The sequence below is a fragment of the Ammospiza nelsoni genome, chromosome 1 (genome assembly GCF_027579445.1).
Source record: "Ammospiza nelsoni isolate bAmmNel1 chromosome 1, bAmmNel1.pri, whole genome shotgun sequence".
Taxonomy (NCBI): domain Eukaryota; kingdom Metazoa; phylum Chordata; class Aves; order Passeriformes; family Passerellidae; genus Ammospiza; species Ammospiza nelsoni.
The window spans coordinates 44,661,555-44,763,183 of record NC_080633.1 but is presented as its reverse complement, the minus strand read 5'-3'; the positions used below and the strand labels follow the sequence as shown (position 1 = coordinate 44,763,183).

General features: G+C 41.7%; 5 protein-coding genes across 12 annotated transcripts; 4 read left to right on the top strand and 1 right to left on the bottom strand.

Annotated features, from left to right (window-relative positions):
• The first annotated feature begins 7,351 nt into the window (after positions 1-7,351).
• On the top strand, positions 7,352-23,668 carry LOC132080554 (C-C chemokine receptor type 8-like). Its single transcript, XM_059483778.1, is given in 3 exon segments — positions 7,352-7,456; positions 22,611-23,610; positions 23,613-23,668. Coding segments are annotated over 2 exon segments (1,047 nt in total). The 5' UTR covers positions 7,352-7,456; positions 22,611-22,619.
• An 11,624-nt stretch (positions 23,669-35,292) lies between these two features.
• On the top strand, positions 35,293-44,496 carry LOC132076837 (C-C chemokine receptor type 5-like). Its single transcript, XM_059478208.1, has 3 exons — positions 35,293-35,363; positions 40,795-40,947; positions 41,581-44,496. Exon 3 carries the CDS (start codon positions 41,592-41,594, stop codon positions 42,660-42,662), a length of 1,071 nt encoding a protein of 356 aa, XP_059334191.1. The 5' UTR covers positions 35,293-35,363; positions 40,795-40,947; positions 41,581-41,591; the 3' UTR covers positions 42,663-44,496.
• LOC132076822 (C-C chemokine receptor type 5-like) lies at positions 35,324-57,526 on the top strand. 3 transcript variants are annotated; one of them, XM_059478177.1, is made up of 4 exons: positions 49,947-50,074; positions 50,461-50,560; positions 51,129-51,188; positions 54,179-57,526. In XM_059478177.1, the coding sequence occupies exons 3-4, from the start codon at positions 51,152-51,154 to the stop codon at positions 55,258-55,260; spliced, it is 1,119 nt and encodes a 372-aa protein (XP_059334160.1). In that variant the 5' UTR covers positions 49,947-50,074; positions 50,461-50,560; positions 51,129-51,151; the 3' UTR covers positions 55,261-57,526. The 3 variants fall into 3 exon arrangements, with proteins under 3 accessions (XP_059334169.1, XP_059334160.1, XP_059334179.1); XM_059478186.1 differs by lacking the exons at positions 49,947-50,074; positions 50,461-50,560; positions 51,129-51,188 and adding exons at positions 35,324-35,363; positions 40,795-40,947; XM_059478196.1 differs by lacking the exons at positions 49,947-50,074; positions 51,129-51,188 and having other exon boundaries at positions 50,394-50,560.
• A 1,960-nt stretch (positions 57,527-59,486) lies between these two features.
• TOPBP1 (DNA topoisomerase II binding protein 1) lies at positions 59,487-82,488 on the top strand. 2 transcript variants are annotated; one of them, XM_059474636.1, is made up of 28 exons: positions 59,487-59,559; positions 59,749-59,836; positions 60,428-60,562; positions 61,106-61,249; positions 61,743-61,924; positions 62,045-62,238; positions 63,043-63,222; positions 64,082-64,251; positions 64,800-64,963; positions 65,874-66,121; positions 66,411-66,730; positions 67,521-67,693; positions 68,706-68,917; positions 69,484-69,773; positions 70,515-70,688; positions 71,612-71,721; positions 72,763-72,886; positions 73,267-73,413; positions 73,906-74,002; positions 74,606-74,798; positions 75,606-75,832; positions 76,929-77,092; positions 78,027-78,141; positions 78,654-78,817; positions 79,823-79,963; positions 80,850-80,939; positions 81,388-81,549; positions 81,893-82,488. In XM_059474636.1, exons 2-28 carry the CDS (start codon positions 59,756-59,758, stop codon positions 82,034-82,036), a joined length of 4,545 nt encoding a protein of 1,514 aa, XP_059330619.1. In that variant the 5' UTR covers positions 59,487-59,559; positions 59,749-59,755; the 3' UTR covers positions 82,037-82,488. The 2 variants fall into 2 exon arrangements, with proteins under 2 accessions (XP_059330619.1, XP_059330625.1); XM_059474642.1 differs by having other exon boundaries at positions 78,654-78,821; positions 79,827-79,963.
• Positions 82,489-84,140: 1,652 nt separating this feature from the next.
• CDV3 (CDV3 homolog) lies at positions 84,141-101,161 on the bottom strand. Of its 5 annotated transcripts, XM_059493918.1 has the most exons (6): positions 100,752-101,161; positions 98,253-98,332; positions 95,917-96,059; positions 94,706-94,868; positions 93,557-93,606; positions 87,970-93,425 (listed from the first exon to the last, which is right to left on the bottom strand). In XM_059493918.1, the coding sequence occupies exons 1-6, from the start codon at positions 100,986-100,988 to the stop codon at positions 93,418-93,420; spliced, it is 681 nt and encodes a 226-aa protein (XP_059349901.1). In that variant the 5' UTR covers positions 100,989-101,161; the 3' UTR covers positions 87,970-93,417. The 5 variants fall into 5 exon arrangements, with proteins under 5 accessions (XP_059349907.1, XP_059349901.1, XP_059349892.1 ...); XM_059493924.1 differs by lacking the exons at positions 87,970-93,425; positions 93,557-93,606 and adding an exon at positions 84,141-86,845 and having other exon boundaries at positions 100,752-101,160; XM_059493909.1 differs by having other exon boundaries at positions 87,970-93,606.
• Between the last annotated feature and the right edge of the window lie 468 nt (positions 101,162-101,629).

Genomic DNA, 101,629 nt, shown 5'->3' with positions numbered 1-101,629 from the left:
TCTTTAATCCACCTGGCAGAGGCACGTTCTTTGTCTTTAGTGATATTATGCTCAACCATTGCTGTGTCTTTCAAAGAAAATCAAGTTTGTGAGCTGAGAATTGTGAGCAGCTCCTTCACACAAATTAAAGGGGAAAACCAAAAGGCAAGAAGCTGAAGGCAGTAATGTAATTGGGAACTGTTAGCAAGAGTCTCCAGGCCTGCATAAAGGTGAAATAATCTAGAAAAATTGTCTCCTTGGACATTTTCCCTTTTCAAATTATTCCTTACTTAAAACAGACTTTAAATATATTTGTGGATGATAAGGAAATTCAGGCTAGTTAATCATGGATGACATGATGAATCCACACAGGACACAGAATTAACAAACATATTTCCTTCTTCAAAACTGGGATGTGATCCCACTTATCCCCTCCCGATCCAAAGAAGCAGCCCCATGGTGTCTCAGCATGAGGGAGCACGAGGCTTTCAAGTTCCCCTGCAAAGGCTTTAAGACTCAGAGACAAAACTCTTGAATTTTGCTACATATTTTAGCCACCACCCCAAGTGACCAAAGCTACTTCTGTACATGTCAGTACCTCTTCTTCAGCAGCTGAGCTGACTGAGGTGCAAAGAGCAAACCTTCAGCCCTGATCTTCCAGCAGGCACTTGCAGGGCTGTGCAGTGCAGTGGAACCAAGCATGCATTTGTGAAACCACCTGCTGTGGCTGCTGAGGCTGCTTCTTCACTGGGGAAGAGGCAGCCAAGCACAAAGGATGTGGGTAATGCAAAGCACTTGGTCCTGGGGGTCTGCAGCAGCCTGTCTGTCTTGGAAGGTGTAGCCAAAACACTGTGTAGTCATGGCTGTGTGAAATGCAGCAAGCAGACTTTGTGAGCTGCTCCTGAGCTCTGTGTCAGTTCTTGTGTAACCCTGCCCTAACCATGGCCAGGACCTGGCTGGGACTAACTCCCTGTTCAGCTCTGAATGCCACAGATCACTGGAAGTGTAAAGCCCAGCTCTAAATGTGCATTCCCATCTCAACCAAAATTGAAACCTGCATTATTTCAGAGTAATGCCTGGTTTTTGTTCCTTTTTGTCACAAACTACCTCTTCTTTTCTTGAAACAAAATGCAATTCTCCCTTACTTTGGAATTTCCCACAGCACCAAAAAGGCCAACTTCCGCTGAGCCATCAGTGGTGTATAAAATTTGCAGTAGCACTCTGCGGTTGAGGTGAGTAAAGTGAGGTTTGCAGAAGGAGGTTTTTAATGAACAGAAATGACACAGAAAGAAAAACCAGGATGCTTGGAGAGCTTGTCTGCTGGAAGAGGAGCCTCAGCGAGTCCTATGATTGAGATATCAAATATCTCAGCTTCATGCACCCATTGTTGCTTTTCCCACCAATATCTCTTGTTCCGAGCAAAAGATGCAACCTGTTGCTGCAGGTGAAGTCTGTCTGACTCGGCTATTAGGAAGAAATTCTTCATTATGTGGGTGTTGAGGCACTGAAACAGGTTGTCCAGAGAAGCTGTAGATGCCCCATCCCTGGCAGTGTTCAAGGCCAGGCTGGATGAGGCTGCGAACAGCTGGGTCTAGTGGGAGGTGTCCCTGTCCATGGCAGGGAGGTTGGAACTAGACAGTCTTTTCACTTCAAACCATTCTATGATTCTATGACTCCAGGTGTAACACAGCTCCCTAGAGCACATGCACGTTGTGGGAGGCACCCTAAGATCCAGAATGATTATTGGGATCTTAACTTCGGTAGCCATCCTGCTTGGCAGGAGCCCACCCCGCTCATGCCCTTCAGCAGCAGCAGTGTGCTGTGCTTCTCTATCCAGGTTAAGGGTGTGTGTCTGTGTAAGTTCGAATGCATTTTTATAGATATTATTATCGGGTTTTTAGATCTGTAAATGAAGCTGTAGAGATCTGTCTGGTTTTTGCATGAGGACCGGTGGATTTGGCTCGAGCTCCAGGCGCACTGTTCCTGCAGTGCCTGCAGAGGGAAGCAGGCTGCAGGAACAATGCATTGGCCATGGTTGGCTATAGGTGGCACGCTTGAACAGGGTAACCCTGCCTTCCCTCGGCAGCCTGAGATCCCTGGTGAGGGACCCGACAGTCATAGCTCTCCTCCAGAGGATGGATTAGATGAACATCTGCTCTTCAGCAGGCAGATACAGCCACACCTACATCAGCTGCTGATAAGCAGAGCTGCTGGGAACACAGATTCGATGAGGTCTTGCATGTGGTTGCAGGTGACCCCAGGTCCCCTGTGCTATTTGCAGGACACTGGAGTGCTGGTGGTGTGCTGTCCATCAATGCTGTTATGACAAGATATTTTGTCTTCTTCTCCACTCCCCTACTCCCCTCAGTCACTCTCAGTGAGCCTCTGCAGGGCTTCATCTCCCATCCAGCCTGGAACTCCATCACAGCAGCCTGGAAGCTGGCTGCCTTACTGCTGCCTCACCTTCTCCCTCCCTGCTGCCTTCAAACCACCTGGCTGGGATACTTCTGCGACCTGTGGTTTTCCCCAGATGACCAAGTCTCTTCTGGAAAGACCATGAGTGACTCTAAGTACTGCATGCATATGCATGGATAATTTATAGTTCAGTTTATGAAGCCAGACTAAAGCCTCGGCAGCAATAGTGTATTTTCAGATATACTGGGAATGAAAATATTTGAGGTTTGTTCTTAGTGAAAAAGTAAGAAAAACACCCACATGTTTGGGACCAAATAGTTCATGAGGGGCAGCAGAAGGGCATTCTAATTACCCAGAGGTTTTAGAAACAAGAAAAGTGCAAGCAACATTTTCAAGAAAAACCACAAGAGCAGAACATGAAGAAGGGCAAGCCTTGCATTTAGAAGATGAAGTCTTGGATGTCAACCTTTCAGAACATTTTTTTTTTCTTGCTGAAGCTGTTCACTAAATGCTCCCCACTTCCCAAAGCTGCTGGAAATGAGTCAGGCGTGCACAGGGCTGGCAGGGCACAGCTGTGGCTGGGCAGAGACAGATGCTGCTGACTCAGGCTGGGCCCTGCCCCATCTTCTCTGCCTGCCCAGGCTGGACTGGCACCTCTCCAGGGCAGGGACCCCTTCTTAGAGCAGGTGAAGACCCCTCTGTCTCCATGGGAGGTGCAAGGTGCCCTTGCTCCAGCACCCAGGCCATGCATCCTTGAGCCTCACTGGTCCCCAGCTGGCCCTGGGCAAGAAGAATGACAAATTGTTTCTAGAAGCTTCACAGTGTTTCCAAAGAGGAGTCTCAAACGAGAGGCACCATATACCCAAGTGTGATGGGCAAAAATACTGTGGTTTTGCTTGAATTTTAAATAAGAATATGGAATTTTTCATCACAGCTCCTCCACCAACAGCCACTTTCACATTTCATCTGATAAAAATCCCACAATTTGATAACATGGTAAATAGGTTTCAATGTTCCCTTTCTCAAAGATACCCTCATACTTTGTCCTATCTTGGCTTCAACCTGGGTGTATCCATGCTGCTGATTAACCCTAAAGTTCTTAAAATACTCTTAAATTTTTCTTATATTAAAAAACTAAATTATTCTTAAGACATTATTTAAAATTATTGAAGATATTCTTAAATGATTCTTTAAAATGGCCTTAAACAGCTCCAGAAGGCAGGTGATAGATGCATGCAGAAAAGAGCAGAAAGAGACAAAAGGATTTTATCAAAACTGCAGTCATTAAGGCTTTTTCTACCATGTAAGGACAGTCCCTTGTCTTCAGTGGTACTTCCAAGATAACAAGTAAATGACAGTGCTACAGTCAAATGGAGCTCAACAGGAGGAGAGTTTAAACAAATTGATGAAATACTTGATGTGAACTTCTAGTTACCTCTAGTGGCAGGTCTGAATTTCTAATGCAGACAAACCACGATTTGAAATTAAGGTATTTTTGTTTCAAACCTTCACCTAGGATTTTATAAGCCTGTCCCTGGAGGTGTCAGAGCAACAGGGTATAACTGTGTTCTTTTATGCTGAAAGAGCAATGTCTAGCCTTTTCTTAATGATGGAAAAGTGACAAAATTTGCACCCTGGCTTGTATATCCTTATAAGATGTAAAGGAAATTCAGAAATTTAAATATGGGCAAAAAAGATGAGGAAAGACTGCTTGTGTCGTGGCAAATGACAGATTTGACTGTTCTGGTTTTCCTGAAGTGCTCTACAGCTTAGTGTGGAGATCTTCTGATACCTGGAAAAGGAAATATGACTAATTGTGGAAGTGGTTTACCTGAGTGTAGATTTAATATCTCTCTACCTCAAATGGCAAAGGAACACTTTGAAGAAAACATGTTTGTTAAACTTCTGAGTTTTATTTCCACTTCAGAGCTGAGGAAAGCATTGACCCCAGGGAGTCAGGGACTTCACCTACTAAAACCAGAATTCTCAATCACAGTAGAGCTGAGGCAGAGAGTGAGCAAGCTTGAAAAACTCCTTAAAATGGCAGCAGGTTTACATCTCCTGCTACAAGGAGCCAGCCAAAAATAAAGCCAAAACCAAAGTTTCCTGAAGAAAACATCACCAAAACAGCTTCTGCAACACTCCAAACACCGGTCTTGGCCAACCCTAGGGCAGGGTTTGCATCCCCATGTGAGATGAAATATATGCTCACACCTCTGATGCAGCTGTGCAAAAGTCAGGTGGCACAGCTTTAACAGGTTTAAAGGAAAGTGAGTTCAAAACCTTTGTCAGCAATGACTGAGCACCCCATTTTGTTGCTTTAGCACAGTGAGGGAGGCATTTGAGATGCTGGGAAAAGAAGTTAGGAAGCTTTGTTTGATCATGCACAAAATTGATGTTCATAAGCTGATCTAGCTAAAGCACTGCAAAACCATGCAAATAAAATCTCAGTTTAAGTCCAGTTCTGTCTATTTACGTATTTCTGCAGCAGCTTTGTGCCTTTCTAGCATCAAAGCAAGTGAAATTAACATAAGCCACATTTACGTCAGCTTGAATAGAACCTTTTGTATGCAGGTTTCTCTAAAATTTGCTTTTAAACTGCCTTGAAGACAAACCACCATACTCATCTTTCCTAGACACTTAGGCAAAGCACCACCACATGTTCCTGGAGCAGGGACTGGTACCTTTCTGTTTACTTCCTGCACTTTTACAGAAGTCAGTATGAAACACCTCTGGAGCACCTCAGCCAGCGCTTTGTGCAGTAGCCCTGCTGTGGTCAGTGGAATTGCACTTGTGGGACTAAATTTGGCCCTGTGGGTCACTGTCCTGCTGAGCTGCATTGGGAAAAATGAAAAATGAAAAGGGAGGAGAAATATGCAAGGGTGAACTGGCATTCTGCTGTGGAATTGGAGCCATCATAATGATTAAAAATATTTATTCTTAATTTTACTCTTAAAAAAATTAAAATCAGGCAGGGAAAAATCTAGGCAGGGACAATCTGGACCTTCATGAATCTTCCTCTTCCCAGTGCTCCTCTTGCAATTTTAGCTCTGGCCCTCTTTTCCCACAAGTTGTTTTGCAACCTCTGCTCCTTGTTGCACTGTGTGCCACAACACAAACAGCCCCATGATGACAATCAGGGTCTAATGCATGATGGTGAACAGCCAGGGTATTTAAATAGGGTGGGTTTTGGAGTCAAGACCTCAGTCCAGTAGCTGGTTCCCAATCCAGCTGCATTACCTCAGAAAACTAGTTTTGTTAGCTCTCTGGAAAACTCTCCAAAACAAGAGTAATGCTAGAGCACAAGCTTTGCTGTAGCTGACCCAGGTTGTCCCATCTTTTTCTTCTTTAGTCAATTTGGACCACCAGGACCAGTGTTAGAGCCCCCATATCCTGTTCCTGTTGTTTTTTGGGGCTGTGAGCTGAAACTGTCCCCAGATGGCAAAACTCCTGTAAAGATTTCCCTATTCCTCTCTTCCTGAGACACCTCAGCTTTTTTTTTTTTTTTAGAAAATGGCATGTCTTAAGGGTGTCAAAAATAACCCTGCAGACTGAGCAGTTGAGAGTGAGGTACAAGGGAGGAAGACAAAGAACTTGGGCCAAGGTGGATGGGGGAGTTTGGCTGCTTACAGGATTGTCTGCACCCTTGGTTACCATGACCTGGCTCAGGTTCCCTGTCCTCTGATGAGCAGGTCTGATCCTCACAGTACTTTGCCCACACAGATTTGGAGAGCTACAGGGCAGTGGGAGAAATTATGTGTGTCTTGGTGGTTTTGTCCTGTTTTCTGGAGGCCATGTGAGGAGGAACTGACAAGAGCTGGCAGCAGAGCAGAAGGCTGGTCTGCAGAGGCAGACAGCTGCGCAGCTGCTTGTGCACATGCCAAAAGTGGCAGACGTGGACTTGCCAAAACTGGCAGCTGTGCCACGCAGCCAAACTGGCTTTGCACAAAGGGGAACTAGCCACAGGCTGGGGGCCCAGATCCTGCTCTCTGCTTACAACAGGTAAAGTTAAGGGTTAGCTAGCTCCACACCCAGCTGGCGATGGAGTTAGCAGAGCTTGATTCCTTGGGTCAGTGTGGTGCAGCAGAAGAGGAAGAGACACTGGAGCATCTGAGAGCACAAAAAAAGAAGTTTGGCAAGATGTTCATCCTCATTGCCTACATTCCATTTCCTTCTCAGTGCTGCACCAACCATTCTGCCCTGTCCCTGGCTGCCTGTGGCCTCGGGCTTGTGCTCCATTGCTGAACCCGTGCTACCAAGGGCAGGCAAGCAGCTGCATGCAGGAGTGAGGAGCTGGCACAGGAATGGCTGCACTCAATGGACTGTCACCCTGTGTTGTGGAGATGTCCCTCGCTGGAGGGCTGTGGGCAGCAGAGGCAGCACCAGGCCACATTTTGCCATGGGCTGGTGAGCCCCAGAACAGGTGCCATACAGCTGTCTGTATTCCTCCTTTGGCTCTTCCCTGAGTGCCTTTATAGCCCTTGCCACCCTGTGCTGGAGGCTGCCCCTGATGTCCTGTGGTGGGGTCCAGCAGACATGAAAGGACTGGTCAGTGTAGATGTGACACAGGGAAAGAGGCTGTGCAAGTGTAAAACCCCCTAACAAGTAGCTGTCTGAACTGAGGAACTCACACCGTGCTTCCTACTCTGGCATTGCTCCAACATGGAGCATTTTGCCTGTTTTAATCATGTACCATGAAATCTGTAGGCACTCTAGGACCACATTCACAATTAGAGACAGAGAAGCTGGGTAACAGCTGCAGCAGCCAGGGAGACAACAGCTCACATATATTGGAACATACAGAAACACTCTTTCCAGAAAACTGGACTATGTCTGACTGTTTGCTTAGGGGGGGAACCTCAATGCCCAAAGGCAGCCAGTGCTGTCTCCATGCCAGCTTCCAGCTCCATCTGGGCATCCCTACAGCCTCAGGAGCCAGCAACTGCTGAGCACACCACAGCACTGAGAGCTGCTCCCGCACGGGCTCCTGCACAGGTCCTGCTACAGCCACACTGTCAGCCGAGGAGGAGGAGGAAGGCACTGAACAAAGCCAAGCTGAGAGGTAGGTAATGATCAAAGGCATGGCAATTTGCTTTACCTACCAAGCACTGAGGAAAACTTTCCCAAACCCTGGCACTTTGCTACAAGGGGGCTGACCAGTGGTAGTATTTGATCTTCAGGACAGCCTGTTGTTTTCTTTCTGACCCTCCTCTGTTGTTTCTTTGGACTCTGGAAAGACTAATTGCTGCTCCTGCAGCTGTCTTTGTACTGTCTTGGAAGAGGCTATGTTGAAAGTTTGTCACTTCTTTCCTGGCTGATCCCTGTATTTTTGCACCCATGGCTCTGGATAGGCTGGTGCATCTGTCAGCTCTGCAGCACCTTCTCACCTTTGGTAATCCAGTCCCTATTGTGCCAGGATGTGAAACACAAGCATGCTGGGGATGCTTTCAGCTCAGGTTTTCAGCTGTGTGCTCTTTGGTAATGGCCAAAGGGCTGATCTTTTCTCTCCTGCGTAGATCTCTGAAAACACTTCAAGTGAAGTGTAAGACCTGTGTATCCCTCACTGCCAGCAGCGTTGGCTGCTTTTTATGGCAGGCAGGATTTTCTCTCTGCATGCAGCAATTCCCTGCCCTCTGTTGTCACACCACAGGTAAGCCTCCTCCTTGCAGTGCAATGTGCACTCAGTGGCCACGAAGGAGCCACAGTGGGATGTCAGGGCAGCATCAGGAAGCAGCTGCCTGCCCAGCTGCTTCAGCCCCAGAGCCTGTGGCTCAGCCCTGCACCGCACAGTGAGTCAGTCACTTTGCTGATGCTGCTGAAAACTTTTTGTTTCCTGGAAGATTGGATACTCTTGCTTTTTGAATAAGATTGATTTTCAGCCAGAGCAGGCAGAGCTCCCTGCTGTGCCCCTTGGAATGCTCCAGGAGAGTACAGCCATGCTGGAGCTGGAGCTGTGCTAACAGGAGCTATGGCTGTTTTGCTACACCAACCTCTCTGAATCCCAAATCCCTTCAAAGTTCCTCCATTATTTTTGTATTGGCTGTGTGATTTTTTTTCCCAAAGAGTTTCTTTGAGGATCATCAGGATGGAGGGTGCTAAATGTTAATTCCGATAGGGTTGTGTAATACCTGAAGGCCATTTGTGTGATCTTGTTAGCCACCAGCACCTTAACACAGACCACAGCTTAGGATTCTAGACATAAGTTTAACCAAAAACCAATTTTGCATTAAAAGCAATACTGGATGTCAGACTTGCAGATATTCCCAGGGCTGAGTTTATAACAATCCCAGTTATTTAATGATGCTATTTTGTCACAGGTTTCTAGAGAGTCTGGAGACCAGTTAATGATGCTATTTTGTCACAGGTTTCTATAGAGTGTGAGCAGTCACTTCCTTCTTTTGTGCAAAGAGGTGTATTTTATACCTACCTAAATGGCAAGAGCATAAATGAAATCATGATGGGAGCACACTCATATTCTTGAATAGTATGTCTTACCAGGATGTACATTAAGAGTTAACCTCCCTTGGTTTATGTGATCAGTTGCTGTTTGATGTCTTATCACAACACCAATTCACATTTCAAAGAGCAAAGAAAACCCTAAAATGTTGTGCTTTTTTTTTTTTTTTAATAATGTGATCTCACTTTGTTGCCTTGGACTGAGGATGTATTTTATTATGTTACAGAGAAGAACTTCTGTTTTAAATTTGCTTTAAATTTTCCAAGCTGAAATGAGCCACAGCGGGAACAAACAAGAGTTGGTTTGCTACACTTTCAGACCCATTTTGCTGATAAAAGTCCATAGTTAAAAAGACAAGCTTACTTTATCCAGCTTATGGCAACTCTCACTGACAAAGTGAGGTACAAAGGTTTCCCAATGCTGACTACCCCCACCTACATGTTGGGCTTTTCTTTAAAGAAAGCTGAAGAGTTTTCTTTAAAGAGTTTTCCAAGTTTGGAATCACTCACTTTGCACATATTTGATAGAAAAAAGGTAAAGAAAGCAGACAGCATTTTGGATTAAGGAAACTTAAACATCCAAACCACTAATTTTTTGTTGTTGTTGTTGTTTTGACCATCATTTGAGATTAAATCAAGAGCCTTCTTTTTCTTCTAACAGTGCCCAGTACTGTTACTCAACTCTTGACTTTGGGATTTCTCAGATGTCCTTTGCTCTGTCCAAGAAATATGGATACATTACCATTTTTCTTGTCTATGAATTGGGTCTGGTCTTGAGTTAGGTCCTGCTCAGAAAGACCCTCAAAAGGTTAATGAAACTTTTGACCTTTTACTCTCCCGCCCACCAACTTACAACATAGGACATCTTGAATTATTGGTCCTTGGAATTATTTGAGCTTATCAGAAGAGTCAGCAAAAAAAAAAAAAAAAAAACAAGCTGTGTTTTGTGAAAGGAAAAATGAGATTTTAACTATGCAGTGGAAAAGTTCTTCTGCTTTATCCCACTCATTTGAAACCCACACCAGAAAAAAATAAAGCTACAGTTTGATATCAAAAAGGAAACCTTACCCACACATCTGAATACCAGAAAGTGACTCGTCCTTCTCTCATTTAACCCAGCTTCTTGCTGGATTTGTTATTTTTTTGAACATTTTTAGGCTGTATCTCTTATCTTCATTGGGCTGTGCATGACCATCCCCAGCCCACGGGAGAGGAGGATGGTGTAGGTGGTGAGAATCTGTTTTACCCTGTCTAGATTTAGGGATCTTCCTCACTGCTGTGGTGAGCAGCAGGTAAGAAGGTGACTGCAAAAAGCAAACTCCTTTCTGTCAGTGCATGGTCAGCCAAGTCACATTTGCAGCCCCAGGCTGCTGCTGGCAAGCCTTGACATGGCTCAAGGCTTGTCAAGGGCTCAGTGTGGGGCTTCATTATTTGCTTGTTCTCTCGTGCAGGATCAGGAGAGAGTTTAAACATGGTGAGCACTGATCCCTACAGGTTTTGTACCTGCACTTCTGCCTTCAGCTTAAGACAAGACAGGGGTATCTGGTGCACAGTAGAACAGTCTGCCCTGCTTGCTCGTGGTGTGTCCGGACACTCAGAGCAAGGGCCTGCCCTCTCCCCACCAACTCTGGCTCATGAATCCAGCACAGCAGGATTTGTGCTTGCTTTGCTTGCAGTGGTGTGGATGATGGGCGTGCCTGGTGTGGACAGCAGGGTGGGTCTTTGGTGTGGAAAGGAGTTCCCAAGAGCCTGGTGCCACACCTCACTAGAGACCTTTGCCCCTGGATGTCTTGGCCAGAAAGGTTTTAGATTCTCTCCCTGATTTGGTGAAAAGCCCCCACAGGTTGAACACAGCACAAAAGTGAGTAAGTGTCTGCATTCTGCATTGTCAAACTCTTTTAGCCTTATGTTTATCATTGTGAGCTGGACCCTTACACTTCCAGCTTTTGCCAAAGACATTCTGATGTTGCCAGGCCCTTTGACTCATCACCTCTTGTAGAGAGGGCTGAGTGAACCTTGAGGTTTTCAGCACTTGGTATCTTGCACATTTCCTGTGAGAGTTGGCAGAAAAAATGTGTTTCCTGAGATGAAGTAAGCGAAGAAGAATAGCTATGAAAATCAGACCAAAAGAACCTAAGAAAGTAAGAAAAATAGTAAAGCTCTTCATCAGCTTCCTGTTTACCAGCAACTCAAATAAAGCTTTATCAGTGGTGTTGCCAAGCTCTCCTCACACCTCTGCTCATACAGCTGCAGCTTAGGTGTGTGCTACCCCAGAAAGCCTCTTTTTGTGCCCCTGGCCAGGGCAGAAGCCTGACAATGCCACACAGATTTGAGATTGTAGCCACCGTGGTCAAGATGGGAAATGCCAGATGACCACATTTCAGTGCATGATGCTTTTGGGCTGAGAGAAGCCTGCCAGTGGCAGGGGGCAGGTTTGAATCCAGGGCTCCTGAGTTATCAACCCAGTTTTAAACTACACTGACTTCTCCATTTTAGGAGCATGATTTCATGTATTTTACCTTTTTCCTTTAAAAATCTGATAATCATCAGGAGTTTCTCCCAGAGGAGGTTCCTGCAGCATAAATGGAGACAGACACGGGCCCTGGTACCCAACGGGGAGTTTCCCACCCTGAAGCCTCCTGGCCCCTCACAGCCACTGGGCTGGCATGGTCTGAGGCCACTTGAGAGGCAGAAGTGGCACAGCCACTTGGGCTTTTCAGTGGTCTCTGACAGGCACTGCCTGCCTCAGTGCTGGGACCAGAGCTGTGCCCTGGCTGGGCTGGGCAGGGTGGGGCAGCTGCAACTGGGTGCTACTGGTGCAGGGCCACCCAGCCGTGGTGCTGGTGCCTGGTGGCCACCTTTGCTCCGAGCCAGTGCTGTCACCGTCATATTTTCTGAAAAATCTCCTTGCCCAGGGTTTTGCTCTGGGAAGCCAAGAAGCCTTGGAGAAAAAGGAAAACAATATTATCTCATCTGCTTCTCCTGTGTTTTGATGCTTCAGGATGTGGTTGGAGATTGTTTATCTAACATGTGAATTGTTTTTACTTATTGGCCAATGACGGCCAAGTTGTGTCAGACTGGAGGAGAGAGTCACAAGTTTTTCAGTTTTATTTTCTAGCCTTCTGTAATTATCCTTTCTGTATCCTTTAGTATAGTTTAGTATTCTTTTATATAACATAGTATCATAAAATAATACATTCCCCTTCTAAGAACATGGAATCAGATTCATTCCTTCCTTCATGGAATCAGATTCATTCCTTCCTTCCAACAATGGGGGTCTCGGAAAATACGAGACAGTGCTGCCAGTGGCAAGGTGTGGTGGTGAGCTCTGGGCAGCCAGTCAGCACAGGGACCCTTGATAATCCATCAGTTTATGCCAGAGAAGGAATTATGTGCCAGTCAGTGCAATTACACTTGCTGGGAAGCTCTAGAAGGAATAAGCAGACTGCAGGAAAATAAAAAGAGTAGGGGCTGATATAGATTTGCCAAGAGGCAGCTATGTCAAATCAGCCTCAGTTACAGGCTCATGCCACCTGGCAAAGCAGTGGTATCCCATGTCTCAGAGCTAGCAAGCTTTCTGAGCACCTCAAACAGCCTTTGTGTGGGTGCACAAGTGCTCAGACAAACTCCTGAGTGCTTGCCACTGGATGGGAGAGCTGCCCAGAAGGATCCTGCATCCAGGACTGCACCCTGCCCTTGCACAAACCAGCATTTCCTGCACTTTGCTGCTCTGGATGAAGCTCTGGTGCACGATTTTGCTACTTTCACACATGCCATCATATTGGGAAGGGGTACAAATATACTGGGGGACAGGATGACTGCTTAAATTGCCCTTGATAGATGGAAAGCCTGGCAGCAATGGGCTGCAGTGCATTAAAGACAAGGGACCACTTCTCCCCATGGGAGGGTCAGCTGAGGCCACAGACACAGCATGGGGAAGGCAGCACTTCTGGGGAAGGCAGAACTTCTGAGGAGAGCAGCACTTCTGGGGAAAGCATCTGGGTGCTGAGATCCAGCACAAAAGAACTGTGAATCATCATTGCTACCTGACTGCAGAAGAAAACAGCTGACAGACGACTCTTCCAGTCTGCTTTGGCAGTTTGGGGCACTGCAATGCAAAAAAAGACTAAGAAAAATTGGACAGTCACTAAAGAAGAACAGAAACTACAATTAGCAGTTTAGAAAGCATGACTTCAGAGGAAAAAAACATTAAGTGTGAGCTGTTAAGACTGAAGGAAAATGTTGTCTTGTAATATTTTATAATAGCTAGAAGTAATTGTTCCTCCATGGCTAAGGTAAATAACTGGCTCAAATTATACCAGAACTGTTCTGGATGAAGACAAATTTACCAGGAGAGAATCTGGAAAAGCACTAGGATGGTTCATCAGGAGAGGCTGGGGGAAAGTAGGAGCAGGTGGAACAAGAGCATAACAAGAGTAACAGTGGGACAGTGGGACACTGCCCCTGCCTTCAAGACAGGGGACAGACTCCATGATCATCCAGTGTCCCATGCAGTCCTGTCTTCTGTGCTTTCTCTGTTCTAATTGATTCTTGCTTGCAGCCTTCTCTGCTCTCCACGCTCAGCCAAAGCACTGTCAGATGCAAATCCAGGAAGTGCCTGTGCTCTGGTGAACCAAAGATTTGGGACAGCAAAGGTTTAAAAACCTAAGTGCTCCATGGTGAGAAAAAAACTATCAAGTAAAGGAGAGATGGAGAAAATTTTTGTTCTCAAAGACTCCATATGCAAGAGATGTATTTGTTTACTCCTTTGTGTCCCACAATTACCCTGTCGTAACGCTTGGGTGAGAAAATTCCCCTCGCTGCTGACACTGCTGTGAATGAGTTACTGTGCTGGGAGTTTTGCAATGCACTGATTTCTGTGAGGGTGAAACCAAACAATTGTGCAAGGCTGCAGCTGTCACAGCCATAATCCTTGTGGCTGTGGTGCTGGCAGCCAAAAGCAGAGCGTGGAGCAGAGTGGGCTAGTCCAGACCTCACCAAGCACCTCCAGCTGCTTCTCCTACACAAACTCTGCCACAGTTTTTGGAGGATTCTCTGGCTCACAGCCTTTTTTATTGCACTGAGCATCTGCTGCAGGGGGGAGAGCCAGAACAATGCCCAGTAGGTTCTTCTGGTGCACATTTGTACAAGTCTGCATACACAAGCACTTTGTTACGGTAATACAAATCCACATTTTAGTGGAGGGTGTCAATATTTTTTGCTGATCAAGCTGAGAAGAAAAATAAAAATTTCTGCCTGCTCTCAGCAGAACAGAATCATCCTAGTTCAACTGGAAAGTTTTTGAAGCTTTGAAGTTTTTGAGAAAAATGGGTTAGAAGAAGAGGTTATTTATAAAACAAAATGCTGTATTTGAAAATGACACTTTTGAAAATGAAAAATGGTAATGTTCTGTCTGGGTCTTCTCATAATAAAGTATTGCAATTGTTCTTCCTTTTTCTTTTGATTTGGAGGGGGAAAATCGTTCCCCCAAAGTTGGCACTTTCAGAGATATTTTAGTCAACAAAAATATACTTTTTTATGTCAAAAAAAACATCACCCAGATTCTTACCTGGTCACAAAGTCTCACCCCCCACACCCCCCTCTTTGTGCATGGGCATGCAAATATGTTATTCTCCTCAAGAAAAGGAAGTGAACCATTCTGCCATATGGCAGATTTTTACCTCTACACTGGCAGTGATCTGATGAAATGAATTTTCATTAAGATAATGCAGTCATGCTAAGATGGTGTGTTGATAGCTGATGCTGATAGACCCAAACATTGTGAAAATAACTAAAGCAGGCAAGGATTCCTCAAAACATAACTCCTGTGTGGCATTTCTTCTTCTGCCTCACAGGTGAGTGCCAGCCCTGGACACCCAGGGCTCAGTGTGCCCCTTGCCCACCCCTGCTGCCCTATGGAAGTGTGAAAGGGATTCACTGAGGGTGCTGCAATTGGGGAAGGGCAGTTGCTGGTCCATACATGGAGCAGAGACACTTAGGAGAGGTTTATTGGGACAGAAAGGTGGCCAGGAAGAGGAACCTGGGGTGGGACAGTCATCAAAATGCTACTTGCCAAGCTGCTCCCATGCTGCAGAGAGCACGCTCAGCCTGACTCCCCACTGCTGCCTTCTCCTGCAAAACTGAGCTGTCCTCATCGTTTTTCTCACTAACCGTGATAACTGCTGGTATTTTGCAAGACATTTCAGCTGAACAACCCAGCATCTCTGAACATCCCATAAACCCCTGTTGCAGTTAATCCTGTTTGTTTTCCTCCTCTGAACGAAATCATCTCTTCCCTCTTCCAATATGAGACAGCAAGACTTCTGAGAAGTAAGATGAGAGCAGATCTGAAAGAGAAAGGCCTCCTTTTGACTAAGAAACTTATTTTATTTTGCTGTTGAGCAAAGGCAGAGGAAAGTTATCTTCTTGGATAACAGCACCTGACTTGGCTGCTTACCACAGCTCTGAGACAGGTGGAAGCTGAGCATCACATTGAGGTGAACATGTCCTTCACTTGGTACATTGGTGCTGTGACAGCAAGCAGATCCAGGAAATATTTAGCCTTTTCTTGGGAAATACCCTACCAGGCAGGCTCTCCCACTCTGCTTTCTTTGCCATATTTTCCCTAATGGCTGCTACCAGAAAGGTGTCTCCCATCCACCTTGGCGAACAACAAGAGCGATACCAGGGCTTGCAGCCCGCACTCCCGAAGCCAAAGCAAGCTCTTGCTGGTGGTGTCTTCTGTGGCAACTACAGTTTCTTTTCTGTGTTCAAACTCCATTCATCTAGCCCATCTGCAGGAAGAAGGAGAAGTTCCTACAAGAGCAGGCATAGGGGTTTTGCAGCAGCTCAGCTGACCATCATCCCCAGGCTGAGGATCTGCAGGGATGGCAGGATAAGGAAACCCTCTGGGACTGATGAGCTGGTGTGCATGGGATGTCTCCACTGCAGTGAACATTTCTGGCTGTAGGAGCTGGAGATGTGGCCATGCTGTTTGTCTCACAGCAAGATTCCTTTTGGTTGCAGCATTTGCCACAGTCTTTCCATGTAACACAGGGCTGCAGCGAAGTGTCGCTTCCCTGACCCTGGGGCTCCGAGCAGTTTGGAGGAGTGGAAGTCTGCATTACTCCAATGTGCTGATCACTTTTGGGCTGACAGTGTCTTCAGTTGTATGAAGGACTGCATGGGAGTTTTTCCCACACTGAAGCAGCTCTTCTGACAGAAGATAAACCAGCAGAGACTGCAGCTTCCAGTGCAAATAAAGGAATGGCTGTGGTGGCAGCTGGAAGAAAAGTGTGAGCAGTGTGGTGCACAGACTCTGGAGACTCCCCAGCCCTGCCATCTGTCTGGGGCTGTGGTGGCTGCTGCAGGCTGACCCTGTCAACCACTGCCAAAACACGAGCAGACAAAACAGAAAGCTCCTCACACAGCAGTATTGTTGCTATGTTTTTAAATTTAAATGGGGACTGCCTGCACTTTCACAAAGTGGTGATGCCATTTAGCTCCTCCTTCTGGTACCCTCAGTACTGAGGGGTGCATGGACCCAAAATGGCCCTAGGCTGGAGCACCAGAGATACCCACAGCCAGTTGTCTCTGTTTTGCTGTGAGGCATTTCTTTCCCACAGGAAATCCCACGGGAGTATAGAGAGTATCACAAGCTCTGGTATTAGGGGCCAGCTAAAATTGAGCTGGAGGGACACCTCAGGGCTGCAGTCAGGGCTCCTGGAGAGGGAAGCTCTGGGGTGGATTTTGGCTAGGTTCTTAACAAACAGATTTGAGAACTTGCTCCTAAGCTCCCATCCAGCACCTTGGGAACATCCTGAGGCCCTGGGGGGGATTGCCTGGTGCCTGCTGTCCTATCCCTGGCTATGAGACTCCTGGGTCATGCATCCCCTTCAGACATTTAACCAAGGACCATTTTACACCAGCTGACTGTTTCTCCTCCCACAGCAAGCCTGTTCCACAGCCCCAGTGCCCCAGCAGCAAACTCACTTGAGCTCAAGGGGATAAATATTGCTATCATATGGCTGTAGTCTTTTATGGTGAGAAAATCCTCTTTTCCCTTGGCCATGTCTTCACTAGGTTGTCTGTATGAAACAAACATATCCCTTCCATGATCTTGCTTTACCACACTGAGCCCTCGCACTGCCTGTCCTGCCACCTTGCAGCCTCTCTGCACCTTTCTGCCAGGGTTTAGCACTTTTGAGTGCAGATGACCTTTATCTTCTCTGTTCCTAGCCTACCACTCTTGCTGGTTTACCACATTTTCTTTGTTATCCTCCTCACGTGAACTACAAGGGGCTGTGTGTTGGCTTGGCAGAAAATTCAGGTCTGACTGTGTAGCCCCTGTGTAGCTCAGGGCTTGGTGTTTGCTGCTCACAGACTCAAAAAGTGTTGGGAAGGATACAAGTCACTGCAGCCTGGCTCACAGCTGATGTGAAGGAAATTGGAAATGTGTACCTCTCCTCCTCCCTCCACCAGCTATCTCCCTCTGAGCTGTCAAGGGAAGTTCAGCACACCTGCATCTTGCAGCACCCCACGGCTGTGAACACACTGGTGGTTCAGCAGGGCTCTGTCTGCCCATGTCCCTCTTGGATTGCCTGTAGGAGAGCCAGTAGGGCTCAGCATGGAAAGAAGAATAAAATCTCTTTGTGGGGGTTTTTCCTGTCCCCCAGCATAGGCACCTCCTATTAGTTTTCATCATTGTAATTCTCTCAATTTCAGCCAACATCATAATTATAGTCTCTTCAGTTCTCAAGCCCACCCTGTGGGTTTTACCTCCCATCCACCCTTGCACCTGCCAGTCAGAACCAGCACCTTTCCTAAACTCATCTCTACTCCACTCCTTTCACTGCTTTTGACTAGTGACATCCTCTTCCTCCTTTCATGACTTCCCTTTCTCTGCTGAGAAAACCTCAGGTTCTGGCTGCGTGTTAGGAACACCAACCACCAACAACTGGTGGTTTTGTCAGGAACAGAAGCAGTTGCAGGAACATAAACCTTCCTGAAAGCCAGGTAGGGCCAGGGTCTCACAGTTGTATATTGTGGAGAAATGGCTACATGACAGAGGTCGCATAGACCTTTGCTTGTTAGCCGACCAGGAGCTGGGAAAGTACCAAACACAGCTAGTTTGAGTCTTTGCACCTGCAAGATAACGTGTCCTTGGGCCTAGCTGGGTATGATAACAAGTGGACAGAGAGACGTGAGAAGTAGAGAACCTAGGCCCAAAGGAATGAGGAAGAATCAATGGTATAGTTTAACCAATAGATCGCTTGGCTTACAGAATATTCATAAGCTTATTATTTGCTGTATAAGGGTCTGATGCTCTCTTCAATAAATGGAACTTGCTTATGACTCATATTGAGTGTCCGAGTCTCCCCTCACCGACAAATGGCTCATCCCCAACAAAGGCCTCATTCTGCAACAGTATATCACTGCCCAAAAGATAGCAGAGCTACTCTTGGAAATGTTGCATCAGACTCCAAAATTCTACTGTTTTCTCCAAAACACCGGCACTACCACAATTTTCCCCTCACTCTTCTTATCAATCCCCAAGTTGTTATCCATGTGCCTTGGTGTGCCCAAAGTGCAGCAGCCAGCCCAGCCATCCTCCAGCCATATCAGTCACCAGGCCTGCTTTAGCTTTTGTTCTCTTGAGTTCAAACTCTTTTCCTCAAGATTCCTTTTAGGTAATCTTCATCTTCTTGCTTGCTCCAATTTTCTTCAACTTACGGAACATTCCCCTACTGCCTCTCCCAGCTTCATGCCTCTCTTTGCTGGCTGTGCAGAATTGTAGCTGGTTAAAGTACACAGCCGGGAGATTTCCCAATTAAAATGTGCATTTTGAATGAACTGAAATATTTTTGCAAGATCATAATTTGTGCAGCAGAAAATAACTCAAGAAAAAATACAAGATTTTTTCAATTTTAGAATGTGTACTAACGTTCAAAAATGAAGAAATGTTTTATTCCTTTATTGGTTTCATGTCAAACTATTGGTTTATTTTTTATATGTATTAATAATTTGTCAACCAAACTATTGCAAAAAAGCATATGAAGTAAGAGGAGGCATCCTTAATTTAATAATGTTTTGTTCCTAAGAAATAATGAAAGCTGACTTTATTGATTTCTAAACAAATATAAATAAACCTAAATTGAATAAAGCTACATTATGTCATACTGTGTGTCTATAGCACCAGGACATACTATGGACATATTATTAATAATATAACTAATATCTATACAATACAATAAAATAAATCTCGGTTGCAACAATTTTCAAAAATTAGTTCTGAAAAAAATATAAACAGAATAATTGGAGCTGGTCTCTCTTGTGTAATAAGACCAGCTGGGTACTTGGAGGCAGGATGGTGCCCTGGTCACTGTTTATATGTTGAATACTTCATGGGACAGGTGTTTTCTGACTGTGCTACCAACTAGTGCCAGGTCCTTCATTAAGTTACTCTTTTTATCCTCCAAACTGTTTTTATTCCTTTTAATCCTCCAGCCTGTTTTCTCACTTTTCTTTTTCTTTCTGCCTGCAGTATTTACTTTTTTTCTCTTTGAGATTCTTTCACTACTCACCTGTGCAACAACAATCAGTGACCTGTAAAGGTACTTAGGGCTGGGACTGCAACCAAAGAACATGCAAATAACTTCAGTAAAAATCGTGTTTTGGATCTGCCACATACTTGTTTGGGACCTCTTGAGTGAACCTCTGGTATTCCTTGTCCTCTTAAAATCAGGAAAATTGTGCCTGTTGAGATAAATGGATTAAAAGTGCATAATCCGTCTGACTTATAAAGCACCACTATGTACAATTTTAGTGTTCCACTAACCATAAGTAATTCAAAGCAATTGAATAAAATACAAAATATCAAGCCTGTCTTTGTTTCAATATTTTGTCCTTTTCCATCCTCAAGTAACTAAGATAAACTTGAAAAAAACCCAAGCAAAGAAACAGAAATACCTCCACTAAATAAGAACTGATTAGAAAACTATGGCTAAGAGGTATCTGTAGCTTTGAGTTCTTGTTTTGCTTAAAATACTGATGAGGTTTTAATGGGGAGGGATTTAAACAGACTGCAGGATACAAGTTGTTACTAGCTGAAGAAAATGAAAAACTAAAACAATGCTAATTAAAACTATTATAATTATATATCAGCTTCTGTAAAAAGCTGCAAATTTATTAGGGTGTTTCCTGTGATGGAGACATGTGAACTTTTAAATTTTTCACTTAACTGTAGGTGAGGCTGTGAAGAAGTGGGGTTTAGCAAACGCGTTCAAAGGAGTGCTACCCATTACCGTGTTAAAGAAGAGAGGTATTTGATCTTTTTTTCTTGCAGAAGGTGCCTGATACCCCCCTCACTCTTTTCCTGTTTACCTAAGATACAAAATCTTCTATTTGCCTCCAAGCCTATCCTGTGTCTGGCAGCTGCCCATTCGACAGCAACATATCACAGAATCTCAGCTCTCTGCACAAGCAAAGTGAAAGCCAAGTAAACCAAGTAAACCTCCTGGAAAACCCTGAGCCCAGGCAGCAGGGCACAAGGAGAAGGGGGCCAGGGCCATCTGAGAGAGGAGAGTCCTCCTGCTGTCAGAGGTAAAGTCCATCCATATTCATAGTGCTGTTCCTGGGCTGTCTGTGGCAAGCAGGGGACCTGCAGCAGCCGCCTCTCCCTTGGTACCTCCCATGAAGTTGTTTTTTCACTTGGACTGTTCTGCTGAGTGATGTGGAGAGGGGTGGAAATGGAAAATGCTGTGGCCTGGTTGGGAGCAGTTGAAGGCATTAATGGTATAAGGGTGGTCTGAAGTAGAGCATCTCCGGAAAAACAGGAAAAACACTTGAATTTTGCTGGAGTAGATGCTTTTTAACTACAAATCTTGATATACGTATCTCTACATATCCATCTACATGTTTACAGATCTATTATCTATAACAGTATTCATGAATTTTTTTACTATTTTTTAGTTTTGGTAGTTGGATCTATGCACTGCTTTTAAGAGGTCCTTGGCAGACAATTAAGAAGCGGGAGCCAGCGCTGCATCGCTCAGTCACGGTGTATCAGTTTCACACATCAAAGCTTTAGCAGGAAACATTTTCTACCTTTATCTGTTGCAGCAAGAAGAGTCACATTATCTAGTCACTCACCAGCTAAATATTTGAAGATTTACTTTATGCAAAGTTAAAATTAATAATGCAGATGTCTTAGCTATAGCTAAGAGTTCAATATGGTAGAGAATTACACTGTCAATATGTAATTGCAGATGCAGCATGGCTTTTCTCTCATTATTTGTTATTTCTGAACAAGGAATTCTGTGGGGTTGAATGCTGTACTTGTAACAGTTTTCCCTTCATTGTGCTTAACAATTGAAACAGTTCTGGTGCCCCAAGGACAGCTGAGGCAGGTCAGTGAGGCATGAGCAGCATCCATACCTGGAGCAGAGGATGGACACTGGCACTCCTCTGGGCTGTACATACAGATTGCTCTGTTCCCTCCACAGGTGGCACAGCCAGGCAAGAAGGGGTGAATTGTGATTTCTTCCTGTCAGTACAAAAAGTTTTCACTGTTCTCTCTTTTTTGTATCTCCAGGCAGCAATCTTTAATTCAGGAGAGCACATAATCTACTTCTATAGAATTAATCACCTCCATTTATGTTATTGCTTCATCTTAACAGCAATGATTATTACAAATTATTCTTCCTTCTGAGAAATTCTGGGTCTTTGAAGCTCTTTCAAGATGTGGTCTGCCCGTAAGCGGGTGCAACAGAGGTGCAGCACAGCCTAAGCTTTCAAATGTCTTAGCAGTGAAAAACCAAACTCTTTTGAAATAACCATCACTTCTTAAAATGTGAACACTCAAGTCTGGAAACTCAATCTGCTTTTATAAGGGTCATGAACTGACATCTGAAACAATTAAAAGGTTGGCTGAAGCACTGACTCACTCTTGGAGAGCACGTCAGATTATTTTACTATTTTGAGGCTGCCTTCATTATAATTCTTCAGAAATGAAAGAGAGGAGCCACTCCTGCTAATGTTTTGGTTTTCTCTATGCTAGAAAACTGAAGTTGGACAGAACAGGCAGGAGCACTAAGCTGCTGTGTTGTGGCAAAAGGCACAGCCAAGGTGCTCACCAGCTGCCCTGGAGGTTGGTGGCACCTCACAGCTTGGCACTGCAAGTGTTGCTGTGCAGTCTTGTCAGCTCCTTGTTGCTGCAGAGCTTTTTGCATGCAATCCTGGACCCACCCATGGAAAAGTAGCTTGCATGTCTCTGCACTCTGTGCCAGTACCTAGCCCTGATAAGCTCTGCTAAAAAAAGGTTATGATGCTTGGTGACAGCTTCATCAGGCAAAACACTTTTATCCAGGGTCTTTATGCTGCAGGCAAAAAGCTTCCCCACCACAGGGAGCACGAGAAAATTGAGATCCTTAGGTCAGATGCAGGATTTGTATTTTTTTTATCACTAGGACTATTCAGAGACCTGAATTTTCCCCTGTCATTGTAATGGTGAGGGGCTGGTCCGCTGGCACTAAAACAGTTTCAGGAAAAACAGAGAGCATCCCAGAGCTCACACTTAGCAGCCCTCTGGGTGGCACAGCTGTTCTCATCCAGCCAGTGAGACCAAAACCGCATTTTGTAGTCCCCCTCTGCCTGGAGGCTGACCCACGGGCTCAACACAGCCCACACAGAGACAGAAGGCACAGTGAGAGTGCTGTGCCAGGACAGCCAGACATTTCTAATCCTTTCTCTTTCCTGCACAGGCATCTGAGATGAATCCCACCAGCCAATTCACTGGCACAACAGAATATGACTACGGATACGATGAAAACACTGCTCCGTGTAATGAAGGAAACAACTTTCGCAGGTTTAATTCGCTCTTTCTGCCAATTCTTTACTGCCTTGTGTTTGTCTTCTGCCTCCTGGGAAACTCCTTGGTCCTCTGGGTTCTCCTGACCAGGAAAAGGCTGACAACAATGACTGACATCTGCCTGCTGAACCTTGCAGCCTCTGATCTCCTCTTCGTTTTGCCCCTCCCTTTCCAAGCCTACTACGCTTCAGACCAGTGGGTTTTTGGCAATGTCATGTGTAAGATAATGGCTGGCATTTACTACACAGGTTTTTATAGCAGTATTTTCTTTATAACCCTCATGAGTGTAGACAGGTATATAGCAGTTGTCCATGCTCTCCATGCCACGAGGATAAGGACAGCCACTTGTGGCATAGTTATCAGCTTGATCCTGTGGCTGGTGGCTGGCTTGGCTTCTGTACCCAACATCGTATTCAGCCAGGAGCTGGAGGTCGAGCAGGCGTTGCAGTGTGTCCCCACGTACCCCCCAGGTGACAATACCTGGAAGGTTGCTTCTCAGTTTGCAGTCAATATCCTGGGCCTCTTGATTCCCTTCAGCATCCTTGTTTGCTGCTACACTAAGATACTAAGACACCTGCAAAAGCGCAAAAATCGCGACAAGGTCAAGGCGATCAAGATGATCTTCATCATCGTCATCGTCTTCTTCCTTTTCTGGACTCCTTTCAACATCGCGCTCTTCCTGGACTCTCTGCAGAGCCTGCACGTCATCAATGACTGCAAGGCGAGCTCCCAGATAGCGCTGGCCCTGCAGCTGACAGAAACCATCTCCTTCATCCACTGCTGCCTGAACCCCATCATCTACGCCTTCGCCGGCGTCACCCTCAAGGGCCATCTCAAAGCATTCCTTCAGTCCTGTGGCCGCGTCCTCTCCAGCCCTGCCGGAGGTGCTGGGGCTGCGCACTCGTTCTCAGCACCCACCCAGGTCTCCCTGACAGTGCAGGGGTTCTGTGAGCACACCTGAGCCACCTTCTGCTGGGGCGAGGGGCTGGCCAAAGGTCTGCTGTGGTCCTGGGGGTTGTGCCACGTGTGCAGCATCCCCTGGGAGGTGCAGTATGCTGTGCCTCCTGTTGGGATACGCTGTGACCTGCCACACAAAAACTTGTGACATGGATTTTCCAAGAGAACCAGTGTGTTTGTGAAATGGTGACCATACATTGCCACAGAACAAATTTTAATTAAGTTTTAGAGCTCCTTTAATACACTTCAGCAAGTAGGCTGCTTCCTCTAGTATCTACTTTCTCCTGTGACAAAAGCATCGCTTCTGCCTCACCCCCAAGTATGCTGTGCCTTGTGGACACTGAATCCCTACATCCCTGGGACAAGTGTGTGACAGCCCTCTGGAAAGTGGGAAGTGGACAGGCATAGGATTGCCTCATATGGCAAAGAGGGAATCACCTCAGACACCGTCACAGTTTCCCCTTTCCTTCAGATCCCAGAGGAAAAACCCCCTCAGCTCAGAGCCCTGCTCGTGGTGGGATGGGCCCAGGGGCAGAGCCCTGGAATCCTCGGAACTGTTGTCACCCAGAGCAGCCTTTGGTAGTGATGTCTCCAAAACTAACAAGCAATGGCTCCAGGTGTCCCCTATGCTGGTCACTCGTGGAGGCTCCTACTTGACAATATTGTCCTCAGAGCAGGGGGGGGCTCTGCCTCACCTCTGGAGCTGTGGGAGCTCCAACTCTGTGCCTTCCATGCTCGCTGCTAAATGTAACCATCATAAAATGACCTGTAGCAAAGCAGGCTCCTTCTCTTTTCCCAAATGTCTTCATTTTCTGCCATTTGAAAAATGCTTTCTTCAAATAAACATTAGCTACACCTTTTTTGTGTTGGTTCTTGATAGTCTGCCTGATGACTCACAAGCCTTGATTGGGATAAGAAAACTTTGAGTTTGCATATTTTTGAGTGGGTATCACAAAACAACTCTTATCTCCACTTTTTTGCTAAGGAAGCTTTGTTCTCCAAATCCCAGTAAAAATTCACAGGGAAAAAAATATAATTTATATTGAGGTAGTATTACTGCAAACACATTTTTAAAAGCTAATCAAGAGAACACTAGAAATCAGGGAAAACCCAGCCTGGATATTGTAAAATATTTTCTTTTTTAAGGTAATAAAAATTTTAAATATTTTCCTAATTTTCCCTTTCCTTATGAAAATATAATTTCATATTTTTATCCTTCCTAAAAATTAAAAAAAGGAAAAACCCTTGGTGCCAAAATATTCTTGCTATTAACTATATAGTATAGAAAATACTTCTCTATTTTATTATAGATAGCATGAGTAATGTTTCTAGGCTTTATTCCCCAATGAACAAGAAATGCCCTGCAACTCAATTATTACATTCTTTTACTTCTCAGAAAACTGCTGTTTAGAAATAACACTTTCTGTGCATTTCTGTGGGGCTCTTTGGACTGCATAGGGTCTTTAATGATTGAAAAGAAACGTGGATCAGTATCTCAGGTCAGGTTATCTTCTCTCTGTGGCCAGATTTTGGAGTTTGGATGAAAGTATTTCTGTATAAAATATTCAGTGACACTTACCATCATTTTTCCTGTAGGAAGGGACAGGCAACAGAGCTTATATTGCTTTAACTGATATTTAGAGAGGAAGGGGTAATGGAAATGTTGTCTGACCAGCCCTCACCCACTGGCACTTTCCCAATGAGCAGTGAGAGTCTCTCTGGGTTACTAGACAAGGGCCAGACTCTGGTTTCTTTCTTTTTGTTGTTTTGTTTTTTTGGGTTTTTTTTTGGTGCAACTTCTACTAAAATAATGCCCTGTGTGTGTAAGTGCAGTAGCAGAATTTAGCCCAAATTATATGTGAAGCCTTAACCAAAGGGTAAAAAATGTGCTTTGCTGGGCTCACTGAAGAGTTCTCCCCACCCCCCCTGCTCCCCATCTTCCACTGCTGTTTTTAAAATACTGGTGTTTAAGAATTCAGGAGTGTAGATCCAAGCCTCACATCCTCTGCCCAAGCACAGCCAATCTCCCACAGAACCAGACTGCAGATTCTGAGGACACTTTTCCCTTCAGCAGGCTCCTCCTCTGTATTATGTGGCTGTGAAAAGGAATAATACATGTGGGTATTTTGCCCCTTTTGTTGTAAAAAACAGAGACACAAACACACCCAGCATCACCCCAAAGCACCTGTACACAGCAGAGCATCCAGAAGCATTGTGCCTCTTCTCTAAACATGAAATTTTATTTACAATGATTTTGACCACAAGACTTTGTGCTACTCTTCTTATATGTGATGGAAAGAATCTATGGAGACACTCAACAATGTTCAAAAATTTTTGCACTTGTATGCACTAAAAGAGTTCTGGAAAAGAGCACTACATTCTCAGGATAATAATAATAATGAGCTGGTAGTGCTATTTCTCCAATTATACATATTTTAAGGCAGAAACTTGTCAACAACAATCTACTTTTTTCCGCAGGTGCAATAATCTTGAAATAAAGCAGGTAGCAGTTTCACTTTTCCTCAGTTTCAAGGTTCTGACACACAGCAAAATTGGTAAAAGAAATTTTGCAATCAACTCATAACCAGATCAGTTACTTTTCATGTGCTCAGTTGTCAGCTGCAAATAGCACTGCAAAAGCACCAAGTAACAGTCGGGTTTATTGTCACCTGGATTTCCTGGGGCTTGGTGTGATACTGTGAAAATATGTGCCAAAATATATAGCTCAGTCTTGTTCCACTAAATTAGTGGAAATGTGATCACTGTTCAGAAGAGGATGGAAAAAGGAAATTATTGCCATTTGTAGAACAGATCTTCTAATGAGATGTTGCACATCCAAAGCAATTATTGTTCCTCCAGAGACCAAGCTCTATTGAAACTGTTGATACCAGCTTGCCAGTTAAACTACTGAATATCACTTTTCACATTTAGTAACACTTCCCCACCTGGTTCTGAACTGTGTTCTCTGTGTGTTCTGAAGGGCTTGAATTTTCATCTGTTGATTTTCAGCTATTGATTTTCATCTAACATGTTTCACTGACTTTTCTGTCTCATGTTTCTCTCCGTCCTTTTGTAGCCTGATGCCTGTGGCACTGTAACCTTACCCAAGTCTGACCTTACTCTACTCTTGTCCAAATGTGCACATCCTCAAAAACACCTCCCAGACCATTACAGTAAGGGAAGCATACTAATACTGTGCAAAGCACTGCAAAGGAGCACTGACAGTTAGAAAAGCAAAATAATAATGCGTATTGTGGTGCTATTTGTGACTCCTTCTGGCTTTTCTCCAGCCTATGATTGCCAAGTTCAGAGCTTTCACAGTGTCCCTCAGTTCTCTTCACTTACCATGGGATAGCCCAAACTTAAGAAGGTGTGAGACTGAATTTCAGATGTCTTCCATTTTGCCCACCCCCCATATTAGGGTTATGAGAAATCTGCCACATGTTTGAGAGCCACCATTGAATTCAGTGTGTCAGGATACAGCACTCATTAGGAAATTCCATAATATTTCTGGGGCTTGACATCAGAGTTAAAAAGATCCAGGTAAGAAGTATGTATTACCTCTTTCTCTTATTTAGTTTCCAGTTATAAAGGATAATTGGAATAGCTGAAATCAATGACATTGCTCATTCGTAGCCACACACTGTAATTATTTGTAGTCCTTACAGTAGAACCTTGGCTACAGAAACACACCTCACACCGCCTTCTGCCTCATACCTTGTGTGGATTTTGTTCTTCTTAATTAGAAATATGTTATAACCAAAATGCATTCTCCAGTGCAAACCCCAAATGCATTATTAAATTAACCCAGAAGCGAGATACAAAACTTTCTGTGGTTTGCAATTTCTGCTGAAATGACCTCATAATGCCACTGAGTTCTGAAGCGTGCCTAACTATAACTTTCTTTAAGAACCCCAAAATCTCAGAGGTCTGCTCACCACTCTGTTTGCCCTTAGATGACTCCTGTGCCCAGCTGCTTGCTCTCTCTCTTTCTCTGTCAGCAGTTCCTTTCCTTCTCTTGGCCTGAGGAGGAGAATCAGGTGTCCTCCCTCATCCATCCCAGTGCACTGCAGTGTCAGCTGGCCAGTCCAGTCTCTCCCCCTAGTGACTCAACCCATTCTCTTCCCTCACACTGATTCTCAAGGTAGCTGACAAACTGTTTTCACTTGTCACAGTGTTCTGACACAGATTCTCCAGGCTGTGTTTCATGTCCAGAACCTTTGGCACTGATTTTTTTAAGCTTCTATCTCAGGCAGAGAAAATGTTAGGTTATACCTCAGGAGAGACTCCCTGATTTCAGATTAAAACCACAAAGGCTGGGGTGGCTTAGACTTCTCTGAAAGTCTTTTCAGTGAAATGTGTGGAGGGAGAGAAGTTGGAAGTGCCAGTGGTGAGCACTTGAAAGCATTTAATGTTTAATGCATTTTAACATATGAACAACTAGGAGATAAGAAATGGTCCCTGGACAGTGTGAAAAACAGTAATAGACAGTGAACCTCTCCAGTATCCAAAAGTATTGAAAATAGTGTCACTTGATGAAGTCTTGTAAAATGGAGCACCAGTGTACAAGGTTAACTCCCCAAACAAACAAGCCAGTGATAGGTTTTGAGATTTCAGGTGAAACCAAGTACACTTTAGGCAATGAAAATACTCTTTTTTTCCCCTAGGATTCATGTAGGTGTTTATGTAGGTGTTTATCTCAGCATACTTCAGTACAACTGAGGCAGAAGTATCAGTTTTCCTTTAAATTATCTTACATAGGTTTTTGTTGAAGTTATTTTCGTCACTTACTTGTGGTTTGCCTTCATCTTAAAGCTTACACAATCTTTCCAAGAAGAATGACAAAATAGTTTGCACATGCTAAATGTAAAGCAACTCCTGCAATGTGATCTGAGAGCTTTACAAATACAGATGGACTTGGCTTCCTATCACTCTTGCTGGGACTGTTTTGCACAGTGGCACAAACAGCCTATCTAGAAGCAGTCAACTGACTGCAGGTGTGAAATATCTCCCTTGTGTCAAAGCTGTAAGCTAGCTCTTCCATTCCCATGATGAGACAGCAATTAGTACTGCCTTGAAATTAAAAAAATATATAAAGAGGATGCAATCTACCGCAGTACAGGAAATATCACAGTCATCCTCTTTTGGATGGAGGATGGAGAAGAATTTGAAATCTGTAGTACCACAGACTCTATGTATGGTTAGTTTGCTGTGAAAAAAGGTTTGATGGCTTATCTGAAGCCCTGTGTATTCTTCTGTTTTCTCTATAGAAGTTACAAAGGAAGTGATGTCTCCACTCATAAATAAAATATGCCAGAAGATGACTGACATCAGATTCATTAAGTGTGTAAGTTGGTGTAGTGTGGCTACCAGTGTAGCTGCTGGACTATCCATGGGAACTTTTCCCAGGAACACAGCAGGATCTCCCAGGTAGGTGCACAGGAGTGTGAGGCCAGTCTCTGAGAAGACTGCAGGCTATTTGGAGCCATTTGTGTCTTTCAGGTTCCATTTCACTGATCAGTCCTGCAGATACCTGAGAAGCAAAATCAGGGAAAGCTTGCATTTCAGAGATACCAGGTCCTGTGCCACAAATAATACTGGAATCTGCAGCCTTATCACAGGACTGGCACAAATTTCATCAAGCGAGTGAGACACTTAGAGCTGATTTTATCCTACTCACCCCAGAGTGACTAATTCTAGCACACAAATTAAGCACCTTCCCTTTCCACTCACACTAAGATCTTCATAGATAGCCTCTGCTGTTGTGATCCTCATGTTCCAAGAATCAATGTGAACATCAAGAACCAGCAGCTACAACAGATGAGAACCCTGCTCCAGCACAGTACTTCACTTTGGAGAAAAGCAGTTTACAAACCAGGTTCCACAAATTAGTGGGTGCAGGCAAAATGGACATAATTGTACTGCTTCATCTCATAAATGTGCTAGGAAGGCAAATACAGTAATACCTGTGAAGGACTCAGAGGTTAGCCTGATAGAACCAGAGACATGATCATGAGAGAAAAGCAAAGTTCTGCAGTCCAAGAAAGGCTGGTGTGCATTAAATAGGGCCTGCTCCTGGACTGTGGTGAAGAGCAGTAAAGATAACCCCAAATAACCAGTTCCTCAGCTGGGAGGGTGCATTCTGCAAACTGAGCCAAGCATTGTGGCGGGGGACTGAGCACCTCAGCATTTGTGAGGAGAGGTTCATGTGAAGGGCAGATCGCATTGATACGTCCTTGTGTCATTCTTCTGTGAGTAATGCAGAATATCTTAAGAATATATAGGACTCCAAGTTTACTTACATCTCTGTTGCCAGGTCTTACTCTCCAAGCCTCCGTGAAGTGCCCCAAAGCTGTAAGGAAGTATTGTGACACCTGAGCAGCTAATGGCAACTTGCATAAGCCACCAATAGAAACTGTTTTCCTTTCATGTTTATACCCCCCCCCCCCTTCCCCAAAACCACAGTTTTAGAACACCTGCATGGGTATGAAGATGTAGGGAAAGAGGAGGACAGGCTTTGTCACAGACATATTTTATGAAAAATTCTTCTGCTAGGATCTTTTCTCCTGAGAAGCTGAGAGGCCTCAGAAACGAAATGTAAACAATAATTATCTGCTGCTGTGGAATGCAACAGGTGCATCTTTGATTGTTTTTAATTAGTGGCTAATCACATGGCTAATCTTGTGGTTGTTTTTAATTAATGACTAATCACAGTCCAGCTGTCTCAGACTCTCTGGTCAGTCACAAAATTTTATTATCATTCCATTCCTTTCTATTCTTTTCAAGCCTTCTGATGAAATCCTTTCTTCTGTTCTTTTAGTATAGTTTTAATGTATAATTTTCTTTTAATATAATATATATAATAAAATAAGAAATCAGCCCTCTGAAACATGGAGTCAAGATTCTCATCTCTTCCCTTGTCCTGGGACCCCTGCAAACACCACCACAAGGCTTTGCAGCTTTACTTCTGTGCCATGATAGGCAGCACATGCAGTTTTCATGGGCATGAACAGAGTACAGTGCTCATAGTGCCATAACAAATGTGTTCCGGCCTCTGGGTGCATCACCACCTGGGCTGGTCTTTAGATCTACCACTGATCTATTCCTCTTCAGCAATGGGAGTAGACAGCATTATCAGGCTTAGCTGCTAAAACATCACCTTGGCCCTAAGGAACAGCAAAACAAAAATGTTTGACTCGATGGTTTCTCATCACCAAAAGCCCTGAAGTATTCATTCAAGTTACCTGAAAGTTTTGTCAGTGCACAGGCTGACTGTCTGCCCTGAACTTGCTGCCTAAGGCTGTTTATATCATTAAAGAGAGCTCCCCACATTAGGCGATTCATTCCAGCCTAAGGTGGAGTAGCTTAAAACAGTTTGCCACCCTCTGCAAATACCCACCTCTGTCCCTTGACTAGAGAAGGAGCCCTTGGATTAGCTAGCCAACTACCAACTAAGGGTGGGAGAGAGATGATTCCTGCAGCCTACACCTTCCAGTTTGGAGAAATTGGGAAAGAATTCCCTACTAACAGACCTTGCAAAGGCCTGCTCTGTGCTCCTCCTTGTGCTCAACCAAAGTTGCCACATGCCCATCCCTGTAAACATGAAGCCAGTCAGCAAAATGTCTGATGCGAGCTGCTGTGGGTGAGGGTGCTCAAGAAGAATCTGCAGCACAGGTCTCATCAAGATATTTATTGGATTCCTCCTTTAGCACAAAAGATCTGCTTCATTCAATTTAATCATAAAAAATGGCTGAAGCACATTGGAAAATAACTCCCTCAGTTATTTCAGTGCACCTTCAGGCTTTGACACAAGGACTGAAGTCAGCATTTCTCCTTCCATGGAAAGCCTAGAAAATGAGATGAACTGCAAGGCCATCTCTTGTCTTTTCTACAGTCTAACTGGAATATAGTTGAAGACCAGTCATTTCTATATAGATAATCTGGTTGGTAAAATTACCAATATTTTCGCCATTAGTGACCTGTCTCCAGCATCCCTTTCCCTCCACAGGAAAAGATACTTGTTCAAGAAAAAAGGAAAATTATTTCAGTGCCTTTAAGTGTATCCCCACAGCCTGACTTCATTATGCACAAAACATTGTATTATTGTCACAAAAAGCTAGTCTTCTCTTACATTCAGTAACTGATGGAGTAATAGAAGTACATGTGATTCCCTTGCTTTAGATCTCTCAGTGGTACTGTTGTGACAGCTTGTAGAAAGCTCCAGATGAAGTAAGACAGTTTTGTTGCAGATGTTCTTCATTCTTTTTTGATTCTTCCCTTTGGTCGAGCAGTACTTCCCTATTTCTAGAATTTAAATGGATTAGCTTGCTGAAGTTTCTGTACTGTTTTCTTACTGTTCATTCTAATTTTTAATGAAGATGGAGAACCTAATTTTAAATGGAAATCTTCTCCTGGCAATGTTGCTGATTTTGGGAGACTTTGTCCCACTGCTTCCTCTGCTTCTGTCTCTTAGGAAGTTATATGAATTTGTTAATGTTTATAAAGCCCATTAAACCCATACAGGAAACATACTAAGAGTAAATTCATAGAAATTAAGTCTGAGAAATCCTCTAGTCCTTTTGCAATCACTTCTCACAGGCCATGCTTTCTAGACCAATAAACACAATTTCCTTCCTCTGGATTTCTTCAGAGTCTCAATACGGCTGAAAAAGACATTTTCAGGGGGGGTCTGTCTTTTGTAACAGGCTCTATCCTCTATATGATGATAGTAATTTGGCTACAGGTCAATGTGTAGTCACAGATGCTTAAAATCAAGTGCCTGATATGAAATGTTGCCTTTCCTTTGAATATGTCTTCTTTTTTTCTCCTGTATTTTAATCTTGCTCAAACTTTTTGAAGCTTCAGATTATTTGCATTACCATTTTGGAAAGAGACCATTCCTGATTTTCAAAGGTTGGAGCAACAGGGGCTCAGGCAGCCTGAAAACACTTGTCCACTTGTCTTCAGTCTAAGCACCTAGATTGGGAGCACAAAGAATTAAAATTCTTTCCAAACAATATGTGCAAAACCATGCTTTTGTCTTCAAGTTAAAATACACTGGTCGGTCAAGAGTGATTCATTCACCACCACAAGCATCCACCAAACCCATTATGCAAAACTCAAAACTGCTGTTTACCCCCCAGGTTATGAAAATAGAACAGAGGTCTTCCAAGGAAGACTTCTCCTGTGATCTTTCCTAAAACTGATTGGAGTTTGGTGACTCCAGAGAGACTCTGAGCAAGGCAGAAGGAAGCCTCAGTTTCACAAGACAGGGAGAGAAGAAATCAAGGACTAGTCAAGAACCTCTGCTATTCCCAGGAGATTACACCCACGTGAAGATCCTGGACAGTGGATTCCAAAGGACTTTCTCCCTTAAAAGCCAAGCCCCTTCTCCAGGTGACACCCTTCCTTTTCACCAGGCAGTGAAAATGAAGTTCTTTAGGCAGGATTTTGGATCCTGAAAGCCAATTCATTTCTTTACCAGGCATAGCCGTTCATAAAAGATGAAACATGCAAACAAGACTTCTGAGCTAGCAGCCTGTACATTGAGTACCAACACATGTCCCGAGCTGTAAAAAAGAATTTCAAATTCAGACAGCGACACAGAGGGAGATGGTATAGAATGGAAATATGTCTTGGGTCTCCCTGTTATCCACTGTGTCACTGTAGGAAAGACACTTTCTGCTCAGGCTTGAAAGTTTTCAATGGTTTTCTGTCTGCACTTACAGCAAAATCTACACAGTCCCTTCCCTTATGTGATTCCAGCCATCACATCCCTCTTCCTGAGTGTTTAGGCACTCTTTCTGAAACAGCTTTATGAGTCTCTTTTATACTCCCTGTAACACATGTGATCAGGTTATATATCGCTGGGTTTATTGAAATAAATTTTTTAGGAAATGAAAAAATCCAGCTATAACTGTAGCACAAGCCAGTCTTACTGATTTTCAGGAATACTGTAGGTAAACACTCTGTAGTCTTAGAGAGAATGGTCAAGAGCTGCTGCCAAAAGAGTGCAATTTGAAATAAGTAGCCTTGCTATAAAATTGAAAAAGACTCCATAAGGAGTAGAGAAGCGGTCATATTATTCATAAATCCTGTTTTATAATGATCTATGGGACCCAGTAAGATGCATCCCAGAGTCCTGAGGGAATTGGTTGATAGTAGTTGCCAAGGCCCTCTCCATGATACTTGAAAAGTCATGGCAGTCAGGTGGAGTCCCAGGTGAAAAAGGGAGTTTTCACCTTTTTTTTCCAGTCTCCTGGAAAAAGGGAGACATTGCACCTCTCATAAAAAAGAGTAGGAAGGATGGCCCTGGGAACTACTGACCTGTCAGCCTCACCTCTGTGCCTGGGAAGAACATGGAACAGATGCTCCTGGGAGCTGTGCTAGGGCACGTGGAGGGCAGAGAGCTGATTCAGGACAGCCAGCACTGCTTCACAGGGACAAGTCCTGCCTGACCCACCCAGTGGCCTCCTGTGATGGAGTGACTGCAAGAGTGGGCAAGGGAAGAGCTATGGATGTTGTTTATCTGGTCTTCTGAACAGCCCCCACAACATCCTTCTCTCTAAGTTGGAGAGAGGTGGAGTCAATGGGTGAATTGTTAGACAGATTAGCAAGTGGTTGGACTGTCCTATCTGGAGGGAAGCTGTCAATGGCTCAGAGTCCCAATGGACATCAGTGACAAGTGGTGTCCCCCTGAGGTCTGTACTGGGACCAAGTGCTGTTTAATATCTTTATTATCAAAGAGATTGAGTGGACCCTCAGCAAATTTGACACCAAGCTAAGTGGGGCTGCTAACACACCTGATAGATGGTATGCCATCTGGGGGGGCTGGACAAGTTTGATGTGAGGTTTAACAAGTCCAAGTGCAAGGTCCTGCACCAGGGTTAGGGCAATCCCCAGTATCAGCACAGGCTTGGGGTTGAACTAATAGGGAACAGCCCTGGGGAGAATCCCTGGGGAGCTCATGGATAAGAAGCTGGACATGACCCAGCCCAACTGCCCAGAAAGCCAAATGCATCCTGGGCTGCATCCAGAGCAGCGTGGCCAGCAGGGCAAGGGAAGGGATTCTGTCCCTCTGCTCTGCTCTGCTGAGACCCCACCTGGAGTGCTATGTCCCGGTCTGGGGTCCCCAGCATGGGAAGGGTATCAAACTGTTGGAGCAAGTCCAGAGGAGACCACCAAGACAACTAGAAGTATGGAGGACTTTTCCTGTGAGAAAAGTCTGAGGAAATTTGGTTTGTTCAGCCTGAAAAAGAGAAGACTTCAGGGTGATTTAATTGTGGACTTCCAGTGTCTGAAGGGAGCCTCCAAGAAAGGAGAAGAACCTTTTACAAGGGCATGGGGTGACAGCATGAAGTGCAATGGATTCAACCTGGAAGAGAGTAAATTGAGATTAGAAGTTTCCAGAGCAGGTAGAAATACTTATTGACCTGAGAATGGGATTTTATTGAACCAGCCAGTCTTAACCCTGTAGAGATGGAGTAGTTCCAGCCGGAGCAGAATAAGCTGGCACCCATAAAGTCTTCATCCACCAGTTTTGACCTCATCCTGGAAACCAAGCTTTTTCAGGGGAGAAGAAACTTGCCCCCCTTTTGCAATATGTCACAGGAAGTGCTATTTCCTATTTTCAGATAAATGTTCGTTCACAAAGAAGAAGCACCCACAGTTAGACCAGCTTGATGGAACAGTGAGTAGATGATTTTTTTCCCTTATCTTTCCATCTAAATGTATGTATGTTTAAGATTAATTCTCTGGGTGGGGAGTCACTGTGCCTAATGACAGTGGCAGTAGAGCTGACATTGAAGCAGAGATAATATATTTGGGAAAAATTGGGTCTTGTAACTAGCTTAGAGCTTGGGATAAAGCTAAATGTGAAAGCAGAGAATTCAACTGGACAATTGATGTAGAAAATGATAATCTGTTTTTGTACCAGAAACGTATTGGATCTTGGTTTTGAAGCAGTTCCAGGAGACTGATAGCTTGAAGTTGCATTCTGCTAAGGATAAAAATTGGTCAGAGATTAAATCCTTCATATTTAACTGAAATGCTCCATATCTAAATCACATCTTGCTCTGTCAGATGCAGTTGGCAGGTGTTCTCCATCCCTATCCCATCCTATCACATGGTTTCTCTGTATTATTCAAATATTTAATCTGTTAAAAGTGTTATTTCATTATAATTTTTTTAATGGGATATTATGACTGGGTCCTCTTTTTAATGTGATGTCTCTGAGTCACCACAGTAGAAAGTTTTTACTCCATACCTCAGCTACATCTCAACAAGGTATCAGTTTTATACCCAGATGGCAATTTTTGTTAATGAGGTTTTACATTAATAAAAATCGTCAGTACTACCCTGGAATTTTTCTACTCACACACAAGAAAAGGTGAGCTCCTCTGCTTGTATATGAGCAAAAAAAAAACTACAACAGCTTACAAATTCTTTTTCTTTTTTTTTTAAATTCTTGGAAGAATTGCACTGTCATTTGCCTGGAACAGCTGGCAGCAACAGAGCAGGGGGCTTGAATCTTTCAGTGTAGAGACCCTTGGAGCAATAACAGGACATCACATGATCCTATGGCATATGCTGGCAACCTCCACTCCAAGCTATTAGCTTTCCATTTTGTACTTGAGTTCATCCTCAGAATGGTTGTGACTACAACTGCTGCCTGAACTACTCCAAATTCAATGTTTTATCAGATACTGAAAAACCCCCAAACCACATCAGAGCAAAAAAAACCCTAACAGACATACTAGCACAGAAGTTAGCTTACCCAAGAGAAGAGCTTATATACTCATTTACTCATGATTTGGAGGAAGATATTTAATCTATGTCTCAAATTTCTCTTTCTCAGAATGCTAATTTTCAGTGCTTATGATATTCTTTTACTGCACATTTGTTTAGGTAAGAACACATCCTCCTTCTTTTGTCTTGAGGCCTGAGACTGACTATTTAACTGCAGAAAAGCTCAGAATTTTTGCCAGACTGTCTTTCTGTTTTTGTTGGAGAATGTAAACAATCAGATCCTGAGGGCTCACAGAGAATTAAGCCTGCTCTTTTCAGCCCAGAATATATTTTACTTTCAAAGTTTTGCAGGGTAGAAAAAACCCATCAATTAGGAGGCAAGTAATTCTGAATGCTTCTAATGCTCAGCTGTTAGAAAAGAGGAAGAGGTTTCCCAGGCAAAGTTTAATTTTGGAAGGGGCTCTTTACCCAGTCAAATCCTAGAAAGAAATCCTGTGGTCACTACCACATGAAAAGTTGTTTTTGAGGGAAACTATCAGTTTAGAGTCTTACACAGAATATTTAGTTTACATTTCCATCTTTTCATTCATCTTTCCTGGTAACTCAGGAAAAGTTCTTACTTTTATGCTTGCTCTCCAAGCAAGTGCAGGTGTTTGTGCATAGATTTCTCTGCACTTTTGCTCCTCCTAGAAAGTCAAAGGCAAAGTTAAAGAGGTAGGGCAGGAAACACTGGGTACCCTCTTGCAGAGCCTGCTACCAGAATATGTGGTATTATTTTTTGTTATTTAAGTTTCAGTATTACTCAGTGTTATGTTGCACTTCTCTCTCTTCAAAAATGCCCTAGATGCTGCTGACACATACTTTTAAGCTGACTACAAGTCATTAAGCAATTTCTTTTTCTGTGTGCCAAATGCTGGCATTTGTGAAAGAGGGAGAGTGAGGGTGAGGGCAGTAGCACTGTGTTACCTGCTCATACATTTCTAAAGAGAAATCTTTTCTTAAATTGAAAAAAGGTGAAGGGAATTTTGGGAAGGTCATTCGGTTTTGAGACAAGGAGCTCCATTCATGCACAGATGCTCTTGTAACTTGTAGTTACTACGAGTTCTGGTTTCTGAGGGGAAGCTTTGTCCAAATCCCCTCTAGACCACAGCAGACTCACTGGGCTGTGACAAATGTCATCCCTGAATAAGTCACTGCAGCAACTCAGGAGCTGCTTTGCTTGAATGACATGACAACATCATGTCTGATAGTCCTGCCAGCACCTAGACATCTTCTAGCTAAAGTGACACTGTAGATAGCAGCTAATGCTCAAGAGCTAATGAGGCTCCTCCCAAAGCAGCCAAAATACAGAAATCTGGAAAGACTTCAGGGCTGCACCTTCATTACAAGAATCTCTGATGTTGCCATAAGTGCAGCTTTGTTAAAACTTAGAGAAATGAAATTACATTTATTTGGGCTCACAAATTTACAAGTATTCAGCGAACCAAATTTTATCCCATCTAAGATGTAACTCAATGTTCTTTGCATGAATTTTTTTTACAGGGTCCTGGTATTTGGCCCAATGCTTGGCTAAACCTCTCTGTATCCAGATTCTTTGGCAACTCAGAACACAACCAGTCCTCCAAGGGGAAACAGCTGTAGCCTCTTATGGGACTGTTCATGTGTTTAGATACTCTTACATGGTTAAACACATGATAAATTAGTAAGTTCTCCTCTTATATGTCTACCTTAACCTTGGCATGTTGCCTACTTTTGCAAAAATCATTCAGAATTTCTGTTAGCAAACAAAATTACTCTCTTCATGCAGAAACAGTGGGGTTGTGGTCAGAACAGGGGGCACTGATGGGCACATGCAGTACAGAAAATTCAAATAATTAGGACTTTCTGAATATTCATGTGTAGTTTTGGACAGAAAAAAAAAGGAGATAAAATAAGTAAATACAAGTTCTCAAATCAGAATTGCTCCAATTATGTTTGAACAGCAGAAGAGCAGAGATAAACCTGGAGATCTCTTTGCTGTAACACACTTATTTCTGAAGACATCTAGATAATCTAGGAGCCAAAACCAGACATCATGTCAAGGGCTACAACTTCTGCAGAAGATGCTTCTCTCTGCACAAAAATGAAAATGGGAAATATGGTTAGAGATAAATGAAAAAATTAAAATCAAGTGCAACCAGTAATAGAGTTTTTATCCAAGTCAGTTTTCTAGAGTTCTTTGTGATTAACACTGCTTGTGTGCAAAAGAGAAGCATTTTTTAAAAAGCATCTCAGAAAATATTTGTAATAGCTTTTACTTGTTTTGAAAAGGAGGACCATACAAATACGGTGAGATTTCCTACCAGGTCAGATCCAGTGAATAAAACAACCTCAGCACAGTCTGTCTTTCTAGCCAGGGTCAGTGTCAATTGTACAGGGCAAGAAGCTGAAATGTGATGATGGGAAGGTGAGCTTGGTCTGACTGGGATGGACTTACTTTTCTTCCCAGCAGCCCTTATGGTGATGTCTTTTAGGTTTGTGAGCACAGTTGAGACAGGTGACCCAAAGTGACCAAAAGGATATTCTGTGCCATACAACATCACACTCAGAAATAAAACTAGGAGCAGAGGGAAGTTTTTTCCATTGCTCAAGGACTGCATCTGCCTGCTTGTTGAACATGGCAAGCACTCCTCTTTGTATTTATTACCTATTGCAAACGACTGAGGGAGCTGGGGTTGTTCAGCCTGGAGAAAAGGAGACTCAGGGGTGACCTCATCACTCTCTTCAACTTCCTGAAGGGTGGCTGTGGTGAGCTGGGGGTCGGTCTCTTTCTCCGGGCAACAACAGATAGAACAAGAGGACACAGTCTCAAGCTGCGCCAAGGGAGATACAGGCTAGAATTAAGGAGGAAGTATTTTACAGAAAGAGTGGTCAAATACTGGAATCATCTACCCAGGGAGGTGGTAGAGTCACCATCCCTTGAAGAGTTTAAAAAAAGACTGGATGTGGCACTTGGTGCCATGATCTAGTTGAGGTGTTAGAATATGAGTTGGACTCGATGATCTTAAAGGTCTCTTCCAACCTAGAATTTCTGTGATTCTGTGATTCTGTGAATTCTATATTCAGCTTTTTCTCAACCTGCAAGTTTCTTTTCTTCAGCACTTCTGATCCTGCTGTGTGGAAGTGAGTGGGTTGACCAGATGGGGCCTTAGTTGCTGGCTGGGCTCAACCCTTCACAGGACACAAGGCTTGGATAGCAAAGAAGACAAATCTGTAGGGAGTCAAACTTCAGTTTTGTTGCTCCCACAATTATTTCCTGCTGGTGTTACTACTCAAAATAAATTCCAAACTTTGAAGAAAATAAAAGTTACTTTCTTTTTATACAGATACAAAGATTCTACAAGGCTAAGTGCACCAAGGCAGGTTTAGATCAAATATTAGGAAAAAATTCTTCACTGAAAGGGATATCAAGCTCTGGAACAGGTTGCCTGGAGAAGTGGTTGAGTCACCATCCTTGGAGATATTTAAAAGCTGTGTAGATGTGACACTTAGGGACATGATTCACTGGTGGACTTAACAGTGTTAAGTTAATGGCTGGACTCAATGATCTTAGAGGTACCTGTCTGTCATGAAGTGTCTGATAAAAGCAGTCATGATGCACAGGAAGACAGAGCAGCCCTTTAAAAAGACAGCAAGTAGCTCTCTCTGAGTGGCTACCAAAGGCATTGGTTGCATTTCCTAACTAAGTGAGCAGAGAGCAGTTTTCGTCCCTCTGACACTTCACAAAATCCTCTCTCATGGGACACACAGGAATTCTTCTGTGTTCTCTGGGGTCTGTGAGAAAACAGTAGTCTTGAGCTTTTCAGAGATCAAGTTAAACAAATCTATGCTTCTGCATCTGGCTCACAGTCCTACCAGAGTCTTGGGAAAAGGGGAGGCTTTGGCAGCTGTAGGGGCTGACACCCAGATCTGTTCTTATAGGGGAAGTCCAGTCCCTCCAACCATCCCAAAATCAAAACAGAAGGGACAGAGGGTTTGCACAACCCTTACACTTCCTCATTGTTGTCTTACTGGAAACACTGACTGACAAAGGGTGAAGAACAACATCACATGAACAAGAACAACTGTAGTGCACACTCTTAGCCACAGCCATATCGCTGCCTTTTGCCTTTGTGCCCCCTCCAAGACACTCTACCAATCTGAACTTTGCAGCTCCTGAATAAGGCTGTAAACAACTACTGAAACAAGGAATCAAAACTCCTTACATCCCCAAACAGCAGTGGAGAGGCCTTTCAGCAAAAGGAAGATGCCACACCAGAAACAGGTATTAGAGGCCATTCCAATGGAAACTCTTTTGCGTTGTTTGCTAAGGTCTTTGTCTGTTCTCTCCACAGGACCATGAACCAATTTCATTCCAGAGGTACCTGAAACCAGCACACTTCCACTGCCTACACCTGCCCTAGGCTCTGTAAAAGACCCAGTGTTTGTCATTTTAACCCAGATCAACCCTGCCAACTTTCCACTCTTCAACACCCACAATAGCTCAGGTAGGTATGTTTAATACTGTCCTACTTCCCACAGGCATTAAGGCTCCCAAAATGTCACTTGAAGCAACCTGAGGAAGTGCTTGAAGTCAGCTGTTTTTCACCCATTTCACAGTGCCTTTGCAGGCACCATTTACACCTGAGCAATGCCTGGTCCTCCATGGGTAAGGGCTACAGGATGGACCAGCATGATGAGCAGGTAGCCAGATCCCAATGAGAAACAGGACGATGCTCTGCAGGCCAGGCACAGTGCTCTCCTTGCCTTCCTGGCTTTCTACACTCCTCTGGAAAGCCGCTGATGAGCACAAGAGCCCCAAACTACCCACAACTCATAAATTCATCCATCCTCTCCCTCTGGGTCAGGCAACTGACAGGCTTTACTGAGGAGGAAAAATGCACATGACAGTGTACACATGGGAAATGACACACTTCCAACATGCAACAGTGTGATTCCCCAGATGTATAGATGGGTTTCCTGGGAGCTCTGCAATTTCATTCTCTTTCACACCTTGACATCATAATGCTTGTGCACTCATCAGCAGAAATCATTTCAAATGAGAAGATCACCATGTTTCATTCTCTTCACTGCTAAACTTGGAGATTCTTCTAGTTTAATGGTCTTTTATTCCTTTCCAGACCAATACGCCATGGGAAATGAAACCACAGACTACACCGACTGGTCAGTGACAACAGAAATAGACTATGGCGATTCAGCACCATGCATGGGAACTGAGGAAAAGCACTTTGCAGCAAAATTTTTGCCACCTCTTTATTCTTTAGTGGTGATATTTGGCCTGACAGGCAACCTGCTTGTTGTCCTTATCCTGGTCAAATACAAGAGGCTGAAGAGTATGACTGACATCTACCTGCTCAACTTGGCAATTTCTGATCTGCTGTTTGTGTTTTCTCTCCCCTTTTGGGCTTATTACGCAGTTCACGACTGGATTTTTGGGGAGGCGCTCTGTCGAATTCTGTCAGGTGTCTACCTCCTTGGCTTCTACAGTGGCATCTTCTTCATAATCCTGCTGACCCTGGACAGGTACCTGGCCATAGTGCACGCGGTGTTTGCTTTGAAGGCCAGGACAGTTACCTACGGCATCCTCACCAGTGTTGTCACCTGGGCTGTTGCTGTTTTGGCTTCTGTCCCTGGGGTACTATTTCAGAAAACTCAAAAGGAAAGTATAGGCTATACATGCAGTGCTCATTATCCAAGTGATTCCATAATAAATTGGAAGTACTCTTTTATTCTAAAGATGAACATCCTGGGACTTATTGTTCCAATGCTCATTATGATTTTCAGTTACTCACAAATTCTAAAAACATTGTTGAGATCCAAGAATGAGAAAAAACAGAAGGCAGTCAGACTTATTTTTGTAATCATGGTTTTTTACTTCATCTTCTGGACACCATTCCATATTTCTTCTTTTTTGCATGCATTTCAAAATCCACTTTTCATCCCAACTTGTGAACTTCAAAGTCAGCTGGAGAAAGCAATTCAAGTTACAGAAACAATCTCAATGATCCACTGTTGCATTAATCCTGTGATCTATGTATTTGTTGGAGAAAAATTTAGGGCATATCTTTATATCTTTTTCCGAAAGCAAGTTGCACCTCACCTCTGCAAAAAATGTCCAAGTCTGTATCGTGAAAAGTTGGAAAGAGCCAGTTCCACATTCACACAATCCACTGCGGAGCACGACATCTCTACTGGACTGTAAAAATACATCAGGACATTAGTTAATAAATTTTGCATCACTTGCTTTGCCTTAAGGAGTGGCACATCCTTAAGGCATCCTGGGTCACATCAAGATTTAAATAGGGCCCAGACAAATATGATGGTGCTTTTTTACAAAAATCTATCCACTGAGGTTTATTGAGAGGGGACTACAATATTGACAAGTCTAAGGGGTAATAAGATCACAAGATCCTACTGGGACCATTTAACTCAAGAATTTTTTTGTTCTGCCAATAGTGCGGTCATTTTTAAACATAATCCTTTAAGAGCTATTACTAAGTTATAGCATTTTGGTTTTTGCTTTTTAATTTTATGTCTGCCATATAATCATTCAGTTGCTTTTTTCCAAAGAGTGGTTTTAATCAGCAACATTGTGATTTTTGTGGGTGCAATTCTTCAAGTAACTGCACACATCAAGTTTACTGACTATACAACAAGACAATCATGCACTCCTAAAAAGTGTGAGCTTGCTTCTGACAAGTCATATCCCTCCAAGAAAAAAATAAAACAAAACTAAACTAAACCAATAAGGCCCCTTCAGCAAAGATCTGCAAGACCTGAATGAAAATTACCTTGGTATGTGAAATGCAAGTTTCTGTATGAGCAAAATATCAGGACCGTCTGAAGGATGTGAGCACAGTACTGAGAGCAGGCCTCCCTAGTTCTGGACAGGTAAATCATGTGCAGAAGAAGAGTTGACACAGCAACACGTGACACTGGTGCTCAGGTTAGGCTCCTGCATGGGAAAAACATGCTCTTCACATGCACAGCAACTTTGACTTTTGGGATACACTTCTAGGAAGACAGTGGCCTTGGAACTGCAAAATCAGCCACTTCCAGACAAGGCATATCTTCCTGCCTTCCCAGGAGAAGAGTGCCTCTTGCCAACTGGTGCCTCAATGAGACCTGCATGCTGATTGAACACTCCAGACCCTTGGCCTTCTGGTGTACAATGGCCATATATTTATTCCACCATTGAGAGTTTCCCTGTAAAAGAAAGGAATTCTATGGACATGGAGTTAGCAAAGAAGAGGAAGAAGGAGCATAGTACACAATTTCCTACTTCAAACTGTAAAGAAGTGCAGGTGAGCACTCCTTACGCAAGTGAGCTGGCCTTCTGGTTTTTTTCCCTTTTCTTTGGAAGGGCACAGCTCAGGCGTGCAAGGACTTCCTCATGGAATTCTGGAGGGGCAGGTTCAACTAACCTCCAGCAAGGACACCAGAGGGAATTCCATGCTACTTAAGGTCAGGCATGTGATGTAGATGCCTGAATCAACAGCAAATCTCTTCAAGGTCCCTCAGTGGTCAGTAGAGAATAGGAAGTCCCTGAGCCAGAAGCAGTCATGGGATTTAGTCTCAGGGGAAGATTAACTGTCCAACTGTGGAAGGAACCTGAAAATGTCAGCCTCTTAATTTGGCTATCACATGCCTTTATCTAGGTGGTGCAAATACTCTTCTTGCTATTGCCTTAAAATGCCTGGGCACTGCTTCTATTTGTTAGCTTTTATCCCATCAGCTATTGTATGCTTGTGGGGTTAATAGCCACAGATAGACTACACAAAGACCAAACTATCCTCACAGTAAACTTTCTGGTGTAAAAATAGTAATTTTTCTTTCTTTCCTGCTTTCTTTACTGAAACAATGTGAAAGCACCTTTTTCATTTTAAAGCATAAATTAGTTCAGTGCAATACAAATCCGACTGTAACAGTGATATTTCTACTGCTGTGTTTAACTGTAAATCCTTCTCTTGTTGGAATTAAATTTCTTCCTGTTTTCATGTTAATGCAGTGTAATTAATAAAATCAGTGTCTGGAAATCTGTGTATACTTGTTCTCTTCTGTAAGCAAAAGGACGTTGGCTCTGATCTCAGAGTGGAGATGAGAAAAAGACAAATGGGCACTTGCAATACCACACTGCAAACCAAGGAAACACAGAAGTCGAGAAGATTTTGCAGCTGGCCCGGCTTTTATCCATCATCAAACTTCAGAAGAGGAACATACAATAGCTTTGGAAAAAGTCTGGGGCCACAGATTTTAAATTAGTGAGATTTGGAGAAAGAGGTTTGTGTGTGTTATAAACAGAGAAAGAGTGGCAATAAAAGATGTCACTAAATTAACATTGGGATAAAACCAGAATTCTCCATAGATTCTCTGCATCAAATTATAGATCTCCTTGCACCATATAGACTGATCCCAGATAAGCAGTGTGCCTCTTGTCCCAAGTTTTATGTGTAAGGAAATTAAGCCCTCAAAGTTCAGTATCGAAATGTGCTTCTGCTTCACCCTGCCATTCTCCCTGCTTCATTGTGCCCATTCCTTTCGTTTAGCCTATGATCCACATCTCCTTCTCTCCCCTGCACACTGTTCTTATCTATCCACCACAGGATAAGCAAAATTCTATAACCACTCCCCACTCCTTCTTTTTTTTAATCTGATTTCAATCTTCTATTTTGTGCTGTAGGAGCACAAATAAACTAAAACATTATCCTGTTGTTATGTGCCCAAGCAAGATAATCCTTGATTCTTCATTGCAGCTTTGCAACTTACAGTTATGAAGCTCCAAAATAAACATCTGTCCTTCCACTGAAAATTACAGGAGGGATAAATAAATAAAAGAATATAAGAACAAATTTACATGGTATCTTGTTGCAGTTAATTAGAAACAAGGAAAGTGCCAGGAGAATAACATGACACTGACCAGGTTAAACAGCACAGCAGTCAGATACTGCTCATTTTGAAATTTAATTTTGCTGCTGTTTTCAACTGCTGATGCCTACTGCCCTTCACTAGGAAGTGTTTAGTGTGGTCACTGGGGCCTCAGAAGCAACACTCCTTAATAAAGTAATAAAAAAAATTAAGATAACAGAGGGAAAATTCTGGTGTATTTAGAATATCTATAGCAACCAGGCCAGAACAAAAGGGTGCAATATGCTTTGTACCCATATTTTGGTGACGCTTCCCTACTAGGAGCTGTACTTTATTGAAAAAATTGAATAGAAGGATTTTTAAAAAGGATGTTGTAGTATGTGTCACTGCCAAGATGTTTTGTACGTCTGGTGACAGCAAGAGCAATGTTGGTTTGAATGTTTGAAGTCTGGAATGACTGATGCTGGGAAGGTGGGACCCCAGCACTCAGAGAGGAGGGCAGCATTTTTAGAAACACAGTTTTGCCAATATGCAAAACTGCACAAACCTCCAAGTGATGCTCAGCTCTCCAGAACTGTCTACAGGATTGTGCCAGTAGGATGCTACCCATACAACACAACCTATCCTGATACCAGACTTTTTGAATGGAATGCAAACCAAATAGATGGAAGCAAAAGAGCCATCTGGACATAGCTTGCAGGGACACTAACATAAGGTATGGACAATTACGGACTATATCTAACCTTTGATTCTTGAAAGTACTTTCTGGTTTCTAGGGGCTGGCATTGTCCTGAGCATGGATTCTTTCACCTGATATGCAAGAAGCCGATTCACACATGCAGTTGAGATATTTTTTTTCTTTTATATCTGGGCAGAGATGGGTGCTAGGTCACAAATCTGCAAAGCTAGCACACCTCCAAAATGCCAGGTGATCATTTTTATACACTTTGAACAATAAAAGATTGACATTTCCCACATATGTACCAACCTAAAGCTGAAGTCCTTGGCTTTGCATTCTCTGATCTCCATTTAAGGGAGTGCACACTTCCTTCACCCTGCATGCCCTTTGAAGAAGCGGGTTTTGTGAGTAAGAGGCAATCATAGTCATAGGCAGGTATTTAACTCTGTTAATGACTAAGCAAACTTCTTTGGCTTTATCAAAAGTTTCATTTTATTTGTAGCTTAACTTATAGTGTTCTCCTGTTCTTACTTCTCAGGTTTTAGATTTTGGTTCCTGCATGTTTGGTTTCTCCTTCACTTTTCCTAAGTTCTTTAATTTATTCTGCACTACAGTGAATTTTTAACTCTCTCAAGCTACTTTATTGCCTTACTGGCACATACTTTCTCATCAAACAGACTCTGTTCACCCTTTGTGTGACCTAGTTTTCACTGGAAAGAAATTTGGTGTGTGATTTTCCCAGCCTCCTTGATAAAAGGTCCAGGATTTACAAGTACACAGGAGGAGCATACCCCATGCAGGGACAAGATAGCCCCAAAACACCAAACTCTAGACCTAGAATTTATGTACTATTAATGTACCTGAAAAAAACCCCAAAGTGTGTGAATTGAAGGCCTGTGTAAAAATTAGATTCTGGGAGATTAAATTTTGTGAAATGCATAATTTTGGCCCAAAAGTAAAATCTAATGTATAATGACAACCCTTTGCCTACAAATTGGTAGAGCATGCACCACAAACATGGATAAAAATAGTAGAAGGAAGCAACGTTCTCTTCCTTGCTGCATAAGGAAACATTGTTCAGTAAGAGCAGCTTGGAGAAAGCCAAAACAAAAATCATATAATGACAATAAGAGATAGGATGTGCTGCAATAAGAGATAGGATGTATAATGACATATGTGACAGATTTACAATGAAGAAAGAAAGAGCATAAAAATAATAGGTGAAAGAGCCCCCAGCCTTTGATGTTATTGACAATAAAGAGCAATGTGTAGAAATGTTCATCAGCTTTAGAAATGCTCGTGTCTTCCAGAGTTTGGTTTTGTTACTTATCTTCTTTTACACCTATTTGTGAAGTGTTTTGTGTTTTTTTCACTAGTCTCTACGATAGAAATCTTAGGGTGTGGTACATCGTGCTTTCCCCCTGTTCTCCTCAAATGAATACATTTCACAGATGTTAAGATTGGGTGTGACTGTGATGGTGGCTCAAATGATGAGTCACCAGAACTTGAAAGCCTGAAAGAGAAGGCTGATAAGAAAAAAAATAGCCTAAGCAATAAAGTAGTTTGAACTGGATGTTTTTATTTAGCCTCTTCAAGACAAAGACATTTGCCACTGATGAAAGAAAATACATGCCAATACTAACTTAGTTTGGACACAGATGTTGTAAATAGAACAAGTAACAAGATTCATCTAGTTCATGTTCTGTTGTCTTCATTTGACCTCTTCTCCAGATGAAAAGGATTAATCTTTGCTGTAGCAATAGACTTTTAATAAGACTGCTGTGCTCTATCACACTGTGTATACCTAAGAAAGGCATTTGTCATTCTGCCCCAGGATTCCTTCTTCCCCCCAGCCTTTCTTCTTCAGGTGCTGCAAGTTTGCAATAACTTGAATGGAAACTGTAAGTTGAATTTTCAAGTCTCTGTACCCATCATTATACTCGATGACACTTGTGTATCACAGTGGTATGTGAGGTTTTGGCAGCCCTAGTAGCCAGCCTGGTACCAGTGTAAGTCTCACATGAACTACAGCATCTCCTCTGGGAGTGCCATATCACTCACATACTGACGCTTCAGTGTGGTGGGCTGAGTGCTGTAAAAATGAATCATACAATCAAACATTGGATAGGAGAGACTGACAGATGCAGAGAAGAGAAAGTGAGAGAGCATTAAGATGATCAGTCCCAGATTAGTGCGTTGAAGTTTCAGACTGGGTGGGAGACCAATTCCTGCAGGAAAGATCTTGTCCTAACAGCACTGATGAACAGCACATCACCCAATGCCCCACAAACTGCACAAGGGGATTGGGCTTGCCCACAGCCTCGACCAAATCTGGCCTCCCAGCAGCTCTGCTTATCTGCAGCTGGGGTAGAGCTAATTGTAGATATCCTGCAGGTGCTGGCAGTAAAGCCACACAACCCAGGACTAGGGCAGCCAAGTGCCACAGCAGTTCACACTCTGGAGATTTTCTCATCCAGCTGTAAGAGGCAGCTGGTGAGCAGACCAAGTGCATTCCCCTTATTCAGCTGTTAACAACCGTGAGTGGCAGAGGCCCCCTGTTGGTGTGCAATACTCTTCATCAGTAAATAACGTGCCACACTGTGCTTGCTGACCAGACTGAGCTATGCGAGCTGAAACCAATAATCAACAAAATCAAACACATTAATAAAGCCAATGAATCCATGGGAACAAGGGACTTTTTTCTGAAGACCAGCCTACCACAGGTCTTATTTTAAAGCAGTAGTGGTAGTTGATCTTGTTATTGTTAGTCAAAATGCTGTAGACAAGTTTTGCAGGAGCATATTTTAGAATTAAAAAGCTTGATAAAAAACAGGCAAGTCCAGCAACAAGTTTAAGACTGTTTCCTCTGCTCCTGTGATGTGAAATTATGAAAGGGTTTAGAGTCTCCAGTAGTTAAGTAACATACAGGAATCAATGCAATCTTCATGAAGAGATACTTAAAATATGTATTAATTTTAGTATGTAGATTGTTTAGAAATTATATATTGAAAAAGTAATTTGACACAATACCTTGTTTCAGAATTATAAGCATTCAGTATGAAAGCAGAATTTTTTATCCAGGAAAGTTAGGCAGTAATTGGAACTTTATTTAGGTGTAGTGGAAACAGTATTAGAAGCAGCTATTTCCACTGACTGTGTAGGCGGTCTAATATAGTCAGTCCATCAACCATGGTGGGGTGAACATACCCTTAGAATACCCTTCAGGGGGCTTTAATTTTTATCCTGAGACTCCAGCCTTTAAAGAGCTCATTGGAACAGCTGATTAGGAAAGGAAGAGAAAAATTGATTTGTACTATGGAATAAAGATTAGTCCTCATGCAAAGAAGGGTTGACAAGGGAAAAGAGAGTGAGCTTTTCACTCTTTACTGTCTCCCCACAGATCTGAGGGGTAACTCAGAAGTTGTGATTCCCTTGGCTTCCATTAAGGAATGGCAGCATCCAAATAAAGATACCATTGTGCTTTTGTTTTAAAATCTTTTAAGGATACCAAGAGTCAATGCAGAAAAGGCATCCCTCTATAGCCTTCACTGATGGGATGAGATCCTCCAGAACCCTACCAAGAGATGTCAATGTGAGGCAGGGAGTGGTACTTCACCAGGTATCTTCTCAGGGGTTCTCTCTAAAGGGTTCTCTGACATTTGGTCAGGCACCATTCCCTTTCTTGCTTTCTGTATTTTTCCTACATCCTTTGTAATTTCTTTGATGTCCAGGAAGGATCTAGAAATCTGCTCACAGTGCAGTTTCAGTTTAAAAGTCAGAGGACTCAGCTTCGAGGAAGGAAATTGATAAGAGATCAGATTTTATCAGGCTTTTCTAAAGTTTAATTCCAAAACATAAGTAACAGTGATGATTTAAAAGATCAGACTTTAGTTCTTAGTTCTTAGATCAGACTTTAGCTTTTAGTTCACTACACAGACTAAGTTATAGGCTTATGAGAGGGATTAAAATAAAAAACATAGTCCAGAAGACAAGGTGAAAGAAAAATAGGATTGATCAACTATTCTGAAATATAAGGACTGCAACTCAGAGCAAGACAACAGAAAGTGCAGGTAATTCTGAATAGACGCATAAACTTTATTCAAAGGTTTCACATTTTCTTAAAGGACAGAAAAAACATAAAAGAAACGTAACGACTTAAAAATGTAAAGGGCTGAACCGCATGTAAATTGTTCTTGATTCAAACAGGTTAGCTAAAAGATAAAATAATACTATAAACCCTTTTTCTAAAACTATAGTGCTGGGTTGTGAAACTTCAACTCCTAGGAGGATCCTCTAGAATTTCAACATATCTGCACGCCTCAAGAGTTAGACAAGTAACATCTGATGACCCATTTTTAGAAAAAAGAGAACCAGAGAACTGCTCCTTCATTTTTTTTACATGAGAATAGATATTTTTGCTTGAAGTTTTCAAACTGATACATCCTTCTTCACACAGGAAGACGTGTTTTTGACCTTCTTTTTTGTGACGGACAAGTAATTTTAGCATTACTCATGTTGTAATAATACAAGACATCACCTGCACCACAAGATACATGGTAAGTCATCTTTGCCTCTTTTATCTTTTTTTTTACATTTAGTAGCTACATAGGTAGTATGATGTCTGAAGTGAAACATACTAGTGGAATCCTGCCAGTGTACTCATCTTTAAAAAGCACGCTGGCAAAATGCATAATATATGTTAAATTGAATACACTATTTTTAAAGGACAAAATCACTAGAAGACTTGAGCAGAGCATCCAGGTAGGGAAAGAAATAAATCTCTAGCGATTGATCTGAGTAAGAAACATAATGGAGTATGCCTCCCTGATTTTGTCTCTGAAAATTATGTGCAATGATAGAAATATTGATTTTAAAACTGTTACTTCAAAACAAAACAGTTTGAATGTTGAGTTATTTAAGAGTACTTATGCTTCTCATAGGATAACTACAGAAAAACTAGTGTTGTGTTTTAGACACTGATTCATTGGATCCTGTTTACATGCAGGACTTTACACTTAGCACTTTACCTCCATTTGCCACAGCTTTAAAATTATTACCATTTTATGGGACTATGCAAATGAACTGAAAGTCACTTTAATAAAATCTTTGCCTTTTAAAACACAGAAAGCTGTGACCTGAAACTCAGCATGAAACAGGGACACGAGTTTACTCATCTTTTCTATGGTAAGCCTTTCTTTTAAAATATGCACGACTGCTACTCTTCTCAAGCAGAGAAACAGAATTTGTATAGCAGATTGCAGGTTTCTGGAAATATTGCATTTATCTAAACTGTACTCAAAATTATATTGAAGGTTTTTTTTTTTTTTAATATCTTTTCTTCAGAGATCTTTGTTGACTACCTTTCAGGGTTTTTTTAATGATCAGGAAACATAAGCCCAGATCCCACCAGTTAGGTGAACAACCTACTCTAGTTAGTACACTGATTAACCCAATGAAATGTTCCAACCAGTAGCCAACAGTGTCTCCTAAAACATCAAGATTATAGGCTAAAGCACAAACCTGCTTATAGTTATTTTTTCTGGATTCCAAATTAGTATTTTTAGTCTCCATTGTCACCATGTGCTTGATACTATACTCAATTCAGAGTAGTAAATTTTTGCAGAGAGACTTGTGAAGCAAAGGGCTGAAGGAATGGGGCTTTGTTATCAGAAGCAACTGCTCAAAGGGGAAGCCATAGCTTAAGCATGCAAAAAGGGTTGTAAGGAAGGAGACAAGATGCAGGGAAGATGTGGTAGTCATTCCAGGAAGGCAGAGGGAAAAGAGAGAAGGCATTGAGATAGCAGTTAATGGGAAGAAAGGTCTGTCACAAAAAGAATTATCACAGTAATATCAAGGCAGCATTTTGCTATGAATCCTATCAATCACCTACTCATAAAATCCCACTCTGGGTTTATGACTTAGTTGTTTTTCATACTCATATTTATGCATGACCATCCCACAGGTGCAAAATGAACAAGACAGGGAGTGCTAGGTCTGGCACTCATCCCATAATCCCAATATACAGCATGGCTGACATTGTAAATGAGGATACTCAGCTCTGTGCAGGGATGTACTGTCAGGGCATGCCACATGGATCTAGAAAGTCCAGCTGAAGGAAATCTTGAATATTTACTTGGGTAATGCCCAAGTCTCATAATGTTTTGAAGTAAAGAATTTAATGTTTTAAACCAAACACACTTTTAAAAAAAAGTGTTGCTGAAAGTTCTTAAGAAATATAAACCCTTAGCTACTTTGAAATCAAGATATTTACTGACAACAGACAGAGCCACAGCCACTTCCTTTACCAACAAAACCATAACTGCTGCATTGTAATAGCTACATAGTATGACTATGGAAAAAAACTGTTTCATAGAGATTGCCCGAGTTTCCTAAAAGACGGTCTTTGAAGAGGTTGACAGCACTTATTTTGTCATCAAGAAATTGTATCTGAGCAAAGCTGAGACCCAAACAATTACAATTTGCTGATATTCTCTTACTCCTCATTCTCCAAAAGAAAACTTTACACCATACTCAACATACCAAAGTAATGTCTGAACATAGATGTTGTTGTTCTTATTATTCTTAGGAGCAGAGCTGGTAGCCAGACTCAAAAACTAGGGGAAAGAGCATAACAACCTTTTGCAAAAGCAGCATTTCTTTTTGCACAAGGTGCAGATTTTGCTCCAACAAAACTTCCTCTTTTGGAGCAGAGGCATATCTGCATTGTGCAGCATAAGAATCTCCCTCAGGAGCTGGCAGCAGAACCTCATTTTTAAGGTCAGAGACCTAGAAAATAGCCCCTTCTCCAAGACCTCAGCTTAGGTTTAGCTAAGTCAACCACTTGGACACTGATTAAGGACACTGGCATTTTCAGCAATTTGTTTTTACAGCAGTAAATAGTTTATTCTCCTGAGTGGTTTTATCTACAGGCACAAAGAGATGCTTTGGGGATTTAACAAGCTCTAAGTCAGAATGGACCAGTATGAGCTTGTACCAAAAAGCAGAGCAGGGGCCTGCGTCTCAGTCACTCCAGACATGGGCTGAGTTTCTTCAGTGACATTTAAACTTGCAGAGCTCAAGTGCAGACTGAATGAAATAGTGGTGGTTTTGAGAGTGTGGTCTCTGCAGAAGATGTCTGCAATTACACAGGGCAGAGCACACCACTGAAAAAAGTGCATTCAGAAAAGGAGAGAACACAGGTGCATGACATGAGTGTTCAGGGATTACACAGCAAGCTGGACCAGATGCACTGCCTGAACTCTTCTGCACTGGACACTGTTGCCTTTGTCTAAGAACAGGCATGACATTTCCAGGAACAGGCTGATTTCAAAACTAACATCATGCCATGAGCAGCCACCTGTCTGTCATGAAGTGTCTGATAAAAGCAGTCATGATGCACAGGAAGACAGAGCAGCCCTTTAAACAGACAGCAAGTAGCTCTTTCTGAGTGGCTACCAAAGGCATTGATTGCATTTCCTCACCAAGTGACCAGGGAGCACTTTTGGTCCTCTGACACTTCACAAAATCCTCTGCCCAGCTTCTCATGGGACACACAGGAATTCTTCTGTGTTCTTCTGGAGTCTGTGAGAAGACAGTAGTCCTGAGCTTTTCAGAGATCAAGTTAAACAAATCTATGCTTCTGCATCTGGCTCACAGTCCTACCAGAGTCTTGGGAAAAGGGGAGGCTTTGGTGACTGGAGGGGCTGACATCACAATCACAGCCTTTCTCTGCTCCCAGTGTGTAGCAGAATTTGCCTGACAGCTTTCACAGCTCTGCTGCATGCTCACTTCCCAGGCCCTTACTCCTAGCAAGGGAAGGCCAGTCCCTCACAGAGTGCCTAAATCAAGAATAGCCATGGCTCAGATTCAATCCACCATTCCTCTGTTTCTGGCTTAGCTAGGCAGCTGGCAGTCTCTACTGAGAAGGAAAAAGGCACACGACAATGCACACATGGGAAATGACACACTGCACACTTCCAACATGAAGCAGTGTGACTGCACAGCTGTATGGATGAGTTTCCTGGGAGCTCTGCAATTTCATTCTCTTGACATCGTAATGCTTGCATGCTCATCAGCAGAAATCATTTCAAATGTGAACCTCAGCATGTTTCATTCTCACTGGAGATTCCTCTAATTCCTCTAGTTTATGTCTTTTTTTTTTTTCTCCTTTTCAGACCAATACACCATGGGAAATGAAACCACAGACTACACCGACTGGCCACTCACAACAGAATTTGACTACAGTGATTCCACACCTTGCCCGGCAACTGATGAAAAGCACTTTGCAGCAAAATTTTTGCCACCTCTTTATTCTTTAGTGGTGATATTTGGCCTGACAGGCAACCTGCTTGTTGTCCTTATCCTGGTCAAATACAAGAGGCTGAAGAGTATGACTGACATCTACCTGCTCAACTTGGCAATTTCTGATCTGCTGTTTGTGTTTTCTCTCCCCTTTTGGGCTTATTACGCAGTTCACGACTGGATTTTTGGGGAGGCGCTCTGTCGAATTCTGTCAGGTGTCTACCTCCTTGGCTTCTACAGTGGCATCTTCTTCATAATCCTGCTGACCCTGGACAGGTACCTGGCCATAGTGCACGCGGTGTTTGCTTTGAAGGCCAGGACAGTTACCTACGGCATCCTCACAAGTGTCATCACTTGGGCTGTTGCCATTCTTATTTCTGTCCCTGGGGTAGTATTTCACAAAACTCAGGAGGAAAGTTCAGGCTATACTTGCAGTGCTCATTATCCATCAGAGCACAGAAATACATGGAAGCAATTCCTCACCTTAAAAATGAACATTCTGGGACTTTTTATTCCGATGTTAATCATGATCTGCAGCTACACACGAATTATAAAGACATTACTGCAATGTAGGAATGAGAAGAAACATAAAGCAGTCAGGCTTATTTTCATTATCATGATTATCTACTTTTTTTTCTGGGCACCATACAACATCTGCATTCTCTTGCGTGATTTTCAGGGTGTATTTTCCATCTCTACTTGTGAAGGAAATGGTCAACTGCACAAGGCAATCCAAGTGACAGAAACAATCTCAATGATCCATTGTTGTATCAACCCTGTAATCTATGCCTTTGCTGGAGAAAAATTTAGAAAATATCTTCGCAGCTTTTTCCGAAAGCAGATTGCAGTCCACTTGTCTAAATACTGTCCTGTTTTCTATGCTGACACAGCTGAACGAGCAAGCTCCACCTACACACAATCTACTGGAGAACAAGAAGTCTCTGCTGCATTATGAGCTGTGTCTAGTGAAAAAATGGGATTGACTCTCTTGAGATCAATTCTATGTAGAAAGCCTGCTGAATCTCTCCTGGATATTGTCTCTAAGGCAGCTGAAAAAAAAAAAAAAATCACAGAATACACATTTACCAAAGTTTGCATTTGCTCACAGACTTGAGTATTTGTAAATATATGAAAAAGATGCAGCAAATTACCTGACTGGGGGCCTGAGCTAGCAGGCTAACAGATTTTCTGAAGGGAACTAGAGGTTATAAAGTTACACTAGTTTTTTGGAAACATCTCTTGACTTTGTGCATCACACAAGATACCTCACTCATTTAAACTCAGTTCCAGTCATATTTTTTACTAGTCTGGTTGTCTATCTCTGTAAATAATGCTAAATTACTAAGGTCCATCATACAGCATAGAACAGAAAATTTTATACACTTAGAATGGACTCTGATATTTCATGGTATATTTTCCTTTGTGTATGGTTGAGTCCTAACCACTTAGATCTTTCTCATAATGGTTCTAACTGCTAGGGGCTAATACCTAAGTGACTTTCAGGTTTGATACTTCTGAAGGGTCTCTTTTACTCATCTGTTCTTTTATATGCTACTCATGCTAAAAAGATAATATAATTGAGCTATCATTAAAAAACTAATGTCCTATAGCTGATCAGAAAATCAGTGTGGTGACAGTATTTTAAAAAATATATTTCATATGGAGCTTTAACCAGGTTGGATCAAGAGTGGAGAGTGAGTCAAGAGTGTTTTAATTTTTAGTGCAGTGATTTTGCTCACCTTTTTTGTAGCCTCCATAAGAGAAAAACTTTTTAAAAAAATGAATGCAGGCATAATGGCTATCACCACAACAGTGGTGAAACACATGTGAAAATGATTTCTGAATTGGATTGACACAGATGTTTTTAGAGATAAGTTATAAACATTTAAGTTTACAAAACATCTGAATAAGTAAAAATATTCCCTGTTCTACAGAGCCAAGGGCAAAGGGCATGGACCATTTCTCTTTTGTTTTAGAAGCTGGTAACATTTGGGGGGCTGTGATAATGTTTTTTTTTTTTTTTTTTGCCATTTGAGAGTTTTACAGAGAGCAAAAAATTTCCATAATTAGTAAGACTGGTGGTTAAATATGACTGATTCTCCATAAAACTCAGAACCTGTAAAGCACTTAGAAAACATGAAATTAATATTTGGCTACTCAGCTGCTTAAGACCATACTATAATCACAATATTAATTAATTTGGGCCAATTTCTCCTTCTAACAGTTCTTATATTTCCCCTAAGACATATGGTATTGAACAACTTTGGAGGCAGGAAAAAAAAAGTGAATATTTTGTTTGCTGTTCCTGTCCAGGAGGGCAATTTCTGTTTCCCAACTTCTCTAGCCAGCCTTTAAAATAATATTTTCAAAGAAGCAAATGTTTCAAGAAGTCTCAAAGAAATTTTACAGTGGAAAGTGTTTGTGAAAGCAGGAAGTAAAATAGGGAAATCTTATCAAACCACTTGTTTTGTGTTATTTATTTTGTCATATTAAGCACCACTTTGGAACTACATCCACATGAGAGGTGTAACAGAAGTATATCACACCTTCTGATCTCATTTACAAGATTTTCAGCTGCATACTCTTCTTTAAGGCCCTGTGCATCAATTACTTTCTGGAAATACAGCATAATGAGAAATACACACCTTCTAGTCAGGCTTGTTAGTTTTTTTTTTTTACTTACAGAATACATTTATGAAAAAAAATTTATATTTTATTCTGTCTTGACAAGAACTTTCTCTTGGTCTGAAAAACACCTTTAGGAAACCACTTTCTCTGGAGGGCTTTGATGCCATACACAGTAATGCCTCTTTGTCAGCCTTTTGGGAGCAAAGCACAACAATCAAACGTGTGGGGACACTGACAAGCTTTCTGAGAGTCATGTCAAAACTGCCCTATCCTTCTACAGCATGGACCTCTAATCAGGGATCTTTCTAAGCAACAAGCAGCTTCAGAGGAAAGAGGAACTGAGGTTGGTGGCCCAGCATTTCGGCAGCTTATCAAGAGTTCCCATCACTTCACTGGAGAGGCATCACACTTCAGCACATGAAAACAAGTCATATTTCAGCGACTGCAATGAACTGTGATCCACATTCAAGGAGACAATTGAAAACACAGTATTTGGTTGCACTGCTGGTGCACTCAGTTAAGGACTCTGCCAATAACTGTTATAATACTTTGTATTATACCATCCATTAAAGTTGGCTAACTTTTTTGTTAGACTTCTTGATCCTTTCTCACCTCCATCCCTAATTTTTTAGAATAGCCTGGAAGAATGAAAAAGGAAAATAAATTCCTCTTCACAACACTGAAAGAACAGATGGGAAAAAAATTGGGGATTTACAAATGGGCTAAGAACCAGCATAATCAAATAACCAGCAAGATAACTCCAGTGCTCTTAACTGCTTGTCACTAATAATCTAATAATAAATATGCTATTTGGGTTGTCATTACATTTGATTTTGTTTACATTTACCAATGGGAAAAGCTGTATCTCAGGCAATTCACACTGATCCCAGATGATTTATATTAGTGTTTAAAAAAAAAATAAGCGTATATAAGAATTCCAGTGTATTTAGTGACCTAAGTTATTAGGTCATCTAGCTAAAATCTAACAATTACAGCGGACTTGTACACACGCTTCCCTTCAGTTCTTAATACTACAGTGCCACCACGTGGTCTCCTTGTAAATTTTGATGCCAACAAACATGCACTACTTCAGGCAGGCTTTTTGTGCTTTTCTCATTCAAAACAGTTTTTAGGATGAACTTCTTCACACAAAGGGTGATTAGGTATTGGAATGGACTTTCCAATGGGAGGTACCACTGTCCCTGGAGGTGTTTAAGGAGAGACTGGATGTGGCTCTCGGTGCGGTGCCATAGTCCGGTTGGCAGGGTGGTGTTGGGTCATGGGATGGACTTGGTGATCTCAGAGGTCTTTTCCGACCTAATTGATGCTGTGATCTCTTTTCCTAAGAAAATCTCCCAATCCAATGACTCCCTCCTCTACAGGCATTATCAGTATTATGCAAACAGCAGCAAGCCACTGTGGTGACTAGGAATGGAAGGGAGGTGCATTGGGTACATAGGCAGGGTTACCCTGTCATGATGCAGGCAGATGCCAAGAGTGTGGTTCAGGCTTCCAGACCCTGCTCTGGAAGGAGAGCATTTGATGTTTTTGCCCACAGCTTGGAAGCTACAATCTACAGGAATGGAAGTGAGGTGCAAGGTCCAACACCTGGGTCACGGCAATGCCAGACATAGCTCCAGGTAGGGTGCAGCAGCGATTGAGAGCAGCCCAGTGGAGAAGGACTTGGGGTGATGGTTGATGAAAAACTCAACTCACTCTGCTCTTCTCTGGCCACAATTACCACTGCACCACAACTTTTTGGATTTCTTTCTTCTAAAATATATTACCACAGAGGCATTACTGCCATTTCTAATTGGCCCAATCCACCTTTGGATCTGCCAGGGGTTGGCTCTGCCGGACATAGAGGAAGCTTCTGGAAGCTGCTCAGAGAAGCCACCCCAGCTACCAAAACCCAGGCCCTGCAAACCCAATACAAAGTAACTGAAGGGGGCCTGCAGGGAAGCCAGAGAGGGACTCACAGTCAGGAACTGCAGTGATAGGACAAAGAGTAATATATATAAGGCATAAATTGAATAATACAGGGCACAAATTGAAAGAGGGGAAATTTAGGTTAGATATTAGGAAGAATTTTTTTCCTGTCACAGTGGTGAGGAGCAGCGTGCCCAAGGAGGTTGTGGCTGCCCCATCCCTGGCAGCGCCCAATGCCAGGATAGGGTATAGGGTATTCAGTGGGATGTGTCCCTGCCCATGGCAGAGGAGGCTGAGGCTCCAGGTCCCTCCCAACGCGTTTTCCCTGTACGATTCCCTAAGTTCCGCTCCCTCCCCTCCCCGCCCTCAGGGAGGCGCTCGCCCCGCCCGCTCCCCCACGCGCGCTCCCAGCGCCCCCTGCGGGCGGAGCGCGGCCGCGCAGCCACGCGGAGCCCCCGCTCCCGCCCCGCCCACATCCGCTGGGGCCCCGCACCCCAGCCCCGCCTCCCCTGCCGACCCCGCCCCGCGCCTGCGCAGTGCCAGCACCGCCGCTTTCCCGCGCGGGTGAGGGGCCGGGTTTGTTGGGGGCTCCGGTGGGGCCGGGTTTGGGTCTGTCGGGATCGGGAGCGCCGGGCACCGGTGCCCAGCAGGGACCCATCCGTGCGGGCATTGGGCCCCGTGGAGAACGGGCCTCCCGGTGAGGAAGGGGCTTTCCGGGGGGGAAGGGGTCTCTCGGGTGGGGGCCGGCCAGTCCCCGCCCCTCCGTGCCCGTTTGAAGCGGGTGCCGGGCGGCGTGTGCCGGGCCCGTGGCCCGGCGGGGACAGGGACGAGAGGGCTTCGGGCTGCGGCGGGAATGTCAGGGCGCTCACTGGGTTTTGCTTCTTAGTTGAAGGATGAGAAGTAGTAAGGAGCCGTTTTTTGTGAAGTTCATAAAGTCTCCCGGGAGCTCGGAGTATTTTTCTAAAGCTCTTGAGGTAAGTGGGTTTGGTCGCCTGGGTGGACTTGGTGAACTGGTGTGTGATTTCTGTATCGTAGTTAGCTGCATGTGCCATACTATAAGATAAGTTGTATGTGTACGCCTGGAAATAAAGCTGTTTCTATAGCAGGGATGCTTAGTGTGTAATAAAGCTTGTTGAACAAGAACAGTTTTGTTGGAGAGCCTCATGAAATAGCTTCAATTTCAAAACCCTGTGGCATGTAGGGAAGGGACATGTATCTTGGAAGGCCTGCATGGTGGTCACTCATCTAAGAACAAACTTTGAAAGGACACTCTGCATTGTTTTACACCTTGGGAGGTTAGTTGGGTGCCAAGGCACTGTATGGCAGGATCGAGTCCTGAAGGCCTCTGTGCCAAATATTTAAGTCAGAATATTCTGAAGACTCAAGGGAATGAGGGAGACACCTATGAGATGTTTTAGCCCTTTCTTCTGCCAATACCTGTTTGCATGGTAGCTTTGTTGTGAGGTGTTTCAAGGATGTGCACTTGTGTAGTTTGCACAGGATTGCTTCTTTATTAATTATTTACTAATTAAATAAATGTTGTTGTTCACTTCATTTACCTGCAGTCTATAAAAGAATTCCAGTCAGAAGAACATCTCCAGATCCTTGAAGAGAAAACAGTACTCAATATAAAAGAAAATGATAAATCACTTTACATTTGTGATCCTTTCAGTGGTGTGGGTTTCAGTCATCTCAAGAAGGTATGTCACTCAGCAACTTGCTTTGAGCTCTGTTCTTTTCTGTTTAGAAGCACTCATGTCCTTACTTAGATCCTGCATGTTCTCTCCTGCACTGAGTGCAGCAGTGTGAGCTTCATCCTGTATTTAGGATACAGGATGAAGCAAAGCATAATGATTATTTTCAAACATTTGGAAAAGTAAATGGTATGGTTGGTCCTGATTCTGATGGAGTCTCTGAGCTGGGTCTTACACTGTTTATCTCCTGATAAACATGATTTGATCTGCAAGAAATTGTCTTGTGGACAAAGGCTAGCTGGAGTTCTTTGGCCATAGCCATAGCATCAGCTGCTTTTACTGAGGCCAGAAAATCTACAAGGATTGTACAGAAAATCCAGAACTGAAAGTAAAAACAAACCTGTCAGCTACCTGGGAGTGCTAGAGGAGAAGGCAGAGGACAGACCAAGAGCCCTGCCCTCTTCAGAATTCAGGAACAAGGAAAGTCTTCCTGATGCCAATGTAGCCTCTGCTTATTTTCTTGGTGCTTTTCCTGTTATTTTCTTGCAGCTTGGCTGTAGGATTGTGGGACCACAGGTAGTTCTGTACTGCATGCAGTCGCAGCGGTGTGTCCCGAGAGCCGAGCATCCCGTGTACAACATGACCATGGCCGATGTCACAGTGTCCTGTACCAGCCTGGAGAAGGACGTGAGGGTAAGGCCTTCCCAAGGATGGGTTGTTCAGCTGCTTATCATTGGTATTTGCTTTGCATGGTTCATTAGTAAGGCAACAGTCAGGGCATGTATGTCTCATTGTGCCTAGATCCATCAAGTCTTCTGTAGCTTGTAGACAATGTGTAGTTTATTCACATATTAATGCACCTCAAATATTATTATATACATTTACTCTATTCAGATACCTTTTTCTAATACTGCCTAAAATGTCAACCATCTGCAAAATTTTGCTCATACAGCATAATTGGCATGTTTTTATTTAGGATATATATTATGTTCAGTTTATCATAAGTGCAAATAAAATGGAAATTACAGTTATGTTTTATGGCTTTATATCCAGTTAGTATTTTTTTAAACTGTTTTTAGGGGAAATAATGGACAATTGAAATCCGTGTTCTTGGTGTAAGATGAACATGACTGTCACATAGGATCTTTTTTCCCTGATGATTTTCTCTATTTTTTCCTCCATCCAGGAAGAAGTTCATAAATATGTGCAAATGATGGGTGGATGTGTATACAGAGATCTCAACGTGTCAGTAACTCATCTTATAGCTGGAGAAGTTGGCAGCAAGAAATACTTGGTAGCTGCTTCCCTGAAGAAACCTATTTTGCTTCCCTCTTGGGTTAAGACATTGTGGGATAAGTCTCAGCAAGGGTATGAAAAAAACAAAACCGATTTTGTTTTGGGTAATGTTAATTCTTATGTACAGACTGATTTCTTTTCCTAGCTGATTTTACTTGCAAAATAACTTCTTTCTCTCTTTCATCCCTGTAGCATGATGAGGTACACTGATGTTAACATGGAAGACTATGCCTGTCCTGTGTTCCTTGGCTGCACGATTTGTGTCACTGGCTTAAGCAGCTCCGACAGGAAAGAAGTGCAGCGCCTCACTGCTGAGCACGGTGGGCAGTACACGGGGCAGCTCAAGATGAATGAATGCACTCACCTCATAGTGCAAGAGCCAAAAGGTAAAACTGACAGAATAAATGCTGTTTTCACTCCTGGAGTTGGAGTAGTGTGAAGGTGTGTAAGCACAGGAGGTGGAACTGCCTCTGTCTGCTTCAGTGTTGCTCTTACTGCTTCTCTCTAGGGAATCACTCTTATGGAAAGAGTTACACAGGGCACCTTTGCTTTGCTTTAAAGACATGAGAAAGAGAACAAAAGAGGAAGAAAAGCCAGAGATATAGATGGCATTTAAAGAAAGGAAAAGGAAAAATCCTAGAGGGGATAAAGAAAAGAAAAACTTTTTTTGGGAGACCAGGATAGGACGTAATTTGTACCGTGATTGAAGTTGGATTGTGGCCTGATGTTTTTTAGCTGATTATTCTTTGTGCCTTCCAAATTCCCTACTAAGGTAAAATGAAAGCTCCTTTTCCTTTCTCTTGGGAACATGAAAGGATTTTAGTTTTATTGTGAGAAGAAAGGAAAGGTTTTCTTTTTTGCCTTGATTTCCCTCTCTTTGCTTATAGTGAAATATGCTGGGACTTTTTCCCCTTTTGTGTGCTTGAAAGCTTTAAAGCCTTTTTCCCCTTTTTGTTTCTTTAATGCCTTGTCATACCATGGGTTAGCCATCCATGAGATTTTTCTACTCTGACTTTAATTACAGCATAAGCAGCTTATCAACAGTCTAGTATAACATAATTTGTCCATTAAAATCAGTTATTTGAATTTCTAAATTTTCTTAATGTCCAGCCATCTTTTAGCAATCGATATTTGATGCTTTAGTCTTTTAATAATTGTGACTTTTTTAAAATTTTATTTTCATTTGGAAGGTCAGAAGTATGAATGTGCCAAAAAGTGGAATGTGCACTGTGTGTCTGTGCAGTGGTTTTCTGACAGCGTCAAGAAAGGCTTCTGTCAGGATGAGACAATGTATAAAATAGAGGCTGGATCAAAACTGAGTAATGCACCCAGTACATCAACACCTACAAATGACACCAGCAAGCCTCCCAGTAAGTAAGATATTTTAAAATGTGTTTCATTAAGGAGAAAGAACTATTTTGAGATGAGTAAGATGCTTGCTTTTATAAATAGTGGTTTGATAGTTTGGGTTCTAGATTCAGTTTAAGCTTAAAGCATAATAAATTGCTTTTATGCACACTGAATATTCCAATATGCGTAGTCTTGAAATATGTGGATGATTGATTAAAAAAATAAACTTGAATTAGGTGTATGATTGTCTGCTTGAGAACCAGTGGTGTATATCTGTACATCCTAAAAAAGCACAATTGTACATAGATTTAAGTTGAAAACACGCAGTTTTGGGGTGGGGCAAAACAAATAAGTTTTTATTAATCTTCTTTTCTATTTAGTTTTTCTTTATACACTTGCTTTTATTTATTTCATGCTAATAACAGAAGGACAGTTAAAAGTAAGCACACATGGTAGCCTAAAAGATATAGCCAGCTTTAATGTACATCCACGTGATGCTGACTGCTCTTAAATTAAGAGTTGATTTCTCTACAACAAAGAGTCCTGTTTAATTTAAGAAGTATTTCTCATAGGTGTCACAAAACTAGAATAACAGGTTTGCAAACAAGTCTCATTGGCTGCTGTGTCATGGGTGTCGTCCTTTAGGAAATAAACAGAAGATGATCCGCAATCTTTCTAATAAGATGATGTTCAATCTGTGTATAAAGAAAAGGTTTAGCAAAGGTTTTACTTACCTAGTATTTTTCATTCTTCAAGCTTTACATTTCCTTTTAGCACCACAAAATTGTAAGTGGCAAGTCTGTATTTTCTTTAGTGAAGCAGTGGAGAGAGCTGAGCCAAATCTAATGCCTTCTTTTTTAATTATATTTTTATTTTAAGATCACACCTTTTCAGATGTCAGCCACATTTCCAATATCAATTTGAGTGGTGTTAATGAAACTGCATGTAGTTCAGCTATGAGCAGCAGACTGGATCCTGTTTCTGATGAGCTGGAAAACCTGGACATAAGTTCTTTTCAAGCTGCTGAAGATTTGCTAGATGGGTGTCGAGTATGTTTAACGGTGTATACTTTGAAATGTTCAGTTTTAACAATGCAAAAGCAACTATGTTGAAGCACTGGCACTTTCTGCTTGAGTAAATAATTTCCATGGTCAGCAACAAATACCAAATTTATTTTGTGTCCATGTGCTTGTGTGTGTGTCTACCTATCTGTGTGTGTGACTATAATTATATTAAAAATGTAGTGGAAGTATAAAAATTTATATTTATAGGCATCTCCATTTAAACATTAGAGGGAATGGGTTCTAGAATTAGTGTGTGGGTTTGTTTGGTTTTGGGCTTATTTTGTTTATGCAATTTTAGGGTTTCATTCCATTAATAAACATTGACTCATTGCTAGACTAATTTGCAAAGCTAAATTAATCTTTATAAATGCTTAACTCTTTTTGCTGCTTCTCAGAAGCTGCAGCACTACTTTCTGTGTTCTGCAGCAGTTGAAACAAATGATACCAAAATAGTCTACTTTATTTTTTCTTATTTTGTTGGTGTTTTTTTTTACATTTTTAAGGCTTTACTTGTTGCTCTGTTCTCTTTGTAGATCTATCTCTGTGGCTTCAGTGGCAGGAAGTTGGACAAGATGAGAAGGCTTATTAATTGCGGTGGTGGTGTTCGATTTAATCAACTTAATGAAGATGTTACTCATGTCATTGTGGGGGAAAATAATGATGAGCTGAAACACTTTTTGGACAAGACAGCTCACAGGTTGTGATAACTGTGTTGCTTAAGATCTAGTTACACCTCTTTTCCACCTCGGGTGTCCCCAGCACAGAAAATGCATCAAACTGTTGGAGTGAGTTCAGTGGAGGGCCACCAAGATGGTCAGAGGAATGGAGCACCTCTCCTGTGAAGATAGGCTGAGAGGATTTGTTTGAGAAGGATTTGGGGTGACCTAGTTGTGGTGGTCTTCCAGTACCTAAAGGGAGGTGGAGAGGAACTTTTGACAAGGACATGTAGAGACAGGACAGAGGGGAATAGCCTTAAACTGAAGGAAGGGAGGTTTGGTTTAGCTATTAGAAAGAAATTTTTTACTATGAGGGTGGTGAGGCTTCTCTGGTTGCTCAGATAAGCTGTGGTGCCCCATCCCTTTAAGTGTCCAAGGCCAGGTTGGAGCAACCTAGTCTAGTCAAAGATGTCCCCTGCTCATGGCAGGGGTGTTGGAACTAGATGATCTTTAAGTTTTCTTCCAAACCATTTTATGATTCTTTGAAATCATATATTGATTTGAAACTACTAAGTAATTCTTGATTTAAATGAGAAGACTTAGAGCTAGTGGTAGTAAATATGTCCACATGGGCTTGTCAGTACTGTATCTTTGGGTAGCCATAGGTAGAAAAGCAAGTGTTCTTATTGGTGAAAAAAGGTGTTAATGTGCATTTATTAGTGCATTGAGGAGGAAGAACTTGGCAGTGCAGCAGTGGCAGATATCATTTGTGTTTTAGAAAATAATTGTGAAATGCTCTCTTCTCAGACTGAAAGAATTAAAATCTTTTAAGTGTTGTAAATTGCCCAAAGCTTGCTTAGTATTAGAGTTACAGACTTTGTGTGTGTATATACTGGTTTTTTTTGGTCTGAAACCTGCTGTGACTTGTTTCTATAACGTTTTATTTTATAGGCCTCATATAGTGACAGCAAAGTGGTTGCTGGAGTCATTTGGCAAAGGTTGTCTATGTCCAGTGGAGCACTATATCCCTCTAAACTACCAGCTGTTAGAGAATCCAATTTTAGAACAACCTGGACTGAAGTCAATTTTTCCCAGAAAAGCCAGTCTCTTAAAGAAAGATGCTGTGAACATTATAAAACACCAGAAAACTGCTGAAGATGACTTCCTCTCTCAATATGCAGATAACTATTCTGCACTAGGTATGTTCTAGGCTCAGCATACTGTAGAAAATTTAACTGCTCATAATTAGCATTTGAGCTTGCAGAATTTCCTTATTAAAAATTCATTCACATCTAGTATGTTAACTTCTACTTTGTGTTTCAAAATTCAAATTTAAATAGGCCTATGTAGAACAGTTTTTTAAGTAAAACCTTGCTGAAAACAGCACAATTGTGTAATTTCTTCATGAAACTGTTTTGGGTTGTCTTTGATGTTCTTGTCAAACAGTTATTATGCTTGATTCTTTTTTATTTTTCTTTAACCTTTCAGATGAAGTTGAAAAACTAACATCCAGAACCTTCAGTGATGTTACTAACTCGACTGCCCAAGGAGAGAATCAGCCTTCTTTCTGTAATGGGTCTTTGGCAGAGTCTTCTGCACTGGCTGAAGGAGGCTTATTTTTCAGGAAGAGATTTTTTCTTCTGGGTTTTAGTGAAGAGGATGAATCCTGCCTTGCAGATATTATTAAGGAAAATGCTGGAGAAGTTCTGCCACTGCAAAGCAGAACCGTTGCAGACTATGCTGTGGTACCTTTGTTAGGGTGCACTGTGAAGGCAACTGTTGGTGATGTTGTCACAAATACATGGCTGGTAAGGGAGTTACACTTTTTCAATTCCCAAATAAACAGTTATCTCTATTAGAAATTTGTCTTGTCAGAATGCAGTTATTAATGGCTTAAATATAAAGATACTGAGATATCAGCCTCATTTAATTTGAAATGTGCTAAACAAAAGCCTTCATTAAAGCCTCTGTATCTGTAGGGTGTCTTATCTGTTTCACTTCATTTTCCACAGGACTGTTAAATAGGACTTCATTGTCATGACCCAGGCTTATATGAGGTCTGACAGCATTCTGTCTAAATGAACTGTAGAAGGAGCTAGTTGATTAAAAATGATTTGATATTTTTGTTTGTTTCATGCTTTTTGTAAGTTTTTTTTTTTTTTTTAATTTGTAGCAGAAGAGCAAGTCTTTATAGCTTAAAAATGCAAGAATACTAACCATCTTTGGCAAGAGCAGGCCCATGATATAGACTACCTCCTGTTAGCAGCTTTCAGTATTAGGTAACTTCCTTTGAAGTAAATCTATACAGACCCTCCGATCATGTACTGAACTGGAAACTTCCAGCTTTATGGGAACATGCAGAGTTGGAATTTTAGTGACTGAAAAGTTCTGAATAATGCTTCAGTATGTCAACCTTGACAAAATAGACATGGTCTAAGAAAGAGTTTGTCTGAACCAGTGGGAAGTAATTTGTGTGATGGTGGAAGTATGATTGCTCATTGTTGAGTCCATAAATGCTGTTGTAGAGTTGCTGAAATCTTGTTGGCTTTGTTACTATTTGACTCGATTGACATTTTTATGTTTTTCACCTTCTTGAAGATAACGTGCGTGGAACAGCAGGCCCTTTTAGATCTCCGATCCAATCCACTTTTCACACCAGTCCTGGTAATGGAAGGAGCTACCCCTCTGGGAGATTGTGTTCTTTCTTTCAGCCAGTTCACAGGTGCAGAGAGAGACTCCCTTGCTTATCTGGCAGAACTGCTGGGAGCCAGGTACTTCTGGCACAGTTTCTCCTTGATCTTTCAGGAGCCAATGTGCTGCCATTATGCATTTCATTTCTTCTGTACAGATACTGGAGTTAAAGCTCTTTTGAATTCCATCCATTTACAAAACCTCATGCTGAAGCAATGAGACATCATTATATAGGTCTTTAATTTTGCTCTCTTTTAAGGAAATATGGTCAGTACTCACACAGTCTAATTTCTACCAGAGTATGCTCAGTCTCTTATTTCTCAGTAACTGAGTCTCAGCAGCTTTTTACTCTGCTCATGAACTGATCAATGCAAGTCAGGTTTTCAGATGTGGCCTCCAAGTTGCTCTTTGGTTGTCTAGGAAAGGACCACTTCAGTACTATCTGACTTTGCCTCATAAGTATGGTGAACCCCATTCAGTATCCCAGCTCCTAAGAAATGGTGTTCTATTTGCTTAGAATTCACAAAAATTTTTGAAAATCTTTTAAAAAAGCATGTTTAGTCATGACATGGCAAAATAGCTTAGAGTAAGTATCATTTGGTCTGGTTTGTAGCCTGCTCAGACTGAATTCTTTGCTGATGAGTTCTCAGTCCTGGCATCTTTTTGCAAGATTGTATCACAGATGATAAGAGAAGAACTCTAATATAAAGAAGATTGTTCTTCATTTGGAAGTGATGCTTGTTGACTCTCTAAGGAAAGCAAGCCTGTTCCATTCATCTTGCTGAAGAATGTTAGGCTCAGCATAGGATTTAAAAATGGGATATTGCTGGGGGCTTGCTGGAGTAATTGTTTTCAGTGCTGGTAGAAGTGAAACATTACTGTGTAGCATTTTTTGTTGTTGTTTTGGGAGTTATTTGGGGGCTATTTGTGGATTTTTTTTTTTCCTTTCTGCAGGTTAGGCTGTAAAGTGTGAAGTGGGTTGCCTTAAATATCTACTTCTATTGGTTCTTCTTCTATTGTGAGAATACAAATTATAATAGTATAAATGTTGCCTAGATTAATGAGTTCATGACTAAATGAACCTGATTGCAGAGTCCAAGAATTCTTTGTGCGGAAAGCCAGTGCGAAAAAAGGAATGTTTGCCAGCACCCATCTTGTGGTGAGAGAACCGAACGGCTCCAAGTATGAAGCTGCGAAGAAGTGGAATTTGCCAGCAGTCACTGTAGCTTGGCTTTTGCAGTCTGCAAGGACAGGAAAGAGGGCAGATGAAAGCAAGTTCTTGGTTGAAAATGCAGAGGCTGAAGGTTCGTTCTTAGCAAGTTAGGGGATATGATTGTGTCATTGTACTGTTTGTTCACAAAAAAGAAAGCAGGTGTGATGAAATTTTTTTTCCTAACACCTTCAAAGTATTAGAGCTAAAAGATATTTTTCCAAATATAAAGATAGAATTGTAGATTGGTTTGAGTTTGAAGGCACATTAAATCATGTAGTTCCAACCCCTTGCCATGGGCAGGGACACTTTCCATTAGATCAGGTTGCACATGCAACCATGCTGTTGAGTAGTGATTACAGAAACGATATTGTGTGTTTGCTGCAAATCTCGTGGAGCCAGTGGGCTCTGGTGCTTATCAGTCAGTTGGGATTCAAGCTTAGTGTTTACACTTTGTCCTTTTCAGCATGTATGCTGCTTTGTAGCTTGCATGAGAATTGATTAGAGATCTATCTTAGGACTTCAGACTTGTTAGTCTGCAATGATTTGATGCCCCTCTCTTCAATTCTTCATAGTTGCTGTTTAAATAAGAGTGTGTGGGGTCTGTGTTCAAATGGAAAACCAATTTACTTGCTTATGTTTTCTTTGTTTCTTTTAAAGACACAGAGAGTTTCATTACTCAGCTTAGCAAGACACCAGCAACTGTAAAATCTCCTAATTTTGAACAGCCTATTCATATTCTTGAAGCTGGAAAAAAAGGACCTGTGACCCCCCTTGATATCAACAGGTTTCAGAGTAAAGCTTTCCAAGCTGTAATCTCTCATCATACTGGGAAGACAACTCCTGTTGCACAAGGGGGACCACTTCAGAAAGAACCATCTTTAAATCTTGACACACCATCAAAGTTTCTTTCCGAAGACAAGATCTTCAAGCCCTCTTTTGATGTGAAGGTGATTTTTGAAAACTTTGTAGTCTGTGTGGCTAGTACTATTTAACATGTGCATAAACTTTAAACAGCACAGAAACCTGTGCTTTTACCTATTTTTGTGATGCTACATACAGGCTTTCCCTTTTGAACAAAGCCAGGGAAACTGGTTCGTTTATTTATGTAGTTTAGTTAATGGCTTGTGGACTAAATTTATTGAATAGTAAGTGTTGTAATGTTCTCAGCAAAGCTCCTTTGTGCTTATTATGCTTGTGTGTCCTACACCTCAGACAGTATCCAGTCTGTGTTCTTTGCATCTAGAGACTGATAAATGTGACAAGGCACCTTGGAATTGCTCCCCATATTTGTAAACAAGTATTTGCATTTTCTGATAAAATGCTACATTGATGGTATGTTTTAATGTAATAGCTTTAGAGCAAGGTGCAAGTACATTAAAGTAGTTGGTTGGGGTTAGGAGTACCTGGGTTTGGTCACTGGCTTTTCCATTGAGGGCAGTTCTCAGTGATGGCAGTGAACAGAGAGGTTAATAAACTGTTGTCATCTTGTTTTGCTTCTGCAGGCTCTAAGATGGGGTTTGCCTTGTACAGCTTTTGTGCAGTGGTTCTACAGTTGCTCTTGGTAACTGTAGTTTGCTGTCCTGGTTTAGGAGTATGAAGTCCTACTGTATTTGTAAAACTTGCACTTAAGTTAGAATTTTGTAATATGTTCATTAAAGGCAGTCAGTTTCTTCTTTTTTTTTTAATAGGATGCTCTGGAAGCTCTGAGAACTCCTAGGGGTTTTGAACAAAGAAACAGGAAACTGAGCACACCTCTCTCCGAAGTCATTGGCAGAAACTTGAAACTGGCACTGGCAAGCAGCACAACTCATGCAGCAGCTCTTACTGCCAGCCCTCAGTTGGCTGCTGCACAGCCAGAAGTGGTAGGAAATTTGGGGGTTTAGTTGCTGGAGCATAGGTTTAAATAAGAAAAAGCTTTATCTTTTATGATTTAAGTTACAAAGGAATTTGTGATTTGTTATATGTGATAAATTCATATGATTATGTGTTCTTCAATGACAGTTAAAGCAATGTAAGATAGAGGAATTTCCTTATGGAAGGCAAAGAACTTTAAAACCTTTTTCTACTATCTGCATTACTGTCTCGAATATTAAGCAGTGGCTAAGCAATATGACATAAATATGTGCCAATTTAAACTGTAGTATTGGAATTCACACTTAAGAAATTCTCAGATTCCAGCTAAACAGGATTAGATATTTTGTCTTGGACTAAAATTTGGGTTCTTTATTGATGCATGTGTCTTCTTTTCCTGCCTTCCTCTGTCCTTAACAGGAGAAGAAAAGTGAGAGAAAACAAAAAGATGTAGGAGGAAAGGGAGGATTTATGTATTGCTTGCCATGTTAGTGCACTGTTTACTGTTGGAGGGGTAGAAAGCTTATGACCTCTGGAAAGGGAAGGCTGCTGCTTCTTTTGTAGCTCTTTAGTCTTCTAAGGAGCTTCTCTCACTCACTTCTCTCACTCACTTCTCTACAGTGAAATACTTCAGTAGCATCAGGTTTCAGAATTCCTTAATTTCAGTGTTCAACCTGTGATGAAAGGAGTAGGGTATGTTCTAGGGAGACTGGCTGAAACTTTGTCTTGGCATTCCTAGTGCATGGTATGTTAATAATGCTGGGTTTTGAGCATGGGTAGGGGAGCATCAAAAATAGAGGAAGTGTGTTTCTCTTACTTTTGTAGTCACTGTGTATTTTACTACATACTTCACTAAATATTGAAGTATTTTTGTTATTGATACAGAAGCCTTCTAATCATGACTCTCCTGTTTTTATCCCTCCTGCTTGACCAGGAAGAAGAGCCCAAGCCTCTAGCTGGTGCTGTTATATATGTTAGTAAAAAACTTAGTAAGAGGCAAAGGGAGCTGAATGCAGTGGCAGCATCTCTTGGAGCAGACTACAGGTATCAGCCAATACAGTGGCTTCTGAGCTTTTGCACTGATGTGAATTCTGATAACTTTGAGTCTTTACATACTGTTATGTCTTTTGCTACAGCTAAACATTAGATTTCACCATCCTAAACAACATTACAAGTCATCCCCTTGTAGTGTGCAATAAAGCCATTTTTCCCTACCACTTCCCCAGTCCCCATGTTCTTTGTAAGTCCATGTCAGAAAGACTGTTTGTCCAGAAGTCTTCTTGAATTGCAGTTTTTTTTTTTTTTCTCCTTTGGTTTGAAGAAATTTTGCTTTTGGATGGTTTAACATTTGCTTTATATTTTACATTTTGAATCTAACGTGAATTTGTGTATGTGTCTCCTGGCTCAAAACAAGTTATTTTCTTGATTGTAAGCATGGCTAAGTCAGTGTTCTTAGAAAAGCTTAGGAAAAATAGGTTATCATGAAGAGAAAGTACAAACTAACATTTTTGATTTAAGACAGAATTCTGCTTCCACTATGTGTGTTTTGCTACTGACTTTTATATAAATGTTATTATTCATGATGTGAAGGAGGTTAGCCTTATGTTTGGTAGTGCCTTAGAAATACTGAAGATAGTTGGATTAGATAGAAAATACTTGTTTTTATTAGTTTAAAAATTGACAGTCATCATTTTTGTTTATTTTGAGCTTCAAGGATCAATATTTCACTTGCAGTTCAATATGGCAACAAAAGAAAAAGCTTTTGTCCTGGCTCACACATTCTTTTCAGAAACTGTTTTAAAATTCTACTTAAATAAAAACAAAACATGTAGCAAACCCCCTATTTTCCATATGTTTATCCTATTTAGTTTTCTTCAGGAATGCTTTGAAAACATGTTGAAGTTGTGCTATCATGAAACTGAATGCTGTCTTTTCTGTCAAAGAAAGTAGGCTCATTGTTTATTGAGGCATAACAAAATAGGCAAAATTACTTTAACTTGAACAAGGGAACAATTTTTGAGCTGGATTTATGATACTTTTTGATAGAAATTCCATCTTCAAGTTGTATCTTGTTCTCTTTTCCAGATGGTGCTTTGATGAAACAGTAACACACTTCATCTATAAGGGCGGACAGAATGATAACAATAAGGAGTACAAATCTGTTAAAGAACGGGGTATACATATTGTTTCAGAACATTGGCTTTTAGAGGTATGAAGCTTGTTTTTTTCCCCATTTAAAAGTAAAATGAAATGGAGGCTTAAACCCTCCAAATTATAGCAATGGGTTTTCTGTAAGCATTTATTCTAAACATACATAAGGACTGATGTTTTGCATCCTGCTTTGAATTAATAAATTGAGTGATCTCTTTTCACTGATGTACATTTACATTGTTTTCCATAAGGAGAAAATAAATTCTCTTCCACTGAACACTTCTGCTACATTTTTCCCAGAATGGCAACCACGTTTTTCTCCTTGTGTGAAGTATTTCTTTTGACAATGTTTTTATTGTACTTTTCTTATGTTTAGGTGTGAAGTTTTTTATCTCAGTCAATTCCTCATCTTTGTCTGATTAACTGGTGTTATTACAGAGTGCCCAAGAATGTAAACGGCTTCCTGAATCTCTTTTTCCTCACACTTACAATCCCAAAATGAGCCTGGACATCAGTGCAGCACAAGACATCAGGCTCTCCTCCTCCTCCTTTCTTTCAACTGGAAAACCAGCAGAGGAAAATGAGGTATGGTGTGTGATAGCAATGTGTGGTCCATGATTTGAATTCAGTTAGTAGTTATATTAACATAGTAATAAAAACACATTGATACTAATTCAGCAATGTCCTGAATCAGGTTCAGCTAGTTGTTAATAGTAGCTATTGCATATGTTCTGTAAGGTTTTTCTGCATTTGTAATAATCATCTTCTGGGATGATGGAGAAAAACTCAGGCATTTCAGCATTTGCTTTCCAGATTTGAAAAGATAAATATCTTTTCTTTTAGGTAATGAGATCCAAGGTGTGAACTTGCTTTAGTAGACATTAAGATTTCAGAATTGGAGTTGTCATCCATGCTACTGTTCACTGTTCTACTGTCGTTGCAGTAGCAGAAAGGTTAGATTTACTCTAAGGCAAGATTAATGATCTTCAGAATTTATACAAGTGTTATACATGGTTAAAAAGCAAAAAAAAAAAAAAAAAAGGGTTTCAGAAATCTGCTTGTCTTCATTGTTTTTAGATTATTCCAGAGGATGAAGATGATGTAACTACTGACCAAATAAAGGAAACAGTCACTGTAGGAGAAGAACAAATTGTAGCAAGTGAATCCAAAGGAGGTAAATGTAAATTGTTGTTTTCAGAATTTTTATGGACTATCAGAGTATCAATATGAGCCTTTGCAGTTCCAGGTGCTGAATGCTATGATTTGGAAACTTCAAGTAGCATATTAGTATACAGGTCAAGTACAGCTAGCTTTTATTGGTGCTGGATGCCAGCAAAGGGTTTTCCTCTCTCTTTTAAAGATCTTGGCAGCCCAGCAGAAAATCATGACCAGTCATTGGAAGATACTTAATTGCCATTTCTTTGTTTTTAAAACACTGAAGTTCATCCTTAATGTGACAGATTTTTGGTTTGGAGTATATATTATGTAATTAAATGTGTTAATGCGGATCTAAGTTAGATTGTGTGAGGAGATTCAGAAGTGAGCCAAATGGAGATTTCTCCTTGTGTCTAAGAATAAGTTACTTAGGGCATATGTAGTTTTCCTTGATAGTCTTGCCCAAGTACTTTTCCTCTTTTTAATGTATAGTCTTTGTCCTGGTGGAAGGAGGGAGGTTGAGTGGGATTTCAGTTTTCACTGAGACAGTGAGCAGTTGTTCACTTTTCACTTGCTTCAGTATAAGAGTTGTGATAGTATGAGTTTTGTTTCTTCTCTTAAGTTTTAACCCAAGCACTAGAAATGAGGGAGAACTTCCAGAAGCAGCTGCAGGAGCTCATGTCTGCCACATCACTAGTGAAGCCACAAGGGCAAAGAGGATCCCTTTCAAGGAGCAGCTTTGATGGCTCTCCAGCCACTCCTGACAGCGCACGGTCTGTGCGAAATGGCCGCAGTAGGGTCTTGGAAGCTCTAAGGTATGGATTTGTATTTAAATGTATCTTGTTTTGTCCTTGCATGTATTTAGACATTCACTGATAGTTGAATAGGTCTCCAGGATTTTCAAATGTATTGTCTGTTTCTACTGATGTGCTTGAGTTGCTTCTGCAATTCAGAATGTTTAACTGGATGTGCTAGGTAAAGTCAGAATATTGCCTTAATCCATAGTGGGTATCTTTTGTTTTTTATAAAAACCAGAATAGTATGATTGGTTTTAATGTTCAGGTTTTGAACTGGCTTATTTTCTTTCTCTTCAGATTCCTTAGTGTTCTTATAGCTTTTGAAGAAAGTGTGTATGAATGCTTACATAGGTCATAAAGAAGTAGTAGGCATTACTGCAGAGCACCTCTGTGAATGTTTCTTCTCTTTTATTTTTCTTTTCTCTCCAAATGGAGAATAGGATTTGAATTCCATCAGTACTGATGTGCAATAAGACACTAATGGAACCCTTGCAAAATAATTCATTTAGCTTGGTGCCTATTTGTAAATAAATAGGCTTAATAAAGCGTAAGGTACACTGATTTTATAATAACTTATTAATATGCAGATAATAAAAAATATCTGCTGGTATTTTGGGTGCCTGTTTTCAGCCATGCTGACACTTAGGTTCATAAAGCCAAGGTGCTAGAATAGCTTCTATTGTGAAATTTTCCCCTTTCCCAGCCATAATTTCTAATAATGAGGTCACTTGGGTTCTGCAGTTGCTGTGATCATTAACACATTGCCTCCTAGAGTGGAAGTCTTCTGTAAAATGAGTCTGTAAGGTGTCTTGGTTTTTCCCTTAGGCAGTCCCGCCAGGCACTGGCAGATGTAAATACAGAGCCATCCCAGAGCGAGCAGATCATTTGGGATGATCCTACTGCGAGGGAAGAGAGAGCAAGACTTGTCAGCAACCTTCAGTGGCCTAATAGTCCCTCTCAATACCTTGAGCAAGGTCAGAGTAACACCAATAAGAACATGGATGAGTCTGCCCTCAAAGGATCTGTACCCGATGCAGAGATGGCTGGTATAGGTAAAATTACAAATGCAATATTCTTGTTCTGTGCAACAGCATCCATTTGGCCTTGGGACTTATTTTAAAATACAGGAGTATTTGAGTTCTACTTACAAAAAATGTGAGCATTGTTGGCATTTCTCAAAGGCCAAAAATGCAATTTCATGTCTTTGAGTTCCATTATGTGTTGCTGTTTTTTAAAAAGAAGCTTTCCCATTCATTTGTGGTCAAACACCATATAGACTAAAAATACTTAGTCTAATATCATTTTTAATATTTACTAAAAATAGACTGCTGTGGCTCCAAAAAAATGCCAACAACTTGAAGGACTTAATAAAATTTTTCAAGTTGTTTTGGTTTCTTTGTTTTTTTGAACCACAGCTGGCTTCCAGGTAACTCCACAAGTAAGTATAGTGGAATTCTTATGGGAATACCATGAGAATCTTTTCCATTGTAGTGGAATGGAAAGTATTTATAGGTGAAAAATTGGGGTACAAGATTAACTCACAGACCCAAAACACCAAGATGTGTCAAGTTGCTGATGGACATGCTTGGGTCAGGATTTGGGAAAGATACTATATTTATGTTCCCTGTTCTTGAGGTCAAAAGTCTGTTGCTAAGATTAAGGAAGCAACATACCTTTACTGCCAAAACCAGATGTTTTTCCATCTGTTTTGCTTTCTTTCTGTTCTGTGATAGCAGAATCCTTTATTTCTCTCTCCCTGCTGCCACCAACTCCTTTCCTCAGTCTACTTGCAGAGTTTCTGTAGCAGCAGTCTTCCTGAAAACTGACCTTGTCCTAGAGGAGGTTGAAGAAAATTAGATAATTCTATTCAACTGATTTTTGGTTCAACTAAATCAGTCCAGTTTAGCCAAAGAAATCAGATCATTTGAGGTTTTCAGGTGTTTTTTTAAGCAAGGCATTCAGGGACATGATTGCAATATTGCTGGTGGTGGTTTGTGGTATAAGGAAGAGCATCGTTATCAAAGGCAGGTGAAATATAACTGTACATGTTGTAGCAGCAGTTGTGGGGATTTTTAATTTTTATTATATCTTTATACATACTTATAATCTTCCAAAGGCAAGTCATGCAACACCACTTTACTTTGACAGATGTTCCTGAGGCTGGGCATGGAGATGTGACTGAAAGGCTGAAGAATCCCATATGTAGAGATCCTGAAACACCCATTAAGGATAACTTGATCCCTACTCCACAGGCACCCAGCATTGCTTTCCCCCTGGCTAACCCTCCTGTGGCACCAGAGCCCAAAGAAAAGGTTTGTCAAATGGAAATATATTTATGATGATTTGTGTTCTGAGAGATGCAGTTATACCTAAAGAAATTTTGAATTTAATGATAAATATAACACGTGCAGGTCTGGATTTAAAATCTTGAGGTGGATTACTTTTGTACAGTTCTATTATCTTTTTTCTCTTATTTTCATTACTCCCCCTTCCTTTGAGATTTTTAACAGATAATATTTGCTCAAAAAAATGAAGTTTGTTTGTTTAAAGGAATGAAGCTTTTTGTCCCATTAGTTAGTGCTGGGATGCTAAGGCAGGCTTTGGAATGAAGAATTACTATGTGTACTACTTGGAACTCCTCCAGCCATGTTAGGATGACAGAAAAAAATTTAGGCCTTTGTTTCTTTGGTTGTATCTGGAATTTTATGTTTAGGTACAAATGGGAAATTATTTTTTTCTGCCAAAACCAGGTTTAAAATTCTATTTTATTTTGAACTTGGAAAGGGAAAGGAAAATGAGCTTATAGTCTCACCTGCAGTGTGTCACTTGATGCTCAAAGTTTCAGCAGCTGTTTGTCTTCAGAGCTATAGCATATCATCTTAGTGGAAAGACCCTCAAAAACCATGGTATTCTGACCTGACAGAAAGTGAATGAATGAGGCAGTGTGATAGATCAGTGCTGATTTCTTCATGTGTTCAACCTGGCATTCCATGGATGTGAATGAAGGGCTACTTGTTATGACAGATTAGTTCAGCTGTGCCCTGAAGAAAGGGGGAACCAAGAGGATGTTCAGGCAGGAGCCTAAGGATAATGATAAGATCCAAGCTTTTTGTCAAGTGCCTGACAGGTTTGGTTCTGCTTTTCCCAGCTAAAAGAAACTTAATATATAAATATTTGGCAGAGAAATAGTCAGCTGTCAACCTAATAGTTCTGTCATATTTTCAAAATCTGTTACCATATTTCTAGGTTGTTACTGAAGATAAGAAGGTTGATGAAGAAACAGAAAAACTCCGTAAATTTCAGCTGTCTTCTCTTAATCCTCAAGAAAGAATTGATTACTGCCATCTGATTGAGAAATTAGGTATTTGTGAAATTCAGAATAGTATTTGTCTGTATATGTCTGCTCAGCTGTGTCTTGTTGGAGAGAAGAAAGGGCTTCTGTTAGTGACTCATCAGATTTGAGGTCTCAAATTTATGGCTTTCTGTACTTGTGAGCAATTCTTTGAATATAGTGTTATTATAATGTGAGTGATCAGCTTTTCCATGAAACAGCAATGGTTTTGTCTTCTGATAGTTTTCTTTTAGCTGTTTTTACAACAGCCTCATTCTTTACTGTTGGGAGTGCCCAGGATGGGCTCTCTTCTGGTCTCTTGTTCCTGTCTGTGTTGCTGTGGCATTTTACAGAGCCACTCTTTCCTGGCTGCTTCTCCCTCCCTAGCAGCTTCTGCCCATGTCTTTTCAATGACAATACTCTCCATGTAAATTTGAGCTGAATTTTTGTCTGAATTCAAATAATTCTCACTTAGAGTCGATCCTTTCTGTGTGTGGCATGATACTTAGATAATTTGAATGCAATTCATTCCTCACTTCAAGGTGGAATAGTACTTGAGAAGCAGTACTTTGATGCGAGCTGCACACACATTGTTGTGGGACATCCTCTTCGCAATGAGAAATTCTTGGCCTCGATGGCGGCTGGCAAGTGGGTGCTTCACCGTTCCTACCTGGAGGCGTGCAGGGGAGCCGGCTGCTTTGTTCAGGCACGTCACCCTAGCACTAGGACATGAGTGTGTTTTACCTTTTTGCATTTATTCTTGTTTTGCACTGCTAGGGAAAGACAGCTTCACAAAACCGATGGCTAGTTTAGGGTGCCCAAGCCATGGGAGTGTTAGAGAATCCAAAATCTGAGAGGTTTTTGCCACCTTTGTCTGAAAACTAGCCCTGCACCAAACTGCTAATGTAAGATAAATTAAATACCTATGCTTTTTATAATTGTTTCTTAAAATTGAGTCTTTGAATACCTTTTGGTAAATTCTCACTGTTATCAGCTAAATTTACATGGCTCTTGTTAAACCAGGAAAAAATCTTGATTCTTTCAATAAATAAACATATATTATTTTAAAATAATTTGATTTTATAACCATGTATGTAAATACTTTTGAACTCTACCTCTTCCAATGCCTTCCTAACTGTTAATTTTGCACTCTTCTGATACTTCTCAGACAGTTCTTTTACATTGACCAGGCTAACTTTAAAGAAAGGCCTGTAAACTACTTCATATCCTTATGTATTAAAACTGACTTTAATTGTTTTGGAAGATACTGCCGAAATATAATCAGTGGTATCCAGTGTAGTGAGATGCTTTGTCCTGCTGTTGAATTCTATTGTAGATGTTACTGCAAGAGGAATCAGATTATGTGCAAGACTTGATGTCGCAGAAAACATGAGTTAATTTAGATAAACATGTGCAATTCAGAGCAATTGCACATTTTTATCTAAATTATCTCAAATATCAATATCTTGAATTCTACCTAGAACTGTTTCTACCTAAAATTATCTACCTAAATTATCTCGAATATCAATATCTTGAATTCTACCTAGAACTGTTTTGGCTAGATAAAATCCATTTATATATATAGCTACAGTGAGATGAGATTTGTTTCAGGGTTTTTTATTTTCTATTTGGTGTGGGTTTTTAAAATCTATTTTTCTGCTGATGAAGTTGGCAAGACTGCTTTGTAATCCAAGCTTATGATTATTTTCAGGAAGAAGACTATGAGTGGGGAAGTAACTCCATACTTAATGTTTTGTCTGGAATCAATGTAAACCAGAAGAAACTAGCAGTGGCAGCCATGAGGTGGAGGAAAAAAATTCATAAAGGGAAGCAAGAAACAGGTGTTGTTGAGGTATATAGATAATCCTGTAATGTGAGTTGTACAGTGTGGATGGACAGGACAGGGATTGTCATCAAGAAACTAAAAACTTCACTGTCAGGGGAAGGTTCTGTCTTGTTATTAAGAACAAAACCTCTTGGCTTGATATATTCTAGTTAAGTAATTTTGTTTTTTAAAGAAGTTTCTGTGATGGTATGTTAAAAGTCTTAGTCTCCTCTGAACCATTGTTCATGTTTTGCAAGGCTGGAATGTGGCTACTTATGTATGTAAGTGTCCCTCAGCCAGGAAGATGATGTTTATTCTTCAGAGCTCTCACTGGAGAGCTAACCTAACTCAGCTCTGCTAGGAAACCAAAACTGGTTACTGCTTTCATAGTCTTTCAGTGAGATTTTTGGAAGTGAGACTTGAACTCCCCAAAGCCTTTCAACTCCTCTCAAATCAGGCATTGCAGTTGAGGTTTCATTGAAAGATTATGTTTCAATTATGTCGGGAGAAATCTGGTGTGTTACAGTAACATTTTTAAAGGGAATGCTTGTAACAAATCTATCGTGCCCTTTGCCTATGTGGAAACCACGCTGAGTGTTCCTAGGAGGCAACCAGTTGGCCCTCTGTGCTGTTACTGTAACTAAGTGCATGCTGGGGGAACTGGGGAAGATGTTTCCAAGTTACTGGGGTTTTTTTAAGATGCATTTTTCACAGTGTCTGGTGTTTTGGGAAGCACACTCTGCAAGGGTCTTCCCTTAGAGGGGGCTGGTAGCTGTATGTTCTGTGGATTTTTTTTCTGGCATGCATACTTAAAGGCAAAACTGGGTAATTGCAGGTCTTCATCTGAAGACCCATTAGATCTTTGTACTTGTTCAATACCAGCATACTTTTGACTGAATTGTCATTTATCTAGGGTGCTTTCAGTGGTTGGAAAGTGATCCTGAATGTTGATCAAACCAAGGAAGCAGGATTCAGGCGCCTTCTTCAGTCGGGAGGAGCAAAAGTACGTAGTTGATTGAAAAAAACAATGAACTGCATATGTTGTTTAATTATTTTTTCTTTCTGTTTAACTCTGTGCTGGGCATTTTTCATGAGAGTAAAAGGTCTTAATGAACAAAATTGCTTACACAGGGTAGCTGAGAGATGGTCAAAGGGTGGGAGGAAAAAGCTTTGTCACCTTCACTTTGCAAGTGGTCAGGCAGAGCAGCTTGTCTGAGGTTACACAAGTCAGTACTGCTGGTGGGAATTGAGGATAGAATTTCTGTCCCCTGCTCTGATGGGAAGGATCACCCTTTTGGACAGGTATGTGATGGTACAGAATGCAGCTGTAAATGGTATTTGATTTCCCACTGGTTTCTCTTAGTTTGATGAGAGAAATTAAATGTTATGAACTGCATTTGTCTTGGGGAAGAAACTCAACTAAACTTTTGTGGGTCGTGTTTTGTCTGTAGGTGTTCTCTGGCCATTCTGCTTCTCTCTTTAAAGAAGCAACTCACCTCTTTGCTGACTTCAGCAAACTGAAGCCAGATGACTCCAGGGTGGACGTGGCAGAGGCAGCAGCCCAGGGAGTGAACTGCCTCAAACCTGAGTACATCGCTGACTACCTCATCCAGGTGGGCACAGCCAGGGCTCCCTGCCTGCCACACTGCCCCAGCCCCCTGCAGGGGATGGCTGCTCTACCAGTCACGGGCTCCTTTGCCAGGAACTGTTGCCACAAAGTGCCCGTGCTGAGGGCTTTGATCTGTGGCCTCAAATTTATGCTCTAACATGACTTGTTCTGGTACTGGCAGTGGGATCTCTTGCAGGGTAGGGAGCTGCTTGCAAAACATATTTAAAATGTAGGTGTGTAATATTTGTTTTGTTGTTTCAGTTTTAGACAACTAATGAGCTGTTTCTGTTATCTCAAAAGCTGCTCTTCTTGAGCTGACCCATTCTTTTTTTCTTTCTTTACTGAAGGATCCACCTCCCCCAATGGAGTCTTACTGCTTGCCAGAAGCTGAGTCTTACCTTCAGAATAACTCAGATCTTGGAATTGGATCATCCCAGAAAAGAAAAGCACTGGGAGAAATGAGCAGAGTCAAGCGATCCAGAATACACTAAGCATATTCTCTGATCTTAATTTGTACATTTTAAAATTCATATTTATATTTTTTCATTCTTGCCCAAAAAATTAAAAGCTTTGAGTTTCACTTTTAATTTGTCCTGAGATTAAAATAAATTTGCAGTAATGCTTATAGGAAAGATTGCTTTGGTTACCAGTAGCATCTAAAACTATGGCAAGAATTCATCCAAAACATATTTTACCTTGTCCCAGCTATCCCATCACTAGTGATTTTGTCTGTAGACACAGTTGTATAATATTAGTTCAGAAATCATTTGTAAAATGCTTATCACATCTTGTATCTGTGTGTTGTGGGGAAAATACCAATTGATGAAAATTCCATTGCATTTCCCATATAGTAATAGACTTAGATTTTTGCATTATTTTTTCATCTTTTGGTATTTTCTATTGGAAGGGAAGAGCCAAATCAGACAAAAAGAACTGGCTTGTAAATTTTTTGTACTAATAGAGAGTGTAGTAAATTATTGCTATAGATTACAGGTGCTGTTGCTGCCATCCTGAGTGCTAATGAATCTGCTCAGCAACTGTAGAAACAATTCTGTTACCCAAGAGGTGAAGTTTGTCTTGACCATGCTCCCTATTTGAATCTGTGACAGGAACTGGAGCCAGACCAAGACTTCAGTTTCTGGCAGCTGGAAATGTTCTTGGTCAGACAGCCAGAATATTTGACAAAGTCTTTGACCTTTTCAGTAACAGTGGGTCTGGGTCTGTATTTACAGAACTTTAGGTATGTGAGTGCACTGTGTTAGTCTAGGCAAAGGTGTTCACATGGAACCTGAAGAGCTGTATTTAAGCAGCTGGAATTACTACAGGCTGTTTGAACAGAAAAGCACAGCATCCAGTTGCACAGGACCAGTGGAGTTGTCTGGAAGAATACATGTAATACTGAAGTCTGTTTAATTTACCTCTTTTTCTTTTGAAGGCAAGGGTGTATGTTATGTTTATTTTCTAGCTGCTGAATACTGTTTTCTAGAAAGGGTTTACATCAGTATTTGTTGCAGATCCAAGACTGAGCCACAATCATTTAAGAGCCCTGTGCAGCCTGGAGAGGCACTCTAGGCTGGGCAGAACAAACCTTTTGCTGCTTGGGAAAGGGACAAGGCACCTGAGCCATGGGGTCTCCAGGTGAGAGAGAACAGGAAAGCAGCTTGTCTTTATGTGCAAGGCTGTACTTTGTGCTTCTGATTTCCTGCTTTACTGCAGCAGATCTTTTGTCAGTGAGCTCTGCAACCTGCTGTCAGCATGACCTGAAGGAATTGTCAGAAAGGAATGAGAATGAATGTGAGGGATTTGATTCCTTAAAGAAGTGAAATCTGTGCCCCTGTCACTGGGGTCTTGGCTGTGACAAGACTGCTATGTTGAGCTGCAGTGACTACAGCCTTACCCCACCTGCTTTTGATTGTTTTTTTTTTTTATAACAGCTTGATGCTTTTTGGTATTTGTGGACATCAAACATCTTCAACTTGTTCCAACAGTCCATGTACTGAAAATAATGCCACTGTTAGTGCCTTACATCACATTTTGAATTAACTTCAACTTTGAATTAACTGTATTTCATTGTTCTACCTCTGAAGTGCTGCTTTGCATTGCAGGCATTTGAAATAGGTGCAAGTATTACCAGGCAAGACCTAAGGTTCCTGTGACTTTTTCTTCCCAGTCCCCAGAAGCTGCTGTGGAAGAGTAGTGTTGGTATTGTCACTTTATAGATAAGAACACATTCCCTGACCCACTTGAGCTTTAAAAGAAGTCTTCAAGCCACACAGTTGCTGCGGCTGTTGTGAATCCTGGGGCAGGGCAGAAGGGGGAGCAGCTAAAATCAGGCACATACCCACCCACAGTGAAACAAGTAACCTGGGATTTGAGTGCTACATGTTCTCCAGTGTTCTCTGCCCTTGTGGACACTGGTTTAAAGCCAGGGCTGAGGCAGGACAGTGAGGGAGGGCTGGGGAACAGAAGCAGAAAGCAGCTGTTCCAGCCAGAGCCAATTCCTCTTCTGTGCTGGGCCTTGAACATCCAGCTGTCTGTCTGTATGCCACACACAGGGGAACACAACACAAGCAAGACAAACTTGGGAGATGGAAATTCAGTTGGTGCTGTTAAGATAAATTTATTTTCTTCAGCTTTCTTCACAGGAAACATCATGAAAGTGCTTTACAGAGTTTGAATACCATTACTCTACCATGGGACAAAAGGACAACAGGTGTGTGCACTGCACAGTTAGAAGTTGTCATATGCAGAAGCCATGATAGGTAAACCAGGGTAAAAAAAAAATCTACTGACAAAAATATATATAGTTCAGGTATTGAACTTAAGTTATGACTATTAACACAATTATATAAACATACAGGCACCATTAGGTTCCTGTGTTAACTGTGGGGGCCACACAGGGATTCTCAGAAACAGATCATCTTGAACTCTGCTGAAACAGTTTCTGCTGTGCTCCATAGGCTCCCAGACAGTATAATTCTTTTTCTTTTGCACTACACTGAGCCCACAATTTATTTATTCACATTAAAGTCTGGTACTGATGCATTCTGGTACATTGTTGAAAACAAATTCAGGTTGCTTTTTTTCCTTTTGATTTACAGAGAGCTCATCTTACAATTCTTCCCTCAATAATCTCTTAATTAAAAAAGAAATTAAAATGCTTTAGGCTAGATCCTGCTGTCCAGGTAAGACAGTTTTGTTTAAGCTAGAGCATTACCAGTCATGCAACCCTACTCCTTTCCATAGCTGAGGTGTGTTGTACTGTGAACAGTGCTACTGCCTCCCTTTTGTTGTACTCCGTGGGAATTCAGCTCCTGCATAGCCTTTGAGGCTCTCTAGGTTTCAGTTCTTCAAGGAGACTGCATTTACTTGCTAGGCAGTTTTGCAATGTTTATGATATTACAGCCCCGACAAAAACAATGCAGCACAATCAAGACTCAGGAGTTCTTGCCTGCTGCTTTCTAAATAAGTGGTGAATAATTCAGGCACCTGACTAAGGAATCCTTGGCATGGTAATAATGTAGATGAACAGAAGAAGGAGGGAATACTCTAGGGCAAAGAGAGGTCAAACCAAGAGATTTTTGCTGTGTTTTGAGTTCCAGGAAAAACAATGAGCAGAGCCCATTACCTAGAAAATACTGTCATACCAGTTTCCAAAGCCACTTCCCAATTCCCAGAGTAGAGACACAGTGCACGGTCAAAGAACTTGTCAGTGCTGAAGGTTACTGGGCTGTTAGTAACAGTACAGAGCTACAGTGGCAAGACAGGGCTTTGGTGAGTACAGCAGAGGTGAGGCTTCCAGAGGCATGGGGGAACCTATGAAGTGTTACCTTCTAACACTCTTGGACTCATTGGCTCTGTTTTCCCACCCACATCCTCAAAAAGTAAAAAACTCCCAACTCCCCTTGGCCAACTTAATCAACTCCCAGGAGCCACAACTGTTTTTTGACAGAATACTGCTGTAATAGAACACTTAACAGATACAGATCTTTGGATGCAAAATCCAAGGTACATTGTTCTCTACCCAGTATCAGCATTAGTACTGAAAGGCAGCTGCTCTCTAGGATGTGGTACTCTGATAATTGAGGTAATGCAGCTCTCAAGGGCCAGGCTGTACATCCTACCAGGCTTGAGTCTGCCCTTATGACACATCCTTTATATCTGTAAACATAACATGACTGGGAAATTCAGTCAGTGCTTAAAGACAACATCATTTACAACTCCATGCTCTTTAAAGCACAAGATGATGAGAATGAAGAGAAGAAACAAACCACAAAGACTAAGCCTGCCCTCCAGTGTTGCTTCATCTCCAATACTGTAATGCAGTTTCAATATCCAGTTAAATACTACTCCAGGTATATTAGATCGAGCATGGCTGAGCTCATGTGGTTGCTGGTCAGAGACTAAGTAATAGTAATGCATCTGCTTCATCTCTGGCACAAAGAGGAGAATTACCCAAAAATTTAAAACAAGTTTCTACGGGGCTTGTTCACTGGCTTGATTCTGGCTGTCACACCTAGATGTCAAATGACCCCAAATCTTTTGATTTCAAATCAAATGTTAATGAAACTGACCTTGTGTGACAGAAATAACTCTGTTGAAACCAGTGAAGTTAAGCACTGGGAGACCATACACATATTTTGCCTTTTTCTTAATAAATATGTTCTATTGTAGCAACCAGTTTTTATGGTTTGAATCCCTTTGCTATGGTTGTATATACTCTGAAAGATATACAAAATAAGTGGTTTGTTTTAATTGAAAAAGGAGGCTTATGACAATACTTTAACAGTTTTCTGTAGGCAGTTACTTGAAATAAAGCAGACAGATGTAATGTGATGACCTCATTGCTATAACTGAGCTAGAATGGAAATTCTGTACAGAAGAGAGGAGACATGGAAAGGAATACAAAACATCAGATTGAGCAAAAATTAGTAAGAGCTTGCCATGCTACTCACTGAACCAGAAGAGTGGATTATATACATGAAACTGAAGACTTCAGTATATCAAATGGCAAAAGCCACTCCCCATGGAAATTACTGGATTGATGGTGATTGCTAGGATATTCTAAATGACTCTAAATTTGGCAAATCAGGGGCAGGTGAGTTGTCAACAGGAAAAACCAAGGCAATAAATACTGGAAAGGTTTTAAGCCACTCATACATGCTCTGGTAGAAGTTGTGACATGAGTCTGAGTTAGTTGTGATCTTTCAAGGGGACGATCTAGGCATCACCATGGGCAGCTTGATGAAGACATCTGCTCACTGTGTAGTTGCAGTCAAGAAAGCGAATAAGATGTTAGGCTGTATTAAAGACAGAACAATACAGAAAAATATTACAGCATCTATTTCTCTTAGAAGTGATAATCTCAATGAATATTTGCTGTTTCTTCAGCACCTTAAAAAAAATTGACATATTAGAAAAACAAGGCAGGAAAGTGGTAAGAGAATGGTAGAAGCAGTTCCTTGGAACTGGAAGGACAGTAAAACTAAGGTAGCTTATTTGTTAATAGGGGGATAGATGACAAACATCTTAAAAGCAATTCTCCTTCCCATACAAGATACATACATGAAAGTCATTTTAAGTAACCCACCAATAAATATATGGACCTTAATACTACTTGTTACCATCATCATCATAAGTATTCCAAAAAGTCCCATGTTATTCAGTGCTTATTCATCTAGCTAAACATTTTCTCTGAAGCAACTGCCACAGTTAGTTGAAGTTTAACAGTAGTAATTTCTGACAGAGAACTGTCGCAGCTGATGCACATTAACAGCTGTCTTAGAGGTGCTGCAATGATAAAAATGTCAGTAAGAAGCTAACTGCTTGGGCCTCATCTCTGTCCAGGACCCACCAGATCTCTCATTTGTCTGCATGCAGGCCACCAGAGTGTTGTTTTCTGATTCTATTTGAAGCCCCGTTGTAAAAGGGGAGCAATGAACCTTGAAAGCACCAGCAAAAGTAGACAAAGGCATATTTGTAAGTTACTACTGCACGTTACTTCAGCTGCAGCTAACTGATAAATCAGGAGATAATAAGTAGGATAATTGCCTCTGCTGTATCTGTATTCCTTCCTCTTACCTATTCTGCTTACCCCACTCACACCTAAGTTGTTGATAATTTCTTCCCTTTGTTTATTTCACAAAACCCCCTCCATGGCAAACTACTTCCCTTTTGTTCATTCCTTTCCTCTACAAATTGCCTTAATACGAGATTTTACAAGTTTTGAAGATTATTCTCTCTCCCTATTTCCCTTGTATCTGCATGCCACTTCAACTTAACTAAAGGAAAGAATAAAGAGCAGGAAAAAGCGTTTACACATGGAGAGGAGAAGAAAAACACATTCCTATGACAAAGTACCCCTTAGTATCAGGAGTGAACATTTCTGGTTCACATGATTTGAACAAACTTTAAAGCAGCCACATTATAAGAAATGGCTATCAACTGTGAGCAGGATTTTATTTCAGTCATGGGGTTTACAAAATAAAAGCAATATTCATTTTAATATGTTCCACATAAAAACAAAGAGCCTCTTATTAATATGCCATTTGGGTTGCACAGATAATTGAATAGAGGAAATACCAGTTGAGTGCTCAGCCTGAACTTTTTCCTTACTCATACATACTAAAATAAGTCAAATTACATAATACTTAAATAGGACGTATATTACATTCCATAAGATAAGCCTTTGCCAAAGTAGTATTAAAATACTATAATAAAAGCTAATTTTAATAAAGATTTTTAGTCCTCTGTAGAACCTTCCATCAGCCCCAGCCCTTGACAAAGAACAGCTTGGCCTCACAACATCCCTGTGAGGTAGGTTGTTGGTTATTTTGGTACAGCTGGGGAAACTGAGGCAGAGTGAAATTAAATTACTTGAACACAGCAGCTCAGTAGAAAACCTAGGCCAAATCCCACTCTCTTGGTCCCATGCTTCCCATGCTCTTGCTAAGAAATGGGCTTGGCTTCTTTTCAGTGCACACAGTTGTTTTAGATGACATTTCCAATCCAATACTTTGGACACACTGCTTCATCTGGTGACTCACTGATAGTGTGATATGTTTTTAGTATTTGTACTCTGGCTAAGCAGAACTTCACTGAACTTCAATAACGTTGCTGCTTCAACACATACTCTGAAGCAACTGAAGATAAACCCATGATGTATGTACCATTTAGAAGTTACTTCATTCAAAAAAATGTCTTCATAGCTATTTAAAACAATGCCTCAGCCTTTAATCATGCAGAAGAGAAAAATAATTTTCTTAAATACACAACTTATTTCCTAAGAGGATTGTTGAGCCATCTTGAAATTTGTCCTCAGCTCTCTCTTTAGGCAACAGGTCAGATTCATACCAATGCAAAATCCTACCTTCTCTGTGAACACATTCCCCCAGTTCACTGAAAGGAAGAAATAAAATGTGCTGCCTTCCCCAAGTACTGAACTTTAAACAGTTTTGCTGATTTAAAGTCAGATGAATCTGTCACATGTGCAAGCAGTGCCTACCCACACAGCACTTGTCCTATCCAAGATCTGACACTCCACTCCCTGCCTCAGGCTATGCACTTAAAGGTATCATTTAGAAAACAGCCCTCCTAATCCCTCTCTTCTTACAGCACCTGTTTTATTTGCATAATTCCACTCTCCTTAATTTATTTATTTATTAATCTTCCTTCCTACTCTATTTCACTTCAAACAGAACATGGCAGAACAACAGGTGATGCTTGAGAAGCCAAACTTTAGATATACAATTGCAATGACTTAAGACTCCTCAGTTCTGTTTTCTGCTGTCACTTCTTCCTTCAACTGCTACAGCTTGCAGGCTCTCATATTAACCTCAATACAGACAAGCTGTCTTTCTAACTTTTTCTGGAGTTTATCTGCAAACGTATATCAGATTTCATCCCCTCTGTACAGACCTAATTCATATACCTGAAGTTTCAGTACACTTTCTATTTTCTTATACTGTCTCATAAAAGCCCCTATTTAACATTGAAAACAAGTTGTAACATCAAAAGCTGAAAACAGGGAGAAAGAATTTGGAAACTAAGTTTCAGTCCATCAAAAAAACCTGGATTGTGGCTGTTCATAAAGACTATACAGTACTCAAGGTGGTTTTGGTTATAATTTAGCTTCTTGGGCCAATGAGGTATAAGTTTCTGACCATGTCAATATTGGAGGAAATAATATTACTACTCTGCAAGTAAGCAACCTTATTTAAGCACATGAAGCCCTATTAATCCCTCCTCCATTTTAGTTACGGTATTTGAAAGAAAACCACAAGCAGGTTTACAACTGCTCAAATGGGCAGAAATTAGAAAGGCAACTATTTCAAAAGCTCAGATAAGCAAACTCCAAAGATGTGCAGCCCAATCGAATTTATATTGTGTTTACTTGACCTGAACAACACTGGGGTCTCAGCCATGGTGTGGTCAAAGTTTCCAAGAGCTGACAGATGCAGTCAAGCACCAAAAGCCATATTCCCTGTGGTGTCAGGCCTCTAACACAACCATTAAAAATTCATCTAAGTTACTGTGGACATTACTGGTAGAGCTAGCCACAAATACAAAACTGAAGTAACAGGAGACAGTCACTTTTAATTGTCAATTCCTCTTCATTTGTGAATAAGATTGAACATGACACAGCTAAACTGGGAGAGAAGGGCAGGGGCAAAACTAATCCTCTCCTATATTTATCATCAGCTCAAGTAAATACAGATTCCAGATACCTACAGCTGGCATTTGGGAAGTCTAACTTGATTATAATTGCCTGTTTTTTAGCATTTTAACATCTTCAAATACAGACTATCACTAAGAAACACAAATCCAAACTGTTCTTTTCCCAGTGAGCACTGGACATGTTCAGGTTGTACCAGCAAACTGGTAACTTTATGGCTATGTTTTATTGTAAGCTGGAGAAAGTAAACCAGAACCTTTAAGCTGGGAATTAACAAGCAGCGCACCATAAAAGCATGTCACATGTTAGGGAGTCCCTGAAGCAGCACACAGTCCATCAGATGGACTGGCATCATTTCTACAACTGACAACGCTTCATTTATGGAATAAGCCTTCAACAAGCATTTTGAAGGAATGAAAAGGACATTCTTAGCATGCCTTAAATGAAAGCAACAACAAACCAGGATAAAGTTGAATTTCAGAGTCTCCAAAGCATACCAAGCTTCTGCAGAGGACTGACTCAAAATTTCAGGCATACAGAGCAATTACAAGGCAGATACTGACAACTGGCATTTTGATAGCTGCTGGCAGCTATACTTTACACGAGAAACACTTCTTTTAAAACAGTTTAACATTCTGTACTATGGAAATCTGCTGCATTTCCGATTTGTTTTCCTTATGCCTCCAGAAAGAAACTGGAATGATATGCTTAGGAGAAGCCCCCAAAGGAACACCTTTAGTTATCACTACCTGATGGGCTCCAGTGATAACAGCCATGCAGAGGTTGTTTTTATTCCCCATTCTTTAATTCAGCAGAGGTACTTTGAAGTGAAAAGCAAATCTAAACTTCATTCATACTCAACTCACAATCTCAAACCAGTCTTCTATGGTGGGAGCAAGAAGACACTTTGCCAAGTAGCAAACTAAACTTTTAAGTATAAATAAAAGCTTATTTATATGCACTGCTACAAGCTCTGAAACAGAGCCCTCCTGACCATAAGGACAACTGCCTGCTCCAAGGCCTATCTCTGAAGAGATCCAAATGCTGTTTCCTCTGCTATTGTACAGTCATGAGCTCAAACTAAAACGTAAAGACTCACTAGACTCCAGAATCCATGTATATTTCCATTTTATTTGATTTGAAACTTTTACAGGGTTTTCTTGAACTGCCAGGATTCATGCCCAAAAACCTCAGATAAAGGTGGTACAATGGACAGTCTCATCCACCCTTCACACAGGAGACTAAAACTCTATTCATGTGCATTAGTGATTGCAATCTCTTTAGAGCATCAGGAAAAGCATAAGACTTCACATCTCTATCCCATCAAGTGACATGTCCATTTACCATGAATTCCACAGAAATTGTGACAACACTTTTGCTGGCAACAATGGATTTTCAAGGAAGATACAGGGCTCCAAGGTATTGGTATCAGTCTTTCAGTGGGATTTTGCTTCCAAATGAAGTCTCCAACTTTAGGAATAGTCTCTTGAGCCCTCTCTTTAATAGCAGCTTCTAGCAGAATTTTTATGGACAGTTAACTCTGCAAGGGCAAGGCCAGTTTTAGTCTGTGCTCAAAAGAATCAGGTGAAATCCCAGCCCCACTGAAGTCAACAGCAAAATCTGCACTGACCTCAGAGAAGTAAATTTAAAGCAAGTCAGCAGTTAGTCAAAGGGAACCCAACTGGGTGATCCTGAACTATCCTTATCTTCTGCACATACACAGTACTCTGACACACGTAAGCAAGCTTTGTTTTGTTCCCTTGTTTTTCTTGCCATTGGCAACTCTTATGGATGTTGGGTCTGTTTTTTGGCATTTACTCTGAGAAACCTCAACACTGGAGCACACCACTATTGTACTTCATTTTGCTTCTGGTGTAAAAATTCAGAGAAGAGAAAAACAGTTACAGCAGAACACTTCTGGTACTTGACAGGTTTGGTTCACTGAAACAGTTACAGGCAATGTCCTATATTCCTCGTGTACCAGTGCCATTTTGCCTACTTCCACTAAATTAAGTAACTTTAAGAAGTCACTGCCTTCCATCATTACTAAACTTTCTGACTGTGAATGAACACCATTTTTGAGTTATACCTGGAGGACTGCTGCCTCAGACAGCTGCATGCTTCACAGAAGTAGCCAAACAAACCAGGCTTACCAGCTTTAGTTATCTCTCTGCATGTTAAGTTATTCTGTTTATCAAGTAAGCATCACTCTTCAATAAACAAATAATTGTTTCTGACAGAAGACAGTTTTTATCTAGTATCGCTACTGCCACGTGTCTCATTATTAAAGGACAAATTCTGAAGACTGTAGTTGGAGTCTGGATACCTCTGTGTCAAATCAAAACTCCAAGTCTTAGTGCTTTAGGGTGAGAAAGACAAACTTCATGACAAAAACTAAAATAAAACCCTATTTCATTACAACATTTTACCATTATTTAATATACTGCAAATCGATATCAGAAACAAGGCAGGCATTTCTTTTGTGGATAATAGAAAAAAAATACTTAGACAACTTAGAAAATGGCTAATGCAAACAAACCATTCAAACCCATCATTCCTCAAATCTGATACTGAACGAGTTTTAATTTGTTTTGCAGTTACTTCCGTACAGCACTCTAGAAAGGTAAACAAACTACAGCTCTGTTGTATTTGGACAGTATGGGTGGTATGGGACACTCCAGAAGTCTCTAGCAGGCTATGGCTACACGTGACAGGATTCCTCAGAAGGGGAACGAACAGGTTTGTCATTAAGGTCACTTAAATCTTTGTTATAGCAAATTGGAACCAAATGGCTGACTTCTGCAGGATTTCTGACAGGAATCCAGTAGAGCTGGTTTCAAGTTTCAGATGGCCACTAAAACAGCTGTAACCTTCTCTTCCAGAAGTTGTGATCCACATGGTGTCCACAATGAGTGCATCAAGTCTGAGGTAGTCAACCTTTACGAAGGCTCAGTATCTGAACATAAAAAGATTTTGAAATGACCACTGGCTGTAGGTATCTTTCTGAGCAATTAAAGCACACTGATGACTCTTGTTCAATCATTTACATTAATTTGCCCCATATCCAATGGAGAAGTTGCAACATATTATGCTTCCATAGTGCAGGAGAACCAATCACTTATGTCAAAGCAGTCTGCCTTGCTGCAGTAGATCCAGCAGAAATAAGGTGGCACGTTCATCATAGCTGTTAGCTGTAGTTTAGTTACCTTAGTAGAAGGGTTACCAAAAAAGCATTCCTTAATTGTAATGTGTGTGCAGCTCTACTGATCCCCAAGCACAGCATACTGGTTGTCTAGCTGAAGTTTAAGTGCCTGGTTTTTTGAGACCTCATCCCTACCTCTAGTTTTGTATTTTACTACTTCAAAGCTCTTCTCCATTTCTTTATCCCTATGGGAAAATAAATGTAATCAGTAAATATCTTGTCACTAACTTGTGAATTGTGAACTTCCAGTCCATTTCCACCCCATCCCAACAAAAACATTACAAATACAGAACAAAGACTAAGATCTAGAGTTTAAAAGAACACCTAAACATTCCCAAGCAAATCTTTTAAAATCTTATCTCCAAAATAAGCTCATCACCCAGTACACCTTACATTAACATTCCCAATTTAAGTAAATTCATTTAAATTTAAATTTTTAAAAATTAAGATTATTTATTAAAGTATCTGACAGTAAATTTAACCTATTTATGAAAAATAGGTTCTAGAAAGCAGAGTTTTCTAGAATGCTCATTTAGAATTTTATCTTGGCTCAATGTGCACCATTCAAATCACAAAGCATCAATAACAGCACGTCTCCTTTGCTACACCAAAAGATTCCCAGAGGAAACAAAGCTTCTCCTAAGCTGTATTAAACAGTAACATAGCAAGCAAGAGGGGAAAAAAAAAAAACCCAAGAACAAAAAACCACCCCAAATCCCCCAAGTGAATTAGGTATTGACCTAACCATCTCTTCTACTGGGAATAAGGTTATAGAAAGATCACGACTGAAAGATAGGGTGAGACCAAGTCTTCAGCACCACATAATACAAAACACTTCAGTAAAACTGGGGGAGCTTGTCTCTGTAAATCACAGCTCAGACAGCAAGTGTATTGATTTGTAGTTATACTGCACTCCTCCAGTTAAACCACTTCCACATCTCTAACAAGAAAGCTGCAAGCTCAGGACTTCTGCATCTCTCTGCTGAAGGAACTAACACAGAGCCTCACCATGGCTAGTCTGAGGGAAGCAGATGCTGTCAGTACCAGAAATATTCAGCAAAATTCTTCAGCTGTCAAAGAACACAACTGGCAGTCTTGTTTGGCTATCTCACTGTGCTACATCCTATGAAAGTTATTTCACAGGAACAGAGTTGGACAACACATTTATCACCCCTTAGTTATCCTTCTCCTATATAGAAAGATTCAGGTTTAAGCACTAGGACAAAATAAGAACTTAGAGAAGGCAGTTAGAGATCTCTTGGGCAGTCAGTGGAACGCACTTACTTTCGACTGTCTACGAGCTTGGCGGTGGACTGCAGTGAGGGGAACTGCGTGTCACTGTAGATCTCTGGGGGTCCCTGCTGTGCTCTGCGCGGCCGCCCGCCTTCCCTGGCCCCCGGCGGCCGGTACACGCCACCGGTCTGCACCGGTTCTGGGGTTTCTGTAACTAGGAACAACAACAGGACTCACACATGGGAACAAGTCTGCGTTCATAGCTGAAAAGAACCCAAAACAACCAACCCACAAACAAAACTCCAAAAAGAAGGAATGAAAAGAATCTTACAAGTATGTTTTTTCCACCTTCTAAGTTTTGGAAGCGAGTTCTAGACAAGGTAGGAAATCAGGTGTCACCTAACTTAACCTACACTCAGTCAAACTGAAATGTGGCTCCAGAGTATTGTCTGTCAAAGTTTGGGGAATCCAAACTACTAGCACAGACTTCATGTTTCTCGTTTGCAATTTATTAGCAACAATTTAAACATATTTAAAACAGATCTAAACACATAATTATATAAATGCCAAATCTCATTTCAAACACCTCTCCAGATGCAGAAGGGACTGCCCTGTTTGCACTTAAGGTAAAAATCTGAGATGAAATAACACTAATTAGATTTACCTCCTTTACAAACGAGAAAGAACATAGGCTATTTTTCAGGTAATTTCTCAGTGGAAAAGAATATTCTCAACTCAGCAGATGACTAAGTAGTTTATCACCACTGACATTAATAAACTGTACTTAATTAAAAAAACTGGATCCCTATCCTAGTTAAAAGAATCAATTTTGCAATGTCATGTTCTCAACATTTTAAGAACTCATTTGAAAAGTGTGTCAATGGCCAGATACTGGCTGAAAAATCCACTGAAGTGTTAAAGCAGCATTTTTAGATCAACAGAAATGCTTCCAACAGATATTTTACAGACTGAAACAGAGGAATGTCCCGCAAAGGCAGACTGCTTCCCCCCATTTTGAATTTGGAAATAAAAAAAACTCTTACACATGTGTTTTCAAGTATCTGACAGATAGTTTAACATCAATTCTGTTCCTCACATCCCTTAACACAAAGATTTCCTTGATGGCTGGCATGCCAAAACAGCCATTAGTTCATTAAAGGATGCCTGAACAGGAGCTGCTCCTTGAGCTCTACCCACTGAGCAGCTTAATTCAACCTGATGCACTTCTGATTGGAAAAAAAACAAGTCTGAGTTTAATTTACCAATTGGTTCAATGACAGGGGCTGGTGCAGGAGCTGACTTGTTCCAAGGACCAGATGATCTGTCTACACTACCACCACCACCAGTCTCTTCCCAACTGTCACCAGGTTCTTCTCTTTTTTCACTTTCATCATCTTCTTTTTCACTGTAAGAGAAAAACAATCAGTAGCACCCTACAAGCAGAGGTGTAAGATTTGCCAGAGATTACACAATCCCCCTAAGACAAGATTTCATGGCTGCCATGCTGAGGATAATAAATTAAACTAGACTACATTAGTCCCGTACTCACTGTACTAGCAATTCCATCTGAACAATTTCTGGCATGATGCTACATAACTTGGCAACTGAAAAGGAAAAAAGCTCCTAAAAGAAGAATAATAAAAAAATTCAACTTGAACAAAGCAATCAAAGAAATTGGCATCTTATTTTGAGCAGAAAGGCTTTTTTCTTAATAACACAGACGTGCATTTGGAAGGGATGACAAGATAAAGCAGGAAAGGTTTACAAGTCCAGCTTCCATAAAATGCTTTAGTCAAGAGAAAGAAATAGTGGAGTAGTGCTGAAAGAAAGCAAGTCCTGAGCTCACCTTTCCTATGACCACAACCACCTAAGAAACACCCTTATATGTATGGGTAATATACAACCCACAAATAAGCTCAGATCTCTTTTCTTAAAGCAAGCAACAAAAATTAAAAAAAGCACAAGACAAAAATGTAATTTTTTGAAAGACAGACCCAATGCAAAAGCTCAGCTGTATTTTATTTAGACTACTTTATTTTGCACAGATGTAGCCAGACAAAATAATTCACAGGCTAAAGTTACTACAGAAAGCTGTGGTAAAGGACAGATGTGGAGAGTGAGGCTGTTGGAAAGAATCAAGACACTGATCTCAACAGCAGCAATGCAGCAGCAATGTGTCAACTCAGAAGTTTCCAATACACTAAATCCTACTAATCATGATGTGTGTAAGCTTTCTGTGTAAGTAATGGTCAGAGAACAGGAAAATATGCCTGTAAATGGCCTTTCACTGTTCATCCAAACATAGTAACAACCATGGTAAGGTGGTTGTTTAAAACACCTAGTTTTAAATGATAGTTAGAAGCACTGTCTACTGAATTAAATACAACAGAGAAGCAGAGGGAGCACCCCACCACCACCAGACACTCTGTATATCTTTTTTTCATCAAAGAGACCTCCAGAAATGGATAATTTATAACCTCTAGTGGGTTTTTCTTCCATTTACTTCTCCACTCTTCCCTTGAATCCACTAATTGAATGGTTACAAAATCCTGTGGCAAAAACTTCCACATGCCTGAAAATCTGCCACAGTATAAAAAAATATTTGGAATGCTGGCCTTTGTCTGGAAAACCAAAGTAGAGGCTTTTCAGCCAAACAGCACCAGCAGTCAGTGAAGCTGCAGGTCACTGGCTGTCTAATCATTCATGTAATTATCCACTGGGACACTTCAGTGCTATAAACAGCTTGTGGGACAAACTCATGGAAATGGCCCAAAGGACTAGTTAACTGAAAGGAGTGGGGGAAATGCTATGATCCAAAAGAGTAAGTGATTCCAGAAATGTCAGACCTGCTCAAACAGTGAAGAAAGCATCTATTGCACTAGTTACAGGCAGGCTGATTTTAAGATGACATTATTTTGAATATCAATACCTGGACAATGAGGATTATCTGACATTCTCAATCTACAACTGAGGTCATAAAAACCCTTTTTCTGACCTGATGGAAAGTTTTTTTTTTTTTTTTAACCAGGACAGACATAAGTAGACTTACTTTCCACCAGACAATAGGAAAAGTCCAATAAAAAAAAATAAACAAGGAACCATGGATTAGATTTATCAATCCCGTGGGATTTTATCATGGGACACTACTTTTACCAACTGTATTTTCGGTTTTTGGAAATTCAAGTGCAATGTTTCAGGAATTTGCTCTCCAACTGAGTAGATTAAGTCAAATACCCTTACAGTGGTCAAATGATTCAGCGGGAATTACTATCCTGCACTACTCCTAGGAATTCCTACTTGACTATCTTTATGGAGCAGAATGTTAATGTTTAAAAAAATAAAAATCCTGAGTCCCAAACAAAACAGATAGCTCTGTTGAGTATGAACAGAGTATGAATAGACATTCAGAAAATAAAGAGAACATTGGCAGAGACTAGTCAAAGTTAAATTACCCAGTAGCAAACCTGTGTACTATCAGAAACATATCAGACCTTTCTTTAACTGGACTCCATGAAAGCAGTTCTGTAGAAAAAACCCCATCCTTTCTAGACATTGGTAAGGATTATACTGAAGAAAATATAAAAAGAAAAAGTAGTACCTTATTTGCATGGACTGAACTCTAAGACCGCTATAATCAATTTCTTCCTTTTGTTCAAACTCCTTCCAATCATCCTCTTCCTGTAAGAAGAGAAAAATATAAGTTGTCACTTTCTCTAAAACCAAAGTAGAAAAGAAGAACATAACTAAGATAATACAAAAAAACCAACCCTGAGGGTGAAGGTACAGTTCCAGGAGAAACCAAACTGTGTGCCCCACTGCCAAGAGGGGAAAGGACTGCACTCCTCATCCCCTAAATCATTGTGTCACAGCTTTCAGGGATGCACCTGAGAGCTGACTTAACTCAATAGAACAGCTAAGAAATGCCCCAGCAAGAAGTCATTCAAGCAAAGAAACCACATCGCCTCAGCAAAGACACATCAGGAAATCAAGCAACAACACAGTATGGAACACAACCCTGCAGTCATGACCAGGGCAACACAAGAGCAAGACCTTTCCCTTTCACTAACAGTAGACTTTTACAACAGCTTGAATGCTCACAAAGCTTTAAATTCACTTTTCCATCACCTATTTCATGAGCCAAACAGAAAAGAACATTTGGAATAGCTTACAGTGGATTTATGACAAAGATCAATAATGGTACATTTGACTTTTTCACACTCACAACCACATTTACAGCCTTGTTTCCTAAGCAGCGTCTTCGTAGCAGTAGAAAGGTCACCTTCAAAACCACAGCAATCTTAGTACACAAAATGTGTGTATCTTTCAAGAGAACCACTTGAGGGTTCTAAAATGGGAGTTTGTTTGGGGAAAGAGGAATTCACCTTTGTGGAGGCAATTTTGTCCTACTGTGTCACCAGGAGATTCTGGGATTATTAAGACAGACCAAAATGGGACCAGAGCTGACAAGCAGTCCTCCCGTGTCCCCAGTCCCAGCTTTAAGGCACCCAAAGCCTAATTAGTAGTTTACCTAATTCTACACTCTATCTGAAATGCAGTTATATTCCTCCAAACAGGAGGACCTTGTGAGCAAGGTCTGCCAAAGGTACAGCCCCCTTTCCACTGAACAGCTGAGAATAAATCTGCTTTTAGAGCCCTGTGATGGGATCTCCTCGACAGTCAATCCCCAACAGAAAAAACTTTGACCTGCTTTAGAGGAGCAGCACAAGTAGGAAGTGACCTCATGTTGACTGCACTGTATGCTGCAGATTCAGTCTTCTGGAAGAGCAGCACTCTACAGTTCTAAAATCTTTTAGATTTCTTAAATCCCCATCTCCATGGAAACATTAGTTTCCAAGCTAACATACCTTTCACATTTAATGACTTTTGTTTCTAATCCAAGTACCAGCCTCAGTCAAAGCCAGATATTTTGCAAGCAAGTGAGCAGAATAGCAGCTGAAAGAAAGATTAGCACTGACCTTGATCTACTTAGAAAGCTACTGCACGTGTCAAGCTCCCCAGGTGAAACAACAATAGGAAACAGGAGAGTATTTCTTAAAATTCATTTTGAAATATACAACATTAGAGCTCTTGTACCAATCTAGCACAACAAGGTAATATCCTTAAATCACTGATCCTCTACGTAAGCAAGGAGGCAAAGTATCTAACTTCCAAAAACCCTTTCACTGGGTAAAAAAGCCATCTTTTTACACTCAGAGTATAATTTTATAGGGATAAAGGTTCAATTCCTAGCAGTAAGACAGGGAACACATCCTCAGATTGCTACGTGCTGAAGCCTCCAAAGGAAAACAATACCAAGGGACAAAAAAACCAAACGAGAAATAGAGATAAAATGCACAGGTAATTTTTTAGGTCCTATCTGTCTGGTCTATAGCAGACAAATATATAACAAAGGTACTGCACGTGTCAAGCTCCACAATTAAAAAACCATCAGGCAGCAGTACAGTATTTCTTAAAATTCGCTTAAAAATACACAGCATTAGAGCTCTCATAATTACTTTTGGTTTAAATCTCATTACTTCAGAGCTGATATTGTTGGCAGGAAGAACAAGGGCGGAGAAAGAAACAGAGAGCTACTACCTCAACTACGGACAGTTAAGCCTCTCCTGCATTCTCATCGTTTCACTGTATTTATACAAAAAAAAAAAAAAAACAAAAAAACAACACAAAAAAAAACCTATTGGCAGCAAAACCCTGCCTGGCAACGAGGCACAGAGCTCGGCGGACTCTGGAGGAATCTTATCGCCAAGGTCCACATGCCACGCTGCACAGCCCCAGGTGGCACCTGACGCCAACCTCCGGTTCCGGCCCCAACACCCAGCAAGCCGGGAGGGAGCGCCGGGCTGCGCCGCAGCTACAGAGCGGGGAGGGGCGCAGCCTTCTCGCCTCCCCCAGGGCAAGCACCGCCGAGGAAGGCTCCCCCCGCCCCGCCAGCAGCACCGAAGCGGCGGCAGCGCCCGCCCGGCGGCCCCGGGGCGGGGCCGGGAGCGCCGCCAGCCCCGCACGGCCCCGGGCGCCGCATGGCGGGGCGGCGGCGGCGCCCCCTGCCGGCAGGAACCCGCGGCCTCCCCGCCCGCACCTTGCTCGCCGCCTTGGCCGAGGAACCGCCGGCGGCGCTGGAGGCGGCGGCGGCCCCGGAGCCGCCGCCCTCAGTCGGTCGCGGAGTCCCCGCGGCCGCGCCCGCCGCGTTGGAGCCGGCGTTGGAAGCGCTAGAGGCGGCAGCGGCGGCGGCGTTTCGGCTGCTCTTCTCCTTCCGCTTCTTCTTGTCCCGCTTGGCGAAGAAGTCGTCCAGGCTCCGCTCCTCGGTCTCCGCCATGGCGGCGGCCGGGTGGGGAAAGGAGGGCGGCGGCGGTCCGGGCTAAGAGGCGAGCGGCGCGGCCCTCCCGCTGCTCGGCGAGCGCGGCCGCCCGGCTGCGGCTGCTGCGGCGGCGGCTCCTGCCCGGGCCCGCCCGGCAGCCCGCGCACCCCACGCCTGACGCGGCCCGCAGGGAGCGGAGGGGCTGAAGGGAGACGGGGCGGGGCCGCGCCCCCGACCGCGCACGCGCTGCCACGCCGCGGCCAATGGGCGCCGCCGGCCGCTCGGGGGTGGCTCCAGAATGGGGCGAACGGCGCTGACGTTGAGGCGCGTGAGGATGCGCGAGGCGGGCGCGGGGAGGGCGGCGGCGGAGCGGCCGCGGATTGGCCGAGCCGGGCGGGGACGGCGCGTGCGCGCTCGGGGCCCGGGCTCGCGCCGGCGCCTTCCGCCCCGCACTTCCGCGTCCGGGAGGCGTGAGGGTGGGAGGGACACGGCGGGCACCGGGTGTGGGGGCCGCGGGGCGCAGCGGGAGGAGTGTGGGCAGCAGGGCGAGAGATGTGATCCTGGCCCTCTGCTCAGCCCTAGTGAGGCCGCATGTGGAGTCCCGTGTGCAGTTTTGGGTTCATCGGGACAAGAAGGATGAGCTATTGGCGAGGGTGCAG

Coding starts and splice junctions, on each gene's coding strand:
- LOC132076837 (XM_059478208.1), top strand. CDS start 41,592: ATGGGAAATGAAACCACAGACTACACCGACTGGTCAGTGACAACAGAA.
- LOC132076822 (XM_059478177.1), top strand. CDS start 51,152: ATGAAACAGGGACACGAGTTTACTCATCTTTTCTATG. Junction 51,189..54,178: donor GTTTACTCATCTTTTCTATG/GTAAGCCTTTCT, acceptor TCTCCTTTTCAG/ACCAATACACCATGGGAAAT.
- TOPBP1 (XM_059474636.1), top strand. CDS start 59,756: ATGAGAAGTAGTAAGGAGCCGTTTTTTGTGAAGTTCATAAAGTCTCCC. Junction 69,774..70,514: donor AGCCCTCTTTTGATGTGAAG/GTGATTTTTGAA, acceptor TTTTTTTAATAG/GATGCTCTGGAAGCTCTGAG. Junction 78,142..78,653: donor CCATCTGATTGAGAAATTAG/GTATTTGTGAAA, acceptor CCTCACTTCAAG/GTGGAATAGTACTTGAGAAG.
- CDV3 (XM_059493909.1), bottom strand. CDS start 100,988: ATGGCGGAGACCGAGGAGCGGAGCCTGGACGACTTCTTCGCCAAGCGG. Junction 94,869..95,916: donor CCCTGTCATTGAACCAATTG/GTAAATTAAACT, acceptor TGTTGTTCCTAG/TTACAGAAACCCCAGAACCG. Junction 93,607..94,705: donor AAGCTCGTAGACAGTCGAAA/GTAAGTGCGTTC, acceptor ATTTTCCCATAG/GGATAAAGAAATGGAGAAGA.